The sequence below is a fragment of the Malaya genurostris genome, chromosome 2 (genome assembly GCF_030247185.1).
Source record: "Malaya genurostris strain Urasoe2022 chromosome 2, Malgen_1.1, whole genome shotgun sequence".
Taxonomy (NCBI): Eukaryota; Metazoa; Arthropoda; class Insecta; order Diptera; family Culicidae; genus Malaya; species Malaya genurostris.
The window spans coordinates 270,234,777-270,378,955 of record NC_080571.1 but is presented as its reverse complement, the minus strand read 5'-3'; the positions used below and the strand labels follow the sequence as shown (position 1 = coordinate 270,378,955).

Sequence of the window (144,179 nt, the reverse complement as noted above, 5' to 3'; positions counted from 1 at the left end):
TTGATTTCTCATCGATTGAATCAAATTCGTTTAATTGAGATCATTAAACTGATTTTCACTATGAATATCAAATCGAGATTTAGAGCTGCGATGCAAAAAACAAAAAAAATCTTCTAAACTTACCTCAAAACTATTTTCATTTGTAAGCAAATTTGTAAGACGATGGTCAACCAAATCGACTTCAGTTGTGTCGATTCCCAGTTCCCGATTCTGGAAGTTTAGGAAATAGTGTTCAAAAACTCCAAAACTGAACTAACTTCATTTGCTCAGAGATGGCAGGACCAGTTTTCACAAATTCAGCTTCAAATGTAAGGTCTTATAGTCCCATGGATTATTTTCTTCCTAGTTTTGATTCTGGAATTACATAGTTGCGGTGTGCTCGAAATTTCAAACCGTCATGAAAGTAAAGATGTTAATGTAAAAATCCTTCAGATTTGTTTCTATTTCTTCGCGTTTCTCCTTCGACTCATCAGTGCTTAAAGCATGTCATCTCGCGCATAGCAGTTCTATTTAAACCGCTAAGTAGACGCAAAGTTTACGCCTGAGACGTCAGAAATAATATTGCATCTGTGCAATAATAGTTAAGGGTTGCATCAGTTACCAAAACCAAATTAAATGGAACTGCTAGTCGCAAGAGAGCAGTTCAATTTGAGCTGCTTTAAGCACTGATGAGCCGAAGGCGAAACGAGAAGAAATGTGAACAAAATATGTCTTTCTTGCATAAAACGAAATAAACTCTACATGTTCTTTAAATTTGGCTCAAAACTGTTTCAATTTGAAGGATTAGTTTATTGATGCCCAAACAATTTGTTTCATTTATTCCTGAGCCAAAAATAAAGAAATTCATTTCTCAGTTTACTGCTTACTTTCAATATTTTGCAGTCTGTTTCCTCAATGGTCACTGCTGAAAACTAGGGTATTTATCGATATTTTAAACTAAATATAGCATCATTGAAGAAATCAATATTAAAAAGCTACTGTGGAAGTATTGATTTTGTCTATATCAGATATGAGAGACCAAAGTTACATTTTCATATATTTTCAATTGTCAAAAACTGCAAATTGATGCTGTTTGGAGCTCAATTTTCACCTTTTCGTTGTGAATGAGAAGTCTTTCGGACTAATCGCACTCAGAAACTGAAACTCCGAGCAAAATGTCGAACAAATTAAAACCTGCGAAACAAAAATTACCACTGAAACGAAAATAGAGCCCGCCACTTTCTCACATACTAGTAAATCTTTCTGCCAATTAGACTACCCTGCCTGTGGAGCATAACTCAGGAAGCAACTTAATTGAGCAGAACTTCCATACATGTTCAGGCTTTGTGCGGCCGCTGGATGATTAAATTCCCTTTCTCGTATGACTCGGGTGTAACCACACAAAAGAAATGGTTTTTATTTAAAAGATATTTTTATTCAGGGCTATTTGCGTACAAGCTTTACGTGGTCGATTGAGCCGATTTTTATATATTTTTTTTTGTATTGGATTTCGTTGTCACCCTTTTTCTAAATGGAGAGGAGCTTCCATTTCCCTCCTGCGACGATTGAGGGGCACTTTGTTCGTCGCTCATCTCATCATCCATTGAAGAAAAATTGTTTGATTATTTCCAAAGTGTCAGAGAAGCACAAATACCTCAATATGCAAATTAAAATAAGTTGAAACGTAAAAACCCTCTTTATTTTTCAGCGATTTGTTTAATTTGCTTAGAATTATTTCTCCTATCCGTGGTTATTTTTTTATAAAATAAATATAGTTCGGATTTCATTATCATGTTCGAAATATTCAATTTTTGATAAAATGTTAGGAGATGATTCAATAGTATCAAGGATCAATCATCACAGTAGTGAAAAAAAGCGATTTATTTCCGAAATATGCATTCATATTTGTCTTTCGATTTTCAATATAAGACTGATACGCAAGTATGGGCTGTACTAGACGTGACATGTTGTAGTGACTTTTCCTGAGATGACCGGAACTATTTTCCCAAACTCGTATTCAAGTCAATGGTTTCATAACTGATTTGATACGTCTATCCTGGCAAAATAAAAGTTACAACTTTATAACAGTAATAAGAGAACAGAACAATGTCGAAAAATACAAAAATACCATGGTTTATAAATAATGAAATTGGCTGAAAAGGTGCTGATGCGTGAGCAAACAGATGCCACAAGAACTACTACTAAATGCAAACTGGATGTCCCAATTGTTGACTCCGGACCAAAAACACGGACGCAAGCACACTTCGGAAGCGTATTCGGTCTTACTGATGTAAAATCAGGTGAACATGTGGAGTCGATTGGGAATTGTTGATGAAACCTCCAGAGACCTCAACTCCAGAGAACAAAATAAGTGCTCCGAAGCAGCCGAGGTCGGAAAGGTCACTTCTGCGTGACTTGGTACGAAAACTAATGCATATTTTTCAATATCATAAATTGGAAATTGTAGTTGAATGTTGAATTGACATAACGGTAGAGATAACTTGAGTAAAAACCCGGTTGTAATGGATGTTTTGTTTTTCAATTTCTACAAAGTGTCCGATTTGGCTCCGGTCTTCCATACATTATAGAAATCCCTCTCAAATTTTTTTTCTGGGTGCGCGCCTGGTCATGGGAAAATTCGACTAAATTTGGCTCAAAACTGTTTCAATTTGTTGATTATGTTAGTTGCTGTTCAAACAAGCTGACCTGAGGTACACCGGTTTCCAGGTTCCATAAGTACCGGAAATACTGTGCAGCAACTCCGAAAAACAACTCACTTTATTTTCTTAGAGACAAGCTCACTAATGTTCACAAACCTAGTTCATACGGTCTTCTACAATGTTATTGAATTTCATCCGAATCCAACTTCCGGTTCCGGAAATACTGTTTCAATTCATAACCTATGCTAGTTTACGCCCTGACAAGATTCAATGAAATGTTTTTTGAAAAATACCACTGTAGTATTTATAAATGTACAAGTGATATAAGAAAGATATCATGACACCACTAGACGGATTAAAACAGGTTTTTCCTTTAGCTTTTATTGCTGCGCACAAGATAAGATTTCGTCCCGGGTTGGCGGTTCAAAGCATAGGGCGCTGGTCTTACAAACCACTTGTCGTATGTTCGAGCCCCGACCTGGAAGGATTCGTAGTGTCAGTAGAACCGTAGCACTAGCCATGCAATGGTTCTGTACACCCTGAATCGGCTGCGAAGTCTGTTGAAACAGAAGATCAAATTCCACTACAGGAATGTAAACCAAGGCTTTGCAAGATAAAATTTATAAAGACAGCACTCACTCCACCTACGAATCATTGTTCAGTTTTTTTTAATACCTGATATGTCAGGTGTGCAGATTTGTCTTCAAAACTAAAGATTACTTCTAAAGAGCTAAAGACTTTTTTTGTTGAAGACTTTTTTGCAAACTTTTTGAAATCGAGATTGTCGCAGATTTTCGTAATAATTTACAGACTTTTGAAATGGTCGAACCGTTTTTCTTTACTCACCAAACCAGTTTTATGTGTCATGCTTTATAGAGAAATGAAAGCCCGCAGACCTTTTTTCGGATTCACATACTTTTGCAACCCTGCCTGAAGATTTTTGAAATTTTTACCGGGCATCTCCGTTCATTACTCAGGAAAACTATCATAACTATGTTCTTTTTGGGGTAATGCCCCGTTTACACTTCTGCTGGCTGCCAGCATGCTGGTGCCAGTGTACTGCCCTCTTAGGAAAAAACGTTCAACTGTGGTTCAATGATCCAACGTATTAGACCAACGAAGGACCACCGTTGAACGTTTTTTTCCTAAGAGGGCAGTACACTGGCGCCAGCATGCTGGCAGCCAGCAGAAGTGTAAACGGGGCATTACCCCATTTTTTGTTCTTAGGGCGCATAATACACATTTCAGTTCAATTCACGTTTCGTCTCCGACTCGTTAGCGTATAACAGTTCATGCACTTAGCCCATAAACCGCGAATCAGACGTACAGGAATGTACTGAAATACGTTGTTTTTTAATTTGACTTGTTATGGCTTACTGTCCCAAAGACTGTCCCAGAAATTATGGACGCACTTTGATTTCGCTGTAAATAATTCACAAGTGTTAGATATTCAAATTTTATTCGATATACTAATAATGTTGGACTACAACAACAGAATATCATTCTCAACATTAGCTACTTAGCCATTGTAGACTAGCTGGCGCACTTTCTTGCGAACGTTCCTTATTATATTCCGTACAGACTTCTTAGCGACAAGTTTTGACACTTTTTTCCAATCTTTTTCGAACTGTTGAATGGTTTCGGTTGCCAAGACATGTTTCCTAAGATGTATCTTCGTTAATGCACAAAATTCCTCAATTGGTCAAAGTTGTGGGCAATTTGGTGGATTCATGTCTTTTGGGACGAAAGTGACATTTTTGGTGGTATACCATTCTACCGTTGATTTCGAGTAGTAGCAAGAAGCAAGATCTGGCCAGATTACAACAGGATCCATGTGTTTTTTTGTAAACATTCCTTGATATATATTTCGCTGTTCGTTGAAGCAGTGGTGATGAAGGGTTTCGAAATCTTACCGTAGCTACAAATTGCTTGCCAGACCATAGCTTTCTTACCAAATTTTTCGACTTCAATCGATGTCTCGGACTGGTTTAACACTTACCCTTCTCGCACCGTATAATATTGTGGTCCCGGCAAGGATTTGTAATCGAGCTTAACGTTGGTTTCGTCGTCCATGATTATGTAGTTCAAATTTCCAGCAAGAATCGTATTGTACAGCTTTCGTACCCTCGGCCTGGTCGATGTTTCTTGTTTCGGACTACGTTTTGGTTGTTTCTGCTTCTTATAGGTTCGAAGATTCAAACGTTCTTTAGCACGAAGAACATTTAAATACGAAGTGCCCTCATTTTTGGCCACATCTCGATCTGAAACCTCCTTCTTTTGCTCGAACGCCTTCAGTATACGTTTATCCAACTGAGGGTTAGCAGGAGCGACCCGTTTTCGGTTTATCCTCAAAGGTGTTATCCTCACCGAACTTCCTGATTGCATTTCGCACGGCTTTTTCACTTACTCCTTCCATTTTTGCTATCTTTCTCAGTGACAGTCCGCGTTCTGGGCACCATTCGTACACAATTTTTCGACGTTGTTCTGTTGAAAGTTCACGCATTTCGAAACAAACTAATGAAAACGAATAAACAACTGCACAAGTGGTTAGAGAGGAGTGTAAACAAAAGGACGTAGCCATAAAAATTGACAGATTGAACCATTGCGAAATGGCAGCGGTTTTTGGTTGCGTCCATACTTTCTGAGACAGTCTTTATATACGGTCATTTCATAGAGAAAGATACTGCTCACGCAGTGTTGGAGCTCTATATTCGCTGAGGTTCTTTATTGAACTGCTATGTGGCATATGGTTTGTAACAGACTGACGAGTCGAAAACGAATTGTAAGGAAAACTATTTCAATCAGATTTGTTTTTAATTTTTACTTCAAAGGGTTTTTTAGTCGTCCGATCTTCATAGTGTGATAAAAGTTTGTTGAAAATATTACTATTGATTGGATTAACCATTCATTTTTTGCAATATGTTATTCTATTTTTAATTTGAAAAAGCAACGTCTTAATTTTGATCAGATTCGGTTTCAAAATATACTTTTATAGAAAAAAGACAAGTTTTCGGAAATGGAGTTAAGCAAATATAATCTCTTAAATTAAAAAAAATCGTATGGTGATAAGATCATGCACTAAATTTAATAGGTGTATGTTTGTTATTTTCCAGTCATGTCTACTTGGTTGTAAAATATTTCTAAAATAACAGAAAATGAGTTTCAAGGGTAGTAATGTAATCTATAATTGGTTACCCAATTTTTTCCGTGAAGTATATGCGGCAGATACAAGATTGATTGAAAACTCATCGTTGCTCCTACAATAACGCTTCAAATATAATTCGCTCTTCTACTTCAAAAACACAATAAAATCACAGTTATATGTACTTATAAATACCATAAAAATGCACAATATGTGCTGGAGAATAACAGGAAATTTCAGGTAAAAGTTGTTCTAGTACTTCAAACCCTTTCCAGTCCGGATATTACCAAAATTGAAATATGTAATATTCGCTATATCATTAAAGAGCATTGTTACAAATTGGCTAGGGTGGAATATAACATCAGTGAAATCTACCAATATCAGATTGTGAGATTATTTGATCATTTTAGTGTGACTTCTTCACCTTAATTGAATCATATTTTCCACGATTAAATTATAGTAGTGCAATGATAAATTAGTTAGAAGCTGGCTTCTCTCGTTAGTCAAATCAGGAACGCATCTGCCAGTGGGTGGTATTTGATTGATGTACGCTGAGCAGGAATAGTGCACACCCAAGGCTTAATGCACCTCCTGCAGCAAGTGTCAAGATTTGCAGTTGTCGAGAAGCCGAGTATATAAAAGAAAGACATTTCTATCAGGAATAATACAATCGGTTTGACTAGTGATTAGAAACGACTTTAATTGAAGGAATCCAACAGTCATCGCAACGGGCTAGTAACACGTTTAGGCTTTTAGGATGAGGCTGGTTTCGGTGAGATTTTTGTAGTTCTGGTTGAATGATGGATAATGAAGTTGCAACTTGATGGCAGGCATTTGTTGTGTTGGTTAGTGCGTTGTACCTAGTAACGGCTCAGGATGATGGCAAGTATCGGCCACCCTCTACCACGAGCACTGTGCGCCCGTTTATCACTCGTCCGTACAGACCGTATCGACCGTACGATCCACTTAACCAGTATCGATACTTGAACGAAGGGCGTTACCAAGGGCGCAATGACGGTCGTTATGTTGGTCTTAATGATGGCCGTTACTACGGTGGAAATGATGGACGATACATTCCGGGTAATGATGGAAAATATACTCACAGGGATGGAAAATATCAGCATGTCGGTGATGGTGATCGTGGCAAATACAAGCACGTGGAAGGTCCTTCCGGATCGAACGCCAGCAATCAGGGACCATCTGGGAGTGGAACGGATGCTAACGGCTCGGGCAGTGGAGCTGTCACAGCAAGCCCACCGGTAACTCCTGCTCCGCAACCGATTTTCATTCCAACCACACCGGTGCCAGCTCTAGCCCGGAAAGTTCAACTCAACGTTGCACCCCGGTTAGGTGATACTGATGGCTGGAAAATTATTCGATTAGAGAACCAGGTACGAAGAGATGGTTATAATTACGTGTAAGTAGAAATGCTTTCAACATCACATCAGTATAAAACCACCATAATTCTTCGGCAGATTCGAAACGGCCAACGGAATCAACGCTGAAGAGTCTGGAAGAATTGAAAACGATGGTAAGGGTTCGGAAGGCCTGCGATCGCAAGGATTCTACCAATACGTAGGTGACGACGGTCAGGTTTACCGGGTGGATTATGTTGCTGACACGAACGGGTTCGTACCACAGGGGGATCACATTCCGAAAGTTCCTCCGGCGATCGAAAAACTCTTACAGTATCTAGCTAGCCAACCGAAATAAGAGGTTTAGCTGCGCTCGAACGGCAAGCGAATGGAATTCGAAAAGAAGTGAACTGAGAACCTGTTATATTTGGTTATACCACTGTTAATAGATATGAAAGCTTTCAGTATAACACTATAACGGAATAAGCTTTCGCATTCTTTTTGTTTAAACGATCAGTAACGTCGAAAAAAATAATTCCCTGAATGCATGCATCGTGAAAAAAAATTATTAAAATATCCAGTGCTTTGGGACAGAAGGATCCGAGTAGTTTGACTAGTGTGGTGTAAAATTACTAACTAGTGCTTTTGTAAATAGAAATTTTAATTTTGTTACAACAATTTAGACAATTTGACATCGAACACTAATATTACACATGCGATCGGAAATTAGCACTTGAATGTGATTACCACAAACAAATTTATTTGAGTACAAATAAAATAAATTGCATGGTAAAATATATTAGCGTTTCTTTTTAACTTCGGTCACATTTTGATTTTCATTTGGATTACACAACAGCTCCACCGAACAGCCTCTTAGGAGTTCACACTGGACGAAAATCTGTTGAACGAATCGGCTTGCCGATTATTTAGTTCAACAATACTAAAAAAAAATTCAATAGTAGTAATTGGCAGAAAAATTTCATCATTGAGTCTAAGTTTATTCGGCACAAGCAGAAGTGTGCAGGCTTAAATTTTGGTTTATTCCACCGGCGCGAAGAAATATCAAAGTGTAAAAAAAACTAGGCTCCGGCATATAAGCTCTGGATTCAACGAGTATTTCCTCCGATTCGAGTACAATGAACTTGCCAGGATTCTTCTGTTGATACATGAGTGACACGAAAATCTTCAACGTACAACTTTTTGTACTGTAGGTCAACAAGGTAGGTATTGATCGTTCATGAATCGCAATATGTTATTGTATTTTTAATTTGAAATTGCAACATCTTAGCTTTGATCAGATTTTATTTCAAAATATACTTTTAGGGAATAAAGACAAGTTTTGTGCCCATTCGGAAATGGAGTTAAGTAAAGATAATCTCTTTAAAAAAAATCGTATGGTGATAGGATCATGTACCAATTTTATCAGGTGCTGTCTTGTTATTTTTAAGTAATGTCTACTTGGTTGTAAGATATTTGTTAACTATCAGAAAATGAGTTTGAAAGGAAGCAATGTAATCTATAATCGATTCCCCACTTTCTTCCGTGAAGAATATGCGGCAGATACCGCATCAAGCTGAGATCGTTACAACTTCGAATTCATACAGGAATCTCCAACTCAAATTTCAGTAAAGCAACTCTCGTTGTAAGATGTTTTCAACGCTGCTATGAACATGGATGCATCAAAAGATTAAGGGTCTGAGGGCAGTGCCGTAGTGGGGGTGAGGCGAGTGAGGCGACCACCCCGGGCGCTAACATCCAGGGGGCGTCAAAACATGATGGAATTGTTAAGAAAATGTTGTACAATTAGTTTGAGAAAACATTAATTTCTTGCCGTTTTTTTCCGGAAAACTGTTTAGATTAGGTAAAGTTTTTTTGTTTGTTTGTTTATTTATTGTCCAGTAGACAAAAATCCGATGAGATGCCGCCCTAATCATTATCATGGATATACATAAAAGTGCAATTCTACAGTCATTTAGAATACAGAACCGTCATTCAGCGACGACCGCACAGTGGTCCGAAACGGGAAATTAGCGTGACAAAAATATTTTCACTATTAAATATTAGTTTTTTGTAGTTAGTGTCTTCACAAAAGTTAGTTGTAATCAAATGGCGCTCCTTTTGATGAAAAATGTTACTAGGGTGGTCCTCATTTAGATTGAAATCTGAAATCTAGCTTTCTTAATTGAACTCAAAAATGATTTTTTGTACAGTAAAGCTGTAGGAAATTTTATTTTGAGCGACTTTGCTAAAAAAAGCACCTCTCTATCTTTTCATTTGATCGAGTTACATCAATTTTCCCGAATAAATGTAGGGTGGCTCCTTAAAATTGACTTTTTTTTGTTCTAGCTTTATTTGTGAAACGTTCTACGGAAAAGTTGTCTTCAAAAGAGTTGTTGTACTAATCATTGCGCATAATTTTGCTCAACTAAGCTTTTTCATATGAGCTACCAGTAAAAAGTTATGATTATTTTTTCATCAAAAACTAGTCAAGCTTCAAATATCAATATTCATTAGATGCCAGATCGATGAAAATGTATCCTATGCGGTTCCTGAAAGGTCATAATATAAGTAAAAATTTAAGAGAAAATTGGAAGGGTGTTATTTTTTTTAATTTATTTAAATTAGTTTTAACAATACCTTCAAAAAACTCAAAAACATTGCATAGCTCTTAAACACCTTAACGAATAAACATACTTCCTTCGGCAAAATGATAGTATCAAATTAGTTCTACAACTGTTCCATTCATTGTTTATTCGAGAAATGAGACACACAAAAACTACACCCGAAAATAGATTTGTTGTAAGTCCAAGCACCAAAGATCTAATTCTCAGAGAGCAAACCTACGGGCCTCTTAAAGAGCAAAAGTTAAAATTTCTGAAAGCCATTATGGAAGCTTCTCCTTCCTCCTTGGAAGCGATTACCATAGAATTTGATCCAATGTGTAAGTGGGTAGATATTTGTACTAGTATTCATTGCACTGATAACGCACGTTTTGACGTCGGACTACTCTTTGAATTCGAATTCGAAATTGAAATCAATTTTGTTTACATTAAATCTCTTCATTTCGCATAGAATGGACGAGACTGTTCAAACCATCCTCCTGCTGGACCGCTGTTTTCTTGTGATTTTCACCTCTTCCGTAGAGACGAAAACAACGAAAAAATATGTAAACATAAATAAAAATAAGTTGATGCTAAATATTTGTGAGATTTGTCGAAACAACGATGATTTTGATATGTTTGATCATAATTGTGATATCGTTAAAAAATGTGCGATACAAAATTGTAATACTGACTCTCACAATCGGTGATGTGTTTTATTTTTCTTCATTTTGTTTACTTTGATCTCACTGACTAGCTAGCTTTGAAAGCCGCAAAAGCCGGAGATTTTGGGTACAATAGCACTGACTAGAGCACCTTATTGTTACCACCGGGCTGGTTCAAACTGAGCCGCTTCACATTATCGAAATTAGTATTAAAACGACAGTCGGTGTTGAACAGTCGTTCGCACCGCACGCGTATAGCTCTTGGCTCCTGGAATTTTTTTCTGGCTACCTAGAGTTTCATTGATTCAAGGCTTCAGTCTTTTTCAAGGCTACCTGAATCACTAACTAAGTGATACAAAGAGTGATATTAGAGTGACTAAGTGATACAAAGAGTGATATTAGAGTGACTAAGACATTAATCAGCCTTTTTTAAGGCTAGCTAGGAGTCTAATCGAAGACTAATTTAGCCTAGTAAATTTAATTTAAAATTTCATTAATTTCAAAAATGCCTGCGTCCAACCGGAAAGGCAACAAGTCTAAGGCTAAAAATAATTTAATACGGAATAAATCACAATCCGTTATGCAACATTTTTCTAATAACATTCACGATCTTATAGAATCTGAATGTAAAAATAAAAGACAACGGACGGATTTCCCTTCCGTTGATCCTATGCCGTCTAACAATATTTACAAGATTCTTCCTGAATCCGATTGTAGCGACATAGAAGAAAATTCTTCAAAAATTCCCAAAATGGACGATTGTCGTTCTGGGAAGAAACAACAACCTATGCCACCAGTGACGGTGATGATTTCCGACTTCAAAGCATTCCGTACTGAGCTTTCTACTTTTCTCCCGGAAGTAAAAGTCTCATTTCAAATCGGACGTAGAGGAGAATGTCGAGTATTGGTGGATGGATTGGATGATTACGAATGTCTTATTCGATATTTGTCCGAGAAACTTCATAAATTTTATTCATATGATATAAAATCAGACAGACCCTTCAAGGCTGTCTTGAAAGGATTATCAAATGATCAAAGTATTGATGAAATTAAAAATGAACTAAAAGAATTGCTTGGTTTTGCCCCTTCCCAAGTAATTCTTATGAAAAAAAGAGCGAATGGTACTTCTAAACCACGCTCTGGTATTTCCCATGAACTTTACCTAATACACTTCAATCGAAGTGATGTAAACAATTTGAAAACTTTAGAAAAAGTACGTTTCATTTCCCACATTAAAATTCATTGGGAACATTATAAACGGCATAATCGTATTGCAAACTTAACGCAATGTCGTCGTTGCCAAAACTTCGGTCATGGAACCAAAAATTGTCATATGGATGTACGGTGTTTGAATTGTGGTAAATCGCATTCGAAAGACGTTTGTCCAATGAATGAAACCACTGATAAATTTTCATGTTCAAATTGCAATGGAAATCATAAATCCAATTATTTGAAATGTCCTGTCAGGGAAAAAATTTTAAACGCTCGTTCGCTTCGACAACAAGTCAAATCAACGACCTTAAATTTACAGAACATACCTGAAAATCAAAAAACCGTTTCAAATGCCACGCCTAATTCTTCTAAGGCACTGATTTCTTCGAAACAAAAAACAGGTACGCCTGCCAATTCGTCTTCTAACGAAAACAATTTATTGACAGGTAGATCGACCTCGTCATCATCTTCTTCTAATGTCAGTTATGCTGGTATATTAGGTAGAAATCTATCACCTATTTCTTCTAATGTAAATAATCAAAACACAGGACCGCCTTGCAGTTCTTCTTCTAACGAAAACAATTTATTAATAGGTAGACCGGCCAAATCATCTTCTTCTAATGGCAGTCTACCTACAAATATTCCTTCAATGCCATTCGCTTCTTTAAATGAAGTCGATTTAGGCGATATAACTGAAAATAAAATGATCTACCTACAAGATCAACTTTTTCAAATGATCATCCAAATGAATTCGACTTCATCACTTTTTGAAGCATTTCAAATCGGATGGAAATTTGCAAATAATATTATAATGAATTTCAAATTTAACAGTGATGTTAAATAATTATTTGAATATTTTAAATTGGAATGCTCGATCTTTGAAATCGAGTGAAGATGAATTTTATAATTTTCTCAAAGTTCACAAAATTCATATTGCCATTGTGACAGAAACTTTTCTTAAACCAAATGTAAAATTGAAAAGTAATCCACATTATGTGGTTCATCGATTTGACAGGTTTACTGGAATGGGTGGTGGAGTTGCCATTTTTGTCCAACGGCAAATTAAACATCGAATTTTACCTTCTTTCAATACTAAAGTTATTGAAAGCTTGGGAATCGAAGTTGATACCATTCATGGAATTTATTTCATCGCTGGAGCATATTTGCCATTCCAATGCACCGGCGAACAATTAAATTTCTTTAAAGGCGATTTGCAAAAACTTACAAGATATCGATCGAAATTTTTCGTAATAGGGGACTTAAATGCTAAGCATGTCCAGTGGAATTGTAGGCAAAATAACAGTAATGGTAAAATACTTCATAATCAACTCTCAGCTGGTTACTTCACAGTTCTTCATCCCAGTAATCCTACTTGTTTCTCTTCCGTGAAAAACCCGTCTACAATTGATCTGGTTCTAACAGATCAAAGTCACATTTGTAGTGAACCGATTACTCATGCTGACTTTGACTCAGATCATCTTCCAGTAACATTCAGACTTTCCAACGAAGCTATAATTAATCCAATTAGTTCTATTTTCAACTATCATAGAGCTAATTGGTTGGATTACAGATCTCACATTGAAAATCATGTGGATCATGAAACTATTTTAGAAAATTCTGCGGACATCGACACAGCAATTGATAATTTGAATCATTATATTATCGAAGCTAGAAATCTTTCAGTTCCCAAAGCTCAAACTAAATTAAATTCTCCTATCATCGATGACAATCTTCAACTGCTCATTCGGTTGAAGAATGTTCGTCGACGACAATATCAACGTTCTCGTGATCCTGCTATGAAAAACATAGTTAAGGATTTACAAAAAGAAATTAAACATAGATTTACTCTTTTGCGAAATGAAAATTTCGCTAAAGGAGTTGAACAAATTAAACCATATTCTAAACCTTTCTGGAAACTTTCTAAGGTTCTTAAGAAACCTCAGAAACCAATTCCTGCTCTCAAGGAAGGAAATCAAATACTTCTTACAAATGGTGAAAAAGCTCAAAAACTTGCTCAGCAGTTCGAGAGTGTCCACAATTTTAATTTAAACGTTGTGAGTCCTATTGAAAATGAAGTCTCACTGAAATATGATCATATTTCAACCCAAGTGTTATCACACGATGACATTATTGAGACGAATTTTGATGAAATTAAATCAATTATTAGGAAACTCAAAAACATGAAGGCTCCTGGTAATGATGGAATTTTTAATATTCTTATTAAAAATCTTCCCGATGTTGCCTTGAGACTCCTGGTTAAAATTTTCAACAAGTGTTTTTCATTAGCTTACTTCCCAAAAAGATGGAAAAACGCTAAAGTAATTCCTATCCTAAAACCTGATAAAAACCCAGCAGAAACATCAAGTTATCGCCCAATTAGCTTACTTTCTTCTATCAGTAAACTTTTTGAAAAAATTATCTTGTTGAGAATGATGACTCATATAAATGAGAATTCAATTTTTTTACCAGAGCAGTTTGGATTTCGTCATGAACATTCAACTACTCATCAACTTGTCAGAGTAACGAACATGATAAAATCAAATAAATCTTCTGGGTTATCCACTGGAGTTGCTCTTCTAGACATAGAAAAAGCATTCGACAGTGTTTGGCACAAAGGTTTAATAGCAAAAATGTCTGATTTCCAGTTTCCTATTTATTTGATCAAAATGATTCAAAATTATTTAACTGATCGTACTCTTCAGGTTAGCTATCAGAATTGTAAATCTGAATTGCTACCCGTACGAGCCGGTGTCCCGCAGGGTTCGAGTGTAGCTCCAATCTTGTATAATATTTTCACTTCTGATCTTCCAAATCTACCCGTTGGTTGTCAGAAATCGCTATTCTGTGACGACACAAGTCTGTTAGCCACAGGTAGAAATCTAAGAGTGATCTGCAGTCGCCTACAAAGAAGTTTAAATATTTTCAGTGATTATCTGTCAAAATGGAAAATTAAACCAAATGCAGCAAAAACGCAATTAATTATCTTTCCTCACAAGCCAAGAGCTTCTTTTCTTAAACCAAACAATAATCACATTCTCAAATTGAATGGCTTGGAATTGACATGGTCTGATCAAGCTAAATACTTAGGTTTAACGTATGACAAAAAACTCACTTTCAAGGATCACATTGAAGGTATCCAGGCAAAGTGTAATAAATATATTAAATGTTTATATTCTCTTATAAACAGAAATTCTAAGCTCTGTCTAAGAAACAAATTGTTAATTTATAAACAAATTTTCAGACCAGCCATGCTTTATGCGGTACCAATTTGGTCAAGCTGTTGTTCCACCAGAAAGAAAACGCTTCAAAGGATTCAGAATAAAATTCTGAAAATGATTCTGAAGCGTCCTCCCTGGCTTAGTACAAATGAGTTACACAGACTCACAAATATAGAACCATTAGATGTAATGTCACATAATATTATAAGCAAATTCCGACAAAAATCGATGCAATCTTCAATTGAATCGATTCGCTCTCTGTATTAGTTAGTAAGTTAGTATATAAGTTCCTTTTCCCCATTACACAATACAAGTAGGTTTAGAATTTACCCTACACAAAAATCTCAGAATTGCGTAAGCAAATGATGTCTTCATGGTAATAACCAAATCATATATATATATATATATATATATATATATATATATATATATATATATATATATATATATATATACATATATATATATATATATATATATATATATATATATATATATATATATATATATATTTATATATATATATATATATATATATATATATATATATATATATATATATATATATATATATATATATATATATATATATATAACAGGGCTGAAAAGTCACCACTTGTGGCTGAACACCCAATTTAAATCTTAATAATTTAATTTTAACTCATATACCAATAAAGAGTTATTTAAAAAAATAAAAAAAAATAAAAAAAAAAAAAAAAAAAAGGAATAAAACGACTTGCATTCTGTGCGGTTCGCTTGTGCCATGGAAAAGGATTCTATACTCATAAGTTTTTGGGGATTTTTATGCGCCGATCGCCTTGCATGAGAGGCAATGATTTCGGAGTTCTGTTGATTTTTCCCATCCAAGATGCTGAGCGACCTCGATCATCGAGAGCTGGACGGAATATATCAGGGGTGACATTATGCATCAAAGTATAACTCCCTAAGTATATCAGGGGTGACATTATGCATCAAATCGACTTGTCCGTATAAAGCAAAGCAAAGTATTGGCTTATGTAGAATTTGGCCTTTCTGTTTCAATAGACTTCGCAGCAGATTCTTAGCGTTCAGAATCATTGCATGACATGAATGAAATGTCTGAAATGTCGAGATCTAGTATCATTTCCAAAAAAATAGTTTTGAAAAAATATCGACATTGGGAATTTTGAAATTTTCGAGATTGTAAATTTATTTTTGATGTCAAATATCTTAAAATTGTCCCGATCTCGACATTTTATGCAATTCTAATACTTGAGGAATCAGAAAAAAAATTTGTTTTCGGAGTTCCAGATTCGATAGTTTGTTCCGAACATTTTTTGAGATGGCAATATATCTCGAAGTTAAAGGCATGACATTTGCTATAAAAAATATTTCGATTTCGGAAATCACAAGTTTTTTTTGTTTTATTTATGACCTGTAAACTACTTGGTCATTCGGGTCCATCGAGTATTCGGCATAATGTAATTTACATCATATTGACTTGACTAAATTTTGTTATACAGTTTTGTGTTTTTCAGGAATTGTATCACAGAGTCTGCTTTGCCTGCGCCGTTGGCCAATGTCTCTCTTATACTTGACGTCAATCCTACTGCATTTCGCTCATTGTCCAGTCCAGTGCAGGTTGCTTCACGGATAGTATATCGTTGCAAAAAGGACATCGGGGTTTGTCGCTGCTCTCCAATATATAAGCATGTGTTAGCTTTGTGTGTCCGATCCGAAGTCTCGACAGGGTCACGCTTTCTTGTCTTGTTCTTCCTACAGCTGCTTCGTGTGGTTTGATGTTATTTTTCACTTCTCTTAATTTGTTTCCTGTCTGTGCTGTCCATTCTTCTTGCCATTGAGCATCGAATTTTCGTTTGATTTCGGTCTTGGCTTCCTTGAGGTCGATTTTGTCGTTGCTAATCCTTGTTGCTTCTAAGGCTAATTTGGCGTGTTTATCAGCCTTTTTATTCCCCGCTATGCCGATGTGACTCGGTATCCATACTAACACTACTTCTGTACCGTTTTTGGCTACACTGTAAGCCAACGAGATCTCGTCTCTCCGTTGGCTTTGGATGTTATGTTTTTGAAGACATTTTTTCCACAATTAGTGAATCTGTGCAAATTATGTAGGCCCCTACTCGTTGCTGGCTTGCAACCCATGAGAGCGCCTCTTTCACTGCGTTACTTTCTGCACTATATATGCTACTTAAATTGTTCAATCTCTGCTGTATAACTAGATTGTCACTTATCACACTGAACCCGCACTTATCATCTTTTTTCGATCCGTCCGTATATATTGCACTGTGAATTCGGTATCGCGAGTTCCTAAGTTGAATGAATCGGCGTTTCAGCTCAATTGGGTTTGCTCCATTTCGTACTGCATCTAGTAACTTGTATTTGTTGGAATTATGGGCTTTTCCCAAGGTGCGATTGATGGTCTGATGAATACGCTTATCGAGGGTAGAGTGATTTTCATTTTCTCTAATATAGTTCTTCCTCTCTCTGTTGGTGTTTTTGCTTCGGCTGCTACATCCTTTCCCCAGAGCTCTCCTGAACTGCTTTCGACTTCAGTGGATGATTCTGTGTTTGCCTCGATACACTCGCTTGGTAGATGAGTTTCACTCAGATGTAGTTCTTTACCATGTGTCTTCTCAGCGTAAATCGCGGTTCGTTGTTCTATGCATCTTCGTAAGCTTGGAAATCCCGTCACTGCCTGAATGCTTGCAATAGGGCTTGTATGTAAAGCTCCACAAATGGCTCTTAAGCCACGGTTATGGATCGTTTCTAGCTTGTTCAATACTTTCTCACTTGCTGCTGATATAATGGGAGCTGCGTACAAAAGTTTTTCTAGAACCGTTGCGCGATACAGTTTGATCAGAGTTGCTCTATCACCACCCCATTTCCTTGCAGCTATGTTGCGAATGAATTGTATTCTGTGATGTGGCATGCTGCTTTCAGCTCTTCAATGTATTTTTCAAATTTACACCACTGATCGAACACGACTCCTAAGCATTTGTGGGCAAACTTCCGCGGTATTTTTATGCCGTTTAGATTGAGCGAGTCTATGTTCACAGGTTTACGTGCTCTAATGTTTCGGAAAGTTATCGTGGCGCTCTTTTCGGCCGATACTTTGAAGCCTGTAGTTTTTTCCCATGTTTGGATGTTGTTGAGTGCTTCTTGCAACTGCTTTTCAACGGATTCGGCATTTTCTCCGCTGGCTATGAGCACGACGTCGTCCGCGTATATCAAGCATGTTACACTTTGTGGGATGAAACTGACGATTGTGTCGATGGCTATAAGGAAAAGTGTTACGCTTAACACCGATCCCTGGCAAAGTCCGTTCTCCATTACTTTTTCACTGGACAATTTTCCATTCGCTTTTACACGAAATGTTCATTTCCGCAGCATGCTCTCTAAGTTCTGTAACATCAGTCCTCCTATTCCCAAAGTTGCAAGTCTGTTAAGAACTAGTCTCCTCCAAGTTGTGTCATAGGCTTTACGGATGTCCAAGAATACCGCCTGTACACATTTTTTCCTGCTGAGAGGGGTTCTTATCGCTTGTTCAATCATTTCCAGGTGGTCGGTTGATGTTTTTGCTGTCCTGAAGACGTACTGGTGCTCGTATAGTAAGTTCCTTATTTCTAGTAGGTGCATTAGTCGGTTGTTGACCATCCTTTCATAGATTTTTGCTAAACAGCTGTTCAGAAAGATCGGCCTGTAATTTGACGGATCTGTTTGCGCGCCCTTTCCCTTGTACATCGGAACGACAATGGATTCGTTCCATTTTTCAGGGTATTCCGAGTTTTTCCACAGCCTGTTATATGCTTCTAAGAGTTGTTTTTGACAATCTCAAGATCATTGAGTAATGTACGTTGTCCTTGCCAGGTGACGAGCCCATCAGTCCTTCGAGGGCTTCATACTGATCATTTGGTCTGAGCTCTGAGTTGTATTCGGCATCAACTTCATTATTTAGAAAGCATGATCCCGCGCAGCTTCAGCTTCATATGATGGGAAGAATGATCCAACAGGTTTTGACTTTCAAATACCTTGGGGTGTGGTTTGATTCCAAATGCACGTGGGGAGGACACATTAGGTTTCTGATAACAAAATGCCAACAAAGAGTAAATTTTCTTCGAACAATAACAGGATCTTGGTGGGGTGCTCATCCGGAAGATCTAATAAAATTGTATCAGACAACGATACTTTCAGTGATGGAATATGGATGCGTTTGCTTTCGTTCCGCTGCAAACTCTCATATTATCAAACTGGAGCGAATTCAGTATCGTTGTTTGCGAATTGCTTTAGGGTGCATGCATTCGACACATACAATGAGTCTTGAAGTTCTGGCGGGAGTTCTTCCATTAAAAGATCGATTTTGGGAGCTTTCATCACGCCTGCTAATAAGATGTGAGGTGCTGAATCCCATGGTAATTAATAATTTCGAACGACTAGTCGAGCTTCGATCGCAAACAAAATTCATGACAGTATATTTTAACCATATGTCACAGGAAATCAACCCTTCAAGATATATTCCTATCCGTGTCAGCCTCCTAAATGTCCCTGACTCAACTTTATTTTTCGATACATCCATGCAGCGCGAAGTGCGTGGAATCCCGGATCATCTACGTTCGACGGAAATCCCAAAAATATTTTCAAGTAAGTTCAGGCATATTGACTCTGAGAAAATGTTTTACACGGACGGATCGCGAATTGAAGAAGCGACAGGGTTTGGTATGTTCAACAATAATGTTTCGGCCTCATTTAGGCTTCAAGAACCTGCATCTGTTTATATAGCAGAGCTAGCAGCAGTTCAATATAGTTTGAGTGTAATCGTCACATTAATTCCAAACCATTATTTCCTCTTCACAGATAGTCTGAGTGCAATTGAAGCCATTCGCTCAAACATGACTGGCAAGACTGAACCGTTTTTCCTGGGCAAAATAAAACAGTGCCTGAACGACATATTGAACAATAATTATCTAATCACTATAGTCTGGGTCCCGGCTCATTGCTCCATTCCTGGCAATGAAAGAGCCGATATTTTAGCCAAACGTGGTGCTATTGAGGGTGAAATTTATGAGAGACCAATTGCTTTCAACGAATTCTATAGCTCGTCTCGCCAAAGAACACTTGCCAGCTGGCAAGCTTCTTGGGATAAAGATGATCTGGGTCGGTGGATGCACTCAATTATTCCGAAAATATCGACAAAGGCATGGTTCAGGGGACTGGATGTGAGTAGAGATTTCATTCGTGTGATGTCCAGACTCATGTCCAATCACTACACGTTAGATGCACATCTCCTTCGAATTGGGCTCTCCGAGACTAATCATTGTGCTTGTGGCGAAGGTTATCGAGATATTGATCATGTCGTTTGGACATGCGTGGAGTATCGTGATGTCAGATCTCAACTAATAAATTCTTTGCGTACCCAAGGTAGACTATCCAATATCCCAGTTCGAGACATTCTTGCTTGTCGTGACCTTTCATACATGAAACTTATTTATCATTTCATAAAGAAAACTGGAGTTTCAATTTAATAAAGGCCCCTTTCAAGACTTAGTTCTGATCCCAGCTGCGTCCATGAGTTCAACCAATAGCTAAATTAGAATAAAAATAATGTAATGATACAAACAAACTCGAAACAGTTTATGAAATTATTAACAAAATGTCTGAAAATAACAGCTTATTTTATAATTTATAGAAGTTAATCGTTTGGTTCAAATAATATTTCCGAGTAGATTTCATAATTAATGACGAGTTACCTAAGATGATATTTAAGTAATAAGAGAATATGTTTTAATAAATGCAAAACGTTGTGACTATGTTAGAATTAAATTAGGATAAGAATATTATGTAAAAGTGATGCTACGGCGAAGAAAAACTTATGTAAACTGCCTTAAGAAATAAACGTATTTATGAAAAAAAAAATCAACTTCATTAGACGTGTCGAGTGGGCTGGCTTCTATTACCCTTTATTGTCGTTTGAACTCTTCACCATGCACTGCATCGCTCGAGATTGCCTGGAATGCAATACTAATTGATTCCGCGATTTGTTCATCGTCGCTTACAGTTCCGTTTTCGGTTTTAATTGTTCTAACCCTTGGGTTTGTCTTCAATCCTTGTATTCGTTTAAAGGTTTTCCACATGTCTTTCGTGGGAGTTTGAACAGTGAAATTGTTTGCATGCTCAATCTAACTTTGTTTTTTCGCAGTTTGGATAACTTTCCTTGCGTGCGGTCTCGCTTTCCTGAAAGTTTCAAGTAGACCGTTTTCATTGTTTTCTCTTGCTGTTGACGATTTTAGTTTTCTTAAGGCTCTTTTTCTGGCGTGGATTGCAGAAGCGATTTCAGCGTTCCACCAAGGTACGCTTTTAGTTGTATAATTTTAGGTATGGCTGTATTTGCTGCTTTGATTATTTTCTCTGGTGATGTGTGAAATTTGGTCCGATGCACGATCCTGTCGCTGAAAGTGGATCAGGTCTTGATAAAGCTGCCAGTCGGCAGGTTCAATTTTCCATGTTTGCCGATTTTGAGAAATGGATGTTGAGTCAGGAAAATTGATCCACATTGGTATATGGTCGCTTCCGTGTGAGCTATCTGCTATCGTCCAATTTAATCGGCCTGCGATCTGCAGGCAGCTACATCAATACAGGAGAATGTTTCGTGTGTTTGGTTGATATGAGTACTTTCGCCGTTGTTTAACACAATCAAATCACTTTTTTCTATCACTTGTTCAATTATTTTTCCTCGCTTGCTAATTTTCGTCGATCCCCATAGCGGATGGTGGGCCTTCACGTCACCAACAATGAGTATGAGCTTAGGTATAACACTTATTGGGTTCAGTATTTCATTTTCACTGATATCATCTCTAGGAGGCAAGTACACATTGACTATGTGGCAATTTATTGAGGGACCTACCTTGACTATTACTGCTTCTAGTTGAGTTTTTATTGCCGTTATAACTCCGCCTGCGGCTCTGCTGCGTTTCCGATGGTACGTTGTGAAACCGTGAATTTTTGCTGCATCGTTCGTTGGGCACATGGTTTCTTGAAGACATACGACTAGTGGGTCGTGTTCCTTCACAATTATGTCAAGTTCGGTTCGTAGTCCTTGGATGTTCCAGGATATGAGAGAGTGGTTTTTTTTTGCTTTTCGATAGGTTTTATTAATCGTTGTAACATATCGGCTGAAAAGTTCGTATCGTTTCTATGAGAGGGCGCCACTAAAATTAAATCCATACCATTTTCAGTTAGTACCAACCTTCAAAAGATACGTGTATAAATTTGACAGCTGTCTGATTATTAGTTTGTGAGATATTGCATTTTGAGTGAAGCTACTTTTGTTATTTTAAACAAAATGGAAAAAAAAGGAATTTCGTGTGTTGATGAAACACTACTTTTTGATGAAAAAAAGTGCCGCCGATACCAAAAAATGGCTTGATGAGTGTTATCCAGACTCTGCACCGGGCGAAGCAACAATTCGTAAGTGGTTTGCAAAATTTCGTACTGGTCATATGAGCACCGAAGACGATGAACGCAGTGGATGTCCAAAAGAGGCTGTTACCGATGAAAACGTGAAAAAAATCCACAAAATGATTTTCAATGACCGTAAAGTGAAGTTGATCGAGATAGCTGACACCCTAAAGATATCAAAGGAACGTGTTGGACATATTATTCACGAATATTTTAATATGAGAAAGCTTTGTGCAAAATGGGTGCCGCGTGAGCTCACAATCGATCAAAAACAACAACGAAAAACCATGCTGAAATTAAACGAATTGGGCTTCGAATTGCTCCCTCATCCACCGTATTCTCCAGATTTGCCCCCCCCCCCCCAGTTACTTTTTCCTGTTCTCAGACCTCAAGAGAATGCTCGCTGGTAAAAAATTTAGAAGCAATGAAGAGATAATCGCTGAAACTGAGGCCTATTTTGAGGCAAAGGACAAATCGTACTACAAAAATGGTATCGAAAAGTTGGAAGATCGCTATAATCGCTGTATCGCCTCTGATGGCAATTATGTTGAATAATAAAAACGAATTTTGACAAAAAAAATGTGTGTTTCTATTAAACGATACGAACTTTTCAGCCGAACTGTTAGTTGTTTAGGAGAGGGTTTGTTCAAGGTCCATTGGTAATTCCTTATTAGTCTGGGTCATTTTTTTTTTTGGCGATCTACTTTCATCCTAACTATCTCTCTGGACTTATTTTAGGCTTGGTTTCGATCTGAGCGGTTGAAACCGAGCTCGCCGTGCTTGATTCCAAAATCGTTTTATTTCGCTTCGGTTTTAGGGAATGACTGCTATCGTTTCCTGTGAGCACTATTTCGTGTGTGTTTTCTGCTTTGTCTGCTTCAATATTTGTGTCTTGTAGTGGATAGATTTTTTCCAATGGTTTGATCTTACTAACATGACTTGATGTCGCTTGTTTGGATGCTTCAGCATTGCTGCTTGTTTCTGGGATTGCTACACTGCAAGTGCGCTTGCAATTGCATTGGCGGTTGTTTTGGTTCACCGCGTAGGTGTAGCTGGTATTTGGAGTTTCGCGCAGCTCTACAAGCTGCCTTGCTTCAAAGAACGTGATATCACGGTCTAGTTTTGATATTTCTATCTCCACCTCTTTGTTAAAGATTCGGCATCTTCGATCGAGCGCAGAGTGCGGCTCTCCGCAATTCACGCATTTAGGATTTTTGTCACATTGTTCTCCGCAGTTTGCGCATAGCTTATCTCTGTTACAGTTTTTACCGATGTGACCAAAAGCAAAGCACTGGAAGCATCGCATTGGACGATAATAATACGGTGGTTCAGGAAACCAACTTTAATCTCTTGTGGAGGTACTGTTTTTTCTAGTGTTAGTATGAATGTCGAAGTTTTGGTTGGAATGCCATTTGTTTTCCTTAGAATTCTCTTTGTTTGTCCAATATATATTTTATCACAATGAGAACACGAGATTTTGTATACCCCAGATTTTATCAAATTATCCGTAGGATCTTTTGTTGAACTTAGTAAATTTTTCAATTGGCAGTTCATGCTGCTGAATACTAAATCTAAACCAAATTTATTTAGTTTGATTTCAAAGGATGTACAATGTTTGGATTGAAGTCCACCGATATTCTTTTTAAATTTCCGATTGGGGAGGCAGAGTTGGGGTGGACAAACAAAGAGAACTCTAGACATCCGTTTCAAAGAACACGTCGCTGAAATAGCGAAAGCATCTAAAGAATTAGAGAAAGGACTACCACATCATTTCAAGTCAAAAGTAGCTGAACATGCCTTTTCTGAAGATCATGAACTCACTACCAACGACATAAAAATCATAAGACAAATTTCCAACCCATGGAAATTAGACACAGCCGAAAGTTTAGAAATCTTCGAAAATAACCCCACTTCTTTATTGAATCGTGACCAAGAAAATAAGCCCTCCTGGCTATTCAAGTTATTACCGACACATAAGATACAAATAGATTTAGAAAATACTTAATCTCTTAATCTCCCACTTTTTCAGTTTATTACCCTCCGCTGACAATCAAACTACCGTCCTACCCGTTTGTTACTACCTGTTTCTTCCCGTTTTTACCCGTTGACAATAAGACATTTCGTATAAAAGGAGCAGCATTACAGCATTTTTTCAAACAAACTTATAAAACCGATACACTGAAGAAGGATGAAAATAACATTCCGAATTACGCATATCTGTATTGTAACGTTTGTTATGCTTCATTAAGTATAGTGACTTTGTGAAAGTGTAATAACGTGACAGTGAAATAGTAGAATTAAATGGTACATAAATAGTGCAACTATTGAATATATTCCGCTAACAGCTCCAGGTAAAAATAGTAAAATTATTTTCAAACTTGTATGATTTTCAAATAAATGCATTTTTGACCCAGAAAAACGGACCGAATTAATTTGTACTCCCACTGTACTGTACTGTATTCGGAATTTTATATTCAATAGCATTTTTTACAAGTATTGATAAAAAAGGTTAACAAACTGTGAAATTGATGTAAAAATCCTTTTAGCTGGCTGATATTGTTCGTAGGAGTATATAAACTGCATTTGGTATTACCGCTCTCCGGCTTACAGTGACAAAAACTCCCAAAAAGGAACAAAAATCAAGAAGCAGTGACCAGTTCAGTAAAGCTTCATTCAATTCAATTGAAACCGAATGTGAAACACACTGACGATCTCTCTAAGGCAATAAACTTCACACTCTGACACACACACAACGTTCGCTGATATACCGAACCGGCAGTATTCAGTTCTTCAATCGATTCTCTTCAAATCTAAGCTCAGTTTAACCACCGTCAGTTGATCTCTTGAAGTAACAAAATATCTCTTTCAATAATGTGAGAACGGCCTTTAAATTAGGTTTATGTTAACCTTCGAATTGGTTCAAAATAATAGATGAAAGTATCGATATGCTGACGGTCAGTGATCATAAATGTCATTTTCATCTGATATCATTCGATTGAAAATGAAATTTCACCGCATTGGCAGTAACAAAAGCTCCGAAATGGAACTTATTTTCATTTTTCAGCTATGTTTGATCCGATTTTTACACACTTAAAGATCTCATAGGAGGTTGTAAAATTTCGTCTGTATCTGGTTTATCTGGATCTCACTGCCTTAAAAATCAATGGTTGTTTTTTTGGGGTTATAGTTCACTTCAATTGCTGCTAGTGCATATGGCCTGCCAAATCAAGTACTTTGAATCGAATTTAGATCGCTTATTTTATTTAAAATGATCATTCACATCAAGTTTGTCCTACTGGCCACCATCCCGATTAGGAAAATTCTACACATTGTGCGGATTCAATTCGGAACGTTCTCCAATCTTCTGGATATATTTTTAGCTAAGCCATCTACAAATAAACTATATGACTGGATAAAGTCTGATAGCCACATAAAATATATCAAAGGACACTAAAATTCGACACGATAAAATGAGACACATTTCTGCTTTAATTTAATGAACCACAGATGACTTAATCCAAACTTGACGTTGATCCACGCCATGCCTACTTAGAAAGTTATATTTTAAGACACCTCCTAATGGGTTAATAAATTCTGAACAAAGTTTCATGTTACATACAGCGTTAACGATGTATATAATATAAATTCTCACAAGTAGTCTGGTTTAGTGTAGAAAATTAACTCCCTCGCCAGGCCCCATAAACCTTACCGGGGCCAATAAAATCACTCACGTCTCACTTAATCTTGATCATCAAACCGTAAAAAAATGCATCATCGAAGTTCGCCAATGCAAATCAAACCAATAAAAAGGAAGGTATCAACAAGCAACGGCATTCCCATCATTCCAGGACGCTACTTTTATTCATCGGTAGTGGGTGATATGTCATCGCGATACGAACGTGGCCATGAGTGAACGTGGCCGTCGTGGTTCCTGCTGTCACCGATTGCAGTGAACGATCGGAATCAACCTTCCGAGCGAAATCGAATCGAACCATCGAAAATCGATAACCACCTTACCCTTGGAAAAGCGAGCGCATCTTGGAGCCTATTTGGCAAAAACCAGTAACTACGAAGCCGAAAATGGCAGCAGCGTTCTTCCGCCGATCAGACAGCAGACCTGCACAGTCCCAAGACGGACGTGAACGACTTTACGAAATCCGTGTCCTCCCCCAGTGCTGAGCAAACAAAGTGCATCTCCCATCGTAAAGTCAATTTTAATGTACATTTTCAGTTGCAATTGATATCGGCTGCTGACCGTCGTCACTTTTGCACCATTGACACCAGACTCTCCACAGTAGCTACGGATTGACGTGCACTGCCACTACTATTTAATAAGAATTTTGCAGCAAACTCAGTTTAGTTTGATTGAAATTACTAAGGAATTCAGAAGTACCTAGGCTTGCATAGGAAAACGTCCTCCATAGGGCCGCGAAGTATCAGCAACTAGTAAAACCAGTGACGAGTCGACCCCCGTTAGAACCCGGTACTTCGGTTTAGCGATGAGGTTCACAGCGGTAGCGCCTCTGGTGAGTCAGTACCAATAACTTCAACTGAGTTATGCCCGCACCGGTCCCCGAATGTCAGAGGTATGAGTAGTTTGATTGAGGCATCGTTGATGGCGGGAAGAATTCCGGGCAGATTAGAATGCGCTTGAGATGGGCCGTGGGGGTGATATTAAAAACGATAAATACGATTAATGTGTCAGCGGAGGAGGAAAGTGCAAAAATAAATTTACTGTAGTGAAAGAATCCCCAACGAGGTGTTGTACGAGTAGAGCTATAGCATATGGCCCGATTGGAATGCAAATGTTCCGCTGTTACCGTGCGGGATGTACTTGAACTGTTCTGTGTGCGGCAGAATAAGTGACTGTTAAATGAACGTTTAAATGTTGCAGTACACAAATGTGCTTAATGTCCTTGAATTGTTCCAACATGACATGATCGATTTTTGGATTCTAGCAACACTAAAATGACGAATCTGTGATGTGGTTCAGCAAGTAATATGAAAAGTATAAAAGTTCAGCGCGTTAGTGATTAGTGAAAGTCGTAATTTGAATCATAAATCGAGAAAATAGATCTAAAGAGTTCAATAACAATTTGAAATTATAAGTAGTTTATAATTTAAGCACGGTAGTTTTATAATCAAAAATTAATCAGATTCACAAACCAAACAGTTTTGCGCCTGTTTCGAAAGGACTATGTGAAGCAAATTATGATCGAAGATAATCTCAACGACCTCCAGTAAACTGAAATTACAACATTACGGTACCGGGCGGGGATCGTTTTGTGATCAATCTGCGCAGAAATACTTAGGAAACAGAACCAAACTTAAATTGTATCGAATAGACTCTCTACTAGTATCTGATATTAAGAGCTATTTTGAATGTGTCGAATTGTGATATATTTTACACGCAAAAATTGATATCACGTCGAGATCATACAAAGTCGTGACTAGTTTCAAATGTGTATGGTCGATTGGAGGTTCGGTGAAAACTCCCAAAAAAGACCATGCACCAAGCTAATGTCGAACTCAAATTGAAGACCTCAGGCGTAGCTTGCACACTTGCGCTCAGACAAAAGCATTGGTGCCATATTCGAATCTGAAAATGTCAAAATGTCTACTGCATTTTTCCAAGCATCATTGAAGTATTCTAGTCAGAGCTCTGACTGGACATTGAAAACTCAACTATCATATGGCTACTTTTCAGTGTGTTGAGTATGTTATTATTCGTGTGATTTATGTGAACGCGATTACGGTACTTCATATCATCTGATATGCAACTGTCTTGCATCGACGCAACTGCGTATCCGAGTTTTTGGTTCTCCATACATGGTTGAGTCTATGTATGCGGAGCTAAAATTAAAGGATATTCTATCGTTTCTCACCCAATGTGGTAAGGAGCTATAGTCAGAAGGGTAATCGTTTTTTTCTGGAGTGAATGAATCCTTTCAGTATTGACTTTAAAAAGGTTTGAGGAGACTGTTTGGCATCTTTTATGGGGTGCTGAATTTACTTCTGCTCGTACATACTGCGAATCGTTCTGCATTCTTCCGGGAATGCAGAATGGTGTCGCACGATTCAACCAGTGCCTTCAAAGAGAGACGGATATCATAACAGCAAAAAAAATCGGCATGGCTCATTTAACATAGAATAGACACCAGTACGAAAGCAAATTTCTCTCGATGGCCTGTCTGAGAATCTAAAAAATGAAATTTTCTGTTCACGCTGCTATTCTCGTTTCGCGATCCGATTCTGTATAGGTAGTGAATAATTGCGATTGAATCATTTTACTATTGCCGCTTATTTTAACTATGTGCATACAATCTTTGTATAAGTTGTGTCTATGAAAATGTATGTGAATGTTCCACACAAGGATTTTGAAATATTGCAACCTAGTATGAGAATCATCAAGTCGAACCATCGATTCGATTTTATACGATAATTGTCAACTTGCGATTCTCTCTTGGTAAATTCCACACAGCACCTATCATTACCAGACTGTATATTTTTTCAAGGGCCATGAATTACTCAGAGTATGAAGTGGAGCGAAGAATAATTCAATTATAAGGTTCTAACTTTAAAGTCATTCGCCTCTTTGGGCCAAAAAAGCTGGTTTGTTTCTTGTTGTTTTGTAGTGTTTTCCTATTTCAACCACTTCACAATTTCCTTCCATGTTCCTTTTATCCTTCCCTTTCCATAAGGAAAACGATGAGGAACCACGCAAAAGCACAAATCTCCAAATAACTAGGGGAACGTGCCACTTAAGCCAATTAGTTCTGATTCCTGATTAGGAGATCAAAAAGGTACATTAGATGAGTTTAAGTAGGTTCATGTATTTTCCTCCAATTGATCGTTCCACCTCACTCGCTTGTTTAAACCTTTTAAATATACTCAATATATATGTGCTATTCGATACTTATGATGAAGTAGGTCATTGTACTTACTTGTGCGCCTTCGATATTTTTGATTTTCAAACATCGACATACAATTTATATCCATATTTTCAATCCCATCATATGCAATTTGGAGGTAAATATCGTAATGTTCTTAGAAAAGTTTTCACTATACGTGGCCAGATGTCAATTAAAAATTAGAAAACTAGCCGCGTTAGATTTTTTGTCATAATTTGGACGCTAATAACTCATTTATCTGTGGATTTGAATGATTTCGCATCAATCGATTCGTAAACATTTAACTTAAACATGTATGGAAACATCGTTTCAGTATTTTAATAGCATTCCATTAAAAAATTGGTCGACCATTGTTTCCACCCGACATCTGAACAGTTAGCTTGTCGCTAGCTCTTTGTGGTGTGTCATTTTCTTCCATCTGCTGCACACCGTGTTCGCTTGAATTTATTGAATGTGTTGTGTCTACAGGAACAAGCAGGCCAATTTAGAACTTTCGATTTGGAGGGTGGGGGAAGAGGGTGGTAATCTTGTTATAATGAGTTGAGGAAAACTGAAACTAAGCACCAATGAAACTGTTGACGGTTAGAAATGTCTTAATGCTTATGCTTAATACGGAAATTCGAATTAAGTTACATAATATTTTTTGGACCGGCCCGGCAAATAATTGTGTCGGGCGAGGCTCGTGCAGGTGCAACCCTATGGGTTGCAGAAAACACTTTACTTGTAGAGTAAGCTCAGAATTACCGTAATTTTAAACTCTTTTGATTAGGTGATTTGAATATGGAATTATTTTATTTCTTGATGAACATTAGATTAGGTTGCAGTTGCACTGATCGTGAACAGAAAACTTCATTTACGATCGGAAGCCGAAGTTCGCAAAAAAACAAAGAATATTATTACAAACACTTCTTGAACGCATTTGACGATGAGATACATTAGTAACGTTAGTGTTTCACAATTATTTGCCTATTTTTCAAATTTAAATCTGTTGATGAGAGAGTTTCAAAATTGCATTTTTAATGTCATTATCATCGGCCGTGTCTCGTACACAACCCAGTAATTTTTTGTAAATAATATTAGTTAATATTTATCAAAGTTGAAACAGCTCACAAAAACACAAGAAATGAAACTGCATTTTTTTTAAATCTAATGAACATTTCATTCACTAGTCATAATGGTATCTATTTGCATAAGTATTTCCAACCATACACTGCCGTTACAATGCGTACAAGCAAGGGTGGCTTTTATCGTATCAAAGAACGCTCACTAGCAACTCTTCACACGATTCAATCAGTGCCATCAAAGAGAGACGAATATCATCGCAGCAACAAAAAACCGGCATGGTTCATTTAACATGGAATAGACACCAGTGCGAGAGCGATTTTCTCTAGATGACATTTCTGAGAACCATAGGTTAGCACGCTGCTGTGGAGATTCTCTCTGAAGCAACAAACGGTCGCTTATTCTCGTTTCGCGATCCGATTCTGTATGGGCAGGGGATAATTGCGATTGAATCATTTTACTATTGCCGCTTATTCTAACTATGTGCATATAACCTTTGCATAAGTTGTGTATATGAAAATGTATGTGAATGCTCCATACAAGGATTTTTAAATATTGCAACCTAGTATGAGAATCATCAAGTTGAATCATCGATTCGATTTTCTGCGATAATTGTCAACTTGCGATTCTCTCTTGGTAAATTCCACACAGCTCCGATCATTACCAGACTGTAAATTTTTTTAAGGGCCATGAATTACTCAGAGTATAAAGTGGAGCGAAGAAATATAGAAAAATTCTCTCGTGGTTCATGCATTGAGAGACTCGAGTTCTTGTCTCATCTTTTACCGGATTGAAAATGTTGTATACAATATTGATAAATATCGAGCTGCTTCTGTCAAATTTTCAGCAATCACCAACACTGCGTACAAGTATTCTCATCGGTAGAGAGAATGTACTTTCCGATACAAAATAAATACCGGCAAACTTTTTTCATAATTCCAATTGCATTTCGTATAAGCGCACTTTTAACTATAGAGGACACTTAAACTTTTAGCTACAATTCGCAATTTGTGACTTGGAAGAACAAGCATTAGATTTTTTACCAGCTCAGCATGAAATGTCCAACCCAAAATCCAATATTTGGGAACCGCGGGGCTAGACGGACTTAAATGTTTCACACAAAAATGAACCACGAATACGGCAGGACGCCAAAACTTAAGATAACTTACTGAGTACGACAAAAAATCGTGCTCGAATGGATTGTCTGTTGGTTTCAACCTTGCGTAAGACATGATCCCACTCGAACCTAGGTATTGTTTCGAAGCTTCACGCCCTGCAGTACCAAATTATTGGTGTTGAAACTGACTCTGGAGTCTTTATTGAAGTCTATTTGATTGCTTTGCTACAAATAGAGAAAGTTCTGATTTTATTTATAGTAAATCTAGTTTTAATTAGAGATAAGAAGTAGATTTGAAATATAGATTTAAATATTTAGGTATGTTTCAACAATCCGTTAAACATTTCAAATCGAAAATTATGTGTCCGATTGAGTCCTACTTTTGTGTCCGGCACAGACAATTCATTTTCAAAACACAATAACAATTTAATTTTTGACGTTATCGAAAGCACATAATAATCACTGTTTTCAGCACGGAATGAACACATGAAAGAGCTAATCAGACCGCCATTATAGTGTACAGAAATCAAATAAACCAAAAAATTAAAAACTTAAAAAAAATCTGTTGAAAGCGTACAGTTTTTGACAAGAACACGAAAGACGTCAAACTGAATTGACTCAGCGTCATCCAGCTAACAGTCACCTATCTGTCATACGAAAGCGCGTTTACAAATTCAATCCTACTTACTTTACTTTACTTTAATGGTGCACATCCCGTCTTCGGAACATGACCGAACGAATTGTAGATTTCCAGGATCTTGAGCCGCCGTTTTCCAGTCGCTCTGTACTCCTACGAGCTACGAGACTTCAGCTGGTTACGGAGCCTGAAGAAAGCCCTATTAGCAGCTGCAACACCGCTTTTTACCTCGCGGCTAATATCATTATCGCATGTCACTAGTGTTCCAAAATATATGAACTCATCAACGACCTCGTATTGTACCCCATCTATCTCCACCTCGGATCCTACACCGTTTGGGCTGCCTCTTTCTCTACCTGCCACCATATACTTAGACTTGGTAAAGTTTATCGTAAACCCTATTCTCGAAGCTTCTTTCTTGAAGGGCACAAAAGCCTCTTCCACAGCTCTACGATCCACACCAATTAAATCAATGTCGTCCGCAAAACCAAGAAGCATGTGAGATTTATTGATGATGGTACCGTTCCTTTGCACACCGGATCTTCGTATGGCACCTTCGAGCGCTATATTGAACAACAGATTTGAGAGCGCGTCGCCCTGCTTCAATCCATCTAACGTCACGAAAGCATCGGATGTCGTACCAGCTATCTTGACGCTTGATTTCGATCCATCGTGCGTCACACGAATCAGTTTAATTAGCTTTGTCGGAAAGCCATGTTCTAACATGATCTGCCACAATTCGTTACGTTTCACTGAGTCGTACGCAGCTTTGAAATCTACAAACAGATGATGAGTCCTCAAGTTGTACTCCTGAAACTTATCAAGAATTTGTCGCAAGGTGAAAATCTCGTCCTTCTCGAAAATTTCAAATTCCAAATTCAATTTATGGATCGAAATAATTGCTGGCTTAGAAGATATTTAGGCTACCCGGTTTAGCCCCGTGTCCAGACTAACCCAAGTGTTTTAAAAGTTCCGGATTTTTCTGTACTTTTTGTTTTAATATTGTTGTCCGGGAAAATGTACTAAAACTTTCAATTGACACTATATTTTTATTTCCTTGTTGAATCACAACGAATACGGTAACCAATATGGATTCATGACTTAACGAACGGGTCGGGTTCGGGTACGAATATTTGATCGGGTTTCGGATATTTGAAATCTACAACCAAAGAATAGGTTTTTAAAGTTAAGAAAGAAAATTGCGGGATTATCGAAAGATATTGCATTTTTGAAAAGGTGCAAGAGCTTTGGAATTATTCCGACATGCTGTAAAATACGGGGTAGGAAATCTTTCTCTAATAACATTATGGGTAAAATTCAGAGGGAAATTTTAAAAGAAAATTTAAAAAAGTTGTATAGCATCCAAAGTGTAAAAACCTTGGAATGTTATAATCTCCATTTAAAACTAGCAAAACAATACCCCCATGGTTTCGAAATTTTTCTAGCCAAAGTAAAGTTCGCTGAGCACTGTGAATCAGAACGCAAACGAACTCTACTCAACAAAAAATTTGAAAATTTACTTTCCCAAAACCGTATGGTCCATCCTCCAAAACCTTCGGTACAGTTTTCAGAAAACTTCCTAGTTAATCGTTCATCACAAAATTTCACACACGAACAAACAAATCTTCTCAACTTGGGGTTAAATTATGCCATTTCTTCCAAAGTTAATCTCGAACAGGTTATTATAGACGTTGAAACAGCTCTAGATAGCTGTAACCTTCCTTTTTCGAAAATAAATGACGCCAGGACTATTGTAGCTGAAGTCATTAAAAATACTCCATTAAGAAATGAACAAACTAAAAACGAAAGAGAGCTAGTTAAACAATTGCGGGAAAAGCCAGTTTTTTATGTTAAAGCTGACAAGGGAAACAAAGTTGTTATTATAGATAAGGATGATTATGACAGCATAATCATCCAAAAAATTAATGACGGACCATATAGGAAACAAAGATCCGACCCCCTTCCAGAAATTATCAAAAAAATAGATAAAACTCTCATAGAATGTAACCCTAACTTCGATATCAATCTCAGCCGCCTCAAAGTCCCTAACCCTTCATTACCAAAAATCAAAGGATTACCTAAAGTCCATAAACCTGGGAATGAAATAAGGGAAATCATCTCTTCAGTAGGAGCCCCTACCCAAAAAATCTCCAAATGGCTAGTGGAAGAATTCAAAAATATGCCGAAAAAGTTTTTTAGTAGATCCATTCCCAATACACAGGAATTCGCTACTCAACTTCTGAACTCAGGTGAAATCGAAGATGACGAAATAATGGTATCCTTCGATGTAGCCTCCTTATTCCCAAGTGTCCCGGTGAAGGACTCAATCAATCTGTTGGAAGATTGGTTAGTTAAACAAAAGAGTAGTAGTTTATGGAAATGCAAAGTAAGGTCTTACCTTACTCTAACCCGGCTTTGCATGGATGTAAATTATTTCAAATTCAGAGGGGAATATTATAAACAATTACAAGGGGCCCCAATGGGTAATCCGCTCTCCCCATTTTTATGCGAATTATTTATGGCAAACCTCGAAGAACTTTTAAATAAACGAGGATTACTACCAAATCGCTGGTGGAGATACGTTGATGATATATTTTGCATCATCAAGCGTAACGATTTGAAAAATTTTTTGGATACAATCAACAATTTACATAGGAACATAAAATTCACCTGCGAGAGGGAGACAAACAACAGTTTACCTTTCTTAGATGTTCTCATTATACGGGAAGCGAAAACTTTATCTTTCGAAATATATAGGAAGCCAACCAATACAGAGCGAGTTATACCTGATATTTCTAACCATTCTCACCAACATAAAATGGCAGCATTTCACCATATGTTTCACAGAATGCTAACATTACCCCTCAGAGATGATGCGGTAGTGAAAGAGAAAAATTTTATCTTCGAAATTGGAAAGCTCAACGGATATCCGGAGCGCTCAATCCAAACAATCCTCGATAAGAAATTAAGATCATTGAAAAAATTATCACTCACATCTTTGACCCCCCTATCAGAAACCTTGAAAAGAATATCGGTAGACTTCAACTCTAACATGGCATATCCACTTAAATCAAAATTAAAACCCTTTGGCTTGGATTTAGTGTTCAGTAGTACTAGCAACCAGTTGAAAACTTTACTAGGATCTACTAAAGATCCTACTGACAAATTGAAAAAATCGGGGGTATATAAAATTTCATGTTCTCATTGTGATAAATTATACATTGGACAAACAAAGAGATCATTAGATATCCGTTTCAAGGAACACATAGCGGAAATAGGGAAAGCATCCAAGGATCTGGAACGGGGTTTATCACACCATTTCAAGTCGAAAGTAGCTGAGCATGCCTTTTCCGAAAACCATGATTTCACTACAAATGACATAAAAATTTTAAGACAAATTTCCAACCCATGGAAATTAGATTCGGCAGAAAGTCTGGAAATTTTCAAACACAATTCTACTTCTTTACTAAACAGAGACCAAGGAAATAGGTCTTCCTGGCTCTTTAAGTTACTACCTACACACAGGGGACAGACAAACATAGAAAACACTTAATCTCTCCCTACCCTAAACAAATTAGAAATTTTTTCCAAGGTGTTTATACCTGTTGTAGGAATCTACCTACTTCCGTTTCATATATTGAAGGAACAACATTACAGCATTCTTTCAATAACTAAACAAAACTATCACACTGAAGATGAATATAAATTGTATTCGAAATGTGCATATGTGATGTGACGTTTATTATACAAGATTTATAGTGTCGTGAGATACATAGTGAATTTGTATAGTGACGTGATATACTTATAACAGAATTAAATGGTAATATTTAAAAATTTATCCTTGTACAACCAAAGCTTTTTTCGGGTTCGGGTCGGGTACGGGTAAACATTTTTATTTTTTAGCGGTTACGGCTCGGGATTAGGTTTGGAAGAAAATTTATTCTCGGGTACGGGTATTTTTTTTTTCATTTTCGATCAGGTACCGGTCGGGTTCGGGTACAATAAATTACTTACCCGACCATATCCAGTGGCTATCATGCGACCATTATGCAACATCTGTATTATTTTTTTTATTCTTTAGCAGATTTAGCAGATTCTTCTAAACCCAATACTGTCGGGCGGGATCCTTGACTATTTGTTCGTATAATCTTGTTCTTACTTCGATATGTGCATTTGATCGGGTAGGAGAGCCAAGGGTCATTTTTCGCCTGAAATTGACATGACGGTTGCTACTGTTCCTAGTAAAGATAAAAAAGGAACTGTCTTTGTTCCACAAATCACTAACTGCCGGAATATTTCCCGATGTGTGGAAGTCCTCTTTTATGTTTCCAGTTCATAAAAAGGGAATAAAAAACATGTCGACAACTACCGTGGGATTACATTTCTCAGTTCCATTCCAAAGCTTTCTGAAATGATCGTTCTTGAGCCAATTTTGAACCATTGTATGCAGTATATTGTACAGACTCAACATGGATTCATGCCAAAACGTTCTACTGCTACAAATCTGCTATAGCTTATGAATTATGTTACAAATTCTATGTTCGTTGGTTATCAAACAGACGTCATTTATATGGATCTCTCGGTAGACTTTGATAAAAAATCACGCTATCGTCATTGCTAAACAAACTCGGTTTTGACTCAAACGTACTCTGCTGGATTAAGTCATACCTAAGCGACCGACGTCTTGCCGTAAGAATCGGTGATTGTGTATCCGATGAGTGTTGCGCTTCTTCCGGAATCTCATAAGGCAGTCATCTAGGACTACTGATATTTTTGCTGTACTTTAACGATGTGAATTTTGTCCTGGAAGGGCAGTGGCTTTCATTTGCTGATGATCTTAAAATTTATAACAAAATCCGGAAAATAGACGATGCCGTATTCCTGCAAATTAACAGTTGAATTTTGCTGACTGGTGTGAAATCAACCGAATGATTCTAATTCCCCAGACATCCCCCCGATCATAACATTCACCCGAACAAGAAATCCTGTTCGATTTGAGTACTGCATTGGGGGTACTTCAATTGGAAGGACGACATGTGTGAAAGGTCTCGGTATTTTTCTCGAAGAACAACTGAAGTTTACGCAAAAAGGCAAAAGCTTCTCGATGCTTGAGACTTTTAATACGGATAACCAAAAATTTCAATGATATTTACTGCGTAAAAACTGTGTACTGTTCGCTGGTTCGCTCTATTCTTGAATATTGCATAGTGATATGGAACCCTTACTACCTCAATGCATTGCAATGGTGTCAATCGAATTACATCGATACAGATTTATTCGCTTTGCACTGCGCTGGTTGCCTTGGAATAATCCACAACAGCTCCCGAGTTATGAAGGTCGAGCGATGTTAATTGGAGTTGACACACTGCATGCTGGACGTGATTTATCACGAGCCATGACAATTTTTGATTTTTTAATTGATGGAATCGACTTCTTAGCGAAATCAGCTTAAACGTTCGATCACGTGCTCTTCGTAACAGTTTGTTCCTTCGCTTGCCATTTCGTCGCACTAATTATGGAACTAACGGTGCTATTACTGACCTGCAGCGGATCTTCAATAGAGTTTCATCGGGATTTGATTTCCATCTACCACGCCGTGCCATACGATATATTTTTTTGAATATACTTAGAAATAATCATTTGGACTAAATTATGTTTGTTGATTCAAATAAATAAATAAGTAACGATTTAAATATCGATTAAGGTGAAATATGAAGAGAAATTGGTTTCTATATTTGATAGAATATATTAACTAAGCTTCGTTTACTGATTATCTAGTTGCTAAAGATTTCATATATTTTTTTTTTGTTCGTAACGGCCCATTTTGGCCACTACTGATTATTTCTCTCTTTTTGCCTTTCTCATATAGAAAGGCTATGCAATCACTGTGAAAATCGACTTTTTAATCGAGACCCGGAGGGCCGAATGTCATATACCATTCGACTCAGCTCGACGAACTGAGCAAATGTCTGTGTGTGTATGTGTCCGTGTGTGTGTGTGTGTGTGTGTGTGTGTGCGTGTGTGTGTATGTAACAAAAATATGCACTCACTTTTCTCAGAGATGGCTATACCGATTTTTACAAACAAAGATTCAAATGAATGGTCACAGTCCCATAGCCTGCTATTGAATTTCATTCCGATCCGACTTCCGGTTCCGAAGACATAGGATGATATGTACCAAAAAAGTGAAAAAAATATGCACTCACTTTTTTCAGAGACGGCTAACCCGATTTTCACAAACTAAGATTCAAATAAAAGGTATTATGGTCCCATAGCTTGCTATTGAATTTCATTTGAATGTGACTTCCGGTTCCGGAGTTATATGGTAATATGTGAAAATTTGAGAAAAAGTTCACTCAATTATCTCTGGAACAACTCAACCGATTTTTGCAAACTAGGATTCCAATGAAAGGACTTATAATATTCAAAAAATTTGTGGAATATTTTATCAGGATCCGACTTCCGGTTTCGGAACTAAAGCGTGATAGGTGGAAAATTACCAATTTTATTAGTATTTTTTCACGAACGATGGTTAAAAACAGGTACAAATCCCATAAAACTGTCCGATAAATTCTTCTAGTTTGCAGAGCTTGTTAGTTTGAGGGCATGAAAACTTAATTCGTCACTACTGGTCCCCTCTTTCACTCTTCCGAGAGCACCGAAAGTGGAGAAGAAAAACTCCTAAAACTAAATTCACTTCGATTTCTCTGCGATGCTTGAACCGATTTTCACAAATCTTTATTTTAAATTAAAGTTCATACTGTCTTTAAACCTACTGTGAAATTTCATCTGGATCCGGCTTCCGGTTCCGCAGTTGCAGGGCGATTAGTTTTTAAATCGCCAGATAGAGTAACAATATGTACAACACCGAAAGAAGACGAAAACACAAAACGAACAAGGCGTGCTTTGTTCTATTTCGTACACGTTGTGTAGTGATGTCAATAATAATAATAATAATAATAATAATAATAATAATAATAATAATAATAATAATAATAATAATAATAATAATAATAATAATAATAATAATAATAATAATAAACCTATTACATGTTTTATGCTGTTTAGCTTGACTTACATATGCAGAAGTAACAGAAACGCAGGTCCGTTCCGTTTGTTAGATTTCGTTTAATTGGTTTAATCGAAATAGAGCATGAGATAGTAAGTATAGGTTTAACTACGTTCAAAACTGTTCCAATTTGTAAGTCATATTTGTTGGTAGCAAACGAACCAACTTCGGCTATTTCGTTCATCTGAATCCGGTTTCGGAAGAATTGGAAATAGTGATCAAAAACTGCAAAAAGGATCTCACTCACTTTTCTTGGAGATGACTAAATCGATTTTCACAAACTTATAGGTTCAAAAGAAAAGTCTTACAGATTCATACGGAATTCTTTAATTTGTTGTGGATACTATTTTCGGTTCCGGAACTACAGGGTAAACAGGTTTTATAGACGATTTATTAATTTTAGTTTGACGTAAAGCCGCCATGACTAAGTTCAGTTTTTGCAATGACTGAGCGGAAATATATATTGGAGAAGCCAAGTGAAAGAAAAACTAACAGAAAAGATGAATTTTTTCGAAAAAGATACGCTCAGAGACAGGACTAGAACCTGCGTTCATATGCATTCCGTGCATACGCGCTACCATTTCGCCACTCTGATCTTGCTTTAGCCACACTAAAACTCACAGACATAGTAGCAACGTACATCGAACATGGTCTACATCCTGGCCGTCACCCGACCGATACCTTATATCCAAACATCTTCTCTGTCCATCAAACACTAGTCCTCTCGCTTTATACCTATTTCTCCGATCAAGCATTGAGTAGGAGAGTGTATTTATAATCGCTTGTCACCTTCTTTAATGGTGCCAGTCGCTGGCTGGACATCTTTCTTTTCCCGTTTAGCGTTAGTATTAGGATATTCGTCGCTGGTGGACACCTTTGAGCTCGCACATCTATATTTTCGAACAAAACCATTAACGTCTGCGATGCTCAGTCCAGTATTCACTTTATTTTAAAAACAGTTTTTTGATTTTATCTACATAGAATCTACCTCTATTACCTAAGTATCTACTACAAAGTGCGCAAAAATACGCATAAACAAGCTCATGCTTGCACGCGCAACTTAAGCAAATTGGTGTGATTATTATTTTGTTTACTTTTTGACAATTAACAATATTAGAAAAATCTATGTAGACCTCGATGTAATTTTTTAGGCCTTTTCAAAGTTATTTTTAAATATTGAAAATCCGAAAAATATCAAAAGTTCAACACATTTTTAAAAAAATGAAAAAATGTTTTCCAAACAAAATATGAAAAAGTATTGAAAAAGTACAAACCTTTACTAAGAGATTTCATTTTTAAACGTGTAAATAAATTGAGTTATCGCGAAGCAACACGTTTTTTAAGACGATATGTTGATCGTGCGACGCTCACTTATACCGTTTTCGTTTTAGAACCTACACGCGGGCAACTCTGAATCCGAGTAAAACGAACACGTGTTACGCGCCCTAGACAACAACTCATATAAAAAGAAAAAATAAACAAACTCGGCTGGATGCTTGGTGCGACCCGAGAAAATTTTCAGAGCGAAACTACGCGATTGGAGTCCGATCTAGAGCGACACCAGGTTGCTAAAACAAACTCATCAAAAGTTGTTTTGGCGACTCTGGGTCAGCTCTCGGGCTGCTCTGATCAATAAACGAAAACGGTATTAGAGATGTGCAAAGCAGCTCATACCGGTGAGCAGCTCCGAACCGATCAGCTCACTAAAGGTAATTGATTCAATGTATCAGCTCATTAAGATTGAACTGAAGGTTTTTTTTCGAGCGCCGTTTTTTTGAGCTGTTTTCTTTCATATGCATGATCGAAATCATTGATGCACAAAGAACAATGCTATGCGAACTAACTTGTCTTCGAATTATTATTATGTCATACTTGAGAATATCCGCAAAAGTGGCATCCTTGAGTGTACCTTAGCCTACTGAGTGAGAGGTTTGATTTCTTATTGTCAATCGCTAATTGAATCTGTAAAAGAAGGATAGATACACATTTGGATCTATCTATGATCGATTTCAGAATCTGTGTGAAGCTGTGACCATTTTCAGAAATCTGTGCCATTTTTAGAATCCGTGCAAAAGGTTGAAAATCTGTAAAACATAGATTAATCTGTCAACCTGGCATCTCTGCTTACCAGTGCGGTGAACTGGTGAGCTACGGTTCTTTTAAAAAGAGCTGTGAGCTATCAGCTTACTTTAAAAATTCGATTCACTGGAATAGCTCAAGAGCGAATTGCACGTGTCCAAATATCAAGGTGAACGTGCCATTTGAACCAATTTGTTCTGATTCTGCATATTTCCCTTCAGTACAAGGTTTCTTAGGTAAAAATAGGTAAAATGATGTATAACTTTTCCAGAAAAGAATAAACCTATGCATTACCATCTACAAAATTATGGGATTTTATATTTTCTGCAATTATTCCAAATAAAGTATGCATAAAAACTAACTTGAAACAAGTTATGATTAGAAAACTAGTTTCAAGGGGGTTGTCATAATTCAATAACTAAAACTAACTTTGAAAAGGCCTAAAAAAGTTCCATCCAGTTCCACTTAGATTTTTTTATAGTATTGAGCATATCTTTTCCTATAAATTTTGTAAAAATCAGCTGCATAAAGTTGCATGTTTCGCTTCGGTGTAAAGTTTTATCATAGGTAAAAAAGGTAAAATAATGTATAACTTTGCCAAGAAACAACAAACCTATGCACTACCTTCAACAAAAATATGAGATTTATTATTTTATTCAATTATTCCAAATAGAGTATGCATAAAAAAATAACTCGAAACAAGTAATTAATAAAAAACTGATTTTAGGGGGGTTGCCATAAAACACTTTACATATCTGAAACGGTGCGACCTAGACTGTTGGTATATTTGACAAAGTAAATTATTTTTAATAGTTCTAAAACTTTGTAGAAGAAAAAAATCTCTTCAGAAAAAAAGTTATGGTTATATTTTTTTGCATGAACAATTAGAGAAAGAATCAAATTACGCGGTATATATTTGTGAAAAATTTCTTAAAAGCAACTATATGCATTAAAAGAACGGTTTGGTAGCTACTGATTTATGTCCACGTTTTGCCTTTCTCATATAGAAAGGTTATGCAATCACTTGAAAAACCGACTAGTGAAAATTAACCCGGAGGGCCAAGTGTCATATACCATTCGACTCAGTTCATCGAGCTGAGCAATGTCTGTGTGTGTGTGTATGTATGTGTGTGTGTGTGTGTGTGTGTATGTGTCAAATAATCTCACTAGGTTTTCTCGGAGATGGCTGAACCGATTTTGACAAACTTAGATTCAAATGAAAGGTCTCGTGGTCCCATACGGAATTCCTGAATTTCATCCGGATCCGAGTTCCGGTTCCGGAGTTATAGGGTAGAGTGTGTTCAATATTGTACACCGTCACTTAAACCGGCGAAACAAAAAACGTAAAAAAAATCCTAAACTGGTCTCAAAACTACACAAATCGATAGTCATTATCAGTAGGCAACTAAACAAACCGATTCCGGCCATCCTGTTTCCCGGTACCCGGTTCCGGAAGTACCGGAAATAGTGGTCATATATACCAAAATGGATCTCACTCACTTTTCTCAGCGATGGTTTGACCGATTTCCACAAACTTAGATTCAAATGAAAGGTCTCGTGGTCCCATACGGAATTCCTGAATTTCATCCGGATCGGACTTCCGGTTCCGGAGTTATAGGGTAAAGTGTGTTCAATATTGTACACCGTCACTTAAACCGGCGAAACAAAACACGTAAAAAAAATTCTAAACTGGTCTCAAAACTACACAAATCGATAGTCATTATCAGTAGGCAACTAAACAAACCGATTCCGGCTATCCTGGTTCCCGGTACCCGGTTCCGGAAGTACCGGAAATAGTGGTCATATATACCAAAATGGATCTCACTCACTTTTCTCAGCGATGGTTTGACCGATTTCCACAAACTTAGATTCAAATGAAAGGTCTCGTGGTCCCATACGGAATTCCTGAATTTCATCCGTATCCGACTTCCGGTTCCGGAGTTATAGGGTAAAGTGTGTTCAATATTGTACACCGTCACTTAAACCGGCGAAACAAAACACGTAAAAAAAATCCTAAACTGGTCTCAAAACTACACAAATCGATAGTCATTATCAGTAGGCAACTAAACAAACCGATTCCGGCTATCCTGGTTCCCGGTATCCGGTTCCGGAAGTACCGGAAATAGTCGTCATATATACCAAAATGGATCTCACTCACTTTTCTCAGCGATGGTTTGACCGATTTCCACAAACTTAGATTCAAATGAAAGGTCTCATGGTCCCATAAGGAATCCCTGAATTTCATCCGGATCCGACTTCCGGTTCCGGAGTTACAGGGTAAAGTGTGTTCAATATTGTACACCGTCACTTAAACCGGCGAAACAAAAAACGTAAAAAAAATCCTAAACTGGTCTCAAAACTACACAAATCGATAGTCATTATCAGTAGGCAACTAAACAAACCGATTCCGGCTATCCTGGTTCCCGGTATCCGGTTCCGGAAGTACCGGAAATAGTGGTCATATATACCAAAATGGATCTCACTCACTTTTCTCAGCGATGGTTTGACCGATTTCCACAAACCTAGATTCAAATGAAATGTCTCGTGGTCCCATACGGAATTCCTGAATTTCATCCGTATCCGACTTCCGGTTCCGGAGTTATAGGGTAAAGTGTGTTCAATATTGTACACCGTCACTTAAACCGGCGAAACAAAACACGTAAAAAAATTTCTACACTGGTCTCAAAACTACACAAATCGATAGTCATTATCAGAAGGCAACTAACCAAACCGATTCCGGCTATCCTGGTTCCCGGTATCCGGTTCCGGAAGTACCGGAAATAGTCGTCATATATACCAAAATGGATCTCACTCACTTTTCTCAGCGATGGTTTGACCGATTTCCACAAACTTAGATTCAAATGAAAGGTCTCGTGGTCCCATACGGAATTCCTGAATTTCATCCGGATCCGACTTCCGGTTCCGGAGTTATAGAGTAAAGTGTGTTCAATATTGTACACCGTGACTTAAACCAGCGAAACAAAAAACGTAAAAAAAATTCTAAACTGGTCTCAAAACTACACAAATCGATAGTCATTATCAGTAGGCAACTAAACAAACCGATTCCGGCTATGCTGGTTCCCGGTATCCGGTTCCGGAAGTACAAATAGAATACCACAATATTATATGTACATGAGAAAGGCATCATTACACCACTAGGTGGATTAAAACAGGTTTTTATTGATTCGAACCGCTGCACGGAAACAGCCGCGATCCCATTTCAACCAGAATATTAGTTGATTTTCTGAATTCGATTGGTTAAAATTTGGTACAACTAATCGATTGTTGTTTTAACTAAACTGTCACTTTTGTTTTTCGATTAGCAGAAACGATGGTTGAAACAACTAATTTAAATGCTTGAAAAAAAATGCTGTCAATTAGTGAGAACACATACCTTTCAATTTCAACAAATATTTTAGTTGGAATAACTGGTGTTGTTATTGAAACAAAATTCTGTTAGTTGAAAAATAAATCGGTTTTATTTGTTTTAGTTAAAGTTATGCACTGATAATTTTAGTCAATTTATATGAGCTTGGGTGCATCAACTACTGGGAATTGAAATTTTGGGACGGCAATTCAAACGCTCCATTCAAACGCAGCGCGTTCTGTGTGTTTGAAATCCTTCGCTCCTGTTACTTTTATAAATTAAATTCATGTCAAAAAGCGTTTTATTGCTAATGCATGAACATCTTCATCGGTATCAAACAGCTGGAAGTAAAACAGTCTGCTGGAAGTAAATAATGATCGAATTTGAAGCATAAAATATTGCGCATACCTGAAAGATTACGAGATGATTATTCATAAACAATTTGTCACCAAATCTTTTTCATCTTAAACAAGGTTAACTTTATCACAACACCGCTGTTAGATAAATACTTGTTATCATAAAATTCTCAAATCGAATGAACACAATTTCACCAAACGCTTTAACCATCGATATTGTTTTTGTTGACATTTTGAAGCGACGCGAACAGAGTTCAACTAAAAAGTTGTTGATTTTGCATTGCGATTATTGTTTTGCTTTCAACTGTCTCCGACATTTGACAGCATTCAAAACAACATATTTTTCAACTACTTGAATATATGCAAATCAAAAACCATATTGGTTGAATCAAAAAGAAATTAGTTAAATCAACTATCGCAAAAATCAAAAACTGCGATATCGCAATTTTATGATCGAAGGGTTCTCCGTGTGTGCGATGTGGAGTGTGGGTGATTCTGACAGTGGTGTTTTGGTTGCATTGGTTAATATTCTTTCGGTTTCCTATTCTTTCATTTTAGCTCACACTTGTCTCGGTGATTTTTTCGCCAGAAGTTTCGTCACGTGCAGCCGACGATGGAAAATACAGCAAACGAAAGTATTTCAGCAGCAACAATGGAAAATATGTACACAAAAATGAAGGTAAGGTGCCAGCTCGAAACTAATGATCCGTTCGTCTCTGTCCAATTGGTCCAAACATTACACATGTAATATTATGAATTGGATACTTTAATCGGCGAAATGTAGGTATAAATTTTTAAGTTTCATTTAACCAGACCAAACGCTCTAGTATTGTCACAAATACATTGACCGGGCCATCATTTTTCTCGAGAAGGTAATGTTTATTTGGTGACAAGGTTTCGAATCGTTATGCGGTTGACCATCAAAGATGGATAGTATATTTCAAAACATCAACAAAAGCACTACCATAACCCATTATCTAAAAGCAAAAGCATTAATCATTAACACTTCTGGCAGATTGCCTTGTAAGGTCGGTGTTGCAAACAATTTGCGAGGATCTCTCCCCCTAATAGTTTTTCTTGTGCTCTTACAGGTGACTATGTAGAAGATTTGGATCGCTACCGTTACGTCCATTATGACGATGGCGATCGGGGACGCTACATCCATGTGCACATTCCGTACGACGGTGGTTACGGCAACTATGCAGGGGGCCACGAGCCCTTCCGTAATCCCCCGTACGATGCCACAGGATTGTACGCGTATGTGCAAAGACCGAAAAATGATACTTGTTTACGTTTGCTAGAACAGTACTCTAACACTTGCAGTGACAACATAATCGACAGCCCATTCAGAGCAAACGAGTACGATATCAAAAAACCTGAGCTATACTTGGAGTATGGAACACCCTATCCGGAGTTTAACTATGGAGCATCCGTGCATCGCGAGAAGCAAACACCGATAACGACGGATTCGGATCCCCGTGCATCTAACTTCCCCGGGACGGGCTACCTTCCAGCTCTGGAAACACCGGTTGTAAAGAAAGCTACCTCAACAGAACATCCTGAAGCAGATTCACTCGGAGAACTGGGCATCAGCACGGTTACAACGACGACGACGACGACGACCAGTGGAAGGGACGAACGAATTATTCGGCTTGCAACGGAGGCTCCGGTTACGAAAACAACAACCGGTAGTACCACGATAAAGTCTAGTACCACAGAGGCAGCCGCAACTGTTTCAGCCTCTTCGACACTGGCAACACTTTCTACTGTCAAACCGGCATCGATCGAACAACAATTACTCGAATGTCGAGCAGAATTAAATGAAGCGAAACGGAAGTTGAGTCTCAGTAAAGTATAATAACTTAACTTAGTGATGTCACACCGGTACTAGTTAGTTAATAAACAAATTTTCTCTAACGCTTTATAGACAATAGTTTGCCACAGTAATTTATTGTTTGACGAATGTGTGCCTGAAATGAGTATTATAGTAAGAATATTGAAATCAATTTTTAGAATGATTAAAAACAGTTATACGTATGCTATCTAGATACAGTACATTCGGGAATCCGAGCAATTGTAAAAGTGTAAATAAAAATAAAAACAATAAAGATAACTATTAACTGAGTTCAAGAGCAAAATAATTCCTTCCGGCATAATCTCTTAATTGACTCCAAACGACTCGCTGACCTACAGAATTCACATTTGTTTCCCTCAACGATTGTCTAATTTATGGATATGTTTATTTTTTGAGACATGTTACTGTGCTGCTGCAGCAGTGAATGTACGTATTTGGGTATAATTTCGAAGATTTGCATTAATTTCCTATTTGTTCCGTGCTTCTCTATACACCGCCAGTGCGACTGCCCAAGCCGCATCTGTCGTTGGTTTGAAGATGATGTTATTCAATGGGAGTCGTTTTCCTGAACAATGCTACGGTATATCCAATTTTAAACGGTCATGCCACCGAATCATAATATGTCTGTATGTAATTAATTTACGTAATTGATGAGCCGATCATCAACATGGTTTATGGCAACCGAACGTGCCCGCTGTCAACAGGTTAGTCGAACCCTTCAACGGACATGTTTCAAATGTGATTCATTCGATTAGTCACGGTGGTATGGTTGTCAGCATAAATGTCAGTGCCAAGCTGAAAAATCGGATATTTATAGGCAGCTTATAAGAGCCAAGAGAAACTGGAGCCTAGCGATTTGAATGATTTATCGCAAACTATTATTTCTATAGTGTTTGTCAATATATGACAGGTGATTGATGCCCAGTCTGCAGATATCAAAATTCTTTGATGTTATATTTATGGGTTATTCACTTCGGTCGATGAAAGCATGGAAAAGGAAACACGGAAGTTCTTCGAATATTTAACTAAAGAGAATTTGAACCAATATTTGCGTAAGTCCAAGCCGGAACTTATCACATTTTATTCGAGATAGCTTATTTTGTCGTGAATACGACTTACTTTACTATGGCCTTTTCAAAATTTACCCTCTGAGAGAGTGATAAGATTTTGATCGTGAATATCTCTTGTTGTATCTAACGAATCAACATAATTTTTGCTACATGTCATCGGGAATATGATCACAATTTTATGATGAAATTTTCAGTTGTGTGACATAATCTCAAATAATTCAAAATTAAACTTTTCTAAAATGTTTGGTATAAACGAGTATCAAAGAGGATAATTCATAAGGCGCGTTTGCCTTTCTCGTATTTTGAAAGCTCATAGCTCAGTGATCTGTGGAAGGATTTATATAATCTAACTACCAATAGAATCGAAAATTTTCAACTTAAACGTGTATAGCAAAAGCATTGAAGTATTTCAATAGTACACTATTGAAATCCCGGTCTCATTTGACCCATGTCAACACCAGCCAATCAGAACGCGTTCTGAGGAAGAGAACAAAATATCTGCTGCTGTACAACAAATCGTTCGAGAAAAATGTTCCGCAAAGTGGTGAATATCGCAGTGAGTTCCTCAATTTGGTCCTTCTGAATGCTAGAAACGAATCCCTACAGCATATTGATAGTTTCATTCAATAAATTATGCAAATCCGAAATGAAATAATCGACATTAAAATTCTGTATGCGGCATTTTTTCATTTATTGGGCTGTTGGGACCGCCCATTAGTGAAAAAGCTACAAACGAAATCACGTAAAAAGAAAGCTCCCAACAAAAATTGAATCAGTTTGGATTCTATCGCCACTACGAGCAGATGTATTTTGTGTCGTTTGCAAAGCTAGTTTCGCTTCCGACAAGAGCGATTACGTCACAGCTGCCAGTCATTTGCATTGGCGAAAAAGCAACGGTGGAGAGCATTACACCAAATGAGCCGTTCTAATGGCTCTAAAAGTTTTCTAAAGAACTATTAGGATTTGTTGTTCGCAAATCGAAGGTAATTATCCTCAGTTTAGTGCAAATCAAGAACAGTTTGGTTAGATTTGTGCACTTTTCGCTGTGTGAAATTCACAGTAATCGAGATCAAGTGAATCCTTCTTTGTTTTTGCGAAAAATGTGGAAAAGGGGAATGCTTGCATAATTCATACAATTGATCAACTAATTGATATTAGGAAGTGTTAAGGAACATGTCAGTTGTTCTCGTATTCACGACATCCAGTTATGTCTCTGACATTACCCACCCGCCTTTTATTACCTGAACTGAAGTAGATCGCCCGCAGTTGCATTTCATGGTTGATGAAATGAGTGGAAATGCTCAATCAACAAAAGGAATACTTGGGAGAAACAAATCATTATCACTGTGCCTACCCACTCACTCAATACTTTTCATTAAATGGTCTATAACGACGTCGGCCACCAGCACAGGTAATGCTACTAAAGACTGTCCCAGAAAATATGGACGCAACCAAAACCGCTGCCATTTCGCAATGGTTCAAAATCTGTCAATTTTTATGGCTGCGTCCTGTTGTTTACACTCTTCTCTAACCACTTGTGCAGTTTTTTATTCGTTTTCATTAGTTTGTTTCGAAATGCGTGGACTTTCAGCAGAACATCGTCGAAAAATTGTGTACAAATGGTGCACAGAACGCGGACTGTCACTGGGAAAGATAGCAAAAATGAAAGGAGTAAGTGAAAAAGCCGTGCGAAATGCAATCAGGAAGTTCGGTGAGAATAACAGTTTTGAGGATAAACCAAAAACGGGTCGAAAAAAGGTCCTGCTAACCCTCAGTTGGATAAACGAATACTGAAGGCGTTCGAGCAAAAGAAGGAGGTTTCAGTTCGGGATGTGGCAAAAAAAGTGGGCACTTCGAGGTCAAATGTTCTTCGTTTTAAAGAACGTTTGAATCTTCGAACCTATAAGAAGCAGAATCAACCAAAACGTAGTCCGAAACAAGAAACATCGATCAGGCCGAGGGTTCGGAAGCTGTACAATACGAATCTTGTTGGAAATTTGAACTGCATAATCATGGACGACGAAACCTACGTGAAACTCGATTACAAATCCTTGCCGGGACCACAATATTAACATATAAGGTGCGAGAAGGGCAAGTGTTAAACCAGTCCGAGACATCGATTGAAGTCGAATAATTTGGTAAGAAAGCTATGGTCTCGCAAGCAATTTGTAGCTGCGGTGAGATTTCGAAACACTTAATCACCACTGCTTCAATGAACAGCGAAATATATATCAAGGAATGTTTACAAAAACGACTTCTACCCATGATTCGAAGCCATATGGATCCTGTTGTTCTGGCAAGATTTAGTTCTTGCCACTACTCGAAATCAACGGTAGAATGGTATACTACCAAAAATGTCACTTTCGTCCCAAAAGACATGAATCCACCAAATTGCCCACAACTTCGACCAATTGAGAAATTTTGGGCATTAACGAAGGCATAACTTAGGAATCATGTCTCGGCAGCCGAAACCATTCAACAGTTCGAAAAAGATTGGAAAAAAGTGTCAAAACTTGTCACCAAGAAGTCTGTACGGAATTTAATGAGGAACATTCGTAAGAAGGTGCGCCAGCTAGTCTACAATGGCTAAGTGGCAAATGTTGAGAAAAATCGAGAAAAATTTGAATATCTAACACTTGTGAATTATTTACAGCGAAATCAGAGTGCGTCCATACTTTCTGGGACAGTCTTTAAGGAAGGGAAGGAATGTTAGTCCGACATTCGTTGTTTTTAGAGGCCGCGAGTCAGGCACGTGCCCAGGGCAACAAAATTGAATATTATATCTTATTTCGTTATTGATGAAGTATTCCAATTTCATTAAGTAAGATTGGTCTAATAGTTATATTTTCAAATAAAATACAATTGAATAAACTACGTCTGAATCAGATAAAAAATATAAAAAATTACTGAAAAATAAACATTAAACATTTTTTTCCTACTTTGATATTACAATGACAGAATTTTATATTTTACTAGCTGAATTACCCGGCGTTGCTCGGAAATGTTTCGTGAAGTGAAGGCCGAAAAAAATTCTCGAAGTTGTCCTGCTTAGTGAAATACTCTGATTGTAGTGAAACATAATTTAGAAGGAAACCCGATTGAACAATACTCCGTTCATGTTCAGATTACGAATGATCAGTGCCCCAGTCGGGGATATGAGTTTCCATTTCCATCCAACGAAGATCGAGGGTCACTTCGTCCGCGGCTTATCTCATCATCCATTGCTTCATCGTCGGTGTTGTGTATGATTTCCGTTTTCTTTTCGTAGTTCTTGTTGATCGTAGTTGATCGTAGTGTTGATATGTGGCCATCTGATTGTCATAGGTAACAATTGATTTGCACGGAATTCTTGTATCTTGACCGAAAATCACATAAGAAGATATAGGCCTCTTCAAGTGTATGCGTAACTAACGTACGCCATTTAGAATACCGGGGAAAAAGTTCTTCCACTTTTCTTTTTCGATAGAGAGAATCTCTCCGTATTGGGACATAGTTTTACGAATATAAGGATCGATGACGCTTGAGGAAAGATCATGCACACGCACTTCTATCGCACTATCTTCCATATATACTGGAATGTTGTACTTAATGTTCTCGTGCTCCACATAGTGCACATTGTTATTGTCTTTTGCGAATTGAATTGCATCCTACTCTTTATAAAACTGGATGTAAACAACATTATTCGTCTTATTGCATTAAAGTAAATGCACACGTTTAATGTCAAGATGCATTTATTCCTTAAGCAAACCTTCAAGTTCTCGTATCTAAGGTCGAATTTTGCACTGCCTGAAGTCAACAACAATTGTATTCTTTCGTGTCAGCGATAGCTTTTGTTCGTTTGGTTCACTCATTTCGAGGTCGTTCTATTGTTCACTACACAATACTGTACTTGGATTCTTCCGTCCCGAACGTAAGCGGTTTTGTTATATCGACTGACTTGGATGAGATGTTAAAGCGCACTGGTCTCCCATATGTATCAAATCTAAGGTATGGAAAATTGTGTTGTGCAAAAAGTGTCTACGGTCTTCAAAAAGTAGCGATTCTAGTCAAATTAGATAAAAAAATTTATGACCACCTTTGTTAAGGACACTTTCTACGCTCCTCCCCCCCATGGAAACATTCTCATAACTGAAGAGCAAGAAGCACATGTGCCAGGTTTGATAACTATCCGTTAAGTAGTTTCGATGTTATGTCATTACAAACATTACACCCCCTTTTTAAAGGCACTTGCTACATCCATCCCCCATTAAAATCATATCTACGGTACGCAAAATGTTTCTAAGATCTTAAAAAAAATATCGATTTTCGTCAAGTTATATGAATTTTTTCATGACCCCTCCTTGTTAATGACACTTGCTACGCTCCCTCCCCCCATAAAAATACACTTATGCCCATCTCTGAAGAGCAAGAAGTATATGTGCCAAGTTAAGTGGAAATCCGTTCAGTAGTTTCGGAGTTATGCCGTTTTAAACATTACACCCCCCCCCCCTTTTTAAAGACACTTGCTGCATCCACCCCCCGTATAGTCATATTTAATTTATGCAAAATGTTTCTATGGTCTTTAGAACGTATCGATTCTTGTCAAGTTATATGGATTTTTCCATGACCCCCCCCCCCTTGTTTATGACACTTGCTACGCTCCCTTCCCTATAAAAATGCTTCCTAAACCATCTTTGAAAAGGAAGAAGTACCTGTGCCAAGTTTGGTGGCAATCCGTTCAGTAGTTCCGAAGTTATGGCGTTACAAACATACAAACTTACATCCATTTATATATATATATATATATATATATATATATATATATATATATATATATATATATATATATATATATATATATATATATATATATATATATATATATATATATATATATATATATATATATATATATATATATATATATATATATATATATATATATAGATTGTTATTTCTCATGCAGACTTTATTATGATTTTTGGTATTTCGACCCATATTTCAAACTAAATATTGTTAATTTCTACCATTGAGATGTTTGGTTTTAATAATAACATTTGTTGTTGGTTTGCAAATCACTTCTACTCGGGTATTTGGTGAAGCTAATGCGAATTCGGTTGGTGGTTTGGTGCCGATTGGTAACTGTTGACGAAGCCAGGATCCATTATTATACGCTAGAGGATACACTGATTACCCGACAATGGACTGAACTCGACACGAGTGCATAGAAACAGCGAACACACACACAGACACAGACACACACACAGACACAGACACAGACACACACAGACACACACACACACATACACACACATACACACACATACATACATTGCTCAGCTCGATGAACTGCGTCGAATGATATAGAACACTTCCCAAGTAGCAATTAAAACTTGTTATAATTGGCATATGTCACAATTGCTTCATAGCGGTTATTTTTGTTAGATATGTTACACAATTGATTCAACACGTTTTTGTAAGGGTTGTAAAATTAATTCATATTACTGCTTGAGAAACCAACTCAAAATACTGAATGGAATAAGTTCCACATCCGGTTTTTCATCTGACTGTACGACAAGATGATTTGTGCAGTTTCAATTCCGGTTTCCACTTAGCTTATTACTGTTGTGAAACATATGAAACGAGAAACTTGTTGCACACCATTCAAGAAAAGTGCGCTTTTCCAATCGCATAATCGTTGCAAGAAGAGTTAATAAATTCAGTCCTAGAACAATGTTTGCTACTTGGGTTAGCCCTCTGGGCCAATTTTCACTAGTCAATTTTTCAAGTGATTGCATAAACTTTCTATATGAGAAAGGTAATAAGTACTTTTATAGAAAAGCATCGTTATCATGATTTTGTAATAACACTAAATGAATGTAAAATGAATGATTTCCAATTTACATAATTGACATTTTCAACTGAAAAGTATAGATTTAAATATGGAAGCCATGCACGCTTTAAGAAATTGAACAAAGCACGCTGCGAACGGATCAAAGCCGGTGGTGTTCTCTTCTTCTTTAGTATCCAGCACGTATCGACGTGTACCGTTTTCGACACTCGACACTCATCGCTCTATAATTACTGAACCGGAAGTCGGATCTGGATGAAATTGCACAGTATATTTAAAGACAATAAGAGCTTCAATTTGAATCATTATTCGTGAAAATTGGTTCAATCGTTGCTGAGAAATCGAAGTGAGTTCCATTTTTAGAGCTTTTCTTCACTATTATCGGTGCTTTCGGAAGTGGAAACCGGGGACTAGCAGCTCCAAAGTGATTTTGTATATTCACTAACTAACAAGATCTGTTAACTTGATGAATTTTGCATCAAATTTTATAAAAATATGCTCTTCTTTTTACAATAGCTTTAAAAAAAAAATTACATGAAATTAAAATGGATCAATTTTCTAGGATTTTTTAAAGAATTTCAAGACCTTTTATTTGTTTCTTAGTTTGTGAAAATCGGCTAAGAAATTTTCGAGAAAATTGAGTGCGCATTTTTTTCATAAATTTACACATATTTCCTTGTAATTCCGGAACCGGAAGTTGGATCCAAATGAAATTCAAGAAAATTATATAAAACGTTTTTTTAATCTAAGTTTGTGATAATCGGTTCAGCCATCTCTGAAAAACGTGTGTGACTATTTTGTACCTGTTTTTGGTGCATATCACCCTGTAATTCCGGAACCGGAAGTCGGATCGGGATAAAATTTAATGGTAGTCTATGGGACTATAAGAGCTTTCATTTGGATCTGAGTTAGTGAAAATCGGTCCATTTATCTCTGAGAAAATTGAGTAACATTATTTGTCACATACACATACACACACACACACACACACACACACACACACACACACACACACACACACACACACACACACACACACAAACACATTTAGTGATCTCGACGAACTGAGTCGAACAGTAAAGTCGATTTTCACAGCGTTGTAAAGTCGATTTTCACAGCGATTGCATAGCCTGTCTACAGCACTCAGTACTGAAGCGATTGATGACCGAAAAATGTTTTTTTAGACAATGCGCCGGTTTACAAGAGCATCGCGCAGGTTTCATTTTGTTGTTTTGACCGGTATCTCTGGAACCTAGTAACAAGTAACTAATAGAGGGTGATTTCTTGCTGGTATTTTTTGGCAACACTGTTTTTAACAGATCACGCTTGAATCGTGACTTAAGTCATTGACAAACTTGTTCAGTTTGGTCTATAATTCAATCATTAATCGACTTACGAACGAACAACGCTTGCAAATTGTTGAATTTGACAATCAGAATTCATGTTCGGTTAAAAGATTAAGAGATCCACTTTTTTTATTGAAAAATTATGTTCAGTGACGAAACTTTTTTTCGCATCTGGAGCGAAGACCAGCAAAAGCATTGCAAGATTTATATTTCGTTTTTTTTTGTTAATTTGGAGAAGTTTTATACAAGGATAATTTTTTTAATATTACCATTTAATTCTGTTATAAGTATGTCACGTCACTATACAAATTCACTATGTATCTCACGACATTATAAATCTTGTATTATAAACGTCACATTACATATACGCATTTCGAATACAATTTATATTCTTCTTCAGTGTGATAGGTTTGTTTAGTTATTGGGTATTATTAATTAATAACTAAACAAACCTATCACACTGAAGAAGAATATAAATTGTATTCGAAATGCGTATATGTGATGTGACGTTTATTATACAAGATTTATAGTGTCGTGAGATACATAGTGAATTTGTATAGTGACGTGATATACTTATAACAGAATTAAATGGTAATATTAAAAATTTGTCCTTGTAAAATCATTCTGTTCAAACACTCAAACGAAAAGTTAATGAAGTTTTATAGTTACAAAATTGCCGCCTTTTTCGCAATTTTGACTTTAAACAACCATCAAATTAAAAAAAATCTTATAAAAACGTGGAGGTTTTGAAAAACAACTACTTTAACTATGTTGCAGTGATTTTTTTTACTTCTGATATTTCTGCGCGGAGATACCGTGATTACAAAAACGCTTCTTCGAAAATATTTCTTCACCGACTTATCTCTCAGTATTTTTCCACAAAAAGTTACAATATCTTGTTCGATTGATGGTTTGTATTATGAAAATCATTTGATTTTTTGAACGATAGCTCAAAAAAATTCGCTGAAATGTTCCTTTTTCAATCCGTTAGACCCTAACCCCAAAGCAAATTATCTCATTTGTAAGTTTCAAACAGTGTTAAGTGTGACGATTTTCTATTATCTACAGGGTGCTCCATCTTTTATGTCGGTATGTAAACGTTGAATAACTTTGAGGAAAAGCAACCGCTTTCTATAAGTGATATATTTTAATTCAGATTGGTTCCTACAATCTATTTGGACTAGTTTTTGAAAACAATATCAATAAAGTGGCCACCTTTATTAGTAATTACAAGATGACTCGTTTTTTCTGCGTTTGTCATCACCTTTCCGAACATCTCGGGTGTTATAGTGTCGATTTCACCCCAAAGTTTTGCCGTCAATAGTTTGAGGCTGGTTGGCGTAAAAAAGTCCGGGGGTAGTAAGGAGTGTATCGAAAATAAGCTATCCAGAGATTTTTCTTTCAAATTATGATAAGAAACGATATTTTATTCAAACTAAAAATTGATCCTTTATTGTACGAGGTTAAACTTGAGTATAATGAAAACCGAATGAAATTTAAGTTATTCCTTCACGAATTTTCGAACTTTTGATCGAACGATGTTCATCAAGTTCCGGACAAGTATAGCATCGCAATTTTTGGATGCTTGAGCTATAATTTTGTTTGAACTCCTGCATGTTCCCAGCTGCCTTACCAGTCTTCTTCAAGATCCTCTGCACGATTGCCCAGTAACGTTCGATGGGTCGAAGTTGAGAGCAATTTGTTGGATTTATATTTTTCTCAACGAAATTTATACCCTTTTCCGCAAGCCGATTGAGAGTGGTTTTGGCATAGTGAGCCGATGCTAAATCCGACCAAAACTTTGGAGGTGTACTATGCTTCTTATATAAAGGCAGCAATCTCTTCTGGAAACACTCAGATCGATAGACTTCTGCATTTATAGCTGCGGTAGTGTAAAAATGGTTGACTTCAAACCACAGGAACATATTGCTTGCCATACCAGTATCTTTCGATCAAATTTCTCCACTTGAATCGACCTGTTCGCATCGCTCACATACTTCTCCAAGACGACAGTAAAGTATTGTGGACCTGGAAGGGTTTTTGAGTCCTTCTTTACATAAGTTTCATCGTCCATCAAAACGCATGCATCCGGACACTGCAAAAGACGCGAATACAATTTCCGGGCCCTTGTTGCTGCTCGCTTCCTTTGTTCTACACTTTGTTTCGAGATTTTCTGCTTCTTGTAGGTCTTTAGGTGATTTCGCCTCTTGATACGCTGGATCGTTCTGACACTCGTTCCTGCTTTTTTGACCAAATCACGTATTGACATTGATTTGTTCTCCATGATTAGAGATACCGCTTTCTGGTACAGTTTTGGGTTGAAAGAACCGGGGTTTCTGCCTCTTCCTGGTAGCTCGTCCAAAGAATAGTGTTCCCCAAACTTATTAATGATGGTTTTAACACTAACATGATTTTTTTTTATTTAAAAGGGATTTATATTCAGGCCTATTTGCGTACAAGCTTTACGTGGCCGAATTAGCCAATTTTTTAAATAAAGCATTTTTTTTTAATTTATTGGTGTGGAATCCCAGTGGAAATAAGTTTCCTTTTAAGGGATCCACGTTCAATATCTAACATTGAATAATATAATACTGTTGACGTTTAACTAACATTGATATACAGATAGATTACGATTGTTTAAACTTTACGCTTATTGTATAAAAATTTCATTCAGTCTTTGTCTAAAGTAGTGCTTCAATCTAGATCTAAATATGGTACGGATGTTGATTTGTTGTATGTCAAGAGGAAGTGCATTAAACTTTGTAGGACCAACAAACAGAATACGCCTTTGGCCCAGAGTTGTGGTTGTTCGAATGCGTTGCAAGTGGCCATTACGGCGCGTCGCGTACAAATGGTTTGGAGTTGAAAACTGTATGTTACGATGTGTCGTGGCATGCAAGGTGTCATGAACGAACAACAAGGTTTGCATGTCACATAAGTAAGCTATTGGCAGAGCATTATGAGCTTGGTCGGAGTACAATGAAAATGTAGAGAACAGCAGAGGTCTATTAAAAATAGTTTTAAGACACCTATTCTGAAGAGTTTGTAATTTTTTCAGATGAGAGCTAGCTGCACGGCCCCAGACCGATACAAGATAATTAAGTTGTGAGTGAATATAAGCATAGTAGTAGCTCAAAAGTGCACGCCGAGGAACATATGATCGCACTCTCCACATGATACCACAGGAAGATGCGACACGCTTTTCAACAAAACTTATATGATGAGTCCAAGATAACGTAGGGTCAAGATGTATGCCCAGGTATTTAAAGCATTTTACATTTTCAATCACGTAATCTGTTAGCTTCGGGTTGTCATGAATTGGTAACACTTTTCGTATGGAACGAAAAACCATATATTTCGTTTTGAGTAAATTCAATGACAATAAATTAGCGTTGAAATATTTGTCAAGGACATCTAGGTCACTGTTTATCGAGCTTATAATGGTACTGATATTATGATGGGTAGTTGAAGTGGACCTCGTTGTCACTCTTTTTCTAGGAGGAGAGGAGCTTCCATTTCCCTCCTGCGAGGGTTGAGGGACACTTTGTTCGTGACTCGTCTCGTCATCTATTGCCGCATCGGTGGTTTTGTTGTTTATTTCCGTCTTCTTTTCGATTTCCTTGATGTCCGCAGTCTTGAGCTCGTTGCTAGTTGCTGTAGATGCGCCTTGTTGTACATTTATTTATTTATTTATTTATTTATTTATTTATTTATTTCGTCAAGCAAATGTAGACTACATATAAATTGTTTACAATGTTCACTTACATACTACGCATTATTTCTACGACAAAGCTGAGATTTGATTTGATTTTTTGACATAGTAAGGTCAAGATGTTCGCAGTATTGATTGTAATGGCGCATTATTCGATTGACTGGACTGTATTTTGCATAATTTGTTCTAGTGTTTCTTTCTAAAAATAATTTCCTGGTTCGTAATTGACGGCTAGGTGTATAAAAATTTAGTTGCGATAATAAAGAAGGTGATTGAATGCGTTGAGAAATAATGTCGCTGATAAAATAAAGCATTGCAAGGTCGCGGCGTTCTTTAAGTATTGTATATTGATGAGCATGCAGCGTGCTTCATATGATGGTAGAGGAAATGCTGTCCAGTTCAATTTACGAAGTGCATATAAAAGAAATTGTTTTTGAATAGATTCGATGCGTTCTTCGTGAATAATATTGTATGGATTCCATACTAGGCTGCAATATTCCAAAATAGGTCTGACATATGTAGTGTATAATAATTTTATTGTGTATGGGTCCTGAAAGTTATGACTGAAGCGTTTAATAAAGCCCAGCATGCTATTTGCTTTATTGAAAAAAAAAAAGATGAAGCACCCTGTACGTAACATCAATCTATTTGATGCAGAATTGCATAATGAGAGTGCTGCCTTCGAACTGTAAAGGCAACGCAATTCACAAGTTATTTTGGGATATCAGGACTCAAAGTCTTGCCTTGTAATCCTTTTCCCTCAGCATCACGTTATTTCAGGAAAACGATGAACAGTCACGGCCAAACACAAATTTCCGAATTATCAAAACATTTTTTTTCTGATTTCTAATGAGTGTTTTTTTAAGATTTTAGTTTCGAATCACCAAATTTTTAACTCTGTTTTCGTACATAGAAATCCAAAAAAACCAATTTAGAAAAAAAAACATCAACTACTTTCAAAGTAGCCATCCAAACTAATTTTATAAATAACTACTTTTCATCAATAGTGACTGTTCAATAGTACATGGCTTGAATTTTCGGGTCCAAACTACTAGTTCATTGCTTTTGTGTGTATATAGAACGAATACCAGTAGATGGAATTCTATGAATGTACTTCAGAATCTTCAAGTTAGCTCAAAATGATGTTTTAAATAAAAATACAAGAAAAAATATAAAACATTTGACTATAAATCCTCCTTATCCTAAGCACATTATCACCCGGATGTGGCAGGTGTCGCTAATAATTAGCATGCAGAGCAGAGATCAATGCAGTTCGCTGGATGTGAAACGGGTTGTTCTTCCAAGCCTGTTGCTTCAAAGGATACAACATTTTGTTACCTCCTTATCAACACATGGGTGATCTTTAGTTCTACTGCTAAATCTGAATACCTGCTGCACCTTCACATTCTTTTACCGTCTAAAGCGTAACATTTGAAAAACTGTCCACAGCTCCGATCGCTGCCCATCCGACCATCCAGGCAAACGTCCTTGCCTATTGAACTTCTCGGCCACACATCCCACAGTTGAACGCTTTACGATTCACAAATTAATATTTTATTATCGAAATGTTGCGCCCAACTGGTTCCTCGTATTGCCATACAATATGAATAATAAAAATCGCACATCGTTTTGCCGCTCGATGCAGTGTCCATCCGAATACACACAAAACTACAGAAAATTTTTTTTTCCGAAATTCGCATCGTTCAACTAACAGCTGGGTGAATCAGAAAGCTTCACGCCCCGTTGTCAACGCTGAAAGCAACTTTTGGGATTAGTGTAGCAGAATACAAATGTACAAATCCTTCTGTGTCGGTGGTGAAAAATTCAAATGTCGTCAGCATCCACGAGTTGAAAATTACCATAAAATATTCTAAAATTCAAATAAGGGCTAGCTCGAGTAAATTGGTTTTATTATGAGATCAAAAGACAGAATACGGAATCCAATTATCAAATATTTGGCAGGTTTACAACTAAAAATTCTATTCGGCCTTTGAACCACTATTTTAAGCATTTATGATACAACGGTTCGTACGTCAGTTTCCAAAAAAGACTTCCCGGATCACCTTTGGCATGATCTAGGGTAACCGTACCTACACCCATCTCATCTTCCTCGTGCAATTAGTCTATTTAACCCATTGGAGTGAGATGTAAGTAAATTTTTCATTCAAGGCGAGCCAACAAAATCAGTTTTTTTCAGTTCGTGCTGGCATCTCATCAGACACAGTCGACAATTGCTTACGGTCGAGACGATAGAAACAAAGACAATACAGTGTAGTGAACAATAGATTGTACGAAATGGGCAAATACGATTTAACAAAGCCTGAAACTTGGCCTACAAGGCCAAATTCAATTTGTATTGATTTCAAGCGCTGCAAAGTTAGACCAGCAGCAACCGAAATTGAAATCTTGCTTAAGGAACGAATGCATCTAAACGTTACTGATGTAAGTGAGATTCAATTCAACAAGGCGTCTAACTGTGTGTACATTATGTTCAAACGTGAAAAAGATGCAATTGCATTTGCTTCGGTTAATAACGGGGTGCACAGTATTGATCATGACAATGTTAAATATAAAATCCCTGTGTACATGGTGGATAATGCCATAGAAGTACGCGTGCATGACCTTCCCCCGCAGACCAGCGAGGGGTATGTTCGGGAATGTATGTCGCAGTACGGTGAAGTTCTTTCCATCGAAAGGGAAGTATGGCGGAATTTTTTCCGGGTATCCGGAATGGCGTGCGAGTAGTACGTATGCAACTACGTAAAGCAATTCCATCTTACATCATTTGTGATCAAGACGGGATACATCCGTGTAAAACGCTGATTACGTATGAAAATCAATTGGTTACATGTCAGTTTTGTGAACAACCTGCACACTACGGCAAACCTTGCACTGAAACTGCAAAAAGGACATCTTTAAACAAAAAAAAGGACAACCGCCCAACAACGGAAACTAGTGAGCGCAGTACTCCTGTTGTACCATCAAACCCACCAACAACTGCAATTAATGCACAACAAGGCGCGTCTACAGCAACTAACAACCAACCCAAGAATGCGAATGACAAGGAAAACGAAGAAAAAACGGAAACCAACAACGATACCACCGATGCGGCAATGGAGGACGAGACGAGCCACGAACAAAGTGCCCCTCACTCATCGCAAGATAAAAATGGAAGCTCCTCTCCCCCTAGAAAAAGGGTGACAACGAGATCCAACGGTAAAAAAATTATTTTATCTAATAAAAATATGGCTCATTCGGCCACGTAAAGCTTGTACGCAATTGGCCTGAATAAAAAATTATTTATAAAAAAAAAAATCAGTTTCGACTGCAGCGCAAGCTATGTAAACAATAAAATAGAAACGGGGCTTCAACTAACAAGACGAACATAGGCACAATCATCCAACGATGAGGCTTTGTTGGACCAGAGGATGTTCTACGTCTAGACACACGCTCGATCGAATTTCTTCACCGCGATTTCCACCATCCAACTCGCTGCTTCAATTTTCCATTCCGATAACCGTAGCAGAAAACCTGCCGACCTTGGCATTAAGATTCGAACGAGTTTCGTATCCATGAACCAATCCAGATTAGCTCTCATGGGTGGGAAGAAGACTTCGAAAAAGAAGTCCTCCAAAAGCTGACCGAAATTAAAATTTATGACTTTGGCGAAAGAAGAATCCTTCACCGCAGGACGGAGGCGCATCTTAGCGTGATGTCAGCCACTCAGCACAGCAACAATCGGCAGCGATCTGACAACGCGTATCAGTTCTGTACCGATCGATCAGTTTGGCCTGTCTTGGCTTTCGCTTGTTTTTGGCTTGAGTTGGTTGGTCGATTGATCAATCTTTTCGCGGATTCGTTGACTTTTACAAGTTTTTCACACTGTATTTCATTGATGAAACGCCATATCTAAGCGACGTATCTCTGGCAAGTGTTTTTGTCACTGAGTTAGTTTTTTTTCGATAAGCGTTTTGCATAGTAAATTATGTGTTGATTGCGCCACTCGAAAATAGACCTAGTACCGGCATGTTTGTAACCGGTTCTGTGCTATCTTTTAGTGGTATCAATTTATTATTAAGTATAAATTATATTTACTATTTACAGTATCTAATATACCGGTTTCTTTGATGTAAACTCTATGGAAATAAATTTCGACTCTTTCGGTCTGGACGAATGAAAAAGAACTCCAATTTTTGTTTTGCCAGTTGTTGCAAAAAAAACCTTCACAGATATGAAGATAAATGACAATTTTTTCCTAAAATCAATAACCAATAAACTCAATTCATCTGAGTTTTATTTAAACAAAATCAACCATCAGCAGGTAAAAGTAAAAGATAAGTTCCGCTAAATGACATTCGAAGTCGTTCCAAAATCCAAAATACTACACGGAACCATCCGCGATCCCATTTCAACCAGAATATTAGTTGATTTTCCTAAAATGAGTACTGAAAGATGATGCCTTCAAACGGTTGAACTAAAGTTATGCACTGATAATTTTAGTCAATTTATATGAGCTTGGGTGCATCAACCGCTGGGAATTGGAATTTTGCGACGGCAATTCGAACGCGCCATTCAATCGCAGCGCGTTCTGTGTGTTTGAAACCCTTCGCTCCTGTTACTTTGATAAATTAAATTCATGTTAAAAAGCGTTTTATTGATAATGCATGAACATCATCATCGGTATCAAACAGCTGGAAGTAAATCAACGATCGAATTTGAAGCATAAAATTTTTGCGCATACCTGAAAGATTACGAGATGATCATTCATAAACATTTTCTAATTTGTCACCAAATATTTTTCATCTTAAACAAGGTTAACTTTATCACAACACCGCTGTTAGATAAACACTTGTTATCATAAATTTCTCAAATCGAATGAACACAATTTCACCAAACGCTTTAACAATCGATGTTGTTTTCATTGACATTTTGAAGCGACGCGAACAGATTTCAACTAAAAAAGTTGTTGATTTTGCGATTATTGTTTTGCTTTCAACTGTCTCCGGCATTTGACAGCATTCAAAACGACATATTTTTCAACTACTTGAATATATGCAAATCAAAAACCATATTGGTTAAATCAAAAAGAAATTAGTTAAATCAACTATCGCAAAAATCAAAAACTGCGATATCGCAATTTTATGATCGAAGAGTTCTCCGTGTAGAGTGATCCTTATTTAGATTGAAATCTAAAATCTAACTTTGTTAATTGAACTCAAAAACGATTTCATTGTACAATAAAGTTGTAGAAAATTTTATTTTGAACAACTTTGCTGAAAAAAGCATCGAGTTACATCAATTTGCCCGAGTAAAAGTATGGTGGCTCCCGAAAAATCACTTTTTTTGTTCTAACTTTTTTGTGAAACGTTCTATGGAAAGGTTGTCTTTAGAAAAGTTGTTGAACTAGTTATTGCGCACAATTTTGCTGAGCTAAGCTTTTTCATATGAGCTACCAGTAAAAAGTTATGTTGTTGTTTCATCAAAAACTAGTCAACCTAGTCAAATATCAATATTCATTAGATGCCAGATCGTTAAAAATGCATTCTATGCGGTTCCTGAAAGGTCATAAAACAAGTAAAAGTTTAAGAGAAAATTTGTATGCTGTTATTTTTTAACTCATTTAAATGGTCTGGCAAGCAATTTGTAGCTGCGGTAAGATTTCGAATTGGAATGGTGTTATTTTTTTAACTCATTTAAATTAGTCTTAAAAACACCTTTAAAAAACTCAACAAATGCATTAACGTATCAACATACTTCGTCCAGCAAAATAATAGTATCAAATTAGCCCTACAAGTGTTCCATACATTGTGAGATCCATTTTGGAATATTGAATATTGACCATTATTTCCGGTGCCTCCGGAACCGGAGACCGGTAACCAGTATAGCCGGAATCGGTTTGTTCAGTTGCCTACTGATAATGACTACCGATTTGTGTAGTTTTGAGCCCAGTTTATAAAATTTGTTACGGTTTTTGTTTTGTCGGTTTAAGTGATGGTGTACAATATTTAACACACTTTACCCTATATTTACGGAACCGGAAGTCGGATCTTGATGAAATTCAGGAATTCCGTATGGGACCGTAAGACCTTTCATTTGAATCAAAGTTTGTCAACATCGGTTTAGTTATCTCCGAGAAAATCTAGTGAGATTATAAGACACATACACAAACACACACACGCACACACACACGTACAGATACACACACACACACACAAGTGATGTTTTTTTTTCAAGTGATTGCATAACCTTTCTATATGAGATCTCAGCAATCTCAAAGCATGATATGCAATTGATGAAAGCATATTAGTCAATTTTGAATATCGTACGCAGAAGCAGCAGGAGCGCAGCTAACCGTTACGCTAATTCAAACGCACCATTCAAACGCTGCTTCAAGACATGCTGACAATGCTGCGCTCCTGTTACTTCTAGAAATGAAATTATGCTAAATCAACCAGCTGGAATAAAAGAAGCCTTTCGTCGCTTTAATCACGGTTTGGAATGTGAAAAAATAAAATTGTTGATCATATTGTTCACCCTAAAGACTGTCCCAGAAAGTATGGACGCAACCAAAAACCGCTGCCATTTCGCAATGGTTCAGAATCTGTCAATTTTTATGGCTGCGTCCTGTTGTTTACATTCTTCTCTAACCACTTGTGCAGTTGTTTATTCGTTTTCATTAGTTTGTTTCGAAATGCGTGGACTTACAGCAAAACAACGTCGAAAAATTGTGTACAAATGGTGCACAGAACGCGGACTGTCACTGAGAACGATAGCAAAAATGGAAGGAGTAAGTGAAAAAGCCGTGCGAAATGCTATCCGGAAGTTCGGTGAGGATAAACCAAAAACGGGTCGACAAAAAGGTCCTGCTAACCCTCAGTTGGATAAACGTATACTGAAGGCGTTCGAGCAAAAGAAGGAGGTTTCAGTTCGGGATGTGGCCAAAAAAGTGGGCCCTTCGAAGTCAAATGTTCTTCGTGCTAAAGAACGTTTGAATCTTCGAACCTATGAGAAGCAGAAACAACCAAAACGTAGTCCGAAACAAGAAGCATCGATCAGGCCGAGGGTTCGAAAGCTGTACAATACGATTCTTGCTGGAAATTTGAACTGCATAATCATGGACGACGAAACCTACGTGAAACTCGATTACAAATCCTTGCCGGGACCACAATATTATACGGTGCGAGAAGGGCAAGTGTGAAACCAGTCCGAGACATCGATTGAAGTCGAAAAATTTGGTAAGAAAGCTATGGTCTGGCAAGCAATTTGTAGCTGCGGTAAGATTTCGAAACTCTTCATCACCACTGCTTCAATGAACAGCGAAATATACATCAAGGAATGTTTACAAAAACGGCTTCTACCCATGATTCGAAGCCACAAGGATCCTGTTGTCTTCTGGCCAGATCTTGCTTCTTGCCACTACTCGAAATCAACGGTAGAATGGTATACTACCAAAAATGTCACTTTCGTCCCAAAAGACATGAATCCACCAAATTGCCCACAACTTCGACCAATTGAGGAATTTTGGGCATTAACGAAGGCACATCTTAGGAAACATGTCTCGGCAGCCGAAACCATTCAACAGTTCGAAAAAGATTGGAAAAAATTATCAAAACTTGTCACCAAGAAGTCTGTACGGAATTTAATGAGGAACGTTCGCAAGAAGGTGCGCCATCTAGTCTACAATGGCTAAATAGTAAATGTTGAGAATAATATTCTGTTGTTGTAGTCTAATATTATCAGTATATCGAATAAAAATTGAATATCTAGCACTTGGGAATTATTTACAGCGAAATCAAAGTGCGTCCATACTTTCTGAGACAGTGTTTACGTGCATCTGAAATATCGCAGTTAGTATTTCTCAGTTGCGGTTCATTTGTGAGTTTATTCAATTCGAATTTAATTTATTCATGCTTAGTATAGTTCTTTCAAATTCGATTTATTCATTTTATTTCTCGTAAAGTTGCCATAATTAAGTTCATTTTTTGCAATGGCTGAGTGAAAACTTATATTGGAGAAACCTTTTTGCCTTTCTTATATAAATTGGAAATATATATATATATATATATATATATATATATATATATATATATATATATATATATATATATATATATATATATATATATATATATATATATATATATATATATATATATATATATATATATATATATATATATATATATATATATATATATATATATATATATATATATATATATATATATATATATATATATATATATATATATATATATATATATATATATATATATATACACATATATATATGTTTGTGTATATGCGTAAGTGTTTATGGAACCTTTTTGCACTAACTTTTCTCCGAGATGTCTGGACCGATTTTCACAAACTTAGATTGAAATGAAAGGCCTTATGGTCCCATACAATATTCCTGAATTTTGTTTGGATCTAACTTCCGGTTCAAAATATGTGTACAATTTTTTCTCAGAGATGGCGTGACCGATTATCACAAACATACATTCAAATGAATGGTCTTCCGAATTTCATTTGTATCCGACTTCTGTTTCCGGAATTATAAGGTGTTAAAAATTCCAATTTAAATTTACTTACTCGCTTTTCTCAGCGATGGCGTGACCGATTTCAACAAACTTTAATTCAAATGTATGGTTATATGGTACCACATAAAGCTTCTGAATTTCATTTGGATCCGACTTCCATTTCCGGAATTATAGGGTAAAGTTTGCAAATATTTTTATACCATCGCTTAGAGTGGCGAAACAAAAACCGAAAAAAAATCTTAACTAACTCCAAAACTACTCCATTCGATAGACATTATCAGTAAACAGCCAAACAAACTGATTTCGGCTATCCTGGTTCCCAGTTTTCGATTCCGGAGGCACATGAATCAAGTGGATCTCACTTACTTTTCTCAGTGAATGTTTGACCAATTTTCACAAACTTAGGTTTTAATGGAAGGTCCTGTGGTCTTATACGGAATTTCAGAATTTCATCCGGATCCGAAATCTGGTTCCGGAATTATAGGGTGAAGTGTGTTGAAATTTTTATACCTTCACGCGGGCGAAACAGAAAACGTGAAAAATTTCAAATCGGCCAAAAAACTACTCCAATTGGTAGTCATTATCAGCAAACGTTTAACTAAACCGATTCCGGTTAATCTTTCAAAAATCGAAGAATTCTATTTTCAAGAATACCACAGTATATATATATATATATATATATATATATATATATATATATATATATATATATATATATATATATATATATATATATATATATATATATATATATATATATATATAGATATATATATCTATATATGTATATATATATATATATATATATATATATATATATATATATATATATATATATATATATATATATATGATAGTATGTTTAACATGAGAAAGGCATCATTACACCACTAGGTGGATTAAAACAAGTTTTTGAAATTAGATACGACTCGAACCTATGTTCTTATGCATTCCGTGCATACAACTCTAACACACGACTAGGTATGGTAAACCCTAATAATACCCATAATACCCTTGTTTTCATAAATATTATCAAAGCTTTCGTCGAACAATAAGAAAGTTTATTTGGACATAAACTAGCATTACCACTACCGTTTTTTATGTACAGTTTTGAGCCAAATTTAGAAAAAAAAATCCTTTTTTGCAAGATCGCTCTACATTTTGGGACCATGTAGTTCCAGAAGTTGGATCCGGATGAAATTTAATAACAATTTTGAAAAAGACAACTTTATAGACAGTTTACCATTACTGTTCTAAAATTGATTATTAAACTCTGCTAAGGCCCATAACATTTTGTCAATAGCATACTGATGTGTTGCTCAAACATTGCTGTTCGTCCATTATAATTTGCATAATCCATAGTTCGTCATAATTTACAGCCTTCAACTTTATGCCACTCTCGAACAACTCGAATTAGTCACAAAATTTGGCTTAATGGGAATCTTTTTTTGTTGATCCAACAAAATGCAATGAACTTCTACTTGACATTCATTCGTACCGTATTTAAGACTATTTATTTGCTTACAAATTTGAGATTTTTTATTTTATTTATATTCAAATTTTCCATAACTCCCAATTTTGATTGAAAAAATACATACTTATACAGTTCAACGTAATACCTATTGACGCAATGATAATACGACATATCAATATCTTCAAACATTTGTGGTACTCCGACTTGTTTTTCGTTTTCCAAATCAAAATCGTCACTTCTAAACCGTGCAAACTACTTTCGACATTTTCATAGTCATAAACAAAGTATTGTTGTTTACGCTTCAGCTAATGACACATACTGATTCTGAAACTGTAAGACAGTAGCTTTGCAACACATATTTGGACAGGAATAAAAATTAAATTACACTATTTGTAAGAAAACGTCACGAACTTATTTTTACGTTCATTATATTTTGCCTTTAGAACTTCAAGTTTGTTCATTATTTATGAATCGAGTTTCAAAACCAAATTCTTCCGCAATTTACTTGCGGAAGATGTCATTTTCTGTCTTCATTCAGATCCACCGGCTCGTGTTTCAACTGCTGCTACCACTATCATTACAGCTAAAGCTCCTGAGCCAGACACATCCACAAAAAAGCCAAAAAAAAAAAACAAATGATTCTTGATAAATTCCTAACGCGCCCCACTCAATGTGCCCTCATGGATTTTATTCGGCTACAACTGATTTCATTACCTCATACCACCTGCCACTAGCTTGGCCCCAACGGTCAAGCGACAGTTCTAGGAGCAACTCTGAAGCCACTGCATCGGCTTCGGACATATTGCACTGTAAACAAAACAGCAAACTATTCTTTAAGCTTATACCAGTCCCCTTGTGGTAGCTTCGCCGAAGACCATCAAGACTGGAGTATTAATTTATTAGTAAAAAACAAGTTTCTACACCTCTTCCGGAGTTGAACTCGCGATGCGAAAGTGAATCTTATAATTTAAAATGCAAATTAACGAATCTTCGCTAAACTATATGATAATACTCTAAATTAGATGTTTCACGGTCCATACGGTTTCACAAGCTGATTCTTACCGCAAAGAAAGCTAGACATGTAGCTATTTACATACCATGAACATTTTTTATTCGATAGTAACACAGAACACAACTGACGCCATGGAAACGATTAGTTCTGGTCGATCCCAAACCTAGAATTGTACACGTATCCTATCAGAGTCCCCTGGATAGTTCCACTAGAATTCGAATGGTATATTCCTATTTTCAAAGGATTATTTTTGTTGAACAATCATCTAGTTCTAAGCATGAAGAAAAAGCCAATTCTTCAACTCACTCAAATTCTCAGGAATCTAAGTTTCAACTTAATTAATATTCCGTAGAGTTTCAGCTTCAAACTGGTTCAAAATGTCACAGTATTTTGAGCTCCACTTTGTAGAGAAACCGACTGAAGGAGCGGCTCACTATACGACCAAATTTTCACTACCACCACATCAAGGTAACATTTTGAAGAATACTTTTATCCCTTTTAGGTAGGAAACAAATAACACCAATTACCGGCTCACGCTAAGCAGAGGCAAATATTTTAGTAGACATACATACATAGGCAAGCCCATAAACAAGTTTTGTGAGTAACATTTAAACCTTCATCAAGTTGATCTTCTTCTACTTAGTATCGACCGATACTTATATTGGACAACCGTCAACTGTAATCTCATAAATAACTTGATATTGGAAGCAATTATCAGAATATTTATGCATTTTAGAACCGGGTATGGAAGGCGTTTCATAGTCTCGTTCCAACAGCGAGTATCCTCAAAGACTATTGAAAAGGTTTCCTAAAAACACTAAGCTAAACACGAGTACCCGCGTGAACCAGTGTGAAATAACAAGTTAGACCAAATGCATGCAACTTGGATTCAAATGTAAATATAAACTCATTTGACCCTGCAGCTCCGAAACCGGACGTCGAATTCAGATAAAATTTAATAACAGCTTATGTAACCATACTATCTTTCATTTATACCCAAGTTTGTGGAATTCGGTTATGTCGTTTTTTAACAAAATAGTTCCATTTTTAAGCTTCTGACAACTGTGTCTGATACTTGCGAAACCGGAAAATGAGATCCGGTATAGCTGATATTGGTTCGTTTGGCCTGCAACTAGCATAAACTATGAATTGAAACTGTTTTGAGTCAAATTTAGTAAAATATCGCGAAACAATAAGACATCTGTGACAAACCCACTTCTTCGAAATTGTGTAAAAGCTTGAAATGAAATTGTTTATGAATATTAGCTTATAATTTATTCTAATTTCAGAAATTGGTAGATATCGACAGATATATCAAAATTTTTTGTGAACTTTATTTAGAAAACAGAATTGTGGTGAACCTGATTTTAAACATTTTACGTACTTTTCTGAAAGCGAGTTGAAAGCCATTAAAAACATTAAAAATTTAAACGTTATAACTTGTAAGTCCATGAAAACTTCTTCGATTTTCAGCTACCTAAGAACTAAAATATTTTTAAAACTCATTTATTAAAAAAACGTATAACTCATTTATTAAAAAAACGTATAACTCATTTATTAAAAAAACGTATCGTATAAAATTCATCAATTTCGTATGGGCCCCTAAATTTATTTTAATTTTGGTTATTAAATTCGTTTTGGCCTTCTTGTAGTTCCCAAGTAGCACATGTTATTTGTCCAAAAAAAATAAAAAATGAAACAGATGCTGCATAATGGTCGCATGACAAACACGACAAAACAAGTCGTATTATGATTGTTACAATGAAGTCGAAATAGTGTTATGAATTTACATCTCATCATACTAAGTTACAATAAGTTCCAACGTAACTTTTCGGTAATCTAACTCTCACGATGTGCTCGCATTGACTGTTTTTAGTCGCCAAATGGTCACCGTAACAAAATGTGACCATGAAAAAGTGACACACTTTAAGACAAAGTTAAGTAATGATTTCATATCGGTTACCGTATTCGTTGTGATGCAACAAAGAAATACAATTACAGTGTCGGTTGAAAGCTTCCGTACATTATCCCGGAGAATAATATCAAATCAATAAGTAAAATAAGTAGCAAATTCCTTCAGTTTAAAATTGGCTATAGTTACATCTGCGCTTATACGCAAATTTTTTGCGGTACATGTGTGAAGCAAACTTGTTTCGTTTTGGAAAGTACATTAGCACTAGCAGAGAGAATTTTTGTAACGGCAGAGTATGCATGGAAAAACTTATGCCAATGGCTACCATTATGACCAGGGAATGAAATATTCATTAAATTTAAAAAAGTGCAATTTTTAATTATTGCGATTGGTCAACTGTTCTAACTTTGGTATATCAAAAACTAATATTAATCACAAAAAAGTTCTAACTGAACACATTTCGATTTTTTAGCTTTAAATTTCATATAACGGGAATAAAAATATGAATATTATTTTGTATGTCGATGTTCTGAAATCCAAAATATCGAAGGCGCGCACGTTTTCAATAAGTACAATGATTAACTTTACCATAAATATCGAATAGCATTTAGATTTTGATATCTACTCAAGTTCTGTTTTTATATCTACTCAAGTTGAATTTAAAGAATATTGAATTATATATTTTTTATAAATGGTGAACGGGAAAAACATCAACAAATTGTAACTTGACACAAACTTATATTTTCTGTTTCATTGTGACTGATGTGCGCACTGAATCAAATCAAATATGCTTAACTGAGAAGTTGTTTGGCAACCCTTGGTAAGTCGCACAAGCTCCGCCTCTTACGCTTTTCAGGTTACGTAGCAGTTATAATGCACGTTGCAACGTCTTCAACTTGTTCCATGAATTTGTGTCATATAAGTTACTGTTATTGAAGTGTAATAACGTGTGCTACTTGGTTTCTCGATTCCCGATATTTCCGGAAACGGAATTCGGAAAGCGGTGTAGCCGAAGTCAGTTAAATTCATTAGATTTGAAATATTTGAAAATTACTGTAGACATCTTAGAGAAAATGTAGTGCGTTCCAAATAAAACCTTTGGGTATCTTCCGGGATAGAAAACCGAATACCGGTAAAACTAAAATAAGATTATTTGGTCATCGGCTTGTTTGACCGTTTGACTCTCAAAATCTGTGAATCCGATAATCCCGATAGATTTATGTGAAATTTTTACACTAATCACCCTGTATCTCCTGAACCGGAAGTCGGATCAGATTAAAAAAGAAGCAGTTTTCATGGGACCTTTCATTTGAATGTTAGATGGAAGAAATCGGTTCAGCCATCTACGAGCAAATTAAGTGATATTATTTTAATTACATTACATATATCATCCTGTAGCTCAGGAACCAGAATTCGGATCCATATGAAATTCAGAAACCTCATATGTGAACACAGAACTGTTTATATGAATATAAATGTGTAGAAATCAGTTAAGCCATCTCCAAGAAATATCAATTAAATTATTTTTCACACACAAATTTCCTGATCTTGACGAACTTTTTCGAATGGTATAAGGGTGTAAGAAGTTGTGTGCTTCGAACGATTCTGTTGCCAAAAACGAACCGTGCTAAAATCGAAACTTCATATAAAAAAGTGTTGTGCACAGTCTTTTAGGTGCTGAGAAACAATTGTATAAAACAGTATTGAAAATTGTGTTTGACTCCGAAACATCGCTTTATCATCAAGCGCGTAACTGCTTCTACTAAAAAAAATCTGTTTTTTTTAATAAAAATTTTTATCCAGGCCTTTTCGCGTACAAGCTTTACGTGGCCGATTGGCATCCATTTTGTTTTATTTTTGCTATTGGATCTCGTTGTCACCCTTTTTCTAGGGGGAGATGAGCATCCATTTCCATCTAACGAGGATCGAGGGTCACTTTGTCCGTGGCTTATCTCATCATCCATTGCATCAGCGTCGGTGTTGTGTGTGATTTGCGTTTTCCTTGTTGATCGTCTTGGGCTCGTTGCTAGTTGCTGTAGATGCGCCTTGTTGTACATTGGTTGCAGTCCCTGGGTGGTTGGAGGGTAAGTTGTTAACTGCAGCTGGTGTACTTTGTTCTATAGGGGATACTGATGGTTTCGTTGAAGGGGATACTTCATTGTTGTTGGTGGCTGTCACAGATGTACTGGGGTTGGTGTAAAGAAAGCACCGTTGTCCTTTGGTGTGGTTATCTCCTTGTCCAGTTTATCACATGGCTTATCGTAGTGAACAGCATTTTGCAATATTGACATGTGGCCATCTGATTGTCATAGTCAACAAAAGATTTGCACGAGATTCTTGTATCCTGACCGAAAGTCACATAAGAAGATATAGGCATGCGTAACAATCGTACGCCATTTAGAATACCGGGGAAAAAGTTATCCCACTTTTCTTCTTCGATAGAGACCCGGGTAGAAGTGATTTGCAAACCAATATCAAATTCTGTCATTAAAATTAAACATCTCAATGGTAGAAATTAACATTATTTAGTTTGAAATAAGAGTTAAAATATCAAAAATCATAACAAAGCCTGCATGAGAAAATAGCAACAAAATAAAAACTTCTGTCATTGTAATATCAAACCAAGAACAAAATATTTATAGAAGATGAATTTGTTAATTATTTTATATTCTAGCATTTAGAATAGAGTAATATCTTAAGTATTTCTCTTATCTGATTCTGATGCAGTTTATTAAATGGTATTTTATTTAAAGATAAAACTACTGGGTCAATTTACTTAATGAAATTGAAATAGCTCATCAATAACGAAATAAGATATTATAACTAATTTTGATGTTGAACAGATATTTTACAATGTCTTGATCCCTTGATGCAATATCACGAAAATATCAAGTATCGCTCTGACAACACAGAAACATCAAGCCAAGATATGATGGTAAAATTTGTTATTATTTTGACCTTTGTTTGCTATTTACACCTACCCGGGGAGAATCTCTCCGTATTGGGACATAGTTTTGCGAATATAAGGATCGATGACGCTTGAGGGAAGATCATGCACATGCATGCACTTCTATAGCACTATCTTTCATATATACTGGAATGTTGTACTTAATGTTTCCGTGCTCCACATAGTGCAAATTGTTATTGTCTTTTGCGAATTAAATTGCATCCAACTCTTTATAAAACTGAATGTAAACAACATTATTTGTCTTATTGCATTGAAGTAAATGTACACGTTTAATGTCAAGATGCATTTATTACTTAAGCAAACCTTCAATTTCTCGTATCGTAGGTAGAATTTTGCACTGCCTGAAGTCAACAACAATTGTATTCTTTCGTGTCGGCGGTAGCTTTTGTTCGTTTGGTTCTCTCATTTCGAGGTCGTTCTATTGTTCACTACACAATACTACTTGGTTTCTTCTGTCCCGAACGTAAGCGGTTTTGTTTTATCGACTGACTTGGATGAGATGTAAAAGCGAACTGAAACCTGTTTTAATCCACCTAGTGGTGTAATGATGCCTTTCTCATATCTCACATATTCTCATATATAAATGTGTGGTATTCTTCAAAACAATTTTCATTGATTCTTAAAGAATAACCGAAATCGGTTTGTTTGACCGTCTACTGATAAAAACTATCAATTGGAGAAGATTTGAGGTCGACTTAACATTTTTTACGGTTTGTCGCACTTTTCGGTGATGGTATAAAATTTTTAACACACTTTGCAATATATTTCCGGATCCGAAAATTGGATTTGGATGAAATTCAAGAATTACGTATGGGACCACAGGACCTTTCATTTGAACCTAAGTTCGTGAAAATCGGTTCAGCCATCTCCGAAAAAATTTAGTGCAAAAAACGTTACATACACACATACGCACATACACACACCGACACTCGATCCTCCGGGCCTCGGTTCAAAAGTCGGGTTTCACAGTGATTGCATAACCTTTCTATATGAGAAAGGCAAAAAGCGAAAAGTTGCTTACACAAAAATATCGATATCTCCATTAAAAATGAACGGATTTTAACAATCTATGGCTTTTAAAATAGCTATTACCGTGCGAAAACTAAGTTCAAAAACTTATTCTGTTTTCAAGGTCAATAGTGACAGATATTGTTAAAAAACTGAAAATATTGACATAAAACTATAACTATATATAACTCAAAAAGTAAACATCCGATCTCAAAACCAGTCAATAGCGTTCAGGGTGACGGAGAGACCTTTCATTTGCGACTAGTTCGATCAAAGTCCAGTCATCTCTAAGATCTCGACCTCTTTGTTGACAATATTTACGGAAATTTGCTCAATTCGTCGAGCTGAATCGATTAGTATGTAACACTCGGACCTCCGGGCCTCAGAATTTTTTTCTAAAGCACGAGTAAAAATTCTAAAGTTTGAGCGAATTCTATACGTATTTTTTATATTATAAAAAAAAATAGGTATTTACTGGGGGAACATTGCTAATTAGCAACTCCAAATTACCATAAGCTGTACAGCTAGCAAACCGAAACATGTTTCGACCGAGACGTCAGTTCACACATTACACATTATCTCGGCAAAACCAAAAATGAATATTTAGACTTGTTTTGCGGTGTGCGTTGTATTGCTTTTGGACGTGTTCCAATAGAGATAGGACTATAGGGATCGTGCCCGAGGGCGTAGTTTAGTGGCCCGGCGACGACAGCGCACGAGGCGGCGAGTGGAAAAAATAATGCTACCATAGCAAAACTTGTAAACTGAGTTTGAAAATACTTTCTAGCGTATTTTCTTTACGGATTTTTTTCGAACCCAGGAACTATTCGCGTGTGGTGCGAACGATTGTTCAACATGGACTGACTATTAAATTTTGAATCGAATTATTCATTCTTTATCTAAATACGGCCACGTCATTTTCTGTCATTGCAGTTGGATTTGTGTATAATATTTGTCATATTCACTCAAACTCAAACACTTAAACGATATTCTCAGCGCATTAAATGATTTTTTAATCGACTTGACTGGAAACACTGAACAATATCTTGCTAAAACATTCTAATTTCAGACCTTTAGTAAAAATCACTCAAAGAAAATACCCCAATAAAAATATTTTTTATATGAAGTAAGTTTATCTCGAAGCTATTCTTACTTTCACTGAATTGCAAATATTACACCACTTTGTATTACTTTATTTTCAGAGCAAAATAGACCCAAATAACTTTCCATCCGTCAAACTTTGAAATGGGCCGCAGTTTTAGATAAATTTAACAACTCGATAAAAAATAACTACCCGACTGTCAAATTTTAACTAAATGTTCGAATAATTCGCAGGATGGTCCATACTCTTAGAATGCAATCGTAAAAATTCTAGCAAACTCACGGGTAGCCAGTTTGACGTATATTGAAAATACGAGTCTCGAATTATACAATCACTTGAAAATCGACTAGTAAAAATTGGCCAAGTGTCATATGCCATTCCATTCAGTTCGTCGAGCTGACCAATGCATCTGTGTGTGTGTTTCTCGAAAATGACTTAATCGATATTGACCAACATAGATTCAAATGGAAGGTTCTACACGGAATTCTAGAATCTATGTAGTATTCAAACAGGTTTCTGAGCTATGGTAGAATTTTTTCGTTTATTCGCCACTAATGGCGCTACTAGTTATCGTGCGCGGTCCCTATAATAGATAGGACTATGCTATGGTGGCCATTTAAGATGAAATATAGCGTCATAAAATGCGCGCAAAATTTTATCCGCTTCAGTTGAACGAACCGTCGCACAAAGCATAACAAGAAAAGCCGACACATAGAAACCACACCTTTTTTTCAGTGATTGAGCGTAGTGAGCTTATCTCTCGTTATTTTGGCTTGTAAATAAGACTGAACGTAATGGATTTTTAGATCCATCACACTTTGAATATATGCTAATCCAATCGTTATTGTTAGTGATTACTCTTACACTAGAGCTATGAATCACGAGTAATTATGAATGACTAACATGAGGTTATATGTATATGTATTGACTAATATATTATTATTCATCAACATAATCACCTTTTAGGGTGATACAATGGTTCCAACGTTTTTCCAATTTTTCAATACCATGTTTATAAAAAAAATTATCTTTCACTTCAAAATAAGCTTCAGTTTCAGCGATGACCTCCTCATTTGAGCCAAATCTTTTTCCCTGGAGCATTTTTTAAGATCAGCAAAGAGCCAGTAGTCACTGGGGGCTAAATCTGGCGAGTATGCGGGGGTGGGGAAGCAGATCAAAGCCCAATTCGTTCAATTTCGCCATTGTTTTCATCGACTTCTGGCAGGGTACATTGTCATTGTCGAAAGCAATCGCGGCACCCACTTGGAAAAAACCTTTTTCATGCTCAATTTTTCATGAAGGCTAGTAAATACACTTCCATATGATATCTGTGTCATCTCAGCAATCTCACGGAGCTTCACTTTACGATCTTTCATTATAATTTTTGTCACTTCACTCACATTTTCCGGTGTAACGGCTTCCACAGGTCTACCCGAGCGTTCCGCGTCATTTGTGTCGGTACGACCACGTTTAAACTCGGCGAACCACCGACAAATCGTTGCTTTTGATGGACAATAGTCCGGATAACATTTTTCAATCCATTGTTTCGCTTGCACGGTGTTTTTACCCATTAAAAAACAATGTTTTATCAAAACACGAAACTCGGTTTTTTCCATTTTTTAAACAAACTACAAAACGACTTTACTCCAACCTGGATAACTCAGCTGTTTCTGGTCGGATCGAACCGTTTCAGGCAAAGGTTAGTACTCCAGAAAGACGTGGTTACTGGTTTACTACGAGCGCCATCTCTGCTTTAGTCTCGGGACTTATTGATCCATGTGTTATGACCACGCTCAAATGTATTATTGCTATTTCACTTGGTTTGAGAAATGTTCCCGAATATGTGTCATAAACGCTGAAGCATGGTTTTGAGAACTACCCGAATCAATCTGAATAAATTGGTGTCAAAAATGAGCCCAAATTAGTATCAGAGGTTATTCCAATCTAAAGGCCAAAACATTTTAATGAGACTGTGTCGAAGTAGAAGTTTTTTATTCGAAGGATTTTGTTATTGGGAAATTCTTGCAAATATTACATATTATTGAATTGAAACCAAGATACCAGATAAAATAATAAACATTATATCTAAAAATACGTTTATGCACCTGAAATATAGGTCAAATTCATGTGTTTTCAACTATTTGTAGAAGAGAATGCATTCAAACAAGTTCCTTTCTCTTCGCTTTGCTTTGTTTAACCTACGTTGAACTGCTATAGACTATAGACTGATCCTGTTGAGTTTTGAGTTCGGTGCTCCAACCAAACTCCGCTAGCAAGTCTCTAGTCCTGTGATTCAATCTGTCTGCTATAAAAATCACAGAAGTTGGGGTGCTCATAAATCTTCCATCTGACATTCATTCATATGCACACGGAAGCGTTTTTTTTTAAACGTATTCCCGAATTGACATGGTAGAAGTTAGAGGGATGCGATTTTGATGAGTGTTATAATGGATATTCAATGCAGATAAGAACTTTGTCACACGTGAGGCACCCGTTTGCCGAAATCAAACATCGCTCAGCGGGTACGACCCCTGAGTGATGATGAACGACAGATATTCCGTATGTTTCTGCTTATAATGAAAGGAAAACGACGATCGGAACAACGATCGATAGTGACTATTTAGAATTTAGTGGTTATACCAATTTTAAAACGTACTATAAAAGCTGCTTCATATTACCGGCGATACTGCATTAGTTCTTCTACGTTGGTGGAGTTGAGATCAGTGTGTAGCATTGTTCTTTTTTGACCTATGATGGAATACATAATTTTGGTAAGTGTTTCAGAGTTGGAGGGTCACTATCTGACAGCTACGGTGGGATGCTTTTGGAAGCCAATGTCAGCCGGTTTACAGTGGTGTTAGATTTTATTGCTTTGCTTTGCGTTGGTTAGGCATTAGGCAGGTGACAGTTTCATGTTTAATTTATGTATACAATCGTGCATTGCAGCTGGTGATACTGGGCTGCGCCTTCGCTCAGCAAAAGCAAGTTCCCAATTTCAATGACGGTCGCTACTACCCAGAACTTTACCAAGGCAAGTACGACGATGGAAAGTACCATCCGGATTCGAGTGGAGCTTATCGTCCCGATGGGTCTGGAAAGTATAGTGGTAAATATGTACCATACGTGTGAGTTCTCGAAGAAATGATCGATTTTCAATTTTTGACTAACGGAATATCGTAATGTCATATTTCAAATCTAGTCATGGTAAATACGGCGAAGGTGGACAAGGTGGCGCTGGCGGAGCCGGATCGGGAATAGGTGGACAAGGTGGACGAGGTGGCGCCGGTGGTGCAGGTAGTTCCGGATCAGGATCCGGTGGTGCGGGAAGAATCGGATCGGGACTCAGTGGAGCAGGAAAAATCGGATCGGGATCTAGTGGTGCAGGAAAAATCGGATCGGGATCTAGTGGTGCAGGAACAATCGGATCGGGATCCAGTGGTGCAGGAAAAATTGGATCGGGAGCCGGTCAACATGGAGTACGTGGTAGTAACAGTGGAGCCGGTTCGGGACTCAACGAACAAAGTGTGCGAGTTAGTAGCGGTGCTGCCGGATCAGGACTCACTGGCCAAACTGTATTAGTTAGTAGTAGTGGAACCGGATCTGCTGGCTTCGGATCACGAATTGGCTCCGGATCTGGAGCAGGATCAAGTGGTGAGTGATAATAATTTTCGAATCTCATTCAGATGTACATTTTAATTTATTACGTGCTCAGGTGCAGGCAGGGTAACTGTTCCGAATTCATTGCCAGTGGTGCCACCGAAGCTTCCCACACAAAAAGCTAAGAAACCAGATGGATTCGGATCAAGCAGCGGCTCCGGCTTTGATCGCATCAAGGAGCAAGTGAAGGAATACAATCAGGATGGTTACTATTACCGTTACTTGACCGAGCAGGATGCTCAGGTGGCCGAAACCGGACGCCTTGAGGATCGTGACTCGGACAATGAAGTTTTGCGTGCAAAGGGATTCTACGAGTATGTCGGAGACGATGGCGTTCGATATCGAGTCGACTACAATGCCGATGAGAACGGATTTGTGCCACAAGGTGTACATTTACCTACTCCTCCACCAATCCCAGACGAAATTGCACGTGCTCTTGAATATGTGCGAAATTTACAGCAATAAGAATAATTTCTGTCCCATCACTTTAGTCAGACTATTCACAGTCCTTTTCCATTGTTTCATTTAAATAATTTATGAATGTTGTCAATAAATCCTTAAATTACTTCTAAGCAGCACCATTAAATAATCCGAAATTGCATTCTAATCGAAAGAATTTTTGGATGATAGTATCTAACCAATTTTTCCCTCATAATCCACACTCCACCTACCGAAGTCATAAAATCGAAACATCCGATACTTTTAGTATATATGCATATTTAATCAGTATAATCATTCTGTTCACAAGAGGTCGTTCACCAATCGACGTCACATTAGCAATAGGAATTCCTGAGTTGAAAACAACACATTAAGAGACATTATTTTAGTGCTTTTGATGATGTCAATGTCTAAGCGTCTCAACGGCAGAAAATCGCAAACTATTTCAAGGTCAAATTGCTGTAGTTCAGGATACCAATATGAAATTATTCCGTCTATGTTCGAGCCTTGATAATAAATCATTTTTGTGAAATTTGATGTTCTATCTCAACAGATGCATTCTGTTCTGAGCGTACCATAATCAGTAAATGGCTAGTGTAACGATCCTTCTGAAACTAAGAACCAATTCAAGGTTGGTGCTCGAACATGACTTGTAACATATGCATATTTTTTAAAATCTTGTTCTTCATTTATGACAAGGCGCTTTATTTCACCCGGTCACTTCTTCGATTCCACATCTTCAGGGTAGCTCAAGAGTAGCAGTCTTATCTATCGCTGAAGTTATGCAGGGAGTTTCTGAGAAATAGTTTCGAACATCTCATCGTAATATTTTTAACTATTTATCGTTTTACTAATATTTGCTTCTTGCTGGATATCAACAAAAGGTTAAACTAAACTGATAACGAATACGAATCTGATGCATGCGAATTGTGCCTCTAATTTTATTGCAATATCAATCAATTGAAACATTTAGCAGAATTCTTCAATTTGAAGCAAACTGTGAATGAATTTACAAGAATTTCGAGATACAGTAAAACATTGATAGATCACGTGTATTCCAATTTCGACGGTGTTTATTCAAATGTGGAATCCAATTGCAAGATTTCAGATCATGAGACAATTGCAATTTCCGTAACGAGTAGCCCCAGAAATGAGGAAAATACGGTGAAAATCAAGTGTTGGAAAAACTATTCAAAGCAAACCCAAGTTTATACAAGTATAAACTTGTATCAAGAAGCTTGTGTTGTACACAGTTGACTGGAAATTTGGATCACAGGGCATCTATTCTTACTGACATACTGAAAAAGTGTACTAATGAATTAGTAACTGAAAAGTATGTTAGTATGAACAGCTCGAGTAGTTGGTACTCAATAGACATCTTACGGTTAAAACGAGAGAGGGATAAACAGTACAAGAGATTCTGTAGAACTAACAATGATAGTCACTGGAGTAAATATACACAAGCACGAAATATTTATTCATGGGCCCTGAAGAAGACTAGATATGAATACATACAGAGGAGAATCGTTCAAAATCAACAAAACAGTAGAGAGTTATGGAAAATTCTCAAACAGCTTACCAAGCCTACACATAGTGCATCGAAACACACAGAACAAATTATATCTGAAAAGTTCAACAGTCATTTCCTAAATAGTGTTCAGCAGATCAATCAAAGTATTGAATTGGTAGGTGAACCTGTTGAAATAACACAGCCGATGAATAACTATTGTAGACTTGATGAATTTCAACCAATCACTTTTGAACAATTGAAAAATATTTGTTTTAATTTGGGAAAATCGACTGGTATTGACAATGTAAACTCAAAGGTGATACAGGATTGCTTTCATGTTGTCGGACACGATCTACTGGATTTGGAAAGAATCTCTGGTGGTTCCTATCCCCAAGGTTACTGGAACGGATACAGCCCATTAACATGTTGCACACGCTGGAAAAATTCTGGAACATGTTGTTAAAGATCAGCTGATTAACTATTTGAACTCTAACAGTTTGCTAATACCGGAACAATCGGGATATCGTAAGGGTCACTCTTGTGAAACCGCTTTGAACCCAGTATTGGCAAAATGGAAGGAGAAAATCGAAGCCAAAGAGAGTATTTTTGCTGTGTTCTTGGATCTGAAGAGAGCCTTTGAAACAATTTCAAGACCTTTATTGTTGCAGACATTACGGCGTTTTGGCATCGGGGGAATGGCACATGAATGGCTTGGAAACTATTTATGTGGTAGATCTCAAAAGACTGTTTCCAACGATGTAGTGTCTAATTCCCTCGGCAATTCACTTGGTGTGCCTCAGGGAAGTGTGTTAGGTCCTATATTTATTATGTATATTAATGATATTAAGCGAGTCTTATGTTTCTGTGATATAAATTTGTATGCTGATGATACTGTTCTGTTCATTACGGCTAAAGATGTCAATGAAGCTGTTGCACATTTAAACGAGGATCTAAGTTCGCTGGTTCGATGGTTAAAATTTAAGCAACTGAAACTAAACGTCGCGAAAACTAAATATATGGTTATTTCTTCTGTTAGCACCGGTCATGACGCCAACGTGGAAATTGATGGTGAAACTATTGATCGCGTTAGAGAAATGAAGTATCTTGGAGTCATAATTGATGAAAAGTTAACATTCAAATCTCATATCAATAACGTCATCAAGAAGATTGCCAAAAAGTATGTATTGAGTCGTTTGAAAAATGACTTAACGACCCATAGTAAGATTCTTTTGTATAAAACAGTCATTTCACCACACATTGACTTTTGTCCATCCATTCTGTTTCTTGCTAATAACACACCAATTTTGAGATTAGAGCGACTGCAAAATAAAATCATGCGATTAATTCTAGTAGATGTAGTAGATATACCTCCTCAGATTTTCTACTGACCGCATTACAATGGCTTTCAGTGAAACAGAGAATTTACTACTTAACCATGGTATTTATTTTCAAGATATTAAACGGCATGCTGCCTCGATATTTGTGTGATCGAATTGAAAGAGGAACTGATTTGCATAGGTACAATACTAGAAACGCATCGGATGCTAGAACACCAAGCTTTCTGTTAGCCAGATCGCAAAACTCATTATTGTACAAGGGAATAAGTTTTTTTTCAATTCGATGCCAAGAGGAATCAAACGCGTGACGACATTGCTGGAGTTCAAAAAGTTATGTATTTCACATAAAGTCCGCTTTGGAAGCAAATATTTTGATAGTTAGTTCAAGTTTTTTGTTTATATATATTATTGTGAGACGTGTTAAGTTACTATGTTCGGTATGATGATGATGGATTATAACTATATTATAATAGGGTGATACCCTCGAAATCATAGAGATAATGCAGTGTGCCTTCTTAAATATATCATCAGATAAAAAGAATAAAATAGGCTGTAAGAATACCAAGAAACGATTGCTATTTGAGAATCACAAAACTACTACTCATTTAAGTCAGTTCATGTATATACAATAAACGCACTGTTATGAAATTTCCCAAAACCTTAAATTGTCCATTATTTCTCCATCATAAATATCTTTTTTGATATAATCGATTTTAAAGAACGTCCCAGAAAGTATGGACGCACTTTGATTTCACTGTAAATAATTCACAAGTGTTGGATATTCAAATTTTATTCGATATACTGATAAAATTAGACTACAACAACAGAATATTATTCCCAATATTTGCTACTTTGCCATTGTAGACTAACTGGCGCACCTTCTTGCGAACGTTCCTCATTGAATTCCGCACAGACTTCTTGGCGACAAGTTTTGACACTTTTTTCCAATCTTTTTCGAACTGTTGGATGGTTTCGGCTGCCGAGACATGTTTCCTAAGATGTGCCTTCGTAAATGCCCAAAATTCCTCAATTGGTCGAAGTTGTGGGCAATTTGGTGGATTCATGTCTTTTGGGACGAAAGTGACATTTTTGGTAGTATACCATTCTACCGTTGATTTCGAGTAGTGGCAAGAGGCAAGATCTGGCCAGAAGACAACAGGATCCTTGTTGCTTCGAATCATGGGTAGAAGTCAATTTTGTAAACATTCCTTGATGTATATTTCGCTGTTCATTGAAGCAGTGGTGATGAAAGGTTTCGAAATCTCACCGCAGCTACAAATTGCTTGCCAGACCATAGCTTTCTTGCCAAATTTTTCTACTTCAATCGATGTATCGGACTGGTTTAACACTTGCCCTACTAGTGGTCTAGGCAAGGATTTGTAATCGGATTTCACGTAGGTTTCGTCGTCCATGATTATGCAGTTCAAATTTCCAGCAAGAATCGTATTGTACAGCTTTGGAACCCTCGGCCTGATAGATGCTTCTCGTTTCGACTACGTTTTGGTTGTTTCTGCTTCTTATAGGTTCGAAGATTCAAACGTTCTTTAGCACGAAGAACATTTGACTTCGAAGTGCCCACTTTTTTTTACCACATCCAGAACTGAAACCTCCTTCTTTTGCTCGAACGCCTTCAGTATACTTTTATCCAACTGAGGGTTAGCAGGACCTTTTTTTCTAACCGTTTTCGGTTTATCCTCAAAGGTGTTATCCTCACCGAACTTCCTGATTGCATTTCGCACGGATTTTTCACTTACTCCTTCCATTTTTGCTATCTTTCTCTGTGACATTCCGCGTTCTGTGCACCATTTGTACACAATTTTTCGACGTTGTGCTGCTGAAAGTCCACGCATTTCGAAACAAACTAATGAAAACAAATAAACAACTGCACAAGTGGTTAGAGAAGAGTGTAAACAATAGGACGCAGTCATAAAAATTGACAGATTATGATCCATTGCGAAATGGCAGCGGTTTTTGGTTGTGTCCATACTTTCTTAGACAGTGTTTAGGTTTTATTTTCTAAATAAAATAAAATAAAAACACCTTCTCTAAAAAGCCCCAATATTACCTTAAACATTTCCGAAGACATCCAATCAGAGATTTACCTAACCCCTAACGGAAGTCGTCCATCAGCACTGAATCTACTGCAGAATTTAAATTCCTTGCATGCATTCGTCACATCAAAGATCCCGTAACATACTCAGACTAAACAATTCTTTTTTCTTCCCCATATTTGCAACCCATTAGTAAGCTTCCTAGTTTTTCATATGAACACTAAAGTATCAATACTGCAGTTTTGTACGAAATTGTTTCAGTTCGATAAGCGTCACCATGTGAATACGCGTTCTCTTACAATATTATTACTTTCACGTATATACGATGAACGATAAAATTGTAACACTATTTAACACTCTTATTTGTATAAGCTAATGTAAAATTACACCATTAGAAAAACAGGCGAGAGGGAACGCGGTCGAAATGAGCTCACCTACACCAAAAAACATGATAATAAAATCGAGCACCTTGTCTTTATACACCTGTGTAGGTCAACTGATAAAAAAGCTAAGTGAATGAATCAAAAATAGATTTCCAATTTAAATAGCAAAGATAATTACCATACGATTAGCATCTATTTCCTATCTTTCAGAATAGCCCTTATGGACCATCACAAGCCAGTTTACGACGAAAAAATGGAAATTCGAAAGCCAATGAACTTAGTCTATCGAAACACGATGGGTAACACGGTCGTCCTTCGCGCAGCTGACTTTGGGCACATGAAATTTAGAACATTCCGTCTACTCTGATAATCTAACGTTCGATAGGTTTTCAATATTCTTATCTGCTCCAGCAGTTACAAGTCAGTCCACATTCCAGTCCACATTAACATTAGCATACTAATTAAACATTACATGACAGATTGAATACGCAATCTCTCCGATGACTGCCTAGTTTAATGGTGCCGAGGCAGATTAGAAAGAAAACGAAAATTTAATTAGCGAAATTAAATCGTTCTAATCAGTACTGGTCCTGTTTTGACGATATTCGCATGGATCAGGGAAACTCCTGCGAGCAAAAGTAGGATGCAAACCTTATCGCTGTTCGATAGTAGAAGGAAAACGCGTGACATGTGACATGTTTCGAATTTTGGAATGCTTTTTACAGAAGAACAACGGTTCGGTTACTATACGCTCATCACCTTAACCCGGAAATGCTCTGCTTTTGTTCATTCCTGTATGTCCAACTCATTTTCAAGGTAATACTGGTTGATTTCCTCTCCAGGATATGATCAAAGAAACCAGATCTGGTGTGCTAAGCTTTTGGAAGATGTTTCTTATTTGCATAATTTGAACCAGTTCACCCGGAATTTTTTTTTAGGATGACCACTTTTATTTAAAATCTTCTGTCGGTTTCGCAGATTATCTAACACTGAAATGTCCATTGACTTGTTGCTCAGCGTGATATACAAACACTTTTTTCGTTTATACTGTTAATAAATGTACCCTAATAACACACTGTATTACACCTTCCAACATATCTCAAATCCGGTTAATGAATTCAATCTGAACATAAGCCAAGTTCCAACATCATTGCTTTCAACATAAATCAACCAAAGACCGCATGAATAATTAATTACCGAGTCGATCTCACCTGTTTCGTGTAATTCCTAATGAGATGTCTTCAAAGGTGTGATTTACGAGTCGGAAGTCTCAATTTTTATACGATGACGCCATCATTCGAGCAACATAGGATCACAAAGCATTGTCATAATTCGGGAGCCACTTCATTTCGAGATCAATATAAAAAATCACATTCGTCCCAAAAAATAAAGTTCAACTTGCTAATGAAAAATGTTAATTTTGTATTCCTACCGATGATGGGTTGAAATGGGATAATTTCTAAGCGACAACCTTGACATTGAAATATCGATTCGAACAAATGTAACGCCGAAGAAGTTTTGTAACACACAATCATCGCTAACGGTTTCCGGCGCGAAAAAAAAACCTTCGGTTTTTATCGATTTTGCCATTCCTTCCATCTCAATTCGTGAGCGGAAACCAAGTGAACAAATTTTTAACATACTACCTTTCCTAGGAATGGTATTTCTGAAAACCTTCTTAGTAGTATATTTCGCAATTCACAATAACTGTGTGTCAACACTCGAACATCATCGAGCAATCATTCGTGAGAATGAGATAATTAATTGTAGCAACAGTTCGATAAGGTGAGCATATTGGACATGAGGACATAAACTCTAAACAATCGTGCGTTGATCAATTATAGATTTGGAGAGACTTCTTCGTCGGATCAATTTTCAGTTTGTTCAAGTTAAATACACGGACTAAGTGTCAAATCACGAGAGGTAGGACCGAGTTCTTCCTGGACTTTGGGTATATAAACTAGAGCATAGTTTCTACTCATCACTTCATTAGATTAGCTTAAATCGTAACCATTTCGGAACGAATAGTTCACATTTTTTTCGTAGTAGTCTTCAAACAATAGTGTACAATTATGAAGTGTCTAATTGTGGTAAGAAGTTTCAACAATGCTAAAAAATTAGAAATAGATCAATTGTTGAAAAAATTGAAAACTTACACTTGATTTTGAATTACATAATTACATCGAATCTAGATGAATAGTGTGACACCATAACGTTCGGAATGTTCTATAATTGTGTCTTTTCAGTTACTATCGGTGACAGTGGGCTGTGTTCTGGGACAGGGGGGCCTTGAGGATGGACAGTATCACCCGGAGATAATCAACACTAAATATGACGATGGACAGTATCATAGTGGCACATATCGCAGCGGCCAAAGCACCGGTGGTGGTATGTAAAACAGTTAACAGTTCACAGTAATGGTGGTATGCAATCAAACGATTTTTATCAACAGCTCAAACAATCTCAGTTCAGTCGAGCAGTTCCTCAAGCGGCTCTGGTGGTGCTGCGCAATTTAATTCTGCCTCCCAATTTAGTTCTGCCGGACAATCTGGTGCCGGAGCACAATTTGATTCAGCATCTCAAAGTGGATCAGCATTCCAAAGCAGTTCTGGTTCCCTGAGCGGTTCAGGTTCCCAGGGTGGCTCGGTTTTCCAGAGTAGCTCTGCTATCAAAAGTAGCTCGGGTTCCCAGAGTGGTTCTGCTTCGCAAAGCAGTTCATCTTCTCAAGGTGGCTCTGCTTCTCGAAGCGGTTCTGGTTCCCAATCGGATGCACAGGCCGTCGTCAAAGAAGACATTCGTACCATCAACGAGAATGGCTACAGCTACAAACTTTCGATCGACAATGGTATTGAACTGTCGGAATCCGGCCAGATCGACCATTCTGCTGCCAATGCACCGTTGCGTGCCAAGGGATACTATCAGTTCCTTGCTCCCGATGGAGTCCTATATCGCGTAGATTACGTTGCTGACGAAAACGGATTCCAGCCCACAGGTGATCATCTGCCGACACCACCCCCGATACCGGAAGAAATTCAGAAAGCACTGTCCGGTCTTCTTAAGCCAGGCCGAAAATAGAGGATTACACTTTAAGATATTAGCTGTAACCCACCTGTGTTCAAATACGCAACAAAGAGATCAAAAACGAATGATTCAATAAAACTCTTCTAATGACAAATATATAATATTTGAGTTGTATATCACACCCAGCCCTATTCGATTAATCCAGCGACTAATTTGATTGAAAAAAACTGAGAACAAAAGCAAAACTTAACATATGTAAAGGTGAGGTAGATAATACCCAAACTACTACAATGGAGTCTACACCACCACCGACACAAATCTCGGTATTTCCACTCGCTATCACTTCCGGTTCCGAAGATATAATGGTATGAGTGACGCTCGAATTTCTTGGAAATGGCTAAACCGATTCCAATAAACATAGACTCGATTGAAAGCTATTACTTGGTCACTCATTAAGTTCGAAGGTCAAATCGCTTTCACTTCTGGTTCCGAAGATATAATGATATGAGTGACGTAGCCGACAACAATATTTTGTTATTTTACATTTATTTTCATGCACATATTTGGAGCAGGCAATTGAATGGAAATTTACATTACAAAACGAAGCGGTTTGTAAATATACAGTCTTTTTCAATGAAAAACTAAATGAATTTTTATGTAGTTTTACATCAATCATGGTGTTAAATCAGATATTCGTTTCAAGCAAAGTCTTGGCATTGCATTCCTTTCGTGGAATTTGGCCTTTCTATTTCTTCGCAGCCGATTCTTAGTGTACAGAATCATTGCATGGCTAGTACTTTTGATCCTACTGACACTAAGAATCCTTCCAGGTCGGTGCTCGAACATACGACAACTGGCTTGTAAGACCAGCGTCCTATGCATTGAACCGCCAACCCGGGACTTATATCTATTTCATGTAAGTTTCATCTTTTCTTTCTGTGTTGGTAGTTCTGACATGGATACATTCATAAACGAAATAAGAATGCGTGTGACGTAAAGTCAAGACACGCTGTATGAATTTACACTGGTGGCGCGAGGTGGCGGGAGTGAAGACTTGAAAGCACTAATTCGAAATACCATTGAATTCCATTAATATTGCATATGTCAAAATACGAAGTATAACCAACGCAATAATACAGATACGTATTTCGGATGTTAATTACACCCTTCTTCAGTGATACTAGTTAAAGACTTGATATCACATTGATTAACATTTAAATGTGAGCTTTCTGCCACGGCATAACATATGTTTACGTATATCGAGATGTAAATTTAAATTGATTGTGACTCTCCTTTTGTGTGCATCAATAGAGACGTAAATTTACATGATTTTTTCGTGCTGTGCATTTATGGTTGGGTTGATTGTTGTCTCGCGAATTTAAGTATGACGGCCGGGATCCAAGCATCTGAATATTGAAACGAAATAAGGCTCGGAATTTTATTGCTGAGTTAAGATGTGATGCTTTCGGGTACACAGTTTAAATGTATAAGTTATCATTATAAATATTAGAATAAACTTTGTACTCGGGAACTGCAATTGCCACTCTTGGAAAAAATGAAATTTATGCTTGACGTAAACTCAAACATGTCATAATTTCTTCGGTGATGACACAATATTACATCTTCTAACACGTAAACATAAATTTTGCGCCTGTATCCATGTAATCTTCAACTAAATTAACTAAAATCATCAACTTAATGGTATGACTTACCTCTACGAGGTCCCGAACAGTCTGCTGTTAATAAAACCTCCAACCCCCGAGAGGATTTAGAGATCTTACAAAAGCGACACCATTCTGCACTCTCGGAAGAATGCAGAACGACTCGCAGTATGTACGAGCAGAAGTAAATTCGGTACCCCCCAAAGGATGCCAAACAATCTGCTAAACCCTATTTTAGGTGAATACAGAAGGGATTCATTCACTCCAGGAAGAACGATGAACCCTTCTGACTATAGCTCCTTACCACATTGGGTAAGAAACGAGAGAATATCCTTCAATTTTAGCTCCGCATACACAGACTCAACCATGTATGGAGAACCAAAAACCCGGATACGTAGCTGCGTCAATGCGGGACAGTTACATATCAGATGATATGAAGTACCATAATCGCATTTACACAAATCACACGAATAATACTCAGCACGTTGAATAGTAGCCATGTGATAATTGAGTTTGCAATGTCCAGTCAGAGCTCTGACCAGAATACTTCAATGATACTTGGAGAAATGCAGTAGACACTTTGACATTTTCAGATTTAAATCTGGTAGAAATGCTTTTGTCTGAGCGCAAGTTTGCAAGCTGCGCCAGTAGCTGGCATGTTTGGATGCAGCCCAAGAACGTATCTTGTGCTTTATCCAACTAGTTGAAAGTGGTAAAGCTGGTTCAGGACCAACGAAATCATTCGTTGCACCAGCTCTAGCCAACTCATCAGCCCATTCATTTCCAGTTATACCAGAATGGCCGGGTACCCATAAGAAGTAAACAGCATTTGAAATGCTGAGGTCTTCAATTTGAGTTCGACATGCGATCACTAGATTCGACCGTGAGTCATTCGAACTGAGTGCTTTTAAGGCTGCCTGACTGTCGGAACAAAAATAAATACGTTTACCACAGATCCTCTGCTGAAGTGCCGATTGTACTTCACACAGAATTGCGTAGATTTCTGCTTGGAACACAGTACAGTATCTACCAAGTGAATGAGACTGCTCCAGCCTCATTTCACGACAGTAGACACCAGCACCAGCACGACCTTTCAACAGAGAACCGTCCGTAAAACAAACTATGTGTTCATCAAGTTGTCGTTCCAGACAACCAGGCAACCATTCCTCACGAAGAGGATAGCTCACATTGAATGTTTTAAAAGGAAAACTGCATGTGAGAGTTAGGTCACTAGGAGTGAGTAAATACTCATCCCACGTAACCATTTGAGACCACAAGCGAGTGTGGCTGGTAGCATAATCTAATGGGTTACTGTTCCAAAGCCCTGTAACCCTAAGACGGTATGCACAAGATAATGCTTCTTGTTTTAGGAACACATGTAGTGGTTTAATACACAGTAGCGCCCCTAGAGCAGCATTAGGAGTTGTCGTGAATGCTCCTGTCATCGCCATTAGGACCATCCTTTGGAGATGATTTAGCTTTGACTGAACTGTCGCGACTTCTCCTTTCTGCCACCATACAAGACATCCATATGCTAAAATTGGTCTAACAATAGTTGTGTAGATCCAATGAATATATCTGGGTTCGAGTCTCCATGACCCTCCAAAAGCTCGTCCGCATTGGCCGAAAGCCATGCAAGCTTTTTCAATCCTGAAGTCAATGTGAGCAGACCAATTCAGTTTTGAGTCAAGAATAACCCCGACGTATTTAACTTGATCGACCACAGTGACCTCTGAACCAAAGACCTCCAACGGACGAGCTCCTGTAATTATCCTACGATGAGTGAAAAGCACCATTGATGTTTTGCCCGGATTTACAGATAATCCAACCTGACAACACCATTGTTCCACAGATCGCAGGGCTTGCCGCATTAAATCAAAGAGAGTGTTAATGCTTATACCGGTCATCAATATATGATAATCGTCGGCAAAACCATAAGTCGGAAATCCAAGGTTATTAAGTTTCCTTAACAAACCATCAGCGACTAGGTTCCATAAAAGTGGGGATAGTACACCACCTTGAGGAAAAACCCAAGATATTCCGTTCACGACTGCAATGTTTAACCTCCTGCAGCCATTCAGCCATCGGCACGGAAATACACCTTGACTTAGGAGTTCCTATTTTTGTGGCCTTTTACGACATGGAACAGGAAACCAGTGGATCAATTCTTGGTAAAAAAATATTTCCGCCGGATACCACACGGCTTACCTGTTTGGTGGACTTATACCACCGGTACAGGTGGACCGTAGCGTTATTCTTAGCCAGTTGGGAAACCGCTACCGACACTACACGGCTATCTAGGCTGCTCAGAGAGGGAAGTTAACATTGATGGTCAAATTCCATGGATGGCCGAGCAGCCGGAGCCGCGTCACAAGTCTTTCAGCAATTGCCGCGTTAAGGATTTACAAGTTTACGTGATGAATAAAGTTCATGTTTGACATCTTTCATTGGTTCATATATCTACGCAATTACATATATTTAAACTGGAATAATGAACATGTTAACAAACATCTGGTAGGAATCAAACGACGTTCGTTCAACTCTGTAATCTTTCTCTATAGAAAGGATATATAAATTCTGGAAAACTGACTTTTGACTTTTGGATTTCCGGAGACTCCTAGTGTAATAAAGCATTCGACTCAGTTTAACGAGATCGAAGAATGTCTTGTGTGCGAATTCTGCTTCAACAAATATCGCTACACTTTGAACGCAGTTTTCAAAATTTTCGGGAATTTCTCGAATCAATTTGAACAATCCCGAATGAGTTTGTGTGCATTTTGTCAAGAAATTTGTGCCAAAAATTTGTGAAACTGTTTGAATGACAAGAAATAGTCATTATCACACTACTAGGTGGATCAATTTTTAGAATCATAAAAAGCATTTGTTCTTCGTGCTTAATGTATGAAGCTATAGTAGCATTCAACAAGCCTAAGTTAGCTGAAATCGGGTCAGCCATCTCCAAGACAATTGGGCGGATAAAAAAATCTATTTAGTTTCTGAGGCGAAATCAGAGAGAAAAAAATGTATGGTCGAAATATCTATTGAAGTTTGTTCGTATATTTTTTATTTATTTTTAATATCACACATTGACAAATTTCGCGCCAATCCGGACATATTGGGAGTACAAATTAGTTTGGTCTGTTTTCAAAAGATGGCTCTGGCTTTTATGAATATTGAACAGTAACAGCTGATGACATTGATATTCAGTACATATTGCTTCGAGATTTTATGAAAAAAATATTTTTCAATGTTAATTAACATTTTCGATGTTTCATTAATGAAGGTTTCTGCGTTGAACCGACAGGCCTCGCTCTGAACAACCAAAAGAAAGAAGACAAACAGTTGGAGGCAAGATGATGAAGATCCGAACGCAAGAGAAACATTCAGAATCATTGAAAGTGGCTCAACAAGCAGTTTCTGTACGATTAATATCCATGGGAATGATTCAAAAGCAAGGCAGTTGGAATAAAGTGATTATCCTGCATGACAACCCTCGGCCTCATGTCGCAAAAGTTGTTAATAAATATTTGGAAACGCTCAAGTGGGACATTTTGCCGCTCCCGTCATATTGCTCCTTCTGATTACTAGGGTCCCGACGGATGCAGCCCGATCTGGCTCGGTTGATTTCTTTCGCAGAAATCTAAAATTGGTTTCAAACTTGGATCACCTAAAAATTCAAAATTGCCTGAGAGGTGGGAAAAAGTTGTAACTAGCGATGGACGATACTTTTTTTTTATTTAAAAGATATTTTATTCAGGCCTATTTGCGTACAAGCTTTACGTTGAGTTTTCAGATAAATTTTTTTTTGTGTTGGATCTCACCCTTTTTCTAGAGGGAGAGGAGCTTCCATTTTCCTCCTGCGAGAATTGAGGGGCAGTTTGTTCGTGATTCGTCTCGTCATCCATTGCCGTGGTATTGTGGTTGATTTCGTTGCTAGTTGCTGTAGATGCGACTTGTTGTACAATGTTTGCAGTTGCTGGTTGGTTAATTGCAGCTGGTGTACTTTGTTCTATAGGGGATACGTTGGATGGTTCCGTTGTAGGGGATGCTTCACTGTTGTTGGTGACTGTCACAGGTGTACTGGGGTTGCTTGGGGTTGGTGTGAAGGAAGCACCGTTGTCCTTTGGTATAGTTGTCTCCTTGTCCGGTTTATCACATGGCTTACCGTAGTGAACAGCTTTTTGGCAATATTGACATGTGGCCATCTGATTGTCATAGGTAACAAGTGATTTGCACGGAATTCTTGTATCTTGACCGAAAATCACATAAGAAGGTATAGGCCTCTTCAAGTGTATACGTAACAAAAGTACGCCATTTAGAATACCGGGGAAAAAATTCTTCCACTTTTCTTTTTCGATAGAGAGAATCTCTCCGTATTGGACATAGTTGCGCGAATATAAGGATCGATGACGCTTGAGTGAAGATCATGCACACGCACTTCTATAGTACTATCTTCCATATATACTGGAATGTTGTACTTGATATTTTCATGCTCCACATAGTGCACATTATTATTGTCTTTAACGAATTGAATTGCATCCAACTCTTTATAGAACTGGATATAAACAACATTATTGGTCTTATTGCATTGAAGTAAATGCACACGTTTAATGTCAAGATGCATTTGCTCCTTAAGCAAACCTTCAAGTTCTCGTATCGAAGGTCGAATTTTGCACTGTCTGAAGTTAACAATAATTGTATTCTTTCGTACCGGCGGTAGCTTTTGTTCGTTTGGTTCACTCATTTCGAGATCGTTCTATTGATCACTGCACTATACTGTACTATACTATACTGTATCGACTGACTTGGATGAGATGTAAAACCGAACTGATGGACGGACGATACTTTATTTTTTAAATTTTTTTTATTTTGAAATAAATGCATTTTCGACTGCAATTAATGTGTACTCCCAATAAGTAGGCAGCCTTTTCTAAAAATTAAATGAAACGTTCTGGGCATGCAGACTTCGTCACAATAACTGTGCATAACTAGACAAGTTTTCGAGTAACAATATTGCAAAAATTCTAATTTAATCATACACAGGAAAAAATATAGAATGTCGACTTCTTTTATGCTTAAAATCGGATAAATAACATATTGGATTAGTTTTTGAATAAAGAAATGAACAAATCAGTTCGGACAAGAAAAATATTTTAATGAAAACCTTTTCTAATAGAAAGTGGTAAGTTTGCATGCAAGCCATGCAATGGTTCTGTATGGTAAGAATCGGCTGCAAAGTCTGATGTTGAAACAGAATGTCAATTTCCATGGAAGGAATGTAACACCAGGGTTTTATTTGTATTAGATAAGTTTATAAATAAATTAACAAAATCCATCTCTCGAAGAAACAAAAATGAATAAACTCGAACGACATGAAAAAAACGAAACGAACATATCTGATATTAGATGAATCCTTCGTAAACCAGGAAAGACCGCAAATATAAGTGAAATTTATACAAATAAGGAATCTCAATTATTTACTTACAGTCGTTTTACGGATAAAACAGAAAATAAATCTTTGAAGTACCGACTTTCAAAGGACAAAATATATCCTCAAGGTAATAACCAAATCATCTAACAATCTCCTCTTATGGGTTGAAGACCCTACTCAAGTTTTAACAATATATTATATCATAATCCTATAAATATAGACATTAATATAATGAATGGCGGTTAGTAATAATCTATGTCTCTGGGCAGTCTGATCGAGACAAATCGCTTCGAACCGCAGCTTGAATATGCCCGAGACCGCTTCAGACGATCGACTTGCCTTGTGTAGTGCATCCGAGGTGCTGCATTTATTGCGTTGTTGTGAACACTGGCTGGTTTATGGGTTTTATATTAAATTAGAAACGTCACGTATACCTTGAACATGAACGATTTTATGAGGAAAATCTGTATTTAAAAGGATTTAAAATATTTGGAAGCATAGGTACAGTAAGCTGATGAAGTATTGCAGTAGTGTAGTGTGAATTATCAATTACATATGAATAATTTCGATAGTTGTTGGAATTTACTAAATGTACAGTAAATCTAATGTACTCTAATATACAGAATTTTTTTTTTGCTTTTTTGATGATTATGTTTGCTTTTTAGTTGAAATAGAACAATAAATGATAATATTTTTGAGTAAAAATATCGATCATTCATTAAAAAATATAAAACATGTGAATAACCTGTTCCAACATTCCATACGACGCATCTCACCCGAACTTGAAAATTTATTTTTAATATAAATGTCACGAACAAATTATATTTATTATTTAACTCAGAGTAATTTATCATTATGCAGTAGGATCCTCTTATTTATAAAAATAATAAGTGAATTTCCGATTCACTTTGCCGATGCGTAGGGTGCTGATCTTACAAGCCAGTTGTCGTATGTTCGAGCCTCGACCATGTAATGATCCTGTACGCTATGAATCGGCTGCGAAGTCTGTTGGAACAGAAAGGCCAAATTCCACAAATGGAATGGAATGCCAAGACTTTGCTTTGAAGTTCCGATTCAGAAACTAGTTTTCAGGAAATCGATTCTTAATGAGGTGAATCTTTTCACCCGGATTTACCCTATTAAATTACCTCATTGTTATCTAAGCGAACGAGCATTTTAAATTTGTTGGACAGGATATCCCCAATAAATGGATTTTATAAAATTTTAATTATTATTAAAAGAAAATTTTTATTCCTTGGCGGGGAAACGACGACATTGTGTTATTAGATTTGTGCCACAGACTAACAGACATGACAGTATGAGTAAATTCTTATAAAAATAATTTTTCGTGATGCACTCGTTCCACCTATATTGTACTGCGCGAGCTATTTACTATCGGTACAGCCCTTGTGTTATGTAAAAGTTTTTTTATTAGTTGGTACCCCCTCGTTTGTCAACACCGATCAGCTGCTTGCAGGGATGCCTGATTTCATCATAATATTTGAAAATGAAAAATTAAGTAGCGGCTGACCAGAAGTAAGTAAATATTGTAGCAAAACGGGTTCAATTTTGTATTGCGTTGAAGGATGAGAAGTAGGCACAATTCTGTATATAGTTTTGGCAATATATATTCAATCTATATCCTGCATGAAATTCGCATGGACGTATACAAATCAATACATTACAGGTAATTCTGTATGAATGGCAACTCTGTTGGTAAATGAAAAAAATAAACACAGTCTAGATGACAGACAGGATGTTTTTGATAGGGTAACGTGGCGCCATCATGCCATATGCGAGTACTGTCCAAACTAAAGGAATATTCGAAATGACCGTTGAAATGATTAAAGAATCTAATTTGAGTGTCCTGTCTGTTAGTCTGTGTTTGTGCGTCACTGTGTCGTTTATAATTTTTCTACCGAACTTGTACGCGGAACATGAAACGTACTTTTTCTACTACTTTCAAATTGAAATTTAATTTAAAAATAAGCAAATGGTAGCAAATAAATGCCATAAAAATTACTAGGGTTGGCCTTCTCATGCAATTCCTTTATTTCGCTGTTAAATTTTATCAGTATTTTGATCTATGAAAACCATTTAGGGCACCATTCTACATTCTCCTCTTCGTACGATTTGATGTGAGACTTTCACTTCCAAACAAGACAAAGAAAGCTCAATTTATGTATCGAAATGCTTTGAAACCGAAGATCTACATCTACATCGATTGTTGTTTTGTCTATTATCCATAAGCATACATTCTCTCTTCGTCTTCGTCTTCGTTACCATTTGCTTATTTTAAATTTGAATTTGAAAGTAGTAGAAAAAGTACGGTTCATGATCAGCGTACAAGTTCGGTAGAAAAATTATAAACGACAAGAATTTTAACAATTTTATAAATCTTTTGTTCCTGCGATCTTATATATCTCAACATTACTTCAAACAATGTAATTGGTTTTACAAAAAATGATACCTATATTTTGAATCTTGAAAAAAACAACCTTTAGGGCATGTTCAGGAGTCTTCCAGCTCTAGATGCATAATTTATGTCTGTTTTAAAATTTAAATCTGGTTCATTGAAATCTTCCGCATCTACTCATCAAACTCGTTCCAAAAATACCCAAATTAAAAGGGCTTTTAAGGATTATCAATGATCCGTAGGTCGTCATCTTGCATTTCAGAACTACCTCAAACATCGTTTTCCGGCATCTGCTCATCAAAACCGTCCCGAAAATATACTTATTGTGAGGGTTTTTGTGGAATATCAATAAACTGGAAGTTGACATATCAAACTTAAATTAGAATTTATATTCGGAATCGAGTTAAAACATTATTTTCCGCCAACTATTCGTCATATCAGCTTAAAATATACAGTATTAGAATACAAAGCACATATTTTCACATTTTGAGGTTTCTTATTTGTCGTGAATACGACTTACTTTAGTATGGGACGGCTCAATTGTGAAAATCTCTTGTTGTACTTAACCCAACAACATAATTTTTTCTCTATGCTATCGGATTTATTATCAGCAATTTATGATCAAACTATCAGTAGTATGAAATAACCACAAATAACTCAAAATTATAGTTTTCTGAAATGTTTGGCATCAAGGAGTATTAAAGAGAAAATCTCTTGACGCTTGTCTGTCTTTCTCGTGCGGGGACAATTCTCGGTTGATTTTTCATTAGGGCGTATAAGCAAGTGACGGTTTCTCTTTAAACACTCTCTCTTTCGATTATTGTGATGTGATTAAAAAGATTTTCTTTGATATCACTATTCTGTTTGAAAGTCGAAAGTTTCGGGCAAAGAGTTGAAAGTTTCATGCAAAGAGTTGAGTGATAAACGTGGAAACCGCTTGGTAATTAATAGAAGAGAAAGTAAACAAAGAAAAACTGTCACTTGCTTATACGCCTTTTTTGAAAAATTAACCGAGAATTTTGATGCAATCTCACGTTATCAACTAGGTAGGTATAAAATGTAAAAATCGACACGTTTTATTACATTTAAGCCTGCGCAGTTAACATTTAATATCAGTAATTGAATTTTCTGTCATTGAAATTCAAACCGTGTGTATTGCTGTAGGCGAACATTGTTTTCTCTTTTCTGCCTTGTCAATAATTTGTGTGTTAAAATAAGTGTACCGTGAATTTGTCGATCTTTAGCACATGTGTACCGTTACAGTTGTGGAAGCAAAGATACGCGTTAGTTTTATCCGTATTCACTTTATACAGTTATGTCTCTGATATTACTCACTCACCTTTCACGAAGTAGGTTCGTAAAAAAAAAGTTCACGTTATTCGGAATTTTCTTAAAAAAAAATAAACTCGGGATTTCGTTCGTAAAGAGAGTTACGTAAATCGAATATTTCGTTGAAAAAAAAACAATAAACGAAGGTTTGGCTGTATACGAATTAACCAGGCAAAATTAGTCTTGGAATAGACTCCAAGTTTGAATAAGCCTCTACAAAGACAAGTTTTACTGATATCCTAAATAAAACAGAGTTGTTGGTAGCCTATAAAAAGACTGAGGCTCGGAAAATTATTTCTATATGTCGGATTATGGTCATTTCGCCGAAAATCACTTGGCAGGAAATCATTTTGCCACAAAGTAAATTTCACCGAACGCTATTCCGCCGAAATTTTTTTTCATCATGTGAAATATCTCGACATATCTTGTCTAAAAATCGTTCATCCGTCATCATCTCAATATCGCTAGTGCTCAACGTAAACCTGTTTTAATCCACCTAGTGGTGTAATGATGCCTTTCTCTTGTAACTCATGTATTAAATATCATAAATATTACTAAGGGGTTTTTAAAAAAACTTTTCTTAAAATTTTGAATAATTGTTTGAGCATAACAAAGCATTACCTTTTCAATTTTTCAAAAGTTTGGAGCCAAGTTTATAGGAATTCTTCGTTTTCTTTTTCACTTTCGTTCTACATAACGGTCTAGATTTTAAACACACTTTACCTTGTTGTTCCAGAACCGAATGTCGGATCCGAATGAATTTCAGTAATTCAATATGGGACCTTGCATTTGAACCTTAGTTAGTGAAAGTAGGTCAAGTCATCGCTGAGTGCTGAGTGAGATTTATTTTGGAATATATGACCACTATTTCCGGTGCATCTGGAAACGGAAAAAAGGATCCAGAATAACCAGAATCGGTTTGTTTGGTTGTCTCTTGCTAATGGCAATGGATTGGAATAGTTTCGAGGCCAGTTTAGACATAATTTTACGTGTTTTGTTTCGCCGCTTTAAGGTGAAATGTAGCGGAATGCGAAAATCGCGTTTTTGATCAATTATTCAAAAACTAGACCGATTTTCGAAAAACAAAAAACACTTAAGTTTTCGAAATCAAATTTATCATAACTAAGTATTCTTAGAATTTTAAAATTTTGCTTTGCCGAGCCGTAATTGGTTTTTAAAATTTATAAACGGTTACTATTCCGTTCCACGGGGATGATTTTAGAACTGAAAAGTAGTGTTTGTAGCAGAATTTCACAAAGAATCTGAAAATGCAACTCAAAATTATAAAATATTAGCTAAAACAACCGAAATTTGAAAAAGTTTACATAACATTTTTCCGCATTTTTTTTTTTATTGCTTGCGCGCTGCTGTTTCGCATTAAGGTGGTGTGAGAAATGCACGGTGGGCACGGTGGCATTATATTGTGAGCAAAATTTACATATAAAATAATGACGCGAATTTATGCAGCATTGCGTTTTGTGTTGCAATAAAAACGAGTTGAATACAATAAAATGGGTATTGTAAGAAATGGTTTATTTTCTAAGTAACTGTCATTTATGATGCTAATAATGTCCAATTCTGTTGAGTTCAATGCATTGATGTTGCTGAAGCAATAAAACCTGGCTGTGTGATATCGTATAACAGGTATTATTTCAGATTGTAGCAATTTTTATAGCAAAACTATAACTTCATCATTGACAAGCTACCTAATAAAATACAAACCAAGTATTATCGTGCTTCAAACAATGTGATAAACTTTGAAAAACAATTGATTGATTTTTAGCTCTAGTGTAAGAGTAATCACTAACAATAACGATTGAATTAGCATATATTCAAAGTGTGAAGGATTCAAAAATCCATTACGTCCAGTCTTTTTTACAAGCCAATATAACGAGAGGTAAGCCCACTGCGCTCATTGAAAAAATTTCTTGTTTCTATGTGTCCGTTTTTCTTAGTACGCTTTGTGCGACGATTCGTTCAACTGAAGCGGATAAAATTTTGCGCGCATTTTATGACGCTACATTTTACCTTAAGTGACGGTATCAAATTTTTAACACACTTTACCCTATAATGCCGAAACCGGAAGTCGGATCCGGATGAAAATTGGAAACTTTTATGAGACCTTTTATTTGAAAATCGCTTGAAATCGGTCACGCCATCTCTGAGAAAAGCGAGGAAGAAATTTAAAATAGGAATTTTTACAATTATTACCCTGTAATTCCAGAAATTAAAGTCGGATCGAAATAAAATTCAGGAACTGTATGAGACAATTTTACTTTTCATTTGAATCTAAGTTCATGAAAATCGATTCTGTCATCTCTGAGAAAAGTTAGTGCACTTGTTTTCATTTTTTTGCGCATATCACCCTGTAATTCTGGAACCGGAAGTCAGATTCGAAAAAAAATACACACTCATACAGACATTTTGCGTACTCGACAAACGGAGCCGAATGGTATATGAACCTGCGGGCTTCGGCTCGAAAATCAGCGTGTCCCACGAAACATTTCGAATTTAGGAATGCAATAATAGAAAAACGGTTTGATAGATTTCAATGATTATGCATTTATTTGAAAGATTGTTTAATGAAATTTAATGAAAAATATTTCGTTCAAATGACCCCACGGCTGGCTTGGCAATAGCCAATCCGATCCACCCAATTTTTAAGTACATTTTCAATTGTTTCTGATCTGATGTCATCAATAGCAACTTGAATTTCGTGCTTGAGGTCTTCAATTGTTTCTGGATGGTTGGTGTAACATTTACCTTTAACCGCTCCTTAAAGAAAATAATCCAGCTACGTCAAATCGTAGCTTCTCGGAGGCTAATTCACGTCACCATTTCTGCTGGTTATTCGATTTTCAAAGATTGTTCGCAGAACACGGATTGTTTCGTTGGCTGTGTGACACGTAGCGATGTCCTGTTGAAACTAAACATTTTTCATAAATAAATTTCATGAGTCGAATCTATAATCATTGAAATCTATCGCATTGTTTTTTTATTATTGCCGAAATTTTTCGTGGAAAACCCTGTACAACTGCCTGAAAACGGACAATGACAACACGTGACATGACAACTGGCTTGTCAGATCAGCGCCCTGCGAGACCTGCGTGCAATGACATTATTATTACTGTTCTATTATGATAGAGATTTTAACCCTGCGGTTAGTCCAGCAAAACCTTACCAGTACAAGGGATGGGGAATCGCTCAGAGTAAGACCGCGGCAATATGCAATCTACGATCTGCATCTCAGAGGAATTAAACGAAATTTGATTCATGGCTCAATTTCCAAAATACATATAGAAAGAAATCCTATTAGGTTAGTCTATACAGATTGATTCGAAACTAATCTACCACGCTAATCAAAGAAATTATGTACCGTGCAACCAAGCACAATGTTTATCGCAAAAATGTACCAAGCTTAGAAAAACATTACCAGTCAGTGGAAAATTCGTTGATTTGTTGATTTTTCATTATGCATACGATTTTCAAACAAGAAACGTTAAGATATTTTTTGAATAAAGATGAACACTTATTTAGAAGAAAACTAGAACCGAATGCAACACATTATTGATTCAAAAAAAATCAGATTTTGGCACTTTAACGATCTTTTTCTAATTTGATAACATTCCTTCTCGAACGACCGATAAAACCTTTAATGCATCTCGATGACAGATAGTAGCAGTAGAAACACAGTCTACTAGAAAATTAACTTTGTGTGGTAGCAACAAAATTAATAACAATGAATTTTGAGAATTAGTTTTAGTTCATGAAATAATTCGATATTCGGACTAGACCATTACAGCAGCCTAGAGACCCAACCTTAAAACACTATCGTCTCAAGTTCACCCAGAACTACTGAATAACTTTGCATGATTTGAATCACTAGACAAAACAAGATCCAAAATGTTTAGTTCCGTGTGTCGTGTCACGGACTAAAGATTCCTCGACAGGCACGCCCACAACCACGCCGTTCGGCAGACGCGATCGAAATAACGATGAGATTAAAAATGATCTTCTTCCAACACACACACACGCATGCCAGTATAGCTTAGTGACCGAATTCAGAGCCAAAATGTCAACCTTGCAAACGCATTTGGCCTTCAGAACAACTTTCGTTCCGAGAGTAGCAACTTGACGGATAACGAGGTTCTCACGATAGGTGCAACCTGTTAGGCCAACCCCAAAGGACACCACCATACTAATTCAAACGCAAATTTGCCCTTTCGAACTTTTCTTTCGGTTGCCCAACACAATATCCTTGTGCTAATAGTGTGCCCACTACCCCATCAGACTATCATCATCCGCGAGAATGAGATAATAAATTATAGAAACAACCCGGCGAAGTATATGTGCAGGTCGTGTTTTTCATTTTTTTTTTTTGGTTTTGTGTTTGCGCTGGATTTGGGGCCCGAATTTTACATATCCGTGCGCTGAACGATAGCAGATTCTGTGGTGCTTCTTCAGCAAAATGTCTTCAAATCAACTTTTTTCGAATTAACTAGATCGGGAGGGGAAAAGCAGTCTAGCAGATCTAACATCCAGTTGATCTTAGGGTATATAAACTAGAGCACATTTCGTAGCCAGCACATCATTAGTCCGGCTTTGATCTCGACGAGTTCGGAACGATAAGCGCGCGCATAGTTCGTATCTTTGGAAGTAGGTCTCATACGACAGTGTCCCAAAATGAAGTGTCTAATTGTGGTAAGCAGTTTGCAATGTTTAATGGATAAGGACTCAAGTAAACGATACTTTGGCTGTTAGTGTTGGATACAAACAGAACTTGGATCAACTGGTGGAAATCCGATGGTGCTGGACAGATACTTGAAGTGTGCTAGAAATGAACTTTAGAGTGAATCCGGATTTGTTCTGGAGTTGTTCCATAACTTGATGAAATATAGTTTTTTCTCGAGGACTGATACCTTTCTGTGATGACGTGTGAATAATTTAGTGTTAATAATAAGAATTTGATATAATTGCATCTTTGCAGTTACTGGTTGTGACGGTTAGTTGCGTTCTGGGCCAGAACATCAACGACGGACAGTATCACCCGGAGATTATCAATAGTAAATTTGACGACGGACAGTATCACCCGGGCAAATATGGCGGAGGACCTGGTGGATCTGGAGGATCCGCCGGTTTTGGAGGTTTTGGAGGTTCTGGAGGTAGGAACAACTTTTTGCATGTTGCTGATTGTCACATGAAACCAAGTGATTTTTATCAAATTCGACAGGATCAAACAAACGTACAGGTTCTCAGCAACCGCTTGGTGGCTCATTAAACATTTTACCTCCCGCTCCTGCCCCTCCCGCTAACAGATTCGGAAGTGGATCAGGAAGCGGTGGACAATTCGGCGGCATTGGTGGACAATTTGGTTCTGCTGGAGGACAGCTCAGCTCTCAGGGTGCTGGCGCTGGCGTTGGTGCTGGCGTTGGTGCTGGTGCTGGTGCTGGTGCTGGTGGACAGTTTGGCTCTGGAGGACTATCTGGCTCCGGAGGTCAGTTTGGTTCGGGAGGACAATTTGGCGCTGGTAGCAAGAAAAGCTCTGGTTCCTCGGGCGACTCCGGAGCACAGGTCAACGTCCTAGAGGACACCCGTGAACAGAATGAAGATGGTTATTTCTACAAGTTTTTGGCCGACAATGATATCAATGTTTCCGAAACCGGTAAAATCGCTAGCAGTGGATCAGATGACTCAGTGCTCCGTGCCACAGGATTCTACGAATTTGTTGCCCCCGATGGTGTCAAGTATCGCGTCGATTACGTCGCTGACGAGAATGGCTTCCAGCCCATAGGAGATCATCTGCCGACGCCACCTCCAATCCCGGAAGAAATTCTGCGATCGCTGGAGCTGCTGAAGCAGAGAAAGTAATTATTAAAAGTGAGGGTGTAATTTTGTAAGTCTGCTGGCAGTGACAAATCTGTGTTCATGGTAGCAACAATAAGTTTGTACAAAAAAAAAATTCAATAAAACTCCGTTACTACAGACAAACCAACTGTTTGAAACAAATCATATATCAATATCACGACAGAATACTCTGCCGTTGGTTAAATTCAATTTCAGAATTTTGCAATTTCAGCGACATTCATTAGTCAATAGTTTCTAGTCAGTTCAAAATTATTAGTTCTTTCAAATAAATACATGAACAATTTCTATTGATTTTTTTTAAGATTCTACTAATAATCTCAAAAGCTCCGTTGTCTCCGCCACTGCTAAATGGATCTTCAAGAAAAAATCACCAGTCTACGAAAAACGCACCAAATAAACTGTCACAGTGCCAGAAAATGGCACATTTTTCTTAAGGAGGATTTCACTTCGATTCATTTAATTATTACTATTAAATTCTTTTATTAAACGTCGATTTTAAGAATCGATTATTTATCTATCCCGGATTGACGATTAAATGGAATAAAAATAATGGATTTTCTTTGCACTTTTTTCATCAATCCGCAGGTGTTTTTTGCAAGAATATTCTTCGGCGTTCTAGTTCTCATGATATTATTTTAATGACCGTCGTTTTAAGCGACATTTTGAGATTTCAATCACTCATTACTCTGTAATATCTAAACTGCAAATCGGATCGAATTTGAATCCAAACGTGTGATAATCGTTTAAACATTCCATGAGATGTCGAAGTTCCAATTTAGAGATTTTCGTCATTGTTTATGGTACTTCCAGAGCAGGTATTCAGAAACCAGCATAACCCAAAAAGATTTAATTCCAGAAGCGGATACAATCCACAAATTTTGTATGGGACCATAAGTCCTTTAATTTGAATTTTTGTTTTCGAAGTTCGTTTTGACTTTTTTGAGAAAATAATTGAGCTTTGAGAAACGATTCGATACTGGAACCGGAATTCTAAAATCGGTGTAGCCGAAATCAGTTAAACTCACCTGAGGAGTGTGTAGACATCTTTGAGATATTGTAGTACGAATTAAATTTTTAGGTACTTTCCGAATCGAAAACTGAATACCGCTAAAACTGAAACAAATTTATTTGGCAATCGACTATCTAAATCTGCCAACCCGATAAACCTGATTTATTCATGTGAAATGGTCATTTTTATACTAATCACCCTATATTAAACCGGAAGTCGGATCTGACTAAAAAGTAAGATGTTTTATAGGATTTTAAGACCTCTCATTTGAATCATAGATGATTCTTAGGTTTCATTTGAATCTCTTAGATCGGTTCAACCATCTCGAAGAAAAATGAGTTGCATTATTTTAATTTCGTTTCACATATCATCCTGTGGTTCTGCAATCAGAAGTCGAATCCAAACTTAATTCAGGAACCTTGTTTGGGAACATACGACTTTTCATATGAATCTGAGTTTGAAAAAAACTCCGAGAATTTTGAGTGAAATTATTTATCACACACGCATATGCTGATCTCAACGAACTGTGTCGAATGGTATATGGGAGTTATGTTCTTCCAGCATTTATTACTGTAAGTAGTTTAAATCAAAATAATTATGGAAGTACTTTCAACTTGAAAATGCTGCCATCATCTAGTTTACATGTCACACTCGAACGATTATGTTGCCAAAAACGAACCGTGCTAAAATCGGTCCGAGGCAAAATGCCATGAAAAAAGCTGATGTACACAGTCTTTTTGGTACATAGAAACAATTTATGTAACAGTATACAAACTCAAAATGTGAACATCCGATCTCAAAACCATTCGATAGCGTTAAGGGTGACGAGAAGAAATTTCATTTGCGACTAGTTTGATCAAAATCGGTCCAGCCATCTTCGAGATCTCGGCCTTTTTGTTGACACACATGTGTAGACACAGACACACACACATACAAATTCACACACACAAACACACACACAAACACACACACACACACTCAAACACACACATACACACACACACACACACACACAAACACACACACACACACACACACACACACACACACACACACACACACACACACACACACACACACACACACACACACACACACACACACACACACACACACACACACACATTCATAATAATAAAAGGTAAAACATTTTTTTTTAGATTTTAGTACATTTTATTATTATCGCTTTCAGATTAGTCTACTTTTGAACCAATACAGGCGTTCCAGTGGTCAATCCAATTTACCATACACTTGCCGTAGGCCTCGACCGGGATGGCCTTCAGTTCCTTCCGCGAATTACCTTTTATGTCCTCGATCGAGTCATTGCACGTTCCCCGGAGTGGAGTTTTGGACTTACGTAAAAGTCACAGGGGGCCAAATCTGGCGAATACAAAAATTCAGATCGTTCGGTACGAGCTTGGCATCAATGCGTTTCATACCCAAAACATTAACCCAATTGTGTTGAGTCGATTCATAAGAAGATCCTGAGCAGCATGAGGAAAATTTTTTACGATCTCACGACTCTTTTATCTCCAAAACACTTCTGCAACGAATTTTGTTTCGTTTCGTTTCGTCTTAGGCTCATCAGTGCATGGCAGTTCAAATTGGATTGCTTAATGCAAAACTCGGCAGTTCAATTTGAACCGCTAAGTAGCCGTAAAGTTTCCATGTCTAAACTGACGTGCCGTACTTCGGCCAAGGATGGCTTTTATCGTATCAAAGAACGTTCACTGCCAACTCTTCAACGATTGAAGCAGTGCCATCAAAGAGAAACGGAAATCATCGCAACAACAAAAAACTGGCATGGCTCATTTAACATAGAATCAACACCAGTGCGAGAGCGAATTTCTCTCGATGACATTTCTGAGAATCAAAGGTTAGCACGCTGCTGTGGGGATCCTTTCTGAAGCAACAAACGGTCGCTTATTCTCGTTTCGCGATCCGATTCTATACATGCAGTTGACAATTGCGATAGAATCATTTTACTATTGCCGCTTACTCTAACTATGTGCATATAACCTTTGTAAAAGTTGTGTCTATGAAAATGTCTGTGAATGCTCCACACAAGGGTTTTGAAATATTGCAACCTAGTATGAGAATCATCAAGTTGAATCATCGACTCGATTTCCTGCGATAATTGTCAACTTGCGATTCTCTCTTGGGAAATTCCACACAGCAACGATCATTATCAGACTGTAATTTTTTTAAGTGCCGTGAAATACTCAGAGTATGAAGTGGAGCGAAGGAATGTAGAAAAATTCTCTCGCGGTTCAAGCATTGAGAGACTTGAGTTCTTGTAGCATCTTCTACCGGATTGAACATGTTGTATACAATATAGATAGCAATATAGCAGCTTCTGTCAAATTTTCGGCAATCACCAACACTGACTTCGGCAAAATTTTTAATGATCCCGTAGCCAAAATTCCATTTGAAAAACAAAATTTAAAGCAAGCTCGTTGTTCAATTTTTTCCATAGTAAAAATAGCCAGACAAATTTTTCGTGTCGTAAAGAAACAGCTTCCAAACACACACTAGTTGACATATCCAGCTCAAACTTAACAGGAATGTCAAAGAAGGTTGCACAAACCTACGAAAGAAAAATTTAAGCGTGCCGTTTAAATGGACCAGTCCGGGTCAATTTTGATCAGAAGTGACTGAAGTGACCAATGTATTCCATCCATCTCTTCAATTTTGTAGCATTTGCAGTCACTTTTTTAGTCGTTTCCCGCTTTCGTTCAACATTTGCCCAATCACACATTTAACTCAATTGTTTATTAGTTTTCTGTCTTCCCTAATTAAGAACAATGGGACCATCGAAATGTGTCTCTACCATAACGGCAGCTAACGAAGTCTTGTCCGAAACCTTACACAGTCTTATCAGGTAACCGAGAAGGTAGGGAGAAAGGGAGGAATTTCCCCGCATCCGAACTATTTCAGGGGGCTCGGAAGTTCGAATTTTCAAAACTGTTTTTTTCATTCTTCATAACAAAACAACATAGCAAAAATTGAAACGTATTTGGTTTGAGAATTCATAATGTATTAAAAAATCTCTTGATTCGACGATATTTCCATGCTCACAATCAGTCACGTACTCAGAGGGGGGGCCCAAGGGGCCCTGGCCCCTCCCGAAATCAAAAACATATAATTAGGGTAACGGCTCCCTATTTCATCTGAGCTCCTAATTCCATCTCATCCCTTCACCTCATTACTTTGAACATAAATAATATTTCACAACCTACCTGAACCAAACCGGGAAATATTAAAAAATGATTATAAAAGCTATTGTCACACTTTCCCATTGGAATAAATGTTTTTAAATTCTTCGGTGACCTTTTTTACCTTTTTTTATATATATATAAAAAATAGGTATAGAATTCGCTCAAACTTTCGAAAAATTTTCCGAGGCCCGGAGGGCCGAATGTCATATACCAATCGATTCAGCTCGACGAACTGAGCAAATGTCTGTGTGTGTGTGTGTGTGTGTGTGTGTGTGTGTGTGTGTGTGTGTATGTGTGTGTGTCTGTATGTGTGTTGTCAACTAAGAGGTCGAGATCTCAGAGATGGCTGGACCGATTTTGATCAAACTAGTCGCAAATGAAAGGTCTCCCCGTCACCCAGAACGCTATTTAATGGTTTTGAGATCGGATGTTTACTTTTTGAGTTATACGAAGTTTTATGTCAAAATACGAAGTTTTATGTCAAAATGTCAAGTTTTTTGACAGTATCTGTCACATTTGACCTTGAAAACAGAATATGTTTCCAGACTTAGATTTCGCTCGGTAATAGCTATCCAACAAGCCATAGATTGTTAAAATCCGTCCATTTTTAACGGAGATATCGATATTTTTGTGTAAGCCTTATTCCAGTAGAAGGAATTTTGAGCGCTGTATGAAAAAGCAATGCTTGGGAGCAACATGAAACACGATTTTTTATACTGTTACATATAATTGTTTCTCAGTACCAAAAAGACTGTGTACAGCATCCTTTTTTATGACAATTTGCCTCGGACCAATTTTAGCACGGTTCATTTTTGGCAACATAATCTTTCGAATATGGCATATGTAAGCCAGATGATACCAGCATTATCGAGTTGGAAGTAATTCCATAATTATATTGATTTAAACTATTTACAGCAATAAATGTTGGAAGAACATGACTTCCATATACCATACGACTCAGTTCGTCGAGATCAGCAAATGCGTGTGTGACAAATAATATCACTCAATTTTATCGGAGATGGTTAAACCGTTTTCTACAAACTCAGATTCATATGAAAAGTCGTATACTCCCAAACAAGGTTCCTGAATTACGTTTGGATCCGACTTATGATTGCGGAACCACAGGATGATATGTGAAACGAAATTAAAATATTGCAATTATTTTTTCTCGTAGATGGCTGGACCGATCTAAGATTCTAATGAAATCCAAGAATCATCTACGATTCAAATGAGAGGTCTTAAAATCCTATAAAACCTCTTACTTTTTAGTCAGATCCGACATCTGATTTAGAAAATGCAGGGTGATTAGTATAAAAATGTCCATTTCACATAAATTAATCAGGTGCAGATTTGGATAGTCGATTACCAAATAAATTTATATTAGTTTGAACGGTATTCGTTTTTGGATTCGGAATGTACCCCCAAATTTTAATTCGCACTAGAATTTCTCAAAGATGTCTACACATTCCTCAGGTGAATTTAACTGATTTCGGCTACACCGATTTTAGAATTCCGATTCCAGTATCGAATTGATTCTCAAAGCTCAATCATTTTCTCAAAAAAGACCAAATCGAACTTCAAAAACAAATATTACAGGACTTAAGGTCCCATACAAAATCGGTGAATTTTATCCGATTCTGGAATTACAGATGATGGATGAGTTTATAAATTTCATGTAAATTGTTTGGCGTAATAATTTATGGCCATTCGAATCATTTTGGGCTATGCTAATTCCTGAATACCGGCTCTGGAAGTACAATAAATAATGACGAAAAACTCTAAAGTGGAACTTACTTCGACATTTCATGGAATGTTCAATCGATTGTCACACGCTAAGATTGAAATTCGATATGTTTTGCAGTTTCGGCATTACAGGGTAATGAGTGATTAAAATCTCAATTTGCCGTTTAAAACGACGATAATTAAAATAATGTCATGAGAACTGAAACACCTAAGAATATCCATGCAAAAACACATGCGTATTGATAAAAAAGGTATCATCTCACTGCTAGGTGGATTAATCACGTTTTTTTTTTTCATTTAAAACAAACTCACTTTCATTTTCGTCTCAAGATTTACAGTTCGTCATGTTTCTGAATATCTACTAATTGATTCGTCTAAAAACATGATCACTATTTCGCACAGTTACACAACCATTGAATGCTGCATGATTTCATAATTAGTAATGTTCACTTGTCACTTGTTTAATTAACGATTTAAAATTTCAAAAATACCCGACAAGCAATAAAAGTCTTCAAAAATATGAGATGAAAGTTTTTCACTTAGTTCACTTGATTGCGCTTTGTTTTCATCTCATTTGGTTTCGTAAAGTTGCCAAGTATAATGTTACAAACCAAAAATTGTTTTTCTTCTTCAAATTATCATCAAAAAGTATGTTTTTGGTATCCGTGACCAGAGATGTCTATCTCCTCTGTGTGACGAAGAGCAAGCAAAATTTCTCCCCTCGCACTGACAACTTCAACGAGAGCTCTTCTCTTTCACATTTATACACCACTGTTGTGTAAGTGTGCACGCATCATGAGTGCGTTTGTTTATTTCCTTTTACCTCTTCCACTGAATCGCACCAAAGTGCTAGAGCATTAGCTAATAAATTCTCTGAGGTGGATGCAGATACTTTCACAGAGGTGTACACGCCGGTGAGCACTCTGCTGTATGGTTTTCGTAGATGAAGCGTGGATACGCAAAATCAGCAAAATAAAACAATTTATCGTAAAATTTTCGGTTTTCCTTGCAAATTTTTCATAGCAAGGCCAGATCTACTCTCTATTAATTGAAGTTCACAGAAGTGTTCGCTCGCCATCACGCGCCAGTGGTCACTTGGGTGTATTTAGACGAGAGCGCGTGTGAGCGATTCATGCGAAGAGAATGTGTTTCACTCGCGCCAGCTGCTTTAACCACAAGCACACACTCAAATGCTGTCTATTCGACACTGCGCTTTCCTCTTTGTGCGGTGCTTCGTTTTTTTCATCCTCGGTGTGGCAAAAATCTGACTCTAGCGTGTATCTCTCTGGTGAAATGCCATCTCTGTCCGTGACATTAGTTTAATTATATTATTCATATTTATATTTCAATAAAACTGTTTCGGCTTCGAATATTATCAGAAAGAGCATGTTAAATACTAATGGAATAACCATTGTGACAAATCTAGTAGCACTGATTTCATTCCGCTATACGTCAACATAACGCTGTGAAGTGTGTGTTTGTGTTCCATCGGCTGTGCACAGAGATGCCAAATATTTTCGTAGAAAATATGTATTGCTTTGCATAAAAAGTCTATATCCGCTCTATCTGTTTTCACTAATAAAATGATGTTAAAAGATAGTTCTTTATATCTCCGTAAGTCATTGCCCCACTCACTAGAATATTCAACGAGGAAATTTGTCAGTGTTCATAATCAATTATCTGCATAAAAGATTTCCACTTTAACATGTAATTTGTCCGTTGATTAACAAACTTCAATCAAAAAATCAAAGCAATCAAATACTTAGGAAATCTGTATAAAATCTGTACTATGATTTAAATCAGTATGTGAACGCAAAAATCCATACAATACAGATAAATCTATATAAATGGCATCTCTGGCTCTGCATTTTGTTTTTAGAAGGGCTAATGCCTAAATAGAAACAATTCCTTTTTTGTTTTAATTTAAAGTTCACCAAATTAACTTTACAGTAAAATTTTAAATTTAAAGCGAAAGGTAACGAAAACGACCGAAAAAAATTTTAAACGTTCAAATGTTTTTTTAAAAATATCGTGTGTTGTCTCATAGTTAGCATTAAGCCGTTTTTAAGAAGAATTCTGACATTTTGAACCTGAGTGTGTAATAGTGGAATATTTTGTTTTGATTGCTGTCACCATTGCTAATTTATAGGATGAATAAAGGACCAACGATAGGATGGATAAAAATTCATTCAGATGAAATTAGGAGCAGAGTAGTGAACACATCATAAGTGTTTTTAGCTGTTTTATGAATATTAGTTAAATTTTCATGATATGTGAATCAATTCTCAACGTGGAGCAAGGCGAATGAAGCAGTTATATGAAAAAATTATAGTGATTTTAGTGGCTAATTTGGGGTTTTGAGGCGACGTCCTTACAAATGAGATGAAATAGGGAACCTTTACCCTATTTAGAATATCTCAGACATATGTTACAGAAATAACAAGACAATAAACGTAATGAAATGTAATTACCAGATCCAGTGGAATAGTTTAAAGTGTATGTTAAAAACAGCCGTAAAAGGCACACCGAGAATTAGGTACATAAGCAAACTTCAGTAACATTATTTTTTAATGTTTTGGCCCCTCCCGAAATGAAATTCTGGGTACGGGTCTGCTCATAATGTTTTCTAATTCTCATGTTTAGCGACCCAAAATATTGCAGTTCCCCCGGGCGCAAATTTTCCCTCGGCGGCCCTGGTCCTTGTTGTACTAAGTTGAATGATAAAATTTTGTTTTGCTCGGATTCTCCAAGTACATCTTTTCAGAGATTTCGTCATCCTTCCATGTCATGTAAATTGGCTTGAAGTACGGCGATTCATTTGTGTGCATATTGTAAAACCACGGAATGTTTTTGAGCTATTTAGTTAAAAAAAAGTCTTAGTTTATTTACACAAGTTGAATTGCAACCAAACGGAATGAATTTCATAAATATGGATCTTTCCACATGAAGAATAGAAAAACTCAAGAAGATGGTTGCAATTCGATTCACTCGACATCTGGAAGATGCATTTGCAATTTGCAATCTGTTTCTCGCAGCACAAAATTCTATTCATTTATTTATGTATCTATTGGTCAAACAAATTTAGACTACAGACAAAAAAAAAGTTAGTTAGATCTATTTTGATGACTGTTTTCGTTACAAAAGCGCATCATTTGATTAACAGGATTATTTTTCACATAATTTGTTTTATATTTATTTTCCGAGAATATTTGACGACTTTTGAGATGGCGGCTAGGAGCATAAAATTCTGGTTGTAAAAGCAATCAACGATTTGTTTTTAATTTTTGTTATGACGCAGAGTCGTCTTAAACTAGTTTCATATGCAGGGTAGTTTAATTGGTAAAACAATTTCCCCGGTTAGCAGCTAGCTACGGGTTCGAGTCCCGTCTCTGCGGTAACATTTCCGCGGTTTTCATTACATCATTGTGTTCATATGTCAATTCTCCAATCTGTTTTCTCCGTTAGATACTGATCATATGTGAAAGAAATGATTCAGATTGTACTCGTTGAAAAATAATGTCGTTGATAAAATAAAGCATTGTAGCTTTGCGGCGTTCTTCGAGTGTTTGTAAGTTTATAAGCATACACCGCGCTTTATATAATGAAAGAGGAAATGTAGTCCAGTTTAGTCTACGAAGCGCATACGGTAGAAATTGATTTTGGACAGATTCGATGCGTTCTTCGTGTACGGAGGTACATGGGTTCAATACTATGCTGCAGTATTCCAAAATTGGCATGACATAAGTTGTATATAATAATTTTACTGTGTAAGGGTCCTGAAAATTATGACTGAAACGTTTAATGAAGCCTAACATACTATTTGCTTTATTGACAATTGTATTACAATGCTCCATGAAAGTAAGTTTTAACGCTATAATAATTTTACATTTTCCTACAGGTTGGTTTCCTAAATATATGTTAACAGAATGAGACACGATTTTTCTACTAAAGGATATTGAACTACATTTCTTAACGTTTAGTTGGAGTAAGCTTTTGTTGAATACGTCAATTTCATGTTGGATTACTTCAGCATCTACAGCATTCTTCATTTCCATAAATAGCTTCATGTCGTCTGCATATACAAGTACTTTTACGTACAAGATAAAAAGAAGAGGGCCTAAATGTGAGCCTCGGGGAACACCTGAAGTGAAATTTACTGAACTTGTAATATGTATTTTGATAGCGCACAATTTTTTTTCGTTTTGTGAGATATTATTGAAGCCATTCCAGAAGTTTTTGTTCAATGCCATATTTTTTTAATTTTGAATAGTAATAATGGTATGTCAATTATTTATTATTTATTTATTTATTTATTTGGGAGCAGGGAAAAGCCCGCTGGAGCTGAAATTTACAATCTCTCTCTCCAGCAGGCATAAAACCTCCTCATCTTTTTATATCAACAGATTACAAAGATCCAACAGATATACTGCTTAATACTAAGGGCTTAAAGTAAAATTATTCCCGGCGAGGGTCAAGATTGACTGGCCGGTGACGTTGAGGGCCGCATCCTGCTGTCCGTGAGGGTCCGCGGGAAAACCCCCAAGTCACAAACACTCGGCGGGTGTCCGGCATGCTGGACATCAAAGAGGGTGGCCCTCGGAGAGTGGCAATGCAGGAAAAAAGGAGAGAAAAAGAGAGAAGTGAATATTGTAGTAAATGGAATTACGAAGGGGTGGAAGGGGGGGGGGGGGTGGCGTTTCGAAAGAAGTAGAAAGCGGCAAAAGATCTAGTTAATTGTCACAAAAGATGGTGAAAAGATGAAGAGGGGGGGATGCAAAAAGTATTAGTAACATCATAAAGATCTAGTTAGTTCCGAAGAAGATGGTGGACAGCCGGGGAATCGAGAGAGTCGAGCGGATGTTAGAAACAAACCTAATGGTGAATATTATTCTTGGTTGCGTAATCGATAGAGAATGGAAGTAGGCTTACTGAGGAAGCACTAAACTGAACTTGTGGATTAGATACTAAATCACCCTAATGCTAAATCTAGAATTTAAGTATTGGAGTTGGAAGGACTGTTTGAGATTGTGTTTAAAAAAATTGTTTTATGGTAATTCTGTCGAAAGCTTTGCTGAAGTCCGTATAAAGAGTTTCTACATAGTTTCCATTGTTTATAACTTCCAAAGTGAATGTAATGAATTCCAAGAGATTTGTTGAAGTAGAACGATCTCTGAAAAGTCCATGTTGTTTTGAGGTTATGTAATTTTTTACTTGTTGAGATATTTTTCCATTGATCAAAGAAACTTGGAATGCACGAGATAATGTCAATCCCTCGATTTAAATACCGGTACAAAGAAGGAGGATTTCCATGCTTCTGGAACTATTCCTGTTCTTAGGAGATAAGTTGAAGAGATGTTGCAATGGTGTTGTGAGCTCAGTTGCTAATTGTTTCAAATATATTGGTGCTGTTCCATCAGGTCCATGTTCCTTTGCTGCGTTGAAGTTTTCAATTGCAGTGAATATTTCTTGCTTTGATAATTGATTGACATTGATGTCATTGGAATTATTATTTCCGGTGGTTCCGTCTAGGTTCATTTGGGAAGGAAAGTTGTTATTCTTCAGTTTTGTTTTAACATAACTAAAAAAAATTTTTGGATGCTCTTTGATTTCGGGTTCAACTTTAAGAATAAATTATTCGTGCGCCGAGTTGATTGCTTTTTTCAAGTCATTGCAAATGTCGAGGTAGTTTTGTAGATTGATAACACACAGGTAGGTCATGGTTCTGTAGGCTTAGAATCGTTTACAAAGCCTGTTGAGATAGAATGGTCATATTTCTCTAAAAGAACCGCCGATAGAATTTAAAAAATACACAAAAGTTTCCAAAAATTGTATAAAATTATGAAGAAACATTTTTTCGCGATTTTTATACAATAACACAGTTTTTGTATTATCTGTGATCTATGAAAGTTTCATTCTAATTATTATATTTATTTTAGTGAAAATATCATTTGTAACATCTTTTTAATGATCGAATAGAACTAGATTATCACCAACTAGCAGAATGACCCGGCGTTGCTCGGAAATTTTTCGGGAAGAAAAGGCCGAACAAAATTCCCCAAGTTGTCCTACTTAGTGTAATACTCTGAGCAGTTTTATGGCGCTATTCAATCAATTTTACTTCCCATGTTTGGGGTAATTGCTTAAAATAACCTTTTAATCTACATTGACATAAAAGTAGTATCTGTATTTGTCAAGATGCATCGTTTCTCGTAGAATAAATTTTATATTGAACTCCCCTTTCATTAGTGAACTTACTACTGCTCTCCTCCATGATAACCCTTATGACCACCTCTTAGTAGTGTAAGAAGTATTTGTGCTCTTCAAAAAGTATCGAATTATTCATTAAAATTAACAATAGCAGTACTACTTAATTCAAATCAACGATAGCAATACTATCTAGCACAATCTTGATATTCTCGCCCCTCTCTTATTTTATAAAAAATTCAAGATGAAAATTGATTTTCAAGGTCCTCTTCTCCTAGTCTGAATCCGCCCCCTATCTTGTTTGACGACGAATAAGAAAATGTTACAATAAACCGTTGTCATGAATATCTAAGCTTATCGTGACCACCTCTGAATAGTAAAAAGTACCTGTGCCAAGTTTGGCGATAATTTACTGAGTTGTTATGGTACTTTGCCTCCCCCCCCCCCTCTTCACTCTCCCCACCTAAAAATATCCAACTTAGTTAGGTGTGTAGTATCGTTTTATGGAAAATTCACATTAAACTTCCTTTTTTAGAGGCACATTATATCCACCCCCCCCAAATATCCTTAAAACCATATTTGAGTTTTTCAAAATGTATGTATGGTTTTTAAAAGCATCAATTCTCTTTAAATAAGATAAATTTCGACATGATCTCCTCAAATTAAGAACACTTGCTACACACTCTCTCCCCTGAGAACGTCCTAGTGATCATCTCTGAAGAGCATGAAGTACCTATGCCACGTTTGATTGCAACATGTTCAGCAGTTTTGGAATTATGCCGTTAAAAACATTACACCCCCCTTTCTAAAGATACATCCGACCCCCATATAATCATACCTACGGAATGCAAAATGTTTCTATGGTTTTTAAAAAGTCAAATGATACACATACATTTTCATCCCCCCCACTGTTAAGGTCACATGCTACGCTCCCTCCCCCACAAAAATACCCTTATGACCATCTCTTAAGAGCAATAAGTATCTGTACCAAGTTTGATAGCAATCCGTTAATTAGTTCCGGAGTTATTACATTACAAACATTACACCTCCCCCCCCCCCTTTTTCAAAGCACTTGCTACATCCACCACCCATATAATCATATCTAATATATGCAAACTGTTTCTATGGTCTAAAAAAAGTATCGATTCTCATCAAATTAGACAATTTTTTCCATGACCCTCCCTGTTAAGGACACTTACTACGCTCCCTCCCCCCATAGAAATACGCTTATGATCATTTCTGTGCCAAGTTTGGTAGTTTCGGAATTATGCCGTTTCAAACATTATACCCCCCTATTTAAAGGAACTTGCTACATCCACCCCCCATATAGTCATATGTAGGGTATGCAACATGGTTCTACGGTCTTCTAAAAGTATCGGTTCTTGTCCTTGTTTATGACACTTGCTACGCTCCCTCTCATATAAATATACTTCCTAAACCATCTCTGAAATCCAAGAAGTACCTGTGCCAAGTTTGGTGGCAACCCGTTCAGTAGTTTCGAAGTCATCGCATTACAAACATACAAACTTACATCCATTTATATATATATATATATATATATATATATATATATATATATATATATATATATATATATATATATATATAGATTGATCAAAAGTAAATGAAAGTCCCTTTTTCCTGGGCGATTTTACAATTTCTGACCCATGTATGTTATTAGATTGTTATGTGCACTTGACATCTATTAAAACAATTCTGCAAAAACTAATTTGACTATGCAGAATAGAATAAGAATTCAAAACAAAAAGCTGGTCTTCCCGGTTCTACCCAACTTAAGTTTGCTTAAAATAGATTTGGAACAAAGACAATTGCCTGTATTTCAGTTATTTATTATTGAATTCAAAATCTCTTTTTTATGCAAATGTAGTGTTTTTTTCATACTTTTAAGAAAAAATACGGATAAAATCATTCGTCACGGTTTCGAAGGAATTCTCGATTTTTTCCTGTAACACGGCTCATTAGGTGGCGCACACCTTCTTCGTCCATCGTTTTAGTTATCTTATTCAACCAGGTCGTCATCTGATTGATGTCTTTGACCACCTTTCCCTTTGCCTTGAGTCTCCTCTTCATGATTGCCCAGTTTTTCTCAATAGGGCGGAACTGGCGGCAGTTAAGGTTTTTCGGAACAAACTGGACCCCTTTGTCTGCATACCATTCTTGAACGACTTTGCTGTAATGACAGCTTTCCAAATCTGGCCAAAACATTACGGAATGGTCGTGGAATCGAATGAACGGCAAAATTCGTTTTTGGAGACACTCTTTTTGGTATAGTTCCGATGTCATTGTCTTATTTATAACGAAAACTTTCATTTTTATTTTGCCACAGCTGCAAATGTCCTGCCAAGTCATAAATTTTCTTGTAAATTTGTCGGCAAAAACAAATTTAAATTTGGCTGGAACATCCCCCCGAGCCGTTGCCAAGTAAAATTTTTGACCTGGGATTTGCCCATAGTCAGCCTTGACATAGGTTTCATCGTCCATCAGAAGACACCCGTCGAACTTGGTCAGCACCTGGTCATAAAGTTTCCGAGCACGAATTTTGACCACACTATTCAGTTTTATGGTTCGATTTGGCTATTTGCTAGCTCGATACGACTTGATTCCTTCCCGGAGTCGAGTTCTCCTCACGGTACTGTGGACAGCACCGAATTTTCTGGCCAAATCACGGTCCGACAGATTAGGATTCCTCTTAATCGTCTTCAAAATGTTACCACGCAGTTTCCGGTCGACAGTTTCACTCCGACGATTGACTTGAGGCTTTTTAATCGTCGTCAATGTTTCCTTATACCGTTTGATAACGCGCCATACGGTATTTCTGGACAATTTCAGCTGTTTAGCTAGCGGACCACAATGAATTTTCCAAATAACTGTGCACATTTTTTTCCCTTCTTTCGGTTTCCATATCGATTGTTTACAAAGTACAGTCGATTTGCGGAATGTCAAAAATCATACGTGAAGCTGACAAAATTCCCGACACGTGGGCGCCAATAATTTCCAAATCCGTCCACTAGGAGCGCCACAATATGAGCAACAGTTTGTTCCAATTATAAACGAAGCAAGCTTCACTGTGTCTATATAAACAGCTCGATGTTTTGTCCATAAATTATATATTTATAAACAGATGGTCCGATTATTTTAGTTTCATTAGCCGGATTCTCGCATCTCAAGTAATACTCCATAATCATAGATTACCACGTCTAGTGAAACATCGCACCAATCGATAAACGAAAACGCCTAAATTAGCCATCAAGCTTCCCATGTTTAATCTGATCGTTTTGTGAAAGCTCCAAGCTTTTTCGTTTTGGCTCAAGGTGACAGTGTGCTAACTGTTATACTGATAGTCTGTAAGGCACTGATGCTCAAGCTCTGTCGATTTTAATGCTAAGATAGCTGTGCGAAATTACGGAAAATTATAGTAGGATTTGATTAGATTCGAATGGAATTTTTTCAGCGTACAGAAAGCAGATACTTGCAGTATTTAGATTTATCACGATGTTTATGTCATATACCGGAATGTAAACGTTCATATTAAGTTAAAAGGCTTTATAGTTATTTTGAAGTACGGAACATGTTTCAAATCAAGATTTTACTTTGCTCTGATTAATTCATAATTCTTCATCATTACATGCGTAGTAAAATAGTGATCGTTAAAAGAATTGTAAAGAAATTTTCTCGCTGTCGCCAAATGAAAATTGAGAAATTTAATCATCATGTTTACCACAAGATGATGTTTTTGACATATTCTATGTATGTTAAAAATTTTGCGAAAAATGTTTCAAGTTGATGATTGTGGATGGTAAAATCTTACAAATGGGTAAAAAAGTGACTATTTCAGTGTTGTCATTTAATGTACAATTTAAAACGATCCCGTATATTTGAGAATCTGATGTGCAATTAAAAATTATTGGTACACTTTTTACGTTATTCAGGACCTTTTAACCGGCTGGTATTTCGGAACCGTCGTTGGTACACTTTCATATTCGATTTGCATAAAAAAGTGCAAACAGACGAATGAATAAATATCGACTATAATTTATAAAACAATCATCAGAAATAATTATAAAACTAAGAAACTCACAGATTCGTCAACAGCTCTCAACTTCACATCTTAGAATTGGATACTTTATTTCACGATTTCGCCAATAATATTATTCAAATACATCGGGCAAAGACACTAAAACATGTAAAAAAAAGTATTATCAAATTTGATAATACTAAATTCTTTATTTAGAATCACATTTTCCCATTCCAAGAAGAAGTTCCAAAGAAGTGGAAAAAACGAAATTTCGAAGAACCCTTCCAGCGTTACCAGCGGAAAATTTTTACACTGGACTCTCTATTTACCTGCAAAGTCGGGGGTGCGTAGATAAAATTTCGCGTAAATTAAATAAAACATCGCGTTATTTCAATTTTTTTTTCGTAAAAAAGGCTTATTTCATTCGATTTTAGTTTAGATAACTCAAAAAATCTAAATACGTTCATACGAAAAACCATCTGAATAAGCAAATGATTTGCATGTGGTATCATGAATATGAACCGTGTACAAGAATCTCGATAGTTCACCTGGTTTCGTTGGTAGCCCTCAAGGCCTACATTCCAAAGAGGTTTTGGATGGACAAGAGCTTCCACAGACATTACCACAGTATGTCAATTTGCCGAAAATAGTACTACGAGCACATAGCACTCAAATGTCATGCAAAAGTCACCAGTCACACGTTCATATACTGATTTCTTTTTTCCAGAGAATTCTCGGACGCCCCCAATCTTAACTAGATTCTATGAAACCAATCAATTTCGTCATGTACATTTCATAAAATGCAAATCACTTAAGCATGTTGGATTGTTTTGTATGCGTATAAATAAAAAAAATCAAAATTCACGCGTTCATCGCGTAAATTAAATAGAAAATCGCGTTATTTCAACTGAAACACTTAAAAAAACTCACGTAAATTATATTCGCGTAACTAGAAGTTTTAGTGTATCTAACTAATAAACTTAGATTTTTTAAATTTCAGATGATCCAGCACCAAATTACTAGTTCTACTTTCCGAAAGGAATACATAGAAACATTTTTTAATATTTCTTCATGAAGATTTAACACAACATTCTTCGAATGTTATGCTTGGATGTGTTATTAATGGTAATAAAAAGATTTTGGCTATGTCTTCACAAAAAACTCCCAAAAACATGCCGTTTTTTTCATGCGAATTAATCTTAGCACTCTTTCAAAGCAGTCAAAAACTGAACGACCACAAGTCAAAGTCGGGGTAAAACTTAATATAATTACAATAACAATGTGCACAGTATGTTGATGGAGCTTACAGTAACATATATGAAAATATGCGATAGGCATGATTATACAATAAGGTGAAGCAAGATAAACCAAGTTTTTTTATATATTTTAATTCAGAATAATAACTGAATTATATTCAATTGAAATACACTGTATAGTAACAACATCGTCATAGTTCTTATGACTATTCAATTTATCTTTTCATCTGGTGAGCAATTCCAGGAATAAGTAGACGAAAAAGTGACAAAATCAGAATCGACCTTCTCCGATTTGGATGAAACTTTGCACATGACTTCAGTATGGCAAACTATAAGTTTTGAACCGATGGAAAGGTCAATTCGACTCACGACTGATTTTTAAAAAGAGTGTATGTATTTTTGCATTTTACTAAAAATTGCCTTTTTCAAATCGTTGTAACTCGGGAACCGTTAATTGTACAAAAATGGCGTTGTAGAAGAAGTTTCAGGAAATCGATTGGGCACTCTAATAAAAATATACACTGAAAGAGTTTTTGATTTTTTTTCTCAATAATTACAAAATAATCCGAAAAAGTTAAATAAAAAAAATTCAGGGTGTTAATTTTTTTTTTGATAATTTTTATTTTAAAGCCGTTATTAAAACCTACAGATTGATGGCTATCCCATCCATGCCTTTTGAAAAATGAAGAAGTTACAGCTAAAACAATTTACAGATATATTCGAAATTTCAAGTTCTAATTGAAAGATAATCATTTAAACAGTGGAATATTATTCTACAGGTTAAAGGTAATAAATTTGTTCATGATATCCTTTCTTTTAAAAGTAGCTGTTCTTGAGATACTTGAATATTTAATTATAACACCATTTTTTTTATTTCCATGAACTGTTTATTTGCTTGCTATATCTACAATTATTATATGTACATGAATAATTCTTAATTATATTTAAGATTTTAAGTTTTTGAAAATTGTATGAGTACTGCGTGCATCGGCATTCGAATACAGTCTTGTGACGATTGTGGTTTCTGAAATAGGAACGATTAATCCAAATCGGAGAAGGTCGAGTCTGATGATCTGCTAAGCATTTCTGGAATTGCTCTGGTTCCAATGGGTAAACAAATTGAAGAAAGTTAATGGCACATGTGACGTAACCGACAAACCGCACATTTTCGCAATCCGCTAATATCTTTCAAAGATGCTTCAACCGATTTAGACAGTCTTTAGCTTGTATGAAAACTACTATTGGGTCATTATTCAAGTTTAAAGAACAAATTGCGATTCCGGCTCGATGCCATTGAGGTTTGGAAGGCTCATGGCGAACACTTCCAACAACAGAGATTTGATCGTAAAAGTAACGTAATTTATTAACCAAACTCTTCACAATTCTTTTAATTTTCTCAAACATTGTTCAACGAGATTCGCCAAATTGAAGCTAGTTTATCATGTTTGAAAGAGTCACGGCAAACATTTTCGGCTCCGGAGTTATACTCTTATTACAGACGTAACCGACAAACCACACTTTTTCCATTGGCATAATTTTCTCTGCGATGGATGTATCAATTTAAACAAACTTGTGCTTATTTAAACCAAAAGTATTGTCGGGGCTGGTTGGTCGAAGGGCTAGGTTGAGCGAGTGTCATTTGTGATAAGAGTTTTATGCGCAGAGGTGACATATAGAAAATAATTTTGTGGTATTAGATAACCCATGTATCGACGAAGCTTGAGGTGATTTTGTGTTGTGGTTTGAACAGGAGCACTTTTGTTCTTTTTCAGTACAGGTGTGTAAATTTCTGTTTTTGTAAAGTAATGTTGACTCGCGTTACAATTTAACACATGGATCAATGAGTCCCAAGACTAAAGCAGAGATAACGCTCGTAGTAAACCAGTAACCACGTCTTTCTAGAGTACTAACCTTTGCTTGAAACGGGTCAAAATTTTAAGTCGATCCGACCAGAAACAGCTGAGTTATCGAGGTTGGAGTAAAGTCGTTTTGTAGCTTGTTTAAAAAATGGAAAAAACCGAGTTTCATGTTTTGATAAAACATTGTTGTTACCCATTAAGGTAAAAACACCGTGCAAGCGAAACAATGGATTGAAAAATGTTATCCGTACTCTTGTCCATTAAAAGCAACGATTTGTCGGTGTTTCGCCGAGTTTAAACGTGGTCGTACCGACACAAATGACGCGGAACGCTCGGGTAGACCCGTGGAAGCCGTTACACCGGAAAATGTGAGTGAAGTGACAAAAATTATAATGAAAGATCGTAAAGTGAAGCTCCGTGAGATTGCTGAGATGACACAGATATCATATGAAAGTGTATTTACTATCCTTAATGAAAAATTGAGCATGAAAAAGGTTTTTTCCAAGTGGGTGCCGCGATTGCTGCAATGCACCCTGCCACAAGTCGATGAAAACAATGGCGAAATTGAACGAATTGGGCTTTGATCTGCTTCTCCACCCCCCATACTCGCCAGATTTAGCCCCCAGTAACTACTGGCTCTTTGCTGATCTTAAAAAAATGCTCCAGGGAAAAAGATTTGGTTCAAATGAGGAGGTCATCTCTGAAACTGAAGCTTATTTTAAAGCGAAAGATAATTTGTTTTAATAAACATGGTATTGAAAAATTGGAAAAACGTTGGAACCATTGTATCATTCTAAAAGGTGATTACGTTGATGAATAAAAAAAAATTGCAAAAAAAATGTTGTTTCCATTGTTAGTCTCGGGACTTATTGATCCATGTGTTACATCCTACATACAAAACCATTGAACCGCTGAAATAACGGATTCTACAGTAACCTTATTTTTGTTTTGTTTTTCAATATTGTGATATAAGCAGCTGTAAGCAGTTTACTAAGACTACTGAAACTAAGTCTATAATAGTTAAAAAGGTTAAAATGTAAAGAGTTGAGTTTTATGCGAAATAATCGTATAAGTGATGTAACCGACAAAGCGCATGGCTCAACCGACAATCTAAGGTTTATTTGGAAGCCAGCCGCTGTAATATTTTATTTATTTTGATCAATATAGTCTTCGTGTAGGTCTTAAGACTTATACTCCAAGTAGTTTTTGGACGAACAACCACTTCCTCATAGCTCATCACAATGATTCAATTAATTGAATGTGATGTCACGAGTATGGACCACAACAAAGAAACTCACCAATGTTATCGGTTTCGTTGGTAGACCTCAAGACCTATATTCCTCCAGGTTTTGGATGGATAAGAACTTCCTCGGACATTACCACAGTATGTCAATTGGCTGAATATAGTACTACGAGCACATACTGCACTCAAATGTCAGTAGTTGAAGCTCTTGAACATGGATTTTAGTAATGGTTGCGATGCCTCTGTTTGCCGGCACATTGTCTTGAGAAATTGATACTCGTTTCTTGGAAGCCCGCTGCGCAGTGATTTCGGCCTTCAATCGCTCCCATAATGCGCAGTCAAATTGAATCAGTTTTAAGCCAAATCTAGAAGAATTTCACCCTTCGTCGATCTAAATGACGGTGTGAAATTCTATAGCAACCTATGGGACTACGAGATTTTTTATTTTCGTAGTGACATTATTTGACACATACATACACAGACACATACATTGCTCAGCTCGATGAACTGTGTCGAATAATACACTTAGCCGTCTGGGCCAATTTTCACTAGTTAATTTTTCAAGTGTTTGCATAAACTTTCTATATGAGAAAGTCAATGAGTGTTCTTTTATAGAAAAGCATCGTTATCATGATCTTGTAATAACACTAACATGTAGGTACAAATTGAATAAAAGAATTTGTAATGTACCTTTTTTCACCTGAAAAATATAAATTTTAATGTGGCCACCCTGCATGCTACACGAAATTGAGCAAAGCACGCTGCGAGTGGAGCAGAGCAACACATACCGTCGCGTAGTAGTTTTGCATCGTCATTTTGAATTTGAATGTTTTGACACTCATCGCCCTATAATTTCGGAACCGGATGTCGGATCTGGATGAAATTGCACAGTATATTTAAAGACAATGAGAGCTTAAATTTAAATCATGATTCGTGAAAATCGGCTTAATCGTGAATGAGTTCCGTTTTTGCCTTTCTCATATAGAAAGGTTATGCAATCACTGTGAAAACCGACTTTTGAACCGAGGCCCGGAGGGCCGAGTGTCATATACCATTCGACTCAGTTCGTCGAGTACGCAAAATGTCTGTGTGTGTATGTGTGTGTATGTGCGTATGTGTGTATGTAACGTATGTATGTGCAAACTTTTCTCGGAGATGGCTTAACCGATTTTCACATACTTATATTCAAATGAAAGGTCTTGTGGTCCCATACAAAATTCCTGAATATCATTTGGATCCGACTTCCGGTGCCGGAATTATGGGGTAAAATGTGCAAAAAATTGTGAAAATAAGTGCACTAACTTTTCTCAGAGATGGCTAAATCGATTTTCACAAACTTAGATTCAAATGAAAGGTCTTGAGGTCCCATACAAAATTCCTGAATATCATTTGGATCCGACTTCCGGTTCGGGAGTTATGGGGTAAAATGTGCAAAAAACAGAAAATATTTGTTCTAACTTTTCTCATAGATGGCGCGACCGATTTTCACAAACTTAGGTTCAAATGAAAGGTCATGTGGTCCCATGTGTTATTCCTGAATTTCATGCGGATCCGACTTCCGGATCCGGAAATATAGGGTAAAGTGTGTTAAAAATTGTATACCATCACTGAAAATGGGTAAAAACCTTAAAAAAATTTCTAAATCGACCTCAAATCTTTTCCAATTTGATAGTTTTTATCAGTAGACGGTCAAACAAATCTATTTCGGTTATTCTTTTAAGAATCGAAGAAAAATAATTTTAAAGTACACCACAGTATTATATATGATAGTATGATTGATATGAGAAAGGCATCATTACACCACTAGGTGGATTAAAACAGGTTTAGAAACTTTTCATCACTATCATCGGTGCTTTCGGAAGCGGAAACCGGGGACTACTAGTCCCAAAGTAGTTTTATATTTTGACTAACTAACAAGATCTACCAACTAGGTGAATTTAGCAGTGAGTTTTATAGAAATATAAACCTTATTCTGCCATCGCTAATGAAAAAATACTCATGAAATTGATAGTTTTCATTAATCGCACTTTATTACCGAAACCAGAAGTCGAATCTGGATCAACCTTTCGAAGACTTTTGAAAGATTTTTAAGATCTTTTATCTGCTTCTTAGTTCGTGAAAATCGGTCAAGAAATTTCCGAGAAAACTGATTGCGCATTTTTTCATAAATTTGCACATATTTCCTCGACTTTCCGGGAGCGTAAATCGATAAAATTCAAGAAAATGGTATAAGGCCATAAGACCTTTGAATCTAAGTTTGTGAAAATCGGTTCAGTCATCTCTGAAAAAATTGAGTGACATTATTTGTCACATGACACTCGGCCCTCCGAACTTTTGAACCAAAAGTCGGTTTTCACAGTGATTGCATGACCTTTCTATATGAATAAGGCAAAACATAACCGCTGAAACTAAAAATATTAGAAAAACCTCATTGTTAATAAACATTTTATCTACAAACAACCGTGATTCAACATTATGGAATTAATTTGAAAGGGGAATCATTCCAGCATGGGAATATCCACTCAATAAGCAATAAAATAATCCTTGAAATTTTCTACCATCAATAAAATTAAATTAGTAGTAAACCAACTAAGGCAGGAAAAAAACGATCAAACCCGTACAACTATACCCACGTAATTGACGGGCAGAGTAATTTGTCTAACCAATGACAAAGTTGAGGATTGCTCGTCAAGTAGGTAACATTCCTCGCGACACTAGTTGGCATTTAGAAAAGTTGTGCAGTTGTAGTTTTTTCTTCTTTTTCTTCTTCTTATGTTTCTTCTTAGCTGTTGTTTACAAACGCCTATTGCATCTCCCGAACAGGCCCCGATGAAAGCGAAATCGATAGCAGATGATGTAAAGCAGACGCCTGAAATCTGATTCATCGGCATGGAAAATCAAGTTTCGCTTATATTGGCCTCGCCTAAACAGGCTAGTAGAGAAATGTTTATCGACTGTTAGTAATCCTCCGCCGATAATCAGAACGCTAAACGAAAGCTTTGAATGTGTTAATAAATTGTCTAATCAATTGACTTATAATTTTGTGTTGTGCACGGCGATTCTACTGCTGATTGACCTCAGACAAAATACTTCAATGCGAGCCACGTGAACTGCTCACGCAGTTGTCGTTTCAGGCCATATAGTACTGGATTTTATTGCCCGAACAAAATCGCTAAATCTGCCACCGATGGGTCAAACGAACGCAAATGAGCATAAACATCAACACACCTTCCTTCAAAAAGTTAATTTTAAATCTAACGAAAATGAGGCTGTCCCACAATGAAATGACCAATCTGATGACGATTTTGTTTATTTTTAGCTAATTTTGCCCACTAGTTAAAATTTACTGTGCACAACAAAAATAAATGTTTGTATCCTACGACTGGAGCGCGACGGTGTGGAGCTTTCAATCCTGTTATAGAGATTTCAATGCGTCAAAGAGATGAACACATCCAGATAAAAATTTCGATTTGTCAAATTTCGTGCCATTTACAGAACTGAACTGAACAACGCTAGACAGAATGTAAAATAGGTGACAGTTAATTTTTCCTTTCCTTTAGAGACTGACGAACGACAGGTTAGCAGAGAAGTAGCGCGCGATCGCTCAATCATTCGCGGAATAGCACCGTTCGTTTGATGTATGGAAATTTGTCTCGAAATGGTTACATTTGTATATTATATTACGTGATGGATGAACAGATGCAGATGCAGCGCTGTAGGGTTCCGATAGAGAGAGAGATGACGGGTCGCGTGGCTTCTGTTTATCATGATATAGTATATTCCGGTGGGTATACGGTAATAAAAACAAACCCCGGGGCGGAGATGTTCGGTTGGGGGGCCGGTGGCTGAGAACTTGCACTTGTCTATAAATACAGTCGGTGAAGTTCTACATTTTCATTAGATTTCATTACCATCTCGTGTTGGAAAGAGTGCAGTCGTGATCCCGGGGTTCGGCTGGGAAGCAGGGAAAGCTAGCTACGGTCGTGCCATACAGTGGTGGAAGAAGATTTTTTGCAGTGATCCATTTAAAGTTGTGCCATCAAAACAATGAAAATTGTAAGTAACCGCTCTGTAATATGGAACCACAGCAAATATTGGTTTCATTTGGAGAACCGGAATGCTTTTTTGAGGCTTGTGACAGTTGTAAGAAAAGCGCGGATGTTTGAAATGGAAGTATATGTTTGCTCCAAGCAAATTTTTGTTGTTTAAAAAAACATGTTGCAAGAGTTCCTTATTATCGTTTGCCGTTTCTTATGTGAATTACTACATTTCATTTCCCATCACAATCAACTAGACTTCCTGAACCAACCTTCGCTGTGAAAGAATTGATCGGATCACACTTTTTAAATCGATCCAGAAAAGTCAATGCTTCAGAATAGACTGCATTTATTTCTGAAAGAACTCACTCAGATCCGTTTAATTATTGATATGGTGATATAAGAAAAAATGCCGCATCTATTTTAAGGTGCGCAGCTACAGTTTGCTTGACAAACCGAGGAACTTGTATCCTGGAATCGTTCTATCAATCAAATGAAATATAGCACTACTGCCACGATATTGTCCGCGGGTTCAACCTAGTAGTAAGTTTCATTTCATGATAACGCAATTATATTCCATCAACAAACTTTCATATCGCTTAGCTTCACCGTTCTGTAAAACGAGTCCGATATCTTGTTATTGTTGTTCTTGTTATTTGTGAGTTTGTGCAATCCATTTGTACTGAACCAAGGAAGACGCTACAAGATCGGTTTCACTACTTTGTACAATTTGAAGCTATTTATTCCTGGTGAGATAATAACTTGTCTAGATTTCTTCTATATGATTCTATATGATGAATCATTTAATTTGATTACATTAGTATTACTTGGATTAAGAAAAGAAACTCTATACTATTAATTTAGTTTAGTGTATTCGAAGAAGGTTTCCGATTTGTCAGGTAATCAAAGAAAATTTTAAGCTTTTTCGTAAGCACTTGCATATCACGCACAGCTCTCAACCCGTGGCCAAAAGACTTCCTCACACGATTAAGATTTATGATAACCGGGTAGATTTGGATGATCAGAGAGTGATTTCCAAAGTCCAGAAGAGCAAATCCAGTGAATAAACCAGAGGTTGTATTCGCATTTATTATGTTAGTTACAATAACAACTTGTTCAGAAGTTTATTGGTCAAGACGAAATTCAAATTGATTCGATAAAACGTGATTAATCCACCTAGCAGTGAGATGATACCTTTTTTTTTATCAATCTGCATGTGTTTTTTTGCATGGATATTCTTAGGTGTTTTAGTTCTCATGACATTATTATTATTATCGTCGTTTCAAACGGCAAATTGAGATTTTAATCACCCTGTAATTTCGAATCTGCAAATCGTATCGAATTTCAATCTTAACGTGTGACATTCGATTGAACATTCCATGAGATGTCGAAGTAAGTTCCACTTTAGAGTTTTTCGTCATTATTTATGGTACTTCCAGAGCTGGTATTCAGGAACTAGCATAACCCAAAATAAATTAATACGCCAAACAATTTACATCTTCTATATCGGTATGAATTTTAAAAACTCATCATCTGTAATTCCAGAATCGGATAAAATTCACCAATTTTGTATGGGACCTTAAGTCCTTTAATTTGAATTTTTGTTTTTGAAGTTCGATTTGGCCTTTTTGAAAAAATGATTAAACTTTGAGAAACGATTCGAAACTGGATCCGGAGTTCTAAGATCGGTGTGGCCGAAATCAGATAAATTCACCTGAGGAGTGTGTAGACATCTTTGAGAAATCGTAGCGCGAATTTAAATTTGGGGGTACATTCCGAATCCAAAAAAGAATACCGCTTAAACTGAAATAAATTTATTTGGTAATCGACTATCCAAATTTGCAAACCCGATAAACCTGAATAATTCATGTGAAATGGACATTTTTATACTAATCGCCCTGTATCTCCTAAACCAGAAATCGGATCTGACTAATTTTTATAGGATTTTAAGACCTCTCATTTGAATCATAGATGATTCTTAGATTTCATTTGAATCTTAGATCGGTTCAGCCATCTACGAGAAAAATGAATTGCATTATTTTAATTTCGTTTCACATGTCATCCTGTGGTTCCGAAATCAGAAGTCGGATCCAAATTTGGAAGTATACTAGTTTTCATATGAATCTGAGTTTGTAGAAAACGGTTTAGCCATCTCCGAAAAAATTGAGTGAAATTATTTGTCACACATGCATTTGCTGATCTCGACGAACTGAGTCGTATGGTATATGGAAGTTATGTTCTTCCAGCTTTTATTGCTGTAAGTAGTTTAAATCAATATAATTATGGAATTACTTTCAACTCGAGAATGCTGATATCATCTGGTTTATAAATGCCATATTCGAACGATTATGTTGCCAAAAACGAACCGTGCTAAAATCGGTCCAAGGCAAATTGTCATGAAAAAGGATGCTGTACACAGTCTTTTGGGCACTTAGAAACAATTGTATGTCACAGTATAAAAATCGTGTTTTCCGTTGCTCCCAAGCATTTCTTTGTCATACAGCGCTCAAAACTTCTACTGCTGGAATAAGGGGAAAAGTCGTTTACACAAAAATATTGATATCTCCGTTAAAAATGGACGGATTTTAGCAATCTATGGCTTGTTGAATAGGTATTACCGTGCGGAATCTAAGTCTGAAAATATATTCTGTTTTCAAGGTCAATTGTGACAGATACTGTCGAAAAACTGAAAATTTTGACATAAAACTCTGTATAACTCAAAAAGTAAACATCCTATCTCAAAACCATTCAATAGCGTTTTGGGTGACGGGGAGACCTTTCATTTGCGACTAGCTTGATCGAAATCGGTCCAGCCATCTCTGAGATCTCGACCTCTTAGTTGACAACACACATACAGACACACACACAGACAGACATTTGCTCAGTTCGTCGAGCTGAATCGATTGGTATATGACATTCGGCCCTCCGGGCCTCGGATAATTTTTCGAAAGTTTGAGCGAATTCTATACCTATTTTTTATATATATAAAAAAAGGTAAAAACATTAAATTCTCATTGATTCGAGATATAATTCTTACAAAGACTTTAGTGTTTCCAGATGGCTAAATAATAAAAGAAAATTGATGATAAATTGATCTTTTACTGGATTTATATCGGGCTCAAGAATTTTTACCAGAATAGTGAAAACTACCCTCATTTCAAGTTTCTTAATAGTTGACCTAATTAAATATAATCGATTGGTTCATATATTTCTTTGATACATCGCTTTCAATGAGGCTCACAACTATCAAATTAAAATTGTGTATACTTTCATAGAGCTGAGTAAATTTTAGAGCTTTTACTAAGAAGTAGTAGAAGATTTACTTCTCTGAAAGCAGGAAATGTTTTCGGAGATTTATTATGGAGCTTAAGAAGTCTCCTTAGATTTCCATTTCGTAAAAGAGTGAATCTTAATTCGTTTTCGCATTTGAAGTTATTATATTGTTTTTTCCGTATCTCTCGACAAACCATCTTTTAATAATTGTGGTGAAAAATGATAGGTACACAACAAAACCTTTTGCTGTTAAAACGGGCGCATACCAAAGAAATTTTATTAAAATTCTTTCATATTTTTTCCTTGCCTAATAACCTAGATGTTCAATACTGCTGTTTTAGCGACGCGAAAACTCGAAGCGACTGATACACATTTCATCGGGGGCGACCCGTTTGGCATAATGCTATTTGGCATAATGGTTATTTGGCATAACGGTTATTTGGCATAATGGTCTTTTGGTATAATGGTCATTTGGCATAATGCCATTTGTCATAATAGTAATTGGATTTGTAAATTTTCGTTTGCGTTTCGATCGAGTTATGTTGTGCAAGGAAAACTCGAACGAAATATGTGAATTTTATATTCGGTCCAAATATTTCAATAATATTAGGTGAAATAGCATAATTACATATTTTTTATATTTTAAATAGCACACTATCATTTTATACAAGCAACTCACTTAGTGCTAGCACAATATTCTGTTCGTCATAGATGATTCAGGTCGAGACGTCCGAAGGCCGCGAGTGCGAGATCGGACAACAGATCATTAAAAACGATGAGGCGTAGCCGCATTAGACCTTTAAAATTGCAGTAAATTAGAACAATTTCTATTAACCAGCATCTGTTATGCCAAATGACCATTATGCCAAATAACCATTATGCCAATTAACCATTATGCCAATTAACCATTATGCCAAATAACCATTATGCCAAATGTCGTTATGCCAAACGATATTATGCCAAACGGCTTTATGCCAAACGTGGTAGCCTCCATTTCATCTTACAGTAAAATTCATGCTAATCCAACATTAAATCATTACAAATGAAATTTTCCGTCGTTTAGAAGATTAAGTCTTTATGAATTGCATCGTATGAGGAATTAGCTCACATGTGAAATTCAATTTTTTACTGTAGTTTTTCTGTACCTCCAAAATTAATTTAACCAGGGGCTACGGTAGCCCTACAGGGAGTGAACTGAATTCCACACCTGGAATTGAGTTTTTTTTCACCTCTCCTAACCATAAAACAAAACCATAATATATATACCACTACTTATAAGGCCGTTTTATCTTCAATTACTCCAAATATTTATATTATAATATTTATACTCTTCTTCTTGTTCTTCCTAAAGACTGTCCCAGAGAGTATGGACGCACTTTGATTTCGCTGTAGATAATTCACAAGTGTTAGATATTCAAATTTTATTCGATATATGGTAATATTAGACTACAACAACAGAATATTATTCTCAACATTTGCTACTTAGCCATTGTAGACTAGCTGGCGCGCCTTCTTGCGAACGTTCCTCATTAAATTCCGTACGGACTCCTTGGCGACCAGTTTTGACACTTTTTTCCAATCTTTTTTCGAACTGTTGAATGGTTTCGGCTGCCGAGACATGTTTCCTAAGACGTGTCTTCGTTAATGCCCAAAATTCCTCAATTGGTCGAAGTTGTGAGCAATTTGGTGGATTCATGTCTTTTGGGACGAAAGTGACATTTTTGGTAGTACACCATTCTACCGTTGATTTCGAGTAGTGGCAAGAAGCAAAATCTTGCCAGAAGACAAAAGGATCCTGGGTAGAAGTCGTTTTTGTAAACATTCCTTGATGTATATTTCGCTGTTCATTGAAGCAGTGGTGATGAAGAGTTTCGAAATCTTACCGCAGCCAAAAATTGCTTGCCAGACCATAGCTTTCGCACCAAATTTTTCGACTTCAATCGATGTCTCGGATTGGTTTAACACTTGCCCTTCTCGCACCGTATAATATTGTGGTCCCGGCAAGGATTTGTAATCGAGTTTCACGTAGGTTTCGTCGTCCATGATTATGCAGTTCAAATTTCCAGCAAGAATCGTATTGTACAGCTTTCGAACCCTCGGCCTGATCGATGCTTCTTGTTTCGCACTACGTTTTGGTTTTTTCTGCCTCTTGGTTCGAAGATTCAAACGTTCTTTAGCACGAAGAACATTTGACTTCGAAGTGCCCACTTTTTTCTCCACATCCCGAACTGAAACCTCTTTCTTTTGCTCGAACGCCTTCACTATACGTTTATCCAACTGGGGGTTAGCAGGATCTTTTTTCGACCCGTTTTCGGTTTATCCTCAAAGATGTTATCCTCACCGAACTTCCTGCTATCTTGCTCAGTGACAGTCCGCGTTCTGTGCAACATTTGTACACAATTTTTCGACGTTGTTCTGCTGAAAGTCCACGCATTTCGAAACAAACTAATGAAAACGAATAAACAACTGCACAAGTGGTTAGAGAAGAATGTAAACAATAAGACGCAGCCATAAAAATTGACAGATTCTGAACTTTTGCTAAATTGCAGCGGTTTTTGGTTGCGTCCATACTTTCTGGGAGAGTCTTTAGTTTGCGTTACCTCGCTAGAAATGACGTTTTTATCATGAGCTAGTAGAATGGTGATTCTTTTCACATATCCCATGTATTCAGAATATTCTTTGTTGATTTTTTTCAATTTATGATACCTGAGTTTGAACGAATGAAGATGATGAAACCTTACGAATCTGAGGGAAAATGATTATTCACATGTTGTTTTCAAACGTAGTATTAAAAACTGTCCTATATACTTGAAAATCTCGGATGAAGCTTGAAATTAGCAATTCACATACAGATTTGATTTAGGTGATAAAACATGAGGAAATATATAAATAAAATACATTTCGACCAACAATAATTTACCAATTAATCTCTAAATCCCTCTAAATCCAATAATAAAAATTATGAAATTCCCAGATTTGGAAACAGCACTTCTCCGAAATTAAAATTTTATCTAACGATGTCTCTCTCTATATATATATATATATACATATATATATATATATATATATATATATATATATATATATATATATATATATATATATATATATATATATATATATATATATATATATATATATATATATATATATATATATATATGCATATATATATATATATATATATATATATATATATATATATATATATATATATATATATATATATATATATATATACATAAATCAAATAAACATAGATTTCTCAATGTACGGTGACACTAACAGCACCTCTAGTGACAAACGGGTGTACTTTTTTCCATTAGCTACTGTGGTTGTGTTAAATGCGCAGGCAACTTTTTGCATGCATTTTAGGAGCATTTACGCACCCATTCTCCGCCAGACGGTGCTTTTAGTGTCACGGGTTGCTCAACTATATTACTATTACACTGGGAAATCTATGTTTATTTGATTTATGACAGTAGCTAATGGAAAAAAGTACACCCGTTTCTCACTAGATATTATTTTGAAGTATTGTGCATCGGAAATATCTCTTCTTTGAGCCGTTTCAAAAATCGTGCTTTCAGAGATAAAAATATTTTGTGAATTTACATCTATTTTCATGCACATATTTGGAGCAGAAAATTAATCCTAAAGTTACTTCTGTATGTTTCAATATAATTTAAACGTAAAACTGAGCGTTAATTGAAAGATACAGTTCTTTTCATGGAAATTTCAATGCAATCCAATTTAGTATTACATCGATGACCGTTTGCAATCAAACTTTCGATTCAACCGAAGTCTTTTCCATATCACTATTGATTTACATGTCGTGTAAATTTCATTATTTTTTTCTGTGTGCACTGTTTCAACCTTTCGTGACGAGAGGTCTCGTTTTCATCGAATTTCGGCATTCGGCATACCAATATTGAACCAATTCAACTACTTCTGACAAGTCAATTCATTAGTATATTCCGCCTCATAAGATGTCAAGACGATGCGCTTTGCTTTGTCCACTAATTTGTGGAATCGACCTTATTGAATTTGAAGTGTTACATAGACAATTTTTTGTTGTCTTGAGTATGTTTTCCAAGAGTCTAAAATGTCTGAAATGAATCATGCAGCTAAACAATACACATATAATTTCAGTTCGCAAATCTAAACTCTCATACTGGCAATTCAAATTCAAGTTCATCTGTTTGCCACTGTGTCCACACCGAACCATCATAAATCAATTCACCTGAATGCGAGAAATATTAATCAAATAACAAACGTGTTAATTAAAGAGTCGCGTCAACCGTCAATTCTGTTTGCTGCGTTATTTTAACCGAGGCGTGTACTTGAATCTACACAAAATTGGCCAATTTGCAGCAAAGCTAAACCGTATGCAAAGTTCAAACCACTATCTTCCACTACTTGCAGGAGCTACTAATACTGGCAGCGTGCATCGCGGCCTGCATCGCGGCACCTCAACGAACCGAGGCGGAGTCAGAAATCGTTTCTCAAGACACCAACATCGAGCCGGACGGGTCTTATCAGTACAGGTACGCATACGCAGTAAACCAAAGAAAATCTTTAGCACCATCGGTAGCTGAAAGTGCGAGTTAATGACGATTGTCTGTATGTCTCCAGATAAAGGAAGGTGCAACTTACTATATGCTATCTTAATCATCTTCACTATTGGGCACACGAAAAAAAAATCCGCGACAACTTACGAGAGGCGGCTTCCAATCTGTGAGGTTTAATTACCACGGCAAACTACCAAATGATCTATTGTTTTCATTCAAAGTGTCGGTTGCTTAAGCCGGTGATTATCGTATCGCGGTCGGCGGAACAAAGTGGTATAATTAGATACCAGTTAAGACGATTAGTGTTGTTAATTGTCGGATAGAAACTTGTTCACGGCTTCAAGTGACCCACTAAAATGCTTCATTTCTCATCCGTCCATTTCAGCTACGAAACGGCCAACGGAATTCGTGGTCAGGAGCAGGGAACGTTGAAACGTGCCAGCAGTCCAGACACCAGCGATGTCATCGTGGCGGCCGGTTCGGTCACTTACACCGCACCCGACGGTCAGGTTATCACACTGAACTACGCCGCCGATGACGAGAATGGTTTCCAGCCCCAGGGTGATCATCTGCCAACACCGCCGCCGATTCCCCCGCAAATCCAGAAGGCCCTTGACTACCTGGCCAGTCTACCACCGGCCAACCGGAGACGTTAGTCCGTTTGGAAACCCAAGACTCTAGTGCTGATTACTGCCAGACACCGCATCGGACATGATATGAAGGACCTCGACGACCCGCAATGACTAATACTCAATTGTTTTGTAGTTTGTTGATAGGATAAGTATTGCTGTTGTAAACAATACCAGTAAACCGTTTTGTTATGAAGATATTCGGAAAAATGGAATTTCGTGTTCAAGCTTTGTTGCCAAATGTTCTAGTAAATATACATATACAATAGTGCACATAACCACATAGTTCAAAGGCGTTAATAAAAAACGCAAATGAAAGCTACTGTTGTTCTTTCCTTATCACAAATCTTGGCCATATCGAATAGTTGTACAAATTATTTCAACCATAGTTTGAATGTCTTCAACCATTCAATCCATTTCCTCGAAATCGGAGAATATTCGTGGAAAAACAGTGTTAGGCAAATCATGATCAGAAAAAGTTCATTTTAGTGTCACTCGTGAAAAAATCAGTTGAAGAGATTTTCTGAAAAAAAACTCAGTGACTAAAAAAATCACTTCCGAGATTCTCATTCATGAAACAAGTATCCACAAAACTCAGAACCTTGAAGTTCACAAATCATTTTTTGTGTCAGCGAAACTTAATGACGAATTTTCACCCACAGAAATATCGCTAAAGAGATAATCGAAAGGGAGAAGAGTCTCCGATGATATTTCAATGCTGAATTTTCTTTAGGAGTCAGTTCGACACCGAAGTGAATTCTACGGAATTCTCAACTGAATTGCAACTGAGAAATAATGACAGCAATATTATTGATGCACTTGGGTAGTCAATCTGAACAACAATATTATTTCCATATTCCAAACAGTGACAGAAGAATGTTTTAATTCCAGCGGACTGATTGCACTGCACTATTCAGATTTAACCCAGAAAACACTATTTAGCATGAATTCGATTCATAGAAGTAACAGGAGCGCAGCATTGTAATCATAACTGTAACACTCAAACGCTGCGCATGCGCTTGGCGCGTTTGAATGGGCGAAGCAATAACTTGTGCTCCTGTTACTTTTGCATACGATATTCAAATTAATTGGTCAATATTTTTAATCGGTCGCATAACATGCTCTGTGATTATTTTTACTATCATTATAATTATTATAATTATCATTGTTAATCACAGCACTTGCTGCTTTTTTAATGAAGTTTCTCCACCACCACGATATTGCTGAGTAATTCATTTTCAGAAAGGCTCATTTTTTCTTCATCGGCGAATTAATTCATCATGTAAAGCTTGCTTCAGATAGAATTGGAGCAAAGACAATTGCCTGTATTTCAGTTATTTATTATTGAATTCAAGATCTTTTTTACACAAATGTAACGTTTTCTTCATACTTTTAAGAAAAAATACGGATAAAATTATCCGTCACGGTTTCGAAGGAATTCTCGATTTTTCCCATAACACGGCTCATTAGGCGGCGCACACCTTCTTCGTCCATCGTTTTAGCTATCTTATTCCACCAGGTCGTCATCTGATTGATGTCTTTGACAACCTTTCCCTTTGCCTTTAGTCTCCTCTTCTTGATTGCCCAGTATTTCTCAATAGGGCGGAATTGGGGGCAGTTGGGTGGGTTAAGGTTTTTCGGAACAAACTGGACCCCTTTCTCTGTACAACATTCTTGAACGACTTTGCTGTAATGACAGATTTCCAAATCTGGCCAAAACATTACGGGATGGTCGTGGAATCGAATGAAAGGCAAAATTCGTTTTTGGAGAGACTCTTTTTGGTATAGTTCCGATGTCATTGTCTTATTTATAACGAAAACTTTCAATTTTTTGCCACAGCTGCAAATGCCTTGCCAAATCATAAATTTTCTTGCAAATTTGTCGGCAAAACCAAATTTAAATTTGGCTGGAACATCTCCCCGAGCCGTTGCCAAGTAAAATTTTTGACCCGAGATTTGCCCGAAGTCAGCCTTGACATAGATTTCATCGTCCATCAGAAGACACCCGTCGAACTTGGTCAGCACCTGGTCATATAGTTTCCGAGCACGAATTTTGACCACACTATTCTGTTTTATGATTCGATTTGGCTGTTTGCTGGCTCGATACGACTTGATTCCTTCCCGGAGTCGAGTTCTCTTCACGGTACTATGGGCAGCACCAAATTTTCTGGCCAATTCACGGTCCGACAGATTAGGATTCCTCTTAATCGTCTTCAAAATCTTACCACGCAGTTTCCGGTCGACAGTTCCACTCCGACGATTGGCTTAAGGCTTCCGAATCGTCGACCATATTTCCTTATACCGTTTGATAACGCGCCATACCGTATATCTGGGCAATTTCAGCTGTTTAGCTAGCCTAGATGCAGACCACAATGAATTTTCCAAATAACTTGTGTAATGTTGATTGTTTACAAAGTACAGTCGATTTGCGGAATGTCAAAAATCATACGTGAAGCTGACAAAATTGCCGACACGTGGGCGCTAAGAACTTCCAAATCCGTCCACCAGGAGCGCCACAATATGAGCAAAAGTTTGTTCCAATTCTAAATGAAGCAAGCTTTATTCTGCATTGGGTTGAGATTCAACGACTATGAGAATTAATTGCCCAAAAATTTTCTGTTCAAGAAGCATTTCCGATATATTCAATGTGCGAATTTTTTTTTCTCAAATATCATCCAGCAGAATGTTCGCTAGGGAATTTTTCATAACTGATTTTTTTGCCATATGGAATCAGTTTCAGTGAGAATCGCGTTTGCAAAAAAAAAGCACTGAACTTTTCTGCAGTGGGTTTCGTGATCGATGATTTTTTTGTCCAAAAATCACTTCAGAAAATTTTCTTATTTACCCAACAATGTAAGAGTTTATATATGGCAGCTGCGTTTTGGAAAACTTTTGGAATGATACTATTTCATCATTGGCTATTCAACTTCTTCCAGATCTGACATCCAGCAGTGACGGATTAATATTAAAAAATGCCAAGTGTAGTACTTATCCCCATTACATTTTCTCTAAATAAAGATTCGTAATTGAAAACTTTGTAATTGCAAATTATAAAAGTAAACGAAGTCGAACGGAAGAAAACCTTTCTGAAATTTGAATACAAAACGTACAATATCGCTTTACTCTACTCTACTCTGCTTTATTTTACTCTAATCTACTCTACTTTACCCTACTCTACTATATTCTACTCTACTATATTCTACTCTACTCTACTCTACTCTACTCTACTGTACATTGGAATATTTGAAGACAAAATAAACGCCATGGTGGCTTAATTGACAAAGTAAGTCTATAATTTAAGAATGATTAGCTTCTCCGTATTCTATCTCTCGATAATCAATATCAAATGCAATTCTGATTATTGCCGTTTTGGGAATGTCCATAGGTGGTGCTTGAATTCAATATGCAAATCTCAAAAAGCAAAGTCTTGGCATTATATTCCTTTCTGTTTCAACAGACTTCACAGCCGATTCTTAGTGTACAGAATCATTGCATGGCTAGTACTATGGATCTTACTGACACTAAGAATCCTTCCAGGTCGGGGATCGAACATACGACAACTGGCTTGTAAGACCAGCGTCCTATGCATTGAACCGCCAACCCGGGCATATGCAAATCTCAACGACCCACAAATTTATTTCAAAATAATAAGCAGCGTACATTCGCCTCTTCTGGGAGAAGACAAAAGTTTAGTTACTCTATGCTTTGCATATGACCCTTGCCATGCTGAAATATATGTCCTTAAGCTTTATCGCTCAACGGATGGGAAGCAAGCGAGCTCGATTAATCTAAATCAAACATTAAGCAAATTTGAGTGGTAACCGAAGCATTTATGACGTTAGATGTATTGAAGTTAGATGGGTTGAAGCAAAGTGATGTACTCTAAAAATTGTTGTTCAATGTAGAGTGATGTGTGGAGCGATGCGATGAAAAGAAAACGAATCATTATCAAATAGTCTCCCATCAGTTAGCTTTCACATCTCATCTAAGTTAAAACCGCTTACGTTCGGGACGGAAGAAACCAAGTACAGTATTGTGTAGTGAACAACAGAACGACCTCGAAATGAGTGAATCAAACGAACAAAAGCTACCGCCGCTACGAAAGAATACAATTGTTGTTGACTTCAGGCAGTGCAAAATTCGACCTTCGATACGTGAACTTGAAGGTTTGCTTAAGGAGCAAATGCATCTTGACATTAAACGTGTGCATTTACTTCAACGCAATAAGTCAAATAATGTTGTTTACATCCAGTTTAATAAAGAGTTTGATGCAATTCAATTCACAAAAGACAATAACAATATGCACTATGTGAAGCACGAAAACATTAAGTACAACATTCCAGTATATATGGAAGATAGAGCTACAGAAGTGCGTGTGCATGATCTTCCCTCAAGCGTCATAGGTTTAACAAGGATCCGATATTATTCAGAAGCCTTTTTTTCAGAACAAAACGATGAATCACAACCTTCTTGCAAATTATCTGTACTTGGTATGAATTTCGACATGTTCAAAGCACTACATGTATATGACACTAATTTGTAATTTTTTCGGTTTTTAACGATATCAAACTAACTAGAGATTATAAGAAGAGAAAGAATATGAAATTATAGAGCCATAGTACTCAAGGAAGAGCAAGGATGTGAAGAATAAAGTGCGGAAAAGTGAGACGTGACAAGGGTCATTTAAGTAAGCAGATGGCTTCTCGTATCTAAACTTTTACCTTCTACCAGAGGAGTCGAACTTAGGCATCTTAGCGATACGAGTCATCCGAGTCTCTGATATGTCAGAAAGTAAAGGCAAAGGTCGTTTGCCATTTACTATCCGAACCGCAAAAGTAAAGTTACAAGAAGTTGTCACATTCTGCCCACGACGGTTTCTCACACAATGTGTTTCATTGTGTTGATATTTTCTCATCTCTATACAGTTAGTTATAACACCGGAATGGAAGATTTGTCCGAAACTATTGCTTGAGTGCCTGGAGTTGTAGCGTATGGCTATGCGTCCCAGGGTGCAAGAGGCGCACGAACAGCGCTCCATTCATCGCTATTTGTAATTGACAAAACACAGTGGCGTACCGAGGAAATTTGACGCCCGGGGCAAAATAAGAGCTTTGCCACCACCATCGTTGGTTTAGTGAGCAAAACAAAAAAAAAGCTGAACTCCATCTCCGGAAAGCTGTTTTTTTATTTGGAACGTGATACTACAGCAAAAACTGACTAATCTCTGTTTGTAGAGACATTCCTTGAAAAATTATTAACTGGCACACCTGTAGCATGAACACTGGACAATCTGAA

At 36.8% G+C, this 144,179-nt stretch overlaps 5 protein-coding genes across 5 annotated transcripts; all 5 read left to right on the top strand.

The window, feature by feature from the left end:
• Positions 1-6,426: 6,426 nt before the first annotated feature.
• LOC131430007 (larval cuticle protein LCP-30-like) lies at positions 6,427-7,933 on the top strand. Its single transcript, XM_058594613.1, has 3 exons — positions 6,427-6,553; positions 6,612-7,198; positions 7,257-7,933. The coding sequence occupies exons 1-3, from the start codon at positions 6,539-6,541 to the stop codon at positions 7,492-7,494; spliced, it is 840 nt and encodes a 279-aa protein (XP_058450596.1). The 5' UTR covers positions 6,427-6,538; the 3' UTR covers positions 7,495-7,933.
• Positions 7,934-26,342: 18,409 nt separating this feature from the next.
• On the top strand, positions 26,343-80,858 carry LOC131429221 (uncharacterized). The gene is made up of 6 exons (XM_058593271.1): positions 26,343-26,809; positions 45,440-45,560; positions 45,973-46,733; positions 79,657-79,835; positions 79,910-80,361; positions 80,423-80,858. Exons 1-6 carry the CDS (start codon positions 26,783-26,785, stop codon positions 80,830-80,832), a joined length of 1,950 nt encoding a protein of 649 aa, XP_058449254.1. The 5' UTR covers positions 26,343-26,782; the 3' UTR covers positions 80,833-80,858.
• Positions 80,859-88,158: 7,300 nt separating this feature from the next.
• Positions 88,159-89,161, top strand: LOC131429220 (pupal cuticle protein 20-like). Its single transcript, XM_058593270.1, has 3 exons — positions 88,159-88,176; positions 88,333-88,474; positions 88,539-89,161. The coding sequence occupies exons 1-3, from the start codon at positions 88,159-88,161 to the stop codon at positions 89,159-89,161; spliced, it is 783 nt and encodes a 260-aa protein (XP_058449253.1).
• Positions 89,162-104,521: 15,360 nt separating this feature from the next.
• On the top strand, positions 104,522-106,041 carry LOC131426911 (pupal cuticle protein 20-like). The gene is made up of 3 exons (XM_058589674.1): positions 104,522-104,645; positions 104,932-105,106; positions 105,175-106,041. Exons 1-3 carry the CDS (start codon positions 104,628-104,630, stop codon positions 105,810-105,812), a joined length of 831 nt encoding a protein of 276 aa, XP_058445657.1. The 5' UTR covers positions 104,522-104,627; the 3' UTR covers positions 105,813-106,041.
• A 24,227-nt stretch (positions 106,042-130,268) lies between these two features.
• LOC131429998 (endocuticle structural glycoprotein ABD-4-like) lies at positions 130,269-139,202 on the top strand. The gene is made up of 3 exons (XM_058594599.1): positions 130,269-130,433; positions 138,110-138,231; positions 138,641-139,202. Exons 1-3 carry the CDS (start codon positions 130,425-130,427, stop codon positions 138,909-138,911), a joined length of 402 nt encoding a protein of 133 aa, XP_058450582.1. The 5' UTR covers positions 130,269-130,424; the 3' UTR covers positions 138,912-139,202.
• The last annotated feature ends 4,977 nt before the right edge of the window (positions 139,203-144,179 follow it).

Bases quoted from the DNA above. Each gene is read 5' to 3' on its own strand.
- LOC131430007 (XM_058594613.1), top strand. The intron at 7,199-7,256 runs GTAAGTAGAAAT...ATTCTTCGGCAG, and splicing joins AGAGATGGTTATAATTACGT to ATTCGAAACGGCCAACGGAA.
- LOC131429221 (XM_058593271.1), top strand. From the start codon at position 26,783: ATGAGGTTCACAGCGGTAGCGCCTCTG. The intron at 26,810-45,439 runs GTGAGTCAGTAC...CTTTCATTTTAG, and splicing joins TCACAGCGGTAGCGCCTCTG to CTCACACTTGTCTCGGTGAT. The intron at 80,362-80,422 runs GTGAGTGATAAT...TTACGTGCTCAG, and splicing joins ATCTGGAGCAGGATCAAGTG to GTGCAGGCAGGGTAACTGTT.
- LOC131429220 (XM_058593270.1), top strand. The intron at 88,475-88,538 runs GTATGTAAAACA...TTTTATCAACAG, and splicing joins CGGCCAAAGCACCGGTGGTG to CTCAAACAATCTCAGTTCAG.
- LOC131426911 (XM_058589674.1), top strand. The intron at 105,107-105,174 runs GTAGGAACAACT...CAAATTCGACAG, and splicing joins AGGTTTTGGAGGTTCTGGAG to GATCAAACAAACGTACAGGT.
- LOC131429998 (XM_058594599.1), top strand. The intron at 138,232-138,640 runs GTACGCATACGC...CGTCCATTTCAG, and splicing joins GACGGGTCTTATCAGTACAG to CTACGAAACGGCCAACGGAA.